Genomic DNA, 141,337 nt, shown 5'->3' on the forward strand with positions numbered 1-141,337 from the left:
TCTTTAATTACTCCATTAGCCTGTCCGTGTTGCATCAAGTTCAGGATATGTGCGCTTGCCTGTTGATTTTATTGCACTGCATATGAGTGTGCAAGTATAGCTCAGGCAACCCAAAATAATCAAAGAGATGGAACAATTCCCCTATGACGAACGTTTGCATCGTCTGGGGGCTTTTTAATTCAAAGCAGGGCAGTCCAACCCCTCAGACCAAGTGGGCCGCAAGAATACCTTGACACGGGGATGCTGGGAAGTTTTTGCTTCTGCACATGAGTCGTGATAATTTTCTGAACAGTTCCCATTGAGTTCATGAAACAGTGTACCTTGACCTGTTCATAATGCATTGCTGACCACATCTACGGACTGCGATTGTTGTATTCTTTCATGTTATGATCAATCATTATGAGGCAAGGAAGGAAGGGCTACCCCTACATTATTCATATAACCAGTTATCAATAATCAATATATTCAATATATGCTTACATGAATCAAGGATTACAGTATTTTATAAATCCACTTGAATCAAAAGGGAAGCTGTGCCTTAGCAAAAATGCAAACTGCTTGGAACAGCAAAGTTAGGAACCGACCTTTCCCCTAGAAACATCTGTGCACCCCGGACAAGACATGAGTCAGGGATGTTGGTACAAATTCCCCATCAGGAACAGGCTAAATTAATCCACAGAACAGGAAGAGCAAAACCGCAAAATGTCCAAGCTCCCTGTCCTGTCATAACTAGGGGAAAGGTTAGACTAAGCGTCACTGGAGCATTGGAAAGCGGAACTTGAACCCTGTGCAGGACCAGTGCTATACCAGTAGCTAGGAGCGTGACAACTGCTTGCTGATTGGCTGATATTTTGCTGACCAAGTTATGAATCCTTCATGATTGTCTTATGATCTATGATTTGCTGTGATTTGCTCAGGTATAAAGACCCCTGTATTTCTGTCAATCAGGGTCCCAGTTCTTTGGAAGAGATTCCAACTGGGTCCTTATTGCCTGGCAATAAACTTCACCTTCTTATTCTCCATTGCTGCGTCTGGCTGATCCTTATCCCTTGCAACATTTGGTGCCGTGATCGGATCACACAGGCCAGTGGGGTTTTTTTACCCAAAAAGAGCCGGCCTCTGGTTCTTGGGGGAGGACGTCCCGGAGATTATTGGCTTCGTTCCAGGCGCCGATCGGACATCATTTCCGAAGGAGGAGGGCAATCGCCTTCGGCGCGGACTCCCGACAAGACGGAGGCAAGGACCGAAAAAGGAGAATTTGAAGGGGAGCCAAAAGGAAAGGCGCGCCACGACAGGAACTCACGGTGAGTTGAGAAAAAAAATGAGTGCTGATCAACACTCGGGGTGACCCACCAGTAACCTCCCGTTAAAGGGAAAGGATCACCAAAAGGGTGAGGGAGGAGAAGCTGAGTCAACCAAGGATAGGAAGAGGTTCTGCAGGAAAATTGGGGAAAACAGCTGTGGGGGGGAGAGAGTGGAAAAAAAAGGGAAAAACGCTGTATGAAAGTGTGTGCTTTTCTGCCAAGTTGTTTGCCGCAGGCAAGGGGGGAGAAAGGGCTGTGTGTGTCTGTGTGAAAGTCCCGGGACGCCGGGTGGATGTGTAAGATCTGAGTTGAAAAAGGAAGTGTGCTGTGGTTTTTTCCTTGATCTATTTTTGAAACTGCCTAGCTGAAAGTGTTTCGTCTGGCGAAAGTTTTGCAGAACTATGGGGGGGAAATGCTCAAAACCAACTCAAGCCTGTACACCCCTAGACTGCATGTTAGAAAATTTTAAAATAGTTTTTCCAGAAGAACCAGGAGAGGTCAGACCAAGTAAAGAAGTTTTAAAGAAATATTGTCAACTGATGTGGCCCCAGCAGGTCAAATCCTGGCCACAAATTGGCTCTTTTAGAATTGAGAAATGTCAGGCGGTTATGGACTCAATAATGAAAAATCCGGATTTGTTTAAGGAGCAGTATTATTACATTTCGAAGTGGACTGCCAGTTGTTTAAAAAATCCAGATTGGATGAAAGGAGGAAGTGATAGCTGCGAGATTTTTGCTGTAAGGCAGGAAGCCAGAAAACCCTCAACAGTTTCTGCAGCTGACAGGAAAATTTATGTGGGTCCCTCAGAGGAGGATGGAATCCCTCCCCCGCCATACAATTATAGCAGCAGGAATCAAGCAATACAGCCGCCCTCAGGGCAAGTATTGCCAGACCAAAATGCAATGGCAGGACAAATACAACAGATTCCCATGCCTAGCCAACCTCAGCCAGCAATGAATAAATCCCCCCACACCACAACGGGTGCTTCGCAGGCAGCCCCACTTTCTCACGCATCGCTGGATGTGCCTAGCCTTCCAGAATTACCTTCACAGCCAAAACAAACAGCAGCTTTAGATCAAAGCACGTTACCCTCCCCTCCCGAGGAGAAATACAACCAGGACATGTCAGCCTTGCAAACACAGACTGAGGGAGCAGAAGGGGGAACCAGCGCATTTCAAATGTCTGAAGCATGGGGGGAACAAATTAATTCATTAAGAACCCCAGAAAGCCATGACAGTTCAAAATTATGGAAATTGATGGATGCAATTACAGATTCTGGACAAAAGTTGGTCCTGAAAATGAGAGAAAGTGATTTGCCCAGCACATCTCAAAGCCCAGCCTCGCCTAAACTTTCAAAAGGAGGCTATTATTTACGCAATAACAAAGGGGCACCAGCGCCAATGCTTCCCCTAAGGGCTGTTCTGGGGCCCCAAGAGCCACGGCCAGTGGATGCAAATGGGAGACCAACGGGTCCTTGGCCTTCCAGGGCAGTTACTCTTCAATATGTCCCTTTCACAACCACAGATTTATTGAATTGGAAAACGCATACGGTACCCTTTTCAGAAAAACCTCAGGCCATGCTGGATTTGGTTGCTTCCATTATGGTAACTCATCTGCCTACATGGCAAGATTGCAGGCATCTTTTGATGACTCTTTTCACCTCTGAGGAAAGGAGAAGGATAGATACAACTGCAGACAACAATCTTAAAGCTCAGGTGCCAAATTCAGAAAACAATCCAGATGTTTGGGTCCGTGCCAGATATCCACTCACAGATCCAGGGTGGGACCCAGAAAGGGATAAGGACGCCTTGGACAATTACCGGCAGGAAGTTATTAAGGCTATAAAGGGTGCTGCCAGAAAGCCTACGAATATTTCTAGGGTGGCAGAGGTTGTTCAACTCCCAGATGAATCTCCTTCTAATTATTTGGAACGCTTAATGGAGGCATATAGAATTTACACCCCCTTTGATCCAGAAGCCCCAGAAAGCAAGCAAATGGTAAATGCGGCATTTGTGGCTCAAAGTGCTACGGACATTAAGAGGAAATTGCAAAAGTTAGACGCCTTTGAAACATTGCAAATGGATCAGCTCCTAGCAATCGCTCAAAAGGTTTATTTGAACAGAGAGAATGAGGTTAAGAAGGACAGAGTTCGGGAAATGAAGCAAAAGGCAGTGTTTTTGGCTGCAGCCATCAGCCAAGGCTCAGCATTTGACACGGGTGCCCAAGGGAGAGGTTCCAGTGGGGCACGAGGACGAGGAAGAGGAAGAGGAAGGGGATTGCCATTGGGAAGGAATCAGTGTGCAATTTGCAGAAAGGAAGGTCATTGGAAACAGGAGTGCCCTGAAGCAAGGGAAACAGAGGGAGAAGGTGAATTCAGGGAACAGAGGGAGCGTGGACGTGGATGGGTATCGCAGAGAGGAAGGATGCAAGCTGGAAGATACATGAGGAACAGAGGAAGTAGCAGAGATTTTGTTGGACTAGCGCAACTGGAGGAATATGAGAATGAGAATGCATAGGACAGACCGGGCTCAACTCTTTCTTTAGGCTCCCAAGAGCCCATGGTCTCGGTTAAACTGGGGAGCCGCTTAGTAAATTTCATGATTGACACAGGAGCGCAATTTTCGGTGCTCACGAAGCCGTTAAAAGCAAAAAGCAACCAAACAGTGACAATTGTGGGGGCCACAGGCAATAGGGTCCTCACACCGTTTTTGCAACCTCAGGAATGTCAGATTGGGGGGAAAACCCTTACACATCAATTTCTGTATGTGCCTGAATGCCCAATCCCCTTGCTGGGACGTGACTTTCTGTCAAAGGTTCAAGCACAGATCACCTTCACACCAAGAGGGGCAGAAATGAAATTACCCCAGGCTGCATCAGGGATTGTCACAGTAGCGGTGCCCAGGGAACAGGCATGGAAAATGATGGGGGCTTTATCAAAAACAGACTCCCAAAAGGACATTTCACAGATTCCTAAAAATCTGAGAGCCCCACCTGGAGTATGGGCAGAGGACAACCCACCAGGCATGGCAAAGAATATAGCCCCATTCGTAATAAACCTAAAGCCAGGGGCAAACCGATAGCAACCAGACAATACCCTATTCCAAGACAAGCAGCAGAGGGAATGCAGATGCATATAGACAAGTTTTTGCAATATGGGCTTTTGGTAAAGTGCCAGTCCAGTTGGAATTCTCCACTTTTTCCTGTGCGCAAGCCAAATTCAGATCAATTTCGCCCAGTCCAGGATCTGAAAAGGATAAATAATTTAATTCAGACTGTGCATCCGTGTTTGCCCAATCCTTACAATCTCCTGGGATTAATTCCAGCAGAAGCAAGGGTGTTTACAGTATTGGACTTAAAAGATGCATTTTTCTGTTGCCGGATTGCCTCCCAGAGTCAGCCAATATTTGCATTTCAATGGGAGGATCCTTACAAGGGGACAAAAAACCCAATTAACGTGGACAAGATTGCCCCAGGGCTACAAGAATTCGCCAACACTTTTTGGAACAGCCCTTGCCCAGGATTTGTCTAAATTCCCTTCAGTACCTGGGAAAACAATTCTTCTTCAATTTTTGGATGACTTATTGATCAGTTGTGATACCTATGAGACTTGTAAAAAGGCCACAGAGGATTTGCTTCATCTCCTTTGGGAGGCAGGATACAAGGTGTCTCGGAAAAAGGCACAAATTTGCCAAGAGACAGTGAAATATTTGGGTTTTCACATTTCTCACCAGCAAAGGGCGTTGGGATCAGAAAGGAAGGAAGCCATTTGTGTCATTAAGGAACCCACAAGCCGCAGGCAATTGCGGGGGTTTTTGGGGGCTGCAAGTTTCTGCCGAATTTGGATCCCAGATTTTAGCACCCTAGCAAAGCCTCTATATGAAAGTACAAAGGGCAGAGAAAATGCTCATTTTGAATGGCATGCAGAGCAAAGGAAAGCTTTCAATACATTAAAATCTAAACTGATGCAGGCTCCAGCCTTGGCTTTGCCAAACCCAGAAAAAGCTTTTTTTCTTTTCGTTTATGAGAAATCTGGAATTGCAGCAGGGGTCTTGACTCAAGTGTTGGGAAGTTGGAAAAGACCGGTAGCTTATTTGTCAGAACAGCTGGATGCAGTGGCAAAAGGATGGCCACCTTGTATGCGATCGGTGGCTGCAACAGCCCTATTGGTCAAAAAGGCATTTAAATTCACCTTTGGACAGGAGATTTATGTGAATGTGCCTCATGCTGTGTTGACATTAATGGAATACAAAGGAAGTTATTGGCTTTCCAACGAGCGCATGGCAAATTACCAAGGGCTTTTGTGTGGTAACCCACAAGTACATTTGCAAATTGTAAACACCTTGAACCCCGCTTCCTTGTTACCCCTTCCTGAGTCAGTGGATCATGAACCTCATGATTGCATTCAAGTAATGGACTCAATTTACTCTAGCCGTCCAGATTTGCAGGATGAACCATTAAAAAACCCAGATGTAGAATATTTTACGGACGGGAGCAGCTTTGTAAAGGAGGGGCAAAGGAGGGCTGGATATGCTGTGGTTACACTAACTGATGTCATTGAAGCACAGCCTCTGCCTATTTCGTCCTCAGCGCAGAAAGCGGAACTTGTGGCTTTAACCAGAGCCCTTCAGCTAGCAGCTGGCTGCAGCGTAAATATCTACACAGACTCAAAGTTTGCTTTTTTAACTCTACATGCCCACGGAGCTTTGTGGAAAGAGAGGGGGCTCATAGGGGCAGAAGGGAAAGCACTGAAATATGGCCCAGAATTGGAAACGCTTTTGGAAGCTGTGTGGGCTCCAAGAAAGGTTGCAGTCATACATTGCCGAGGCCACAGCAAGGGAACCACAAAAGCAGCAAAGGGAAATCAATTGGCGGATCTGGCTGCAAAACGGGCAGCTTTATTGCCACCGCCACCTGCCTCTATAACAGCATCTCTTCTTCCTACAGCAGTTGATTTAGAGCAAATAAAGCCCATCTACACGGAGGCAGAACAGGAATGGGCACAGCAGGAAGGGGGATACAGAATGCCACCACAGGATGGATGGTTTATCCTCCCAGACCAACGAGTATTTATTCCAGAAGCCTTAGGCAGGAACATAGTGAAACAATATCATGAGTCCACTCACTATGGGGCCACAGCATTGCGGGAAAGCCTGAATAGGCAATTCTACATAACAAGGATTTCCCAGCTGGCAGAAGCAGTATCACGGGCATGCCTTCTGTGTGCAAAAAACAACCCCAAGCAAGGCCCAGTTCCTCCACCAGGAATACAGCAAACAGGCTTAATGCCAATGGAAAATTTAATAGTGGATTTTACAGAAATGCCAAAGGCGAAGGGGTATAAGGCTCTTTTGGTCTTCACATGTTCTCTTACAGGTTGGCCTGAGGTATATCCTACTAGAACAGAAAAAGCCCAGGAGGTTATAAAACGCCTCTTAACGGAAATCATTCCAAGGTTTGGTCTTCCAAGGTGTATAGGCAGTGACAATGGTCCAGCTTTCATCGCATCAATAGTGGATGGTGTATGCAAAGCCTTGCAAATACAATGGAAACTACATGCGGCCTATAGACCTCAAAGCTCAGGGAAAACAGAAAGGATGAATCGGACTCTTAAAGCGCAGTTAGCAAAATTGTGCCAGGAAACTCATTGTAAATGGGTAGACATGTTGCCTATTGCTTTGTTTAGGATCAGATGTTCACCAACAAAGAGACTGAAACTTTCTCCGTTTGAACTTTTGTATGGGAGACCACCTCCAATAGCAAGGGGGAAAACAGCAGACTTGACTCAAGTGGGGGGGCAAATAACTGCAGATCAAATCCAGGCTCTTTCTCGTATTTTTCTTGATTTAAACAGGTGGGTCTCCAACGCATTCCCATCTGCCTATCCGAACCAGTACATCCTTTTCGGCCAGGAGACCGAGTTTGGGTTCGGGATTGGAAAGACGAACCGCTGACGGCTCGGTGGAAAGGTCCCTACACGGTTCTGCTGGCCACACCAACTGCGGTGAAAGTTGCGGAAGTAACTCCATGGATTCATCATTCTCGTCTGAAGCGGTCTGAGGGTCATTGGAACTGTGAGCTGAACCCATCTAACCCTCTGAAGCTGAAGCTCACTAGGAACCCCTGCACCTAGCCCCACCGGAAGCGGGCAGGAGCACGGGCGACGGGACTACAGGTCTGCTCTCACTGCACCCCGGAAGCCAGTGAGTCTACGCACACCGGAAGATTGAGGAGCTGCACCAGCGTATGGGAGGACCCCTACCAGTTGAAATTACAGTCAATCCCAGATTCCAGCCAGACTTTGCTCATAAACCCTTAGTAAAAATAACAATAACAAGGGTGAACAAAAGGGGGGTCCTTATAGACAAGTGGGTGGATTGGGTAACTACATACGGTTGTTACATTCCTTTCTTTCATTGGGAATTCTACATACCAGATTGGGCACAAGCAGGTCCACAACAATAGTTCACATACAAGGGAAAGTACATGCCAGGGGAACCTAGGAGGGCCATACGTTGCTTTTCCTACCCACCTCCCCAAGGAGCATTTCCCGGTGCTATACTGGTCACTGTAGTTGTTTTTTCCTCCACCACCCACAGGTCCCTTCAAGGTAGCAGTTGCAGAGTGTATACGGTGTGAGTTGACCTCACCAGTTCGACCAGAACCTGGGGACCACCAATAAGTCCACTGGGTGCGGCCGAGCGGGAGGCTATATCTCACTGAAGGGTATGTTCTGGTACCTGCTACCTTATATAATTGTTGCAATTTCACTCCTTCTGGTCCTAATCATTGTATATTGTGTATATAAGAAGGATCACCGTATAAACATCAACCTAGAGCCAGAACTAATAAGATTCAACCTTGAAGGTATACGTGGGGGAGATGAAAATGAAAATGAAGCTCCTGTTGAGTTTGATGTGCTTGTGGCTCCAGAAAGGCCCAATGGTAGTAGGTAATGTTTTTATAAACCATGCTGAACACATGTTCCAGATATATGGGGAAAATGCTACCCTATATTATGAACATCCAAGGAAGGTAGCAGACATGTCCCTTATACCAGGATTAATCAAGGATCCTGATGTCGTGTTGGCAGGCCTACTTTACAATCAGAGTGGTCTCTTTGCAGCCCCACCTATTGAAATGAATGACATCCCCTACAGATATCTCAGATATACCAGAACCACAAAAGGTCTATGTTTTTGCTGTCATGCCACCGGAGTATGGAATTCTAAATGGAAGTATTGGCCCCAAGTTAAGTACCACATGGACAAAGGATGGCTGGGAAATTATACCCAATGCTCGGATAAATTTTGGCTTTGGGGATCCCACAATGCCTCCTACCAGGGCAATACTACCTCTTCGGATCTGTACCCATATTTTCCTCAATATTCGGTTAATTTCACCGGACAAGGGTCCATTTGTTCTGGTTGGATGATTAAAGATCCTAACCTCTGGTTTTTATATGATGGATTGGCAACAAATTTCCATCCAGGAAATTACCAGTGTGTTGGTGTGGGGGCATTTACCTTTCCGGTTGCAGTGCAGTTCAATCACAAGGTACCTCACCTTGCAAGCAGACGGAAAAGGATGGCCCTGGGCGACCACTGTGAAGATGAAATTTATCTGACAAATTCTGTAGGGAGCGTTGGGGGTGGATTTATAGGATTCCTCTCAATGGGTATTTACCCAGGAATAGTTTCTGAGCAAAATAGAAAGGCACTGTTTGCTCTTACATGCAGGCTGGAGAAAACTATCAATGCCACCACCCATGTCTTGCGCTCCTTGCAGTCAGAGGTTGAGGATTTGAACCAGCTGACATTGACCCATAGATTGGTTTTGGACTACCTCCTTGCACGAGCAGGCGGTTTTTGTAAAATTGTCCCAAAAGGTCGGTGCCAGGTTAAATTCCACGACCTTAACAAAACAATTGAGGACCAATTGCAAAAACTGCAGTCTCTGGTAGCTGACAACACACCCACCCAGAATCCCTGGGAAAAGGTATGGTCGTGGATACCAGGAGAGGGGTGGGTGCATGGCATTCTGACCGCCTTAGCCATAGGAGGAATTGGTTTTCTGTTGTTTCTTTCTGTAATCCCTTGTTGTTTGTCTTTGCTTAGGGGAATGATAGCCCGCAATGTTAAGCATCTCACTGACCCTCACATCATGGCAATATACAGAGCTTTGCCCCCAGTCCCAGATGAGCCAGAAGAAGACGATGGTTACGAGCGAATGCGTAGGGAACACGTCCCAATGCCTGGGGAACAGGTCCCAGTGCAGGAACAGGTCCCAGTGCAGGAACAAGCCCCATTGCAGGAAGCAACGGATTACACTGATGTCCTGAGTGGTGTTCAAGCTCAGGAGTCAGATGAATCTTCTCTCTGAGCTTGAAAAGGGGGGAATGAGGCAAGGAAGGAAGGGCTACCCCTACATTATTCATATAACCAGTTATCAATAATCAATATATTCAATATATGCTTACATGAATCAAGGATTACAGTATTTTATAAATCCACTTGAATCAAAAGGGAAGCTGTGCCTTAGCAAAAATGCAAACTGCTTGGAACAGCAAAGTTAGGAACCGACCTTTCCCCTAGAAACATCTGTGCACCCCGGACAAGACATGAGTCAGGGATGTTGGTACAAATTCCCCATCAGGAACAGGCTAAATTAATCCACAGAACAGGAAGAGCAAAACCGCAAAATGTCCAAGCTCCCTGTCCTGTCATAACTAGGGGAAAGGTTAGACTAAGCGTCACTGGAGCATTGGAAAGCGGAACTTGAACCCTGTGCAGGACCAGTGCTATACCAGTAGCTAGGAGCGTGACAACTGCTTGCTGATTGGCTGATATTTTGCTGACCAAGTTATGAATCCTTCATGATTGTCTTATGATCTATGATTTGCTGTGATTTGCTCAGGTATAAAGACCCCTGTATTTCTGTCAATCAGGGTCCCAGTTCTTTGGAAGAGATTCCAACTGGGTCCTTATTGCCTGGCAATAAACTTCACCTTCTTATTCTCCATTGCTGCGTCTGGCTGATCCTTATCCCTTGCAACAATTAGTAATTGTTTTAGTCTTGCTATATCAATCATTAGTTATAATTTAATTAGGAGGTTTCATGCCTGTCTAGTTCTGTGCTCCATTTCCCAGCCTTTAATCTATTGGTGATTAATGCCTATACGTAACCCTCACCTTGTACTTGTGTTAACCAATCAGCAACAAGTTGCTTTGTGTTTGTATCAACCAATCAGCAACGAGCGCACCTGTGGCAATGTTTGTAATATTCAATAAAAGAGAGTTCTCGGGGCTTGCTCCAGAGACGCCTCTCACATGACACCTACTACTCCTCTGTCGTGATTTCATTCCAACACGGGACCCAGGGGCCACTCACCGAATTAGATTTAGGGGGGGGGGTGTTTATACTGCCCCCTCCATATCAGCACAGAGAATATTTAGGGTTCAGGGAAGACTTGCAGTTTCGTCGTTTTATTTAGCATGTTTCTTTACTTAAGCAAGCGCAATTCAAGATTACAAAGGAGAAAAATGTAAGTTTATCAAACTAATACAGAAAATGCCACCTAGCAAATTAGGACAAAAGAAAACAAATAATTCCCTAGGCGTAGGCCTGATTCTATCAACAAGAGAAGACAGAGTTTGGTGCCCCAAAAGGTGGCAATATCTATACCCTGTCTCCCCTCTGAAGAGGAAATTTTTACAACACATTCAAAATGGTTGGTCATCTTCACAATTGCCAGAGGGAAATATCTCTTTTAGACCAAAGGAAAGCTATCCGGTTTGTAGATCTGTACACATGAAAAGAAAGCAATCGTTCTATTATGAAGTCTACACGTACAGCTGTTTTCATCGAAACGTCCTTTACTTTGATATTTGATGTGCTTAGAGTAAAAGTTGGCACTTGGTAGATCTGGATTTCTACCAGGTCACATAGTTCCTTTTCAGTCTAGACAGATATTAATTGGCACATCGGTCCTTTAATTTGCTGAGCAGTTTGTTATAAAGATTTTCTTGTTGACAACAGAGAGACGCTTTGAGGCTTGGCTTGTGTTAAGAAAGGCCAGGGGGTTGGAAGACACTGCTTCGCACTTCTGTCAAGGGAGCTCCTGGGTTCTTCACCACCTCTCTGAACGCTGAATTGAATTACGCTGGAGAAAATGGGGTATTCTGGCTCTGTGGTCTAGGCCTGCTCCTTTTTCTTCGTGGAAGTGGAAGAACACAGGACATCCACAACAGCACAACAAACCACTGCTGGGTATAGGTGTTTGTGGGCATTTAAATGGCCCTTTTGTGATTTGGAAAGTTATGAATGATTGACGCCATATCGGCAGATCAGGATAGCGATACGACTGCCCCATAAACAAACCAGAATCAATGCCTAATGACACCAGATTTAGTCTAACCACCATGCTTCAACTGCGGATGAATGTGGTATAATCTGAATAAGCAAGACATCTGGAAGAGACTATAGGCTTAATAAGGCCTGGACAGAAGCTTTAACCACAGAGTGATCAATTCTGCTGTCTCTCTCGTTATATGAGAGATAGTAAGGGCCTTACTGTGACAGAACCTCCGCAGACATGGAAGGCTCCATAACGGTCAAACCAATCATGGAAAAAACTGGGCTCCCCCACCCGTTTATTACAATTTTTCAATAATACATATAGCAAAAATGTTAGTATGCATTTCTTATTCTGTAACTTTCTGTAATAAAACAAAATGAGACAAAAACAAAGGTGGGGGAGAGGAAAGAGCAAGACATAAAAGAAGCTAAGAATCTGCAAGTGTATGGAGCTATATAACAGGTGATTGGATTGGATGACTTTTGGGGAGCCTTCCAACACTACAATTCTCTGATTCGAGGGAGAGAGGGACTTTCCATTCGTGGGTCAATACATTTCATTCTAATTCAAGTTGTTGCAAATTCCATGCTATTTCATATGGCTGATCCACTGTATGGGTTCTTTGATGTGAAGTAAGTTTGCAGCTTGTACTGAAGCTCTTTCCACACTCAGCGCATGCACAGGGTTTCTCTCCCATGTTGTTTTTCTGATGTAAAGTAAGACTCCTACGAGAATTAAAACTCTTTCCACACTCCAGACATTTGTATGGTTTCTCCCCTGTGTGGGTTTTTTCATGTGAACTGAAGTTTGCCTTTCGACTGAAGCTCTTTCCACACTCCAAACACGTGTGTGGTTTCTCTTCTGTGTGGATTCTCTGATGTTTAGTGAGTGCTCCATTGTCCACGAAACCCTTTCCACACTCCAGACATTTGTGCGGCTTCTCCCGTTTATGGATTCTCTGATGTGAAGTAAGGTGCCCAGTTTGACTGAAGCGCTTTCCACACTCCATGCACTGATATGGTTTTTCTCCTGTGTGAATTCTTTGATGTGAAGTTAAGCGTCCATTTTGACTGAAGCTCTTTCCACATTCGTGGCATTCATATGGTTTCTCCCCCGTGTGGGTTCTCTGATGTAAACGAAGGTGTCCACTCTGACTGAATCTCTTTCCACACTCTTTGCATTCATATGGTTTCTCCCCTGTGTGGGTTCTCTGATGTGAGGTTAGGAGGCCACTCTGACTGAACCTCTTTCCACATTCACGGCATTCATATGGTTTCTCCCCCGTGTGGGTTCTCTGATGTAAAGTAAGGTGTCCACTCTGACTGAACCTCTTTCCGCACACTGTGCATATGTAGGGTTTTTCTCCCGTGTGGGTTCTTTCATGTGAAATAAGGTTTCCAATGTAACTGAAGCTCTTTCCACACTGCATGCATTCATACGGCTTCTCCCCCGTGTGGGTTCTCTGATGTAAATTAAGGTGTCCACTCTGACTGAAGCTCTTTCCACACTCCGTGCATGTATACGGTTTGTCTCCCGTGTGGGTTCTTTCATGTGTACTAAGGTTTCCCATGAAACTGAAGCTCTTTCCACACTGCATGCATTCATGCGGCTTCTCTCCTGTGCGGGTTCTGCTATGAGCATAAGTCCACAAGCATCTATATGATTTCATCCCTGTGTGGGCTATTTGATGTTCAGTAAGTGCTGCCTTAGCAAGCTCTTGCTGCACTCCTTGCATCTCCCCTGATGTGGGCTCCGCAATATTTATTTAACTTTGGTTTATTTTAGAATATTCCCCCTCCCCACCCCAGGACACATTCCCTTGCTTATTGTCCCTTTGTCATATTCCACTGGGATCAAGATTTCATGGATATCAACAACATGGAAGGATTTCTCTGTCTCTGTCTCTCTCTCTCTGGTTTCCTTTGTGCCTCAAATGTATCCTTGGATTTCTAGATGTGCTTTTTCTTCTTTTTGCTGACACAACATATGATTTCCTACAATTTTATTTGTCCTGCTTTTGATCTGTTTGGGGAAATAAGAAATAAACATGAAAACCTGTTAGGTGTTCAAGCCTGCTACTCTTTATTCATCATCTCCAGAGTTCTCTCTCTTCCTCTTTCTATGCCCTACTGAATAAATTGATTATGCTACTGTCTGAAGACACAATAACATAAATTCCTTTCTGGTCCCTCTTGATAATAATAATAGTAATCATCATCATCATTTTTTATTTATATCCCGCCCTCCCCAGCCAAAGCCGGGCTCAGGGCGGCTAACAACAATAAAAATAATACAACATTCTAAAATCATTTCATTATAAAATTAATTCAAATCAAATTGATGGCAACCATTGGGCTAGAGTTCTGTGAAGATTGCCAAAGGAGGGAGTCAGGCTGTGCCCTGGCCAAAGGCTTGGCGGATACCTCTCTTCATCTCCCAAGCACAGCTCTCGCTTCCACATGTGTGGGTTTATGAGGAAATTTTTATCGGGAGGAAGGTAAGCGAGTAAAACTCTGAAAGGGTAGAACAGACTCACTTCTTAGGAGAAAAGAGAAGATTGTTATCTAAATTTCAATGTTTTTAGATGGGAATGTGTTTCATTCTGGGGGCATCGAATTTGACTTTCACAAGTGCCATCTGTGAACATCAGATTAGTGAGCCCCGAATTAAGCAAACACACAGCCTCTTGAGATCACGTGGCGTTTTTAGTTTAGGACTGCTCTTCTATGTTTTTAAGCTACTCCCTGCTTTTGTCTTAGAGCTGTCAACTTAGAAACTGTTTTATGTTCTAGGTTGCCTTGTGTTGCACACATCTGGCTGAGTTTCCCCAGCCACTCTTCCAATTGAGTGTTAAAAACAATACAGCATTAAATATTAAAAGCTTCCCTAAACAGGGCTGCCTTCAGATGTCTTTTAAAGATAAGATACCGTATTTTTCGCTCTATAACACGCACCTGACCATAACACGCACATCGTTTTTAGAGGAGGAAAACAAGGGAAAAAACATTCTGAATGAAACGGTGGGTGAATCATTTTTGTGCTTCATGCTGTGGCCACAGACATGTGATCTGATGGTGAATTTGGGGTGACCCAATGCAAAAATCCTGAGAATCCCTATGGATCCATGCTTTGTAACCACGTTTTTGCACCATTGCAGCCCCAGGCAACAGTGGGTGCGTGATTTTTTTGGTGCAGGCTGTAGCCGTGGACATGCTATGTGATCTGATGATGAATTTGGGGTGACCCAATGCAAAGATCCTGAGGATCCATGTAGATCCATGTTTTGTAACCACGTTTTTGCACCATTGCAGCCCCAGGCAACAGTGGGTGCGTGGTTTTTTTGGTGCAGGCTGTAGCCATGGACATGCTATGTGCTCTGATGGTGAATTTGGGGTGATCCAATCCAAAGATCCTGAGGATCCATGTGGATCCATTCTTTGTAACCACATTTTAAGTGGGGAGGGAAGGAAAAACACAGAAGGGACAAGGAGCACGAGAGAGGTGTGCAGAGAAGCAGCTGGCTAAGAATGCAGGAGAGGGGTATAATGGGAGGGAGGAAAGGAAGGCAAAAGTTTTCCCCCACCCACCCACCCAAGCCAGCCAGCTCTCTCTCTCTCTCTCTCTCTCTCCCACCTGCATGTTTTCCGGCTGCCTGATATATATATTTTTTAATTGCCTTGACAGAAGAAAGCATTTTAACTGCATTAAGAACTATTTAGCAGCGAAACCTAAGCTGTGCCATCCCTTAAGAGGTACAGACACTGTAATCTTCCAGATCGCATGAATTTACAGGCAAAACACTGTTTAAGGATGTCATCCTTTTAAACGGAAGAAAGCATATTTGAATGCTGTGTGTCCTCAAAAACAAAAGCAGGAAGTCAAATCAGAATTTTAAGATGAACCTGTAATCTCTCTTCCCTTCACAAACATTGTTCCCTCCGGAGCATGGAGAGGAATTAGAAGGAAGGACGCTCTGCTTTCCCCTCTGCTTGCCTGGAGGGGAGAGGCTTTCCCTGCTCTTTGTTCCGTTTGAGCAAACACAGCAAGGAAACAGAGGTGGGTGGGCAGTAAGACCCTGAGGCAGAATGCAGGAAAGCAGCCGCTTCCTCTTTTCAGGTTTCCCTTCTCCGAGACGCGATTAGATTTTTGCCTGATTTTTGCCTCCACTCGCGCCATTCGGCTCCAGGGACCACACATTCGCTCAGTAACACGCACAGACATTTCCCCTTCCTTTTTAGGAGAAAAAATTTGCGTGTTATAGAGAGAAAAATACGGTAGCTGCTTATTTCCTTCACATCTGAAGGGAGGGCGTTCCACAAGGCAGACGCCACTACTGAGAAGGCCTTCCGTCTGGTTCCCTGTAACCTCACTTCTCGCAATGAGGGAACCGCCAGTAGATAAACTGAAGTTAAAAATGCATACCTACAAATAGACACACTCGTAATATATCTTATGGCCTTGTGCGTCCTGCACAAACATCTCTCCCCCGCAAAAAGACCAGGAGATGAGTTCAGATTTCAGCAACAGGGGCCGTTCTTGAAAAAGCAAAACCATAACTGCTATTCATAACATTCACGAGACCACATAACATAAAAGACCTACATTGGCTCCCAGTACGTTTCCAAGCACAATTCAAAATGCTGGTGCTAACCTTAAAGCCCTAAGTGGCCTCGGCCCAGTATACCTGAAGGAGCGTCTCCACCCCCATTATTCAGCGCAGACACTCCTAGGGCCTTCTGGTAGTTCCCTCCCTGCGAGAAGTGAGGTTGTAGGGAACCAGGCAGAGGGCCTTCTCGGTGGTGGCTCCCGTCCCGTGGAACGTCCTCCCATCAGATGTCAAGGGAATAAGCAACTATCTGACTTTTAGAAGATATCTGAAGGCAGCCCTGTACAGGAAAGTTTTTAATGTTCGGTGTTTTATTATACTTTTATATTTGTCAGAAGCCGCCCAGAGTGGCTGGGGAAACCCAGTCAGATGGGCGAGGTATATATAATAAATTATTATTATTATTACGGCTGCAAGAGAAATCTCAACCACACTCACACCAAGGTTGCAGGTTCAATCCCCGTACGGGAGAGCTGCACGTTCTTGCATTGTAGGGGGTTAGACTGCATGATCCTCAGGGTCTCTTCCAACTGTACGTTTCTACGATTCTAATTCACTGGATAACAAGTGTTGGGTTACTGTATGTGGGGCTCTATGTGGGGCTGCCTTGGGAAAGTGCTCAGAAACGTCAACTGGCTCAAAAGAACTGCAGTCAGATTGTTAACCAGGGCTGGTTATGGGGAGCATAAGCCTCCCTTGTTACAACAACTCCAGCGGCTAGCAGTCTGCCTCCAGGCACAATAATAATAATAATAATAATAATAATTTATTATTTATACCCCGCCAATCTGGCTGGGCCTCCCCAGCCACTCTGGGCGGCTTCCATAAAAACCGAAAATACAGTAAAATATCACACGTTAAAAACTTCCCTGAACAGGGCTGCCTTAAGATGTCTTCTGAATGTCAGGTAGTTGTTTATCGCTTTGACATCTGCTGGAAGGGCGTCACTACCGAGAAGGCCCTCTGCCTGGTTCCCTGTAGCTTTGCTTCTCGCAATGAGGGAACCGCCAGAAGGCCCTCGGCGCTATCTTAAAGACTGTATTCCTTCCTAAGAACCTACCTGGGTTTTGAGATCTTCAGTGGAGGCCCTTTTTCTCTGTCCCGCTACCCTCCCAGGAACAGGGCCTTCTCAGTGGCTGCTCCCCCACTTCGGAAGAAGCCAAAGAAGCTCTCTCCTTGCTGTCTTTCCACGGGCAGGCGAAAACTTTCTTGTCCCAACGGGCTTTTGGAAACTGACTGCTTTTCGCTGTTCTTATTTTATCCGTAAGCCGCCTTGAGTCTCTGTCAGGAGGAAAGGTGGGGTTCAAATAAATATAACAACAACAGCAGCCGCCTGGTATGGTGGGCTGGTCTGAGAAAGGTTTAGCTGCCCCACCCACAACCTAGCTGTCATACTGGCCCACCTTACAAAACTCTTGTGAGACTGTACTTTGAACCCTCAGCCAATAGTTTCTACTTTCTACCTTCGCTGTATTCTTTTCCGGACCCGAAGTTTTGGGCATGCCTCCTGAGGCATGTAAAAGTCGGCATGTCTTTTTCATCTGCAATTCTGCTGACAATTTAACAGGATGCAAATTTCATTTAAGAAGTAAATTTCATTTAAGAAGCCTCACGCCTGCTCTGTGTGTGTATTTGTGTCAATGGTGTCTCCGAAACTTCTTGACACATTACTCGGGAAGACAGGCAAACTAATGCCAGTGTCCTAGAAGAAGCAAAGATCGCCAATGTCGAAGCAATGATTCTTCAACATCAACTTCATTGTACTGGTCATGTTGTGCAGATGCCTGATTATTGTCTTCCAAAGCAACTACAGTGGTACCTCGGGTTAAGAACTTAGTTTGTTCTGGAGGTTCGTTCTTAACCTGAAACTGTTCTTAACCTGAGGTACCACTTTACATAATGGGGCCTCCTGCTGCCGCTGTGCCGCCAGAGCACGATTTCTGTTCTCATCCTGAAGCAAAGTTCTTAACCCAAGGTACTATTTCTGGGTTAGCGGAGTCTGTAAGCTGAAGCGTATGTAACCTAAGGTACCACTGTACTCTATTCCAAACTTAAAAATGGAAAGTGTAATGCTGGTGGTCAACAAAAGAGGTTTAAAGACTGTCTCAAGGCAAAGAGAATGGTTTTTTTAAAAAAAAGTAGTATAAACACCAGCAATTGGGAAACACTTGCCTGCGAGCGCTCCAATTGGGGAACAGCCTTTACCAAAGGTGTCATGAGTTTTGAAGATGCTCGAACTCAGGACGCAAGGGAGAAATGAGCTAAGAGGAAGGCACGCTTGGCAAACCCTCACTGTGATCAACTCCCGCTTGGAAACCTACATCCCTACTATGGAAGGATGTGTGGATCCAGAATTGGCCTCCACGGTCACTTAGGGTAAAGGTAAAGGGTACCCCTGCCCGAGCAGGCCAGTCTTGACAGACTCTGGGGTTTGTGCGCCCATCTCACATCTATAGGCCGGGGGCCAGCGCTGTCCGGAGACACTTCCAGGTCACGTGGCCAGCGTGACAAAGCTGCATCTGGCGAGCCAGCGCAGCACACGGAACGCCGTTTACCTTCCCGCTGGTAAGCGGTACCTATTTATCTACTTGCACCCGGGGTGCTTTCGAACTGCTAGGTTGGCAGGCGCTGGGACCGAGCAGCGGGAGCGCACCCCGCCGCGGGGATTCGAACCGCCGACCTTTCGATCGGCAAGCCCTAGGCGCTGAGGCTTTTACCCACAGCGCCACCCGCGTCCCCACGGTCACTTACGGACTCACTATTAAGACCGTGTTTGTGGAAACAAATCTTTCTCGGCTATGAGTGATCGCCAAAGAAGAAGAATTTGTGTGTTACCGGAGAGGGTGGTAGTGGCAGCCCCAGAAGAGAAGGACCCTTCAACTCAGCACCATTCTGCCCGGAGCCAGTCCGGCAAGAGAAGCCCAGCAGTTCCCTCCATCAAACACCTGGAGAAGCTCCTTTGAAACTCCAGGTGAGAAGGGAAGCAAGTATTTTTTTTATTTCCTCCAGCCTTTTTAACAAGGCCACTGACAGCCTGGTTCTCAGGACGCTAGCCAGTTCCAAATGCCACCACCACCCTTTGCTTAGCACAAGGGTAGGCAAACTAAAGCCCAGGGGCCGGATGCGGCCGAATCGCCTTCTCAGTCCAGGAATCAGCGGGTCTTTACATGAGTAGAATGTGTGCTTTTATTTAAAATGCATCTCTGGGTTATTTGTGGGGTACAGGAATTCGTTCATCCCCCCAAAAAAATATAGTCCAGCCCCCCATAAGGTCTGAGGGACAGTGGACCGGCTCCCTGCTGAAAAAGTTTGCTGAACCTGGCTTAGCAGGAAGGAAGCCAAACAGGCTCCTTTGTTTTATTTTATTTTTTCAGGTCGAGGAAAGAAAGCAAGGAGCAGTTCACCTAATATGAAAACAACGCAGCTGAAAACAAAGCAACCCAATATCCAAAAGAAACTATACCACATGATTAGCTTTTAGCCTGGAGAAGAGGAGGTTAAGGGGTGATATGATAGCCATGTTCAAATATATAAAAGGATGTCACATAGAGGAGGGAGAAAGGTTGTTTTCTGCTGCTCCAGAGAAGCGGACACGGAGCAATGGATCCAAACTACAAGAAAGAAGATTCCACCTAAACATTAGGAAGAACTTCCTGACAGTAAGAGCTGTTCGACAGTGGAATCTGCTGCCAAGGAGTGTGGTGGAGTCTCCTACTTTGGAGGTCTTTAAGCAGAGGCTTGACAACCATATGTCAGGAGTGCTCTGATGGTGTTTCCTGCTTGGCAGGGGGTTGGACTCGATGGCCCTTGTGGTCTCTTCCAACTGCATGATTCTAATGCTTTCCTTAGCTTTTACTCTCCTTGCCCAGAGGTTTTTAAGCAGAGATTGGATGGCTGTATATCCTGGAGGCTTTAGATGAGTTTCCTGCACTGCAGGGGGTTGGACTAGATGACTCGTGGGGTCCCTTCCAGCTCTAAGATTCTGTGATTCCGTAACAGGAAAGCAGCAGAGTCTTTCCAACCTTCCCCCTTCCCAACCAGGCCATATTTCTGAATTTAGGGGGACCCCATAGGGCTGTTGGAAGGGAACCAGCGCTCGCTGCAGCTGGATAAGCCTGGATCCTTTGAGGTGGGGGGGTCCCTCCGTCCCTCTTTTTTTGTGGGGAAGGGGAGGCAGGAGGAGTCCTCCTCCTGCTCCATCCATCCCACTCGGGCAAGGCTCTTTCCTCTGCATCCAGGAGCTTGCTTCCCCCCCCACCCCGTACATCCCATGTCGTCTGAGATCTGGGATTTGGGGGCGGGGGGGGCGCTTCAAAGGATTTCGTGCAACGGAGAGCCATGCAGACGCCTGGCCTCCGCTTTGCAGCTCCTTTGCATGGATTAGCAACCCCCCACACACACACCCCCGATCCTTCCTTTCCCATTCCAAAAAATATAAATAGAATTATCCTCCCCTCTGCTCCTTTTACCTGTTTGACCTCTCCAGGCATCAGCCTCCTCCCCCGTCGCCGAGAAGACGAGTTCCTTCCTTGCAAAAAAAAGAAAAAGGGAGGGACTGTGACCCCCCCCCACACTCCTCCCCTTTGCAAAAAAAAAACAACCTCCTGCCCCTCTAGGAATCCCAGAAATTCCTGGCCTCTCGCCACTCAATCGCCTCTTTCCACGCATTTCAAGTGCGCAGCTCGCAACTTCGGGTTTGTTTTCGAACGCAGTGAGAGAGAGAGCTGTAGAGCTATTGCCTTGTAGAGCAAACCCGGTAAGGCTCCTGCCAGCGTTCGAGTGGGAACCGGAAGTGATGGGGCGCGCACGCACTTGCACGCGCACACAAACTTACACTGATACAGAGTGCTAGAGGAAGGGCTGAAAAGAGCTGAGATTTAAGGGGATTTTGGGGTCACGGTGTCGCCAGGAAGCCATGGATCCGTGATGTTTGTGGTGCATGCTGTGCCCATGGCTAATGATGTTTGATCTGATGGTGGCTTTGGGCTGATCTGGTGCAAAAATCATGAGGATCTGTGTTTTTTAAACATGTTTTTGCACCATTGCGGCCCCACAAAACAGTGGGTGCATGATTTTTTTTTTATGCTGCCTACAGACTAAGACATGGTCTACAAAGATGCAGGTGGTGCTGTGGGTTAAACCACAGAGCCTAGGACTTGCCGATCACAAGGTTGGCGGTTCGAATCCCCGCGACAGGGTGAGCTCCCGTTGCTCGGTCCCTGCTCCTGCCAACCTAGCAGTTCGAAAGCACGTCAAAGTGCAAGTAGATAAATAGGTACTGCTCCGGCGGGAAGGTAAACGGCGCTTCCGTGCGCTGCTCTGGTTCGCCAGAAGCGGCTTAGTCATGCTGGCCACATGACCTGGAAGCTGGACGCCGGCTCCCTCGGCCAATAAAGTGAGATGAGCGCTGCAACCCCAGAGTCGGCCACGACTGGACCTAATGGTCAGGGGTCCCTTTACCTTTTACCACTCTCTCTCTCCAGTCATCCTCATCCTGTTTGGGGCCTTTCGGAAACCAGATGGGTATATTGGTTCCAGTACCTCCTCTTATACCAAGCTCAGAGTGACCTTATCTCTGCAATTATTGCAGCTCCCAGACGAAATTCCCAGTTTCATGGCTGGTGATGTGTTGTCTGACCCGTTACAGCTTATGCAGTCAGCTGATATGGACATCTAGGTGTTGGCTGAGGGGGTAAACTGGTCGACCGGAGACTCAGATAGCCATCTGAAGCAGAAATCATGTTCGGGGAAATTATTTTTTAAAAATCACCAGCATAATAAAAGTGAATGCAATTCATTTTATTTAAGGTGCAATAATCTACCATTCTTTTAAAAATAACACTATACAACGCACTGATTAAATGGGAGAAAGAAGTTGTGAAACTAAATCTATGAAAGCATCTGGTAAAGTGGGCATTACCTGCAAGCAAAATGTAGCTCCGGGGATTAAAATTAACTATGAATTTTACCATAGCTAAGTACATGGATTCGCCCAGCTAAATTCCACCCCTCCTGTAATCTAATGCTTCTATATTCCCAGAGCGACATCTTAATTTAACAGAAGCTGCCAGCAGAGAGGTTAATCCCAGGGAACAAGCTCCTCTGGTCTTGGAGGAAGGTTAGACCCAAGGTCAAACTGGTGTCCAGGAAGAAGAGTAGAAGAAGAGTTTGGATTTGATATCCCGCTTTATCACTACCCGAAGGAGTCTCAAAGTGGCTAACACTCTCCTTTCCCTTCCTCCCCCACAACAAACACTCTGTGAGGTGAGTGGGGCTGAGAGACTTCACAGAAGTGTGACTGGCCCAAGGTCACCCAGCAGCTGCATGTGGAGGAGCGGAGACGCGAACCCGGCTCCCCAGATTACGTGACTACCGCTCTTAACCACTACACCACACTGGCTCTCATCAAGGATAAACATTAAGGAAAAGGCAAGATACAAAATTAATAAAATACTGAAGTCTGAACCACACTTCGGAATTAAGGGAAATGATTTATAATGAGCTGGAAAAACTGTCAAATATAACTTTTGTTTAATAATAATAATAATAATATTTATTTAAACCCCACCCTCCCCAGGCAATACCGGGCTCAGGGTGGCTAACGACCAATAATAAAAACAAGTTGATTAAAATACAATTTTTTTAAAAAATTAAAATACAATATTAAAGCATTAGGATGCAGCCTCTTCACAGGAGGAGAAAGGGAAAAGAAAGAGGGGGAGGGAATCAAACTGATTCTAAGCCAAAGGCCAGGTGGAACAACTCTGTCTTACAGGCCCTGCGGAAAGAAATCAGATCCCGCGGGGCCCTGGTCTCATGAGACAGAGCGTTCCACCAGGCCGGAGCCAGTGTTCAGAAGGCCCTGGCTCTGGTTGAGGCTGATCTAACTTCCTTAGGGCCCGGGACCTCTAGGGTATTGCTATTTATGGACCTTGAGGCTCTCCGTGGGGCATACCAGGAGAGGGAGTCCCGTAGGTACGAGGGTCCTAGGCTTTAAAGGTCAAAACCAGCACCTTAAATCTGACCCTGTACTCCACCGGAAGCCAGCGCAGCTGGAAAAGCACTGGGTGAATATGCTCCCATGGCAGAGACCCTGTGAGGAGCCTCGCTGCAGCATTCTGCACCCGTTTAAAAAAACCCCAGGAGCTTTTCTGTTAGGAATACAGTGGTGCCTCGCAAGACGAATTTAATTCGTTCCGCGAGTCTTTTCATCTTGCGAAGCACGGTCCGTCGCAACTGCGCCTCTTCAAGCGGCTTTAAGAAAAAAGCAAACAAACTCGCAAGACGTTTTCATCTTGCAAAGCAAGCCCATAGGGAAATTCGTCTTGCGAAGCGGCTCAAAAACCGCAAACCCTTTCGTCTAGCGAGTTTTTCATCTTGCGAGGCATTCGTCTTGTGGGGCACCACTGTAACTGGTTTAGTGGTACCCAAAGAACAGAAAAAATTGTTTATGTATGCTACTATGGCTGCTCAAGGGACGCGGGTGGCGCTGTGGGCTAAAGCCTCAGCGCCTAGGGCTTGCCGATCGAAAGGTCGGCGGTTCGAATCCCCGCGGCGGGGTGCGCTCCCGCTGCTCGGTCCCAGCGCCTGCCAACCTAGCAGTTCGAAAGCACCCCCGGGGGCAAGTAGATAAATAGGTACCGCTTACCAGCGGGAAGGTAAACGGCGTTCCGTGTGCTGCGCTGGCTCGCCAGAGCAGCGTTGTCACGCTGGCCACGTGACCCGGAAGTGTCTCCGGACAGCGCTGGCCCTCGGCCTCTTGAGTGAGATGGGCGCACAAACCCCAGAGTCTGTCAAGACTGGCCCGCTCGGGCAGGGGTACCTTTACCTTTACCTTTTATGGCTGCTCAAATGATATATGCCCAGAGATGGAAAGAAGCAGCAGTTCCGACCACAGAGGATTGGCAACAAAAAATGATGGAGTATGCAGGAACTTACTAGAAGAATAAGAAATCAAGAAAGAAGATGCTATAGTATAGAATTTATGGAATATCTGAAGGATCATTGTAAACAACTTAAAATCATTGCCAGGACTGATATAAAAATGTGCAGTGAGAGAAAGTTAAATAGAGTATAAAAGAAAAAGTTTGTAAAAAGGTTTGAATTGGATATGCAGTAGTAAAAGAGATAACATAAGTATCTGCAGAAAGGGAGGGGAGAGGGTCGATATTAAGATTTGGTGTTTTAAATTGATTATGTATTTTTTTTGTTAAAATATCTGTAAAATAATAGAATGAAAAATGAAATGAAAAAATAAAGGAGAAGAAAAAAAATTACTTATAACAACTAATTCGTTGCCCAAGAAAAACCTCATTTTTTCTTTGGGCAACTCATGATGATCTGAGAGCTTTTTCAGGGTAGCCTCTGGTGGGCCAGAGCCAATGGACACGTCCATTGTCAGCCTTCCATCCCACTATGGGCCATGGCGGCACGGCTGGGGCAAAGCATACTCTACACAGCATCTGATGAAGGAGACTCTAGGCAATACATGTCCTGCTGCCCCAAAGTTCTTGTTTCTACACTAGTTTCATGCCTCCCTTGGTTCTTCCATGTACAGTAAGGTTTCCTGCTCCCATTGCAGCTCTTTTCCTATTCCATTCACTTAGAGGGTTTCTCCATGGCGTGGGTTTTGTGGTGTGATTTGAGACTTCCCATATCATGGTTCCTTCCACACTCATGGATTTCTCCCCAGCATGGGTTTTGGATAGAAGTTAAGGCTTCCACTATGTCTGAAACTCTTTTGATGTGCCATACATTTAAAGAGTTTCTCCCCGGTTGGATTGGTCGATGGGATCTGAGGCTTAGAGAGGTTCTTTCCACATGCTATGCATTTAAATGGCTTCTATCCTGTGTGGGTTCTTTGATGCTTAGTAAGGTCACGTGTCCCAGCTGAAGTTCTTTCCACACTCCATGTGTAAATGTGGCTCCCCAGTGTGGATTATTTGATGTAAAATAAGAGGGTAAGAACAACTGAACCTCTTTCAATACTCCATACATTAATGCGAATTCTCCACTGTGTGGGTTCTTTGATGTAAAGTAAGATTACTCCTTTGACTGAAGCCCTTTCCACACTCCATACATTTAAATGGTTTTTCCCCACTGTGGGTTCTTTGATGTAAAGTAAGATTACTCTTCTGACTGAAGCATTTCCCACACTCCTTACATGAAAATGGTTTTTCTCCTGTGTGGATTTTCTGATGTAAAGTAAGTTTACTCCTCTGAGTGAAGCATTTTCCACACTCCATGCACTTAAATGGTTTGTCCCCTGTGTGGATTCTTTGATGTAAAGTGAGTTTACTTCTCTGACTGAAGTTCTTTCCACATTCCATGCATTTAAAGGGTTTTTCTCCCGTGTGGATTCTTTGATGTAAAGTAAGTCTATTTCCCTGACTGAAGCTCTTTCCACACTCCATGCATTTAAAGGGTTTCTCCCCTGTGTGCATTCTTCGATGCACAGTAAGGTCACAAGTCCTACGAAAGTTCTTCCCACACTCCATGCATTTAAACGGTTTCTCCCCTGTGTGGATTCTTTGATGTGATTTGAGGCTTCCCCTATCACAGAAGTTCTTTCCACACTCCATGCATTTGTAGGGTGTCTCCCCTGTATGGGTTCTTTGATGCACAGTAAGGTCACTAGTCCTACGGAAGCTCTTTCCACACTCTCTGCATCGAAATGGTTTCTCCCCTGTGTGGATTCTTTGATGCACAGTAAGGGCACTACTCCTAGGGAACTTCTTGCCACATGCCATGCATTTAAATGGCTTCTCCCCAGTGTGGATTCTTTGATGTGATTTCAGGCTCCCCCTATCACAGAAGCTCTTTCCACACTCCATGCATTTATATGGTGTCTCTCCTCTATGGGTTCTTTGATGCAAAGTAAGATAGTAATTGCGACTGAAGCTCTTTCCACACTCCATACATTTAAATGGTTTCTCCCCCGTGTGGGTTCTTTGATGTGCAATAAGGCTTCTGCTCTGGCTAAAGGTCATTCCACACTCCATACATTTCAGTAGTTTCTCACTGGTATGGATTCTGTCATGTACAGTAAGGTTATGCCTTGAACCAAAACTCTTTCCACACACCATACATCTGTGAGGTTTTGCTCCTGTATGGGTTATCTGATGTGAAGCAAGGTTTCCACTCTGACTAAAACTCTTTCCACACTCCATACATTTAAATGGTTTCTCCCCTGTGTGGGTTATTTGATGTACAGTAAGTCTTCCCTTCTGGCTAAATCCCTTTCCACACTCCATACATTTAAATGGCTTCTCCCCAGTATGGGTTCTTTGATGTGCGATAAGGCTTCCTTTCTGGCAAAAGCTCTTTCCACACTCCATACATTTAAATGGTTTCTCCGCTGTGTGGGTGATTTGATGTGCAATAAGTCTTCCGCTCTGACTGAAACCCTTTCCACACTGCATGCATTTAAATGGCTTCTCCCCTGTGTGGGTTTGTTGATGGAATCTAAGGTTTCCACTTGTGCTGAAACTCTTTCCACACTCTATGCACACATATGGTTTGTTCCCTGTGTGTGTACTTTGATGTACATTAAGATACCCACTGCTACTGAAACACTTTCCACACTCCATACATTTAAATGGTTTCTCCCCGGTGTGCGTTCTTTGATGCTGAGTAAGGTCACCTTTCCCACAAAAGCTCTTTCCACACTCCATACATTTAAATGGTTTCTCCCCTGTGTGGATTCTTTGATGTGCAGTAAGGTTTCCACTCTGGGTAAAGCTCTTTCCACACTCGATACATGTGTAAGGTTTCTCTCCTGTATGGGTTCTTCGATGTGAATAAAGGTAACCTCTCCAACTAAAGCACTTTCCACACTCCTTGCATTTAAATGGTTTCTCCACTGTGTGTGTTGTGTAATGTAACTTAAGGCTTCCACCATGTCTGAAACTCTTTCCGCACACCATACATTTAAACGGTTTCTCCCCCGTGTGGGTTCTTTGATGTAAAGTAAGGGTATTCTTATGAGTGAAGTTCTTTCCACACTCCATGCAGTTAAACGGTTTCTCCCCTGTGTGGGTTCTTTGATGTAAAGTAAGGGTGTTCCTATGAGTGAAGCTCTTCCCACACTCCTTGCATTTATATGGCTTCTTCCCTGTGTGGGTTTTTAGATGCTTAGTAAGGTTACTAATGCCACTGAAGTTCTTTCCACACTCTCTGCATTTAAATGGCTTCTCCCCTGTGTGCGTTGTTTGATGCTGAGTTAGAGTTCCACTGCGACTGAAGCTCTTTCCACACTCTAGGCATTTGAACGGTTTCTCCCCTGTGTGAGTTCTTTGATGTTGAGTAAGAGTTTTACTATGACTGAAGCTCTTTCCACACTTCAAACATTTCAGTGGTTTCTCTCCTGTGTGGATGTTGTAACGTACATTAAATTGAGTTGGGTGACTATATAGTTTGCTGCGTTCTGGACATGCTTTCCCAGTGTTTCCTGTGTGATCTTCCTGTGAACTCAGGGGTACATGGACATCGATGTCCTCAGTAGCCAAGGATTTAATTCCCCCACTCTTCAACATGTTTCCTACATGCTTTTGGGGTGCTCCTTGATCTACAAAAGTCTCTTTCCATGCTTCTTGCTCTACATTTTCTGATGACACCATGGATGGCTCCTTGTTATTCTCCCTGTTTTGCCCGTTACCTTTTCGGAGGGGAAGGAGAAAAAGAAAAGGTCATTCAAATTGCAAGGTAGAAGCAGACACTTTGAATCGGGCCCATTTCTCTGCTACTCTGATTTTACCATTTTCAAGCATCTCCCCCTTCTCCTTTCCATGCCCAGCTGAATCTGAGGTTATCAAGGGATATGTGTCATGTAGTGAGGGGGGCACAGTCCCAAGGACTAGCTGGAGAAGCTCTGGGGTCCACATTTGTCCTTGTGGGTTATTCCAAGAGCCCTACATGGGCCAAGTAGATGCGGACAGGAACCCAGAAGCAAGACATAAAGGCAACAAACCTCTCCTTCCTCTCTTTCCAGAAGAAAAAGAACCCCAGAACACAAACTAAGTACCAACCTGTTGAGGTCTCCCCTTCTTTGAGATCCTGGAGAAATGGATCGTGTCCTTCTTCCCAACAGGAACGGAGGTCTGATTCTTTCAAGGAAAGAGACAATGTTAGACACCTGTGGTCACAAAATATCCAGCCATTTCTAATCGATCCGTATCCACGAGTTCAAAGCCAAGGAAAGGGATTAGGCATTGAGATGCTATAAATACGCACCACATGACTAGGAGGGGCCTGTGTGGTCCCTGCTATTACAAAGTGTGGGTTTATAATGTATTATGTATTTACCCAGTAACATCATTATGCCCATAAGAAGTTCATACGCACAAGAAGAATAAAGGAAGACTGGTTAATTACTTGAAATGCAAGTATAAATGGTCGATACCAGGGAAATGCAACATGGTTTGATTTCAGAAGAGAAAACTTCCCCCAAATGAGGAGGTTGGTAAAAAGGAAGTTGGTAAATCATTCCACTTGATTTTATACTGTAGATCAGGAAAGGTACCAGGACAGCAAAGAGGACACTGGGACGGTTAATCAGCAGAGACAGAGAAGCAGCGAGAGACTAGAAGGTTTCCTTCGAAAAACTGAAATCTTGTCCAAATTAAGAGAACAAAAAGGAACACAAACTCTGGCAAGTAAAGGTGCTAACAGACAGAAAGGGACGCTAGAAAAGACACTGAGGAACGCATTGCTAGAAACATACCAAGGCCAATGACAAGAAGTGATTTAAATATGATTTAAGTTATTTAAATATCACTAGCAGGAAACTGTCTAGGGAGGCAGCTGGAAACTTGGGTAGCAAGAGAGTCAAAGGAGTTGTGAGGAAGGAAAAGGAGATTGCAGAGAAGCCAAACAAATTATATCACAACAGAGGAAATAGGGCAAATTCCAGGACCTGAATTAACCTTTGTAGGAGACAAAGTCTAGAGAAGTAAGGCGGATAGTGAGATATGAAGTTCTGGGCCTAATAAAATAAAACTCAAGGGGTGGTCAGCTGTCTTTGTCATGGCCATGTCTGTGGGCAGTGTTGCACTGCTGGAAGATAAAGGTACTGCCCATTTTAGCTGTCAGTCAACACCTCTGTTCTGGAGGCAGTTGAAACCAGCATGGGGCCATATTGTAATTCTTCGAGAGTGTTCTGAGCAGTTAATACCCTGCTCAGTGCTAGACAAGAAGCTTACGCACATGGCCAACATGCAACGGCTTGGAATTTCTGTGGCAGATTCATTTACCATGTATTATTCTCTCCTGGACCTTGCTATCCCATTTTTCATCAGAGCACCTGATCAGCTCAAAGATTAACGGGGCTCCTTATTTTTCTCTGAGCAACACTTCAAAATAGATGCCAGCATAGTCAAATGAATGTATCAATCATATTTTTTTTATAAAACAATAATAAATTTAATAATAATAAATTTTTATTTATACCCCACCCTCCCCGGCTGGGCTCAGGGCAACTAACACCAAAGATGAATTACAATAAAACATAATAGAAAAAAAAGCCAAGGCAAAATTTATATACCAAATCACATATAAGGGGTCAGAGTGAGTCTAAGCCGAAGGCCAGGCAGAACAGCTCCATCTTGCAGGCCCTGCAGAAAGATGTCAAATCCCACAGGGCCCTAGTCTCTTGTGACAGAGTGTTCCACCACATGGGGGCCAATGCTGAAAAGGCCCTGGCCCTAGTTGAGAGCAATCTACACTCAAATGTAATTTAAAATGATGTTTTAAAAAATAAAAACAAACAAATAAAATAGATCGCTAGATCCAGTGGGCATCCATTCCAAGAGTTGACGAAGAACTTAAATTGCTGATCTTATATCAAAAAACGTAACTTGTGCCTTCATCAGCTTCCGTACCCGACAACCAGGATAGCTCAGTTGGTTAGAGAATGGAGCTGATAACGGCAAGCTTGCAGGTTCGATCCCTGAACGGGACAGCTGCATTGAGGAGTTGGACCAGTCAAGAGGCAAGGGGAAAGTTGCTCTTGTGCTCATATCCTGCTTGCGAGTTTCCCACAGGCATCTGTTGGGTGCTATGAAAACAGGAAACAGGCCAAAAGGACCACTGCACTGGCCTATTCGTATGTTCTTCCTACACTGCATGATTAAATGGCACAAACAGCAAATTCACGCCTCCAACGTCTAACAGCCAAGAGGAATAAAAAATGCATCCTTACCTAGAGAGGCCACCATCTCATAATTCTCCTCCATGACTTCCTTGTGCAGAGCTCTTTGGCTTGGATCCAGCAGAGCCCACTCCTCCTCCGTGAAAAACACAGCCACCTCCTCAAAGGTCAAGAGGGCCTGGAAGAAGAAGAGGAAGAAGACAGAGCTGCTCTTAGATCCCCATCATCCCCACTCGACACAGAGGGAGGCTGGGTGGTCCCATCTGTGCCTCTTCCCTCCTCCCTGCTCCCGTTGCTCTTTCCCTACCTGAGGAAGCTGCCTGGCTCCTCTTTCCATTCCACCTTGAAGAACAGAAGGTCCAAACGCTGCCTCTGAGGCCATTGGTGAGGTGATTCAGAGGAGCTGTAAACTGGGCCACTTCTGGGACTCTCTCAGGTGTTGTCACGATGTACTTCAAAGCAGGGAGCCGCTCTTAAGTGGCGCCATTGCAGGGTCTGCAGGAGAGAGAAACAGGGAACATGTCATCCTGTGTACAGGAGGTTTATAGCATTATAAGCTGTCTCAGCCTTTAGGGGACATTCAGCATATGTTCATCCAGATACACAAGTTAGAAAAGTTTTAGGATCAAATTCAGAAACACATAAAGAAAGGTTATTCTTAATTAATAATAATAATAATAATAATAATAATAATAATAATACTCTGCCCATCTGGCTGGGTTTCCCCAGCCACTCTGGGCAGCTTACAACACATAAAAACGGTAAAACATTAGACATTAAAAATTTCCCTAATCAGGGCTGCGTTCAGATGTCTTCTAAAAGTCAGATACAGTCATATCTGTCAGAAATCTAGCCTTATCAGAGGAACTGGTCTCTCTCCAGGCACCCGGCTTGATCTCCTGGTTGACCTCCCTGTCTGCATTCCCGGCAGGATACAGGCTAGGTCACTATCGGCGATCCTCCTCAAGCGTGAGAAGAACACACCACTCTTCCCTGCTCCCTGCTCCCCCCAGGGAGGGGAAAGAGATAGACAGAAATGTATTTACATGCCTTTATTTCTGTCTTTGCAGCATTACAGAGAAACGCGTCTGCACTCTCCAAACTCCAACAGCAGAGAGACAAACCCCACCTCCTGTACTTCCTGTACAGGTCAAATGACACTCTGAGCTAACATCCGGTGCTCAGCACAGTGAATAGACTGCCCCTTTATTCCCACGGTACAGTCCCAAACATTCACATCCTGTTTTGCTTTCCAGCCAGCTGCAGCTCGCTGCTGCATTGCTCCTTTTCCGTAACATAATTTCATGTTACGTTTGCTTCATGTTATGTTCTTTCAGGTTACATCCCGTGGTGACCCGGAAGTACCAGAAAGGGATACTTCTGTGTTTCGCTGCTCGCGCATGTGCATAAGCGCTAAATCGCACTTAAGCGCCAAATCACAAGCCGCACATGCTGCAGGTTGCGCTCTTTTCATGTTGCGAACGGGCCTCCGGAACACATCCCGTTCGCAACCAGAGGCACCACTGTAGTTTTTAATTCCCTTGACATCTGATGGGAGGGCATTCCACAGGGCGGGTGCCACTACCAAGAAGGCCCTCTGCATGGTTCCGTGCAACCTCACTTCTCGCAGTTAAGGGAACCAGCAGAAGGCCCTTGGAGCTGGACCTCAGTGTCCGGGCTGAATGATGGGGGTGGAGATGCTCCTTCAGGCCTACAGGGCCGTTTAGGGCTTTAAAGGTCAGCACCAACACTTTGAATTGTGCTCGGAAACGTACTGGGAGCCAATGCAGGTCTTTCAAGACCGGTGTTATATGGTCCTGGCAACCACTCCCAGTCACCAGTCTAATTGCTACATTCTAGATTAGTTGTGGTTTCCAAGCCACCTTCAAAAGTAGCCCCACGTAGAGTGCATTTCAGTAGTCTAAGCAGAAGATAACCAGGGCATGCACCACTCTGTGGACACAGTCTGTGGGAAGGTAGGGTCTCAGCCTGCATACCAGATGGAGATGGTAGATAACTGCCCTGGACACAGATTTTGACCTGCACCTCCATGGACAGCTCTGAGCCAAAATTGCTCCCAGACTGCACGCCTGGTCCTTCAGAGGCACGGTTACCCCCCTCAAGACCAGGGATTCCCCCACAGCTGCCCACCCTGTCCACCCACAAACAGTACATCAGTCTTGTCAGGATTCAACCTCAATCTGTTAGCCGCCATCCATCCTCCAACCTCTTCCAGACACTCATAGAATCATAGAGTTGGAAGAGACCACAAGGGCCATCGAGTCCAACCCCCTGCCAAGCAGGAAACACCATCAGAGCACTCCTGACATATGGTTGTCAAGCCTCTGCTTAAAGACCTCCAAAGTAGGAGACTCCACCACACTCCTTGGCAGCAAATTCCACTGTCGAACAGCTCTTACTGTCAGGAAGTTCTTCCTAATGTTTAGGTGGAATCTTCTTTCTTGTAGTTTGGATCCATTGCTCCGTGTCTGCTTCTCTGGAGCAGCAGAAAACAACCTTTCTCCCTCCTCTGTGTGACATCCTTTTATATATTTGAACATGACTATCATATCACCCCTTAACCTCCTCTTCTCCAGGCTTAACATGCCCAGCTCCCTTAGCCGTTCCTCATAAGGCATCGTTTCCAGGCCTTTGACCATTTTGGTTGCCCTCCTCTGGACACGTTCCAGTTTGTCAGTGTCCTTTTTGAACTGTGGTGCCCAGAACTGGACACAGTACTCCAGGTGAGGTCTGACCAGAGCAGAATACAGTGGCACTATTACTTCCCTTGATCTAGATGCTATACTCCTATTGATGCAGCCCACTCATATATCTATAGACCTCGCTTTTCGTTTCCTTCAAACAGCTATCTGGCAAACCATTTTCTGACCTTTGCAAACATTTTTAATAAAGAAAAAAGCAACCTCGTAAATTATTGCCTATCTCTGGTTGGAAGAAAACTGGTCTTTGGAGAGAATCAGGTTGCAGAAGCTCCAAAGAAGCTGGTGTGTGAGGTGGGTGGCTTGAGAGCACTCCAACTAGGTCAAACTAGGACTGGGGGAAGGAGATACGAAGTTTGGTGATATTGGCACCCTAGGACAAAATCCAGCCTTCGAGTCCTCCCCATCCAGCACTCAGGAATCTCCCCAAGCCAAACACCCTCTCCATCACTGCCCTGAGTCCTTGCTGACAGAATTTACATGACCGAAAAGGATCCTTTGAATGGTACCTCGGGTTACATACGATTGTGTGAATACAGTGGTACCTCAGGTTACATACGATTCAGTTTACATACGCTTCAGGTTACAGACTCTGCTAACCCAGAAATAGTACCTCAGGTTAAGAACTTTGCCTCAGGATGAGAACAGAAATTGTGCTCCGGCGGCGCAACAGCAGCAGGAGGCCCCATTAGCTAAAGTGGTGCTTCAGGTTAAGAACATACCTCCAGAACGAATTAAGTACTTAACCCAAGGTACCACTGTACCTACTGGACAAAGCTCAGTCACATCCCTAACTCCACCCACTTTTGTCTCTGGCCCCGCCCACAAATGGAAGTGGCCCCTGGAAGGCTGCTAAGGGAGCGAATGTGGCCCTCTGGCTGAAGAACGCTCCCCTCTCCTGTTCCAACCACTACGTTTTGCTCTGCTTATCATCCTGGCCAACCTCACAGGGTTGTTGTGTGAGCACTGCCCAAGTGGTGGGCTTTGGAACCCCTTTAACGCTAAGAGGTTTCCCCCTGTCAATCTGGATGTTTTCAAGGCGGACGAGAATGAGGCTGGCAGCCCCAGCAGAGAAAGACCCTCAGCATCCCTGAGCTGAGCCAATCCTGCAAGAGAGTCCAGATCCCCCCCACACGAAGGCTTTGATCCCCCCTTCCAACAAACTCCCAAGAGGGTACCTGGAAAATATCCCCTTTTCAGAAAGAAAAAGCATCAAAACCTGGTGGTGGTGGGGGGGAATGCATGTTCTTCCCCTAGTGAGCTGGACAGGAGGCATTTATTTGATTCATCCAGCCTTGAGATTATTTTAGAAGGCTTTTAAGTCCCTAAACCATTTCATATCCCTGCACCAAATGCAAGGACATTTGGAAGTCTCAGAATCTATTCCTCTGTTCATACATGCATTGAGACAGACAGACAGATAGATGATAGAGCAGGCAAGCCCCACTTTGCACAATCAATCACATGACACGGCTCACCCCCCCCCATTGCCATTTGAATGGCAATGCCCATCCACTTGGGTTAGTGGTAGCGGTCCCCTCAAATATTTTATGGGGGGCATCGAAGGGACCCCCCAGGACCTGGCTCCTCTGGGTGGGGTGGAGAGACGACACTTTTCAGCTGGGTGGCCTGGATCCACGTCCCGGATCAACGCCTCCCATTCTCGCCCCCCCAAAAAAACCCCTCCCCCCCCAGCAATGCAAAATTACCCCCCAAATATGTTGCACCTCTTTCCCTTCTTCCTTCTCCACTTCCGGGGAAAGCGGGTTGAGATCCCTCCCCGCCTCTCGAGTAGCCGGAGGTCATTGAAGGGTGAAGATCTCCCTCTCCCTGCGAGCAGAAACCGGTGTCGCCACCACTGTCTGCTCCCACCCGCAGATCACAAGCTGGGAGGGGCGGCTCTGCATTCGTAGCTCTATGGGGCGCCGCGTTCGAAAGGGAACCCGAAGTGTCGCTGCCGTAGTTTCCAAAGCTGCAGGGAGCGCTGTTCGGAGGCTGTTTCCAAGGGGGGGGGGGAGAGTAGGGGATGGGTCCTCTGAGGCGGCAGATTTTAAGAGTGGGGAGGGGAGACTTCTGAAGATACCCCTCCACTCTTTTTCCTGGTAGGGGAAACCCGCGAGGTCAGGTCTCTTGGACTGAGGGGGAGGCCGGTTCCTGGAGAGGGCAAAGAGGTAAAGGCGCAGATTGGGGGGCGGCGGGGTGGTGATGATAATGGGGGGGGGGGAGGCGGGATGGGGGATCTGAGCCATGCAATGTGGATGCAACTAAAAAGTTGCATTTTTTTGCATTGCACAATTCTTATTTTTTTGCATTCCACATGTTACCGGGAAAATCCGAGGGCTCCCTTGGACAAAAACAAAGACACCAACCAGGATAACTTGGAGCAAAACAGCAGCCTGTAGGCTTGGCCTTTATTGAACTGTTGCAACAGGGTGTTCCCCTCACTTGCAGGAGAGAGGAAAGACCCAGAAAGATGGTGTGCAAGACCTTATAAAAACTTTTGAAATTCCCATCCTCTAGGTCAGTGTTTCCCAACCTTTTTTGGGCAAAGGCACACTTGTTTCATGAAAAAAATCTCGAGGCACACCACCATGCCAGATGGGGAAAGGTCACTTTTTACTTATGTAAAAAAAAATAAAAAAAATAGTAACAGCATAGAAGGTAATGGTTAGGCTAGCATCCCTCTTCCAAATATGCTAGGTTTTTATTTGCAGGGACTGTTCTACATGGGAAAGCATTCAGCACTGTCATTCTCCCATCTGCCATCTGAATTGGTACTATTCTGGGTCAACTTACTCTGCTGCATGTGTAGATGAAAATGGCACCAAGTGTGGGGGAGGGGGCAGAACAGGTTTCAGATACAGGATATTAAGCATACACGTACTTCAGATTGAACTGGTTGCTTGCTTTGCAAGTTTTCATTTCCCAAATGACTGCCTTGGCAAGCGCAATACCTACCAGGCTCAACGCCGGTCTCGCGCTGCCGCTTCCCGCGCTCTCAAGGACCCGGGAGGAGGAAGGCGTGAAGGGAATCCCGAAGGCGAGAAAACCTCGCGCATGCGCAGGCCTTCCGCCTGCGACAGCCCAGTAGGCCGGCCGAAGCGAGCGGCGATGGGATGTGGGAGCTCGCTCGCTCGCCGCCCCACGTGTGCCTATGTGGGGCACATTACAGCCCCGTGACATCAGCGCCACGCAGGCAGCCAGACAGGCAGACGGCGAGAGCCCCGCGCTGGGCGGCCTCTCCTTGCCGCCGCCGCCCCGCCTCTCGCCGCCCGACTCGCCCGCCTCCCTCCCACGGCACACCAGGCAACGTCTCGCGGCACACTAGTGTGCCGCGGAACACCGGTTGGGAAACACTGCTCTAGGTCAAGCCCACCCCCAGAAACATCATGCATACATTACAGAAAGGAGGGGTTGACATCATGCATACATTACAGAAAGGAGGGGTTGAGGGAGGAGTTGTGGTGGTAACCTGAGTGTCCTGTCACCTGGCTGGTTCCTCCTTTCCCCCTGCCCATAAGTCACTTCCAGGAGACAAAGGGGAGTTTGCAGTTTCCTGCCCCCAGAGGGAAGATCTGATCATTGTCCTTTGTTTCAGTCCATGCTGAATCCACTCCCATATGCAAGTTCTTTGTGATCCTGATTGTCTTCCGTCTGGGATCATCCGGGTTGGCATAGCAACTGGGCAGGGCTCCTGTGGATGTGCTGGGATGGTGAAGGGATTATGGCTGACCAGAACCAAGCCACCCCCCTTTGATAGTCCTTGTCATATGGAGTAAAATAAAATGGAACAGTGCAAATCCGATGTATGGTTGATTTTTCTATGAATTTATAACAGAAATGTGGCGTATGTAGTGTGTGAGTGTGTGTGTGTGTGTGAAGTTTGTACAAACAGAATGATTGGGGTGGGGGGGTTCCTGCTACACACAAAATTGTTTGACGCCCGCCCCCTCTCCAGTTTCCTGCACGGGATGAGCGGGAGCACGAGCCTTGTTACGGAGGGAAATGGCCGTAGTTGAACTGGGTGACAGAAGGACAACAAGCTCTTTCTCACCCATGACCAAAAGGACGGCGAAGAGACCCCCTCCCTAGGTATCCACGCTTCAAAGCGGTATTTTGATGGTGGGCTCTTCTTGACACCCCCACCCCTGTGGGTTCAGCCTCTGCAATACAGGAATGTGCAGCTGTCCCTTAGGGGGATCGAACCTGCAACCTTGGCATTATCGGGCTACCTAGGTGCTTCGGAGAATGGGGCAGTTTTCATCTGTTTTAGCATTTTAACTATTGTATATTGTAAAGTACTGTACAGTTGTACACACCCCCATTCCACTTTAGGTGTCCTGGCATCTGCCAAAGAACCTTGGGAACTGTAGTTTAAAAATAAAAATATATTATTTATACCCCGCTCATCTGGCTGGGTTTCCCCAGCCACTCTGGGCGGCTTCCAACAAAGACCAAAAATACACTAAGATGTCACACATTAAAAACTTCCCTGAACAGGGCTGCCTTCAGATGTCTTCTGAATGTCAGGTAGTTGTTTAACTCTGTGACATCTGGTGGGAGGGCGTTCCACAGGGCGGGCGCCACTACCGAGAAGGCCCCCTGCCTGGTTCCCTGTAGCTTTGCTTCTAGCAATGAGGGAACCGCCAGAAGGCCCTCGGCGCTGGACCTCAGCGTCCAGGCAGAATGATGGTTGAGATGCTCCTTCAGGTATACTGGGCTGAGGCTGTTGTGGGATTTTAAAGGTCAACACCAACACTTTGAATTCTGCTCAGAAACATACTGGGAGCCAATGTAGGTCTTTCAAGACCGGTGTTATGTGGTCTCGGTGGCCAACCCTAGCTGCCGCATTCTGGATTAGCTGTAGTTTCCGGGTCATCTTCAAAGATAGCCCCATGTAGAGCGCATTGCAGTAGTCCAGGCGGAAGATAACTAGAGCATGCACCACTCTGGCGAGACAGTCTGCGGGCAGGGAGGGTCTCATCCTGCGTACCAGATGGAGCTGGTAGAGAGCTGCCCTGGATACAGAATTGACCTGTGCCTCCATGGACAGCTGTGAGTCCAAAATGACTCCCAGGCTGCGCACCTGGTCCTTCAGGGGCAGTTACCCCATTCAGGATCAGGGAGTCCTTCACACCAGCCCACCCCGTCCCCCAAGAATCCTGTCAGGATTTAACCTCAATCCATTAGCCGCCATCCATCCTCCAACCTCCTCCAAGCACTCACACAGGACCTTCACCGCCTTCACTGGTTCTGATTTAAAAGAGGTAAGAGTTGGGTATCATCTGCATATTGATGGACACCCAGCCCAAATCCCCTGATGATCTCTCCCAGCGGCTTCATGTAGATGTTAAAAAGCATGGGGGAGAGGACGGAACCCTGAGGCACCCCAGAAGTGAGGGCCCAAGGGTCTGAACACTCATCCCCCACCACCACTTTCTGAACACGGCCCAGGAGGAAGGAGCAGAACCACTGTATAAGAGTACCCCCAGCTCCCAGCCCCTCTAGACAGTCCAGAAGGAGCTTAGGCTATGGTAAAAAGGTAAAGGTACCCCTGACCGTTAGGTCCAATCGCGGACGACTCTGGGGTTGCGCGCTCATCTCGCTCTATAGGCCGAGAGAGCCGGCATTTGTCCGCAGACAGCTTCCAGGTCATGTGGCCAGCATGACTAAGCTGCTTCTCGCAAATCAGAGCAGCACATGGAAATGCCGTTTACCTTCCCACCAGAGCAGTACCTATTTATCTACTTGCACTTTGATGTGCTTTTGAACTGCTAGGTGGGCAGGAGCTGGGACTGAACAATGGGAGCTCACCCCGTCGCGGGGATTCGAACCGTGACCTTCCAATCAGCAAGCCCTAGGCTCAGTGGTTTAGACTCGCGTCCCAAGGCTGGGCTTTTCTCTCTGGCCAGCTACTAGGGGGCGGAGAACATTTCCTCAGGATTAGCCTCATCGAAGCAGGGGCACGCACCTGTCAAAATCTCCACTTTGCCGTAGTCTCGTTGCTGAGCCGCAATGTTCAGAGCTCAGTGGAGTGAGACCAGCCAACTCGACGAGTCTCTGAGGTGCTAGCATCCAAAGTCAAGTCCAGACCTAGGGCCGGACAAACAGCAATCCACATGGTCAGATGGTCCAGGGGTCAGGGAATCCAATGGTCATAGTGATAAGGGTCAAAGCGAGCAGGAAGCAGAAATGTGGGGCCAGGAACTATAAGCGTTGTTTCCAGCATCTGACTGCTGCTTGATGTTCTGTGGCAAGGCCATCTGGAAGAGCTTTACCTTTATGCCTTATGTATAACCATGTACCCTAACAATGCATAATTGTTAATGCTAGAAGTGCCTAAAATCTTCAGAATCAAAGTCTCTCTCTGCCCTGTTGCTGTGCTTGCAGAAAGCAAATAAATATTTAGCTACGTCTTCATTCTGTAGGGAACATTCCTCAGACTGTTTCTTCAGCTCATGAAAATAGCACGAGACGGTCAATCCGACCTGAGAAACAGGAAATTGGATGTTTGCCACATAACGTAATGCATCTGCCTGATAACAGAAGGGGGGATTTTGGCTTCAACTGCCAAAGGGTTTTTTCCCTCTTTTTGCTAGTTTGCTGAAAATAGGGTAAAGGCCATTGATGATTTCTTATGCACATATATGGAAAAGCAGAAGTAATCTTTACATAGACATAGGAAGGGCTGCACCCATGTTCATTGGTTTGATTTTGCTGCAATATATGAATATGTAATGTTTAATTGCTGTTTGGAATAAGGTATATAAACCTAAAGCCCCTAGGGCTCTGGGCCCAGGCTCTGGAAATCATTCCCCTGGGTCTTTATTGCTCAGCAATAAATGTTTACTTTCTTTTTCTCCACTGCTGTGTCTGTCGATTCTTGAGCATATCTTGAATGGGTAACAGGTATTCCTTATCTCCTTGCAACAGTTCTGCAGTTCTCATCAGTGTCTTCTCCTCTGAGTCCTTGAAGGCTGGTCAGCTGAAGGTGGAGTCTCTCTGCCTTCTCCTCGTTCAGGCTGCTGTTCAGCAGGCAAAGTGGACTTCTGGCCCATGGCACTCTGCAGATTTGCAAACTGCCATTTGAACCAGTTTCCTGCCTCCTGGGAAACTGTATTTTTGTCTTCAGAGGTTTCCATAGAGCGTGGAAATAGGAAAGAGAAGAACTCCAGAGGTGATGAATGAAGAAAAGCAGGTCGTTGGTTTTGACTGCTGATCAGATCATTGGTCCCTGCCTTGAACTCCTAACACATTTCCCTTCTTCCTTCTTTCCCCAAAACAGGCAAAGGACAGGAGAAAAAGTTGTCATCAGAAACAGGCAAGCAGAAACCAGGAAAAGAGGCGTCCGAGAATAGAAAGGGACTGATAAAGACAGAGAGAAACAAGTCAGAGAAGAAACTGTGTACTCTTCAGGGTCCCGATACTTATGAACGCTCAATCCCACAGAAAAACAACAAAGGGAAAGAAAAGGTGAAGTATCCAGTGGGGAGGGAAATACTGAAAAAGTAGTCGGTTGACTTCCCTATAAAATTCCATCAATGCCCCTATAGTTTTCAGTGCTTTAGATTTTACTGTTTCATATGTCATTTCCATGAAAGGGTTTCCACTAATAAGAACATCCAGATATCTAAAAATGCGGGTTTGGTTTGTTCTATGGCTTGCTGGTCTAAGAACCATGTATGCCTACCAAAAACCACAATATTGGTCTTAGAGTAGTTTATGGATAAACATCCCTGCTTGCAATACACACTAAGCACGTTCAATAGATTTTTGAAGACCCAGCCGCGGGAGGGAGAGAAACACCAGATCATGAATTTCAGTAGGGACAAATATAAGGTGCTACACTTAGGCAGGAAGAACCAGATGCAAAAATCTAGGATCGTGGCTACTTGGCTTACTAGCAGTACATGTGAAAAGGATCTAGGGCAGGCATGTCCAAAGTCCGTTTCAGGGGCCTAATCTGGCCCACTGGTCAGTTTAATCCAGCCCCTGTGGAAGTTTATTTTCTGGGGTAAAATCCTAAAAAAAGCTCTCTCTGGCCGTCTTTGAAAAAAGTTAGGACACCCCTGAGGTCTTGGTGGACCACAAACTTAACACACTATTCTAGGCTGCATCAACAGAAGCCTAGTGTCCAGATTAAAGGAAGTAATAGTACTACTCTATTCTGCCTTTGTCAGACCACACCTAGAATACTTTGTCCAATTCTGGGCACCACAATTTAAGGAGGATGTTGACAAGCTGGAACATTTGCACAGGAGGGCAACCAAGATGATCAAAGGTCTGGAAACAATGCCTTATGAGGAACAGTTGAAGGAGCTGAGTATATTTAGCCTGGAAAAGAGGAGACTGAGAAATAATAGCCATTTTCAAATATCTTAAGTGCTGTCACATGGAAGAGGGAATGTGCTTGTTTTCTCCTGCTCTAGAGGGTAGGACTTTCTGACATTAAGAGCTGTTCAGCAGCGGAATGGACTTCCACAAGGGCAGGTGGACTCTCCTTCCTTGGAGTTTTTTAAGCAAAGGTTGGGTGGCCATCTGTCATGGATGCTTTAGCTGAAATTCTTGCATTGCAGAGGGTTGGAAAAGGTGACCGCTGGGTCCCTTCCAGTTCTAAGATTCTATGATCTGCATACATCAGAATACTGATATTTGGGGTATGCTGAAAAAGGGGTGTATGGGGTGGTATCTCTGGTGGGGGACACATCATGCTCCTTCTCAGGTAGTTGGTCCAATTTTGGTCCACAACCTGCACTCAGCTCTCACCTGTGGCTCCTAGAAGCTGCCAGGAGGCGACAGCAGTCACACTCTGGGAAATGGCTTCGACTGGCTGGCTAAACCAGGTGAGAGGAGCCGATGGGTCTCAAACCCTTGGCAAGTTGGCGACTTCCCCTGCATGTGAAGACGGGCTCTGGTAGATTGAGCAGACAGGATCATGTGTGGGTCCAACAGTTGAAAAGGTGCTTTCTGTTGCAGAGGGAAGTGAGGGGCAGGTGGGGCTCACCCACCTGGAAAAGGGAGCCCATCTAGGAGAAGGAAAAGTCTGATCCTTAACCTCCATTGCCTTGCAGGGTATCTTCAGGAGAGGAAAAGGCTACACAAATCCAGAGTGGAGTTCGTAAGATGGCGCCTCGTATGCTTTCTTCCAGAAACTCCTGCAGCCAAGTTGGTGCCAAACATCTTCTCTGACTGTCTTGCCAGAGTGGTGCATGCTCTGGTTATCTCCCGCTTGGACTACTGCAAAGCGCTCTCCGTGGGGCTACCTTTGAAGGCGACCTGGAAACTACGACTGATCCAGAATGCGACAACTAGACTGGGGAATGGGAGTGGCTGCCGAGACCATATAACACTGGTGCTAAAGGATCTTTACTGGCTCCCAGTACGTTTCCGAGCACAATTCAAAGTGTTGGTGCTGACCTTGAAAGCCCCAAACGGCCTTGGCCCAGTATACCTGAAGGAGCATTTACTCCCCCATCGTTCAGCCCGGACACTCAGGTCCAGCTCTGAGGGCCTTCTGGCGGTTCCCTCCCTGCGATAAGCGAAGCTACAGGGAACTAGACAGAGAGCCTTCTCGGTAGTGGTGCCCACCCTGTGAAACGTCCTCCCATCAGATGTCAAGGAAATAAACAACTATCTGACTTTTAGAAGACATCTGAAGGCAGCCCTGTTTAGGGAAGTTTTTTATGTTTGATGTTTTAGCGTATTTTTAATATTCTGATGGGAACCTCCCAGAGTGGCTGGGGACACCCAGCCGGAAGGGCGGGGTATAAAAAGTAGAGCTGTTCTGAACAGAGCACTTTCCTACTATAAAGGTAAAGGGACCCTTGACAGTTAAGTCCAGTCGCAAACGACTCTGGGGTTGCGGCACTCATCTCACTTTACAGGCCAAGGGGGCCGGCGTTTGTTCTCAGACAGTTTTTCTGGGTCATGTGGCCAGCATGACTGAGCCGCTTCTGGCACTTTGATGTGCTTTTGAACTGCTAACGTGGTCAGGAGCTGGAACCGAACAACGGGAGCTCACCCCATCACGGCACAGTGGTTTAAACCACAGCGCCACCCATCTCCCTTCCTACTATATGCATTGGAATTTTAAACAGGGACATTTGAGAGGGATCACTGGAGGAGACTGAAGATAGAGAGCTGGTATCTTTGGCGGGAATGCCCCGAATCCAACTATTCTAGACAACGATCATATAAGAAATATGCAAAATAACTAAGCAAGTATTAGAAGTCACCCTACTGAACATCTTCCAAGACAATAATGCCCACTCACATCATAAAGAGCTCATAACCCACTGTCACGGGACTGCCAAGGAACGCCTTTGAGTCGGGGTGAGTGGGTGGGAGAAGAGTCAGAGTGGGAACAGTCAGAAGGAGACAGAAAGGAAGTGACAGAAGGGGAAGAGGGAGAGAGCCAGGAGGTGGGAAGGCTATCTGATGCTGAAGCAGAGCCCCAGCACCGCACAGGGAGCTCAGGAACAGACGGAGAGCCTATGCAAAGGAGAGGGTTAAAGCGCAGGGATCAGAGACGTCCCATGAAGTTCCCCCGCCTTTTCTATTGGAGGAGAAGCAGGAGAAGACCACTCCCCAAATCTGAACCGGACGATTCAGATGCATGATTGTACTGTGCTGCTTGTACATATGTAAAATAAAGAACTGTAAATATCTCTCTGAGTGAGCAGAGGGTGCTTATTGCGAAGAGCGTACACAAACCATCACACCCACCTACTCTCAGCAGTCAGAAACATCATAGCCAGACAATGGAGAGACCTGTCAGGAATAAGCATGGACCAATGGTACTATATAGTATGGGAAACAGCCTTATTAGAAAAACTAACCAATAAACTGAAACTGACACAGGGACAAATGGAAGAAGACGCCGTCACCCCGGTATGGCTCCCCTTTATCGCATACAGAGCCCAACAAGACAATGACAAGAATCCGCCAACAGCATACGAATCAATATGGCTAACTTGATTCAAAAACACCCGCCCACCCCACTCACACATGAAAACAAAGTTCACCACAGCCAATCACACACAACCATACGCTAAGCCAACTCCAACCTCTCACCACCAAAGGCACACAAGCGAATGGTAAAGAGATCTTGCACAAGTGACACCGACACAAAACCCCACATATACATTAAGTAGAAGTATTGCCACCCGACCCCCCCACTCACCATGCCCCCTCCCTTTCCCCCCTTTCTTCCCAATGCATCACTAATGTCTCCACAAATGAAACTGATCTGTAGAAAATGGATCTTGAAAAAAGAAACATTGCACATACTTTTGTAAACCAATAAATCTTTAATAAAATAGGTTAATGAAACAAAACAAAACAGATGGTTGTTTGAGCTGTTTGGAGGCTTGATGGTGAGCCGGTTTGTGGCTGTGCGCTCCGCTGGAGCCCACAGTCTGAGGGGTAGAAGCTACTGCTGAGAGGAAGTTGGAAGGAGTTGGAAACCATCAGCAGATATACTTAGCTGATTGCAGCTTCCAGGACCTTGTGAATGGGGGAATTTGTGAGGGTGTTTGGTGGCGAGGCTTGCAGTGCTGCCTCAGGGGCATAGGAACGCGAGGGAGCTGCTGCAAGGACTTGCCAGACCTGTGCCACGTTTATCTTCCTGCCGGAGGATGTGCAAAAGCACATCTATGGCACCTTGCTGGAAGAGAAGGTATAGCGACGAGGTCCACCTAGTTGCCAGACTTCGAGCTTTGGGGCAAGATGTGGAGTCCCTTGACAGAGCTGAGTAGACTGAGCTGGAACACCAACTTGGATAGGTGCCCCTACAGAGGTGGAAGATCACCCATAGCAGGAGACAAGATGCCTGGAGGTACGTGGCACAGAAGGAGGACTGTCAGGAGCCAGGCTGAGTCATTGGAGCTGCAAAATCAATTCCACGCCCTCACCTCGGACACAGTTTCTGGGCCGGAGGAGCTAGGACAGCAGTTGCTGACCTCAGAATGCACCAAGGTGGCTTCAAAAGGTACAGTGCCCAGAATGATTTCTGCCACACACACACCAGAGGAGGAGATTGACTTAGAGGAGTCATTTTTCATTCTGGATCTAAGCCCTTCAGATAGAAGGCCGCTGACTGTGGATGCTCTGACAACTCATATATTCTAAAACTTTAAACAACAGATCCCAGGAAACCTTATCAAATACTTTCTCAACATCAAACATTAAAGCCGCTTGTTTTTGTTGATGTGCGAGCAGCCACAGTGAATACAAAAATTCGGCCACTCCGCAGAGGTGAAAGAGACACTGCTGGTGTCTCCCTACTGAGGTGGACAGAGGCAGCAGGGTGCGGAGGAAACAGAATGTCCCGGGAGGTGTGTTCGTCTTCCAGGTGCATAAATTCAAGATTTGGCAGAGAAGTTGCCAAGTCTTATAAAGCCCACTGGTCAACTAACCGTTCCTTCTTATCCGCAGCACACAGCCTTCAACATTTAACAAGGGACTCTGGGCAGGAAGCTGAAAGGCTTTTGGGCACAGGTGGTGCGTTCATCATTTCTTCCTATTGAGGGCTGTAGCCCAGGGAGAGAGAGGAAAATACTGGAAATAAACCACTGGCTGTGCAAGCAGTGCCGTCAGGAAGGGTTTGGCTTAAGCAAAATCCCACCAAGACTTTGGTTGCAGAAGTCCTGGAAGGTGGCCATCAGAGTCACCTTACTTGAACTCCATAGAAAACCTCTGGTGGGATCTGAAAAGGGCGGTTGAGGCATGCAAACCCAAGAATATTACTGAACTGGAGGCCATTGCTCATGAGATTCTTCAGCTGCCAGAAGCTGCTGTCTGGCTACGCATCTCATTTGCAGCAGGTCATGGGAGCCAAAAGCTGCTCTACTAAGTGCTAAAGATCCTTGACATTAAGTGTTTGAGCAATAGTGAGACTGGATAAGCCAGTATAAGTTGCACTGTCAGCGGAATTTGGGGAAACCATTGGAAACATCCGTTGTGTTGAGTTTTTTCAATTGCCTTTCTTTGATTTGCTCATGGCAAACAGCTTAAAGTCTGTAAATTTTGATAATGAACCCGTTTTGCAATGGAGGTTGAATAATTTCAATTGCAACTGTATTTAGAGAGAAACAACCGCGTAGAAGAAACTGAAAAATTGGATGATGCCTTCCGAGAACAGATGACCAAACATTTAAAAAGGAGATATCGTAGTCATCGGAGACTTGAGCTACCCCAAACTCTGTTGGAACTCAAATTCTTCCAAGAATTCACCCATTGCCTTGCTATTTCATTTCCCAGAAGATGGAAGGAACAACAAAGAGATCGTTTATCTTGGACCTGATGCTCACCAACAGAGAGGAACTGGTCGAAGTACTGGGAGAAAGTGATCATGTCCTCCTGGGTTTTATGATACACAAGCAAGGAAAAGCTGAGTGTAGTCAGACATGCACTCTGGGCTTTAAGGCCAATTTCAAAAAGCTTAAGGAGCGCCAAGAGGAAGGGAGTCTAAAGTGGATGGGAGTTTCTTAAAGGTGAAATACTGAATGCCCAAATGCAGACAATCCAAACGAGACAGGAACATGGTATGGCTTAGAGATCAGCTGAGAATTAACAAGGGCATGTATAAGAAATGGAAGTTGAAGGGTGAATGTCAGGCGGGCTAAAGCTCAGGCTTGCAAAAGAGCTAAACATAATAATAAGGGTTTCTTCAGCTATGTTCAAAGTGAGAGGAAGAACAAGCAAGTGGTAGGTCCTCTCTGTGAAGAAGACTGAGAAATACTATTGACTTAAGGAAGGCAGAACTGCTCAACGCCAACTTTGCCTCTGTCTTCACAGTGCCAAACCTGGCGACAACAAAATAAATAATGTAAGGAAGGAGCTGCAGCCCAAGATAGAAAAAGAGGTGGTTCTATGTTTTTTATGATTTCTTCTTTGTGTGGACTCTTTGATGCTTAGTAAGGTCACCATTCCCACTGAAGCACTTTCCGCACTCTGTACATTTAAACGGTTTCTCCCCTGTATGTGTTCTTTGATGTAAATTAAGGTGAGCACTTTGACTAAAGCTCTTTCCACACTCCTTGCATAGGAACGGTTTTTCCCTTGTGTGGATTCTTTTATGCTTAGTGAGGTCACCAGACCCACAGAAGCTTTTTCCACACTCCGTACATTTAAATGGTTTCTCCCCTGTGTGTGTTCTTTGATGTAAAATAAGGTGAGCATTCTGACTAAAGCGTTTTCCACACTCCTTGCATAGGAACGGTTTTTCCTTTGTGTGGATTTTTTGATGCTTGATAAGGGCATCACCCCCACTGAAACTCTTTCCGCACTCTGGACACTTAAACTGTTTCTCCCCTGTGTGTGTTGTTTGATGCTGAGCAAGGTCACCACTCCCACTGGAGCTCTTTCCACACTCCAAAGATTTGAATTGTTTCTCCCCTGTGTATGTTCTTTGATGAAAAGTAAGGTGAGCTCTTTGACTAAAGCCCTTTCCACACTCCATGCATTTGAAGGGTTTCTCCCTTGTGTGGATTCTGAGATGCTTAGAAAGGTCACCGCTTCCAGTGAAACCTTTTCCACACTCCATACACTGAAACGGTTTCTCCCCTGTATGTGTTCTTTCATGTAAAGTAAGGTGAGCGCTCTGACTAAAGCATTTTCCACACTCCATGCACCTGAACGGTTTCTCCCTTGTGTGGATTCTCTGATGCTTAGAAAGGTCACCACGTCCGGTGAAACTTTTTCCACACTCGGTACATTCAAATGGTTTCTCCCCTGTGTGGATTCTCTGATGCATGCTAAGGCTTCCACTATGGCTGAAGCTCTTTCCACACACCGTACATTTAAATGGTTTCACCTCTGTATGAATCCCATGAGTTCGGTAATGCATTTTTAATTGTGATCTATATCTAAATATTTCACCACACTCTGTACATTTGTTTTCTGTGTGATCTTTCTTTGAGACGAGGGGTTCAGGGACATCAGTGTCCTGAGAAGCTGTGGATTTCTTTTTTGCTTTCTTTGACTTGTTTCTTTCATGATCTGGGGTTTCTATTTGATTTACAGACATTTCTTTTGATGCTTCGTGTTCTGAGTTTTCTGACGACACCACGGCGGATGTCTCCCCGCAATTCTCATTGTTCTGCCCACTGCCTGTTTCAGGGGAGGGAGAAAAAGGAAATGTCACTCAAACGGCAAGCAGAGATCTCGTTACGGATTGAGCCCAGTTCTCTGCTTCTCTGATTTTGACATTTTCAGAGTGTCTGGGGCAACGGAGCCAGATGGGTGGGGTAAAAATAAAATCCTCATCATCATTATTATGATTAAGCATCTTCCATTTCTTCTCTTCATGCCCAGCTCAATCTGAGGTTAGCTTCTGAATATCCTACAGTCTCATGACGACAACAACACAAGCCCCTTCCTGCTCTATCTCCCACCTGGTTTCACTAAGTACAGGTGTGTCTCCTTTGATGCAATTGGGGTTGGGGTTGGGGTTGGAGGAGATAAGACATGAACAAGGCTGGGAAAGAGCGCTCCTCTTTGGTTATGGTTTTGGCTGCGGTCAAAAGACACTTGTAAATTATAGGAGCACAGAAATCTGCCAGTACGTCTTGTTTTTCTTTGATAATGGATAAAGCTTACAAAAAAAGCACCCTTCATTCAAAGGGAAATCTGGGCATCTCTCGCTCTTTCATTTGGGAGGAACATATCACCTGTTGCTTGCTGCCCAATTTGATTCAGGTAATTGGGATTTAATCAGGGTTTACTCAGCTCTGCACCAATGATCATTATTTTTAGAATGGTAATGCTGATATTTTATCAGGTTTTTATGTCATTAACCTCATTGGTCTTCTTTTCTGATTAAGTCTGATTAAGTTCTATGGAAGAAAGTCTTTTCCATGTGCTGGAATGCTCACCCTTGTACACTAGACTGATACGACTAACTTCCTTAATGGGGCAGAAGTTAAAGAAGGAATCCAGCTGCAAAAGTTAACCGTCAGCTCGGTTTCTGCTGCGCAGAAATCAGGTGTAGATCTGTCCTCCAAACAGAGCGAAATTGTCACACCTTCAAATCCCTGAGCGAAAACACAACCTACCTGCTGACGTCTCCCCTTCTTTGTCATCCTGGAGAAGCTGCTCTTGCCTTTCTTCCCAGTACGAACTGAGGTCTGATTCTTTCAAGGAAAGAGAGAGCAGTTACTTTGGACCACAAAACATCCAGCCATTCCCAGTCAAGCCAAGTCTACGACCTCAAACCCAAGAGGGCCAATTCCGATCCCTTATGGACTGGCAAAAGGGCTCAGCATGAAACCTCTGTTGCAGGGATGACACTGCAGAACTTAGCAAAGCTAGCTGTCTTGATTTGGACTACCGCGGCTCAAAACACAGAAAGCAAAAACCAGCTCCCGGAAGCCAACCCTTCTTCCTCATCCACAGCAAGCCAAGGCTGTGGGGTACTTCAAATTTACAATTTGAGATGAGGTATTTCCCCATGGAGATTCAAGCCACTGCAACATTTCTGTGTTCACAGAATCGTAGAGTTGGAAGGGACCCCGAGGGTCATCTAGTCCAACCCCCTGCAATGCAGGAATCTTTTGCCTGACGTGGGGCTCAAACCCTTGAACCCTGAGATTTAAGAGCCCCATGTTCTACCGACTGAGCTAATGGAGGAGAGGGCTAATGCTTTTGGAAGCTGACGGGGCTTCTGAACGTTTTGGAAGTCGAACGGACTTCCGCAACGTATTCCATTCCACTTCCGAGGTACCACTGTAATAGTATTAATAATAAATCTTGAGGTTAGATGCGAAAGCGGAAGTTTTGCAACCGTTTGCTCTTAAGACTCCACCAAATGTACTGGTTTTCTCTGGGAACGCCAGGAACCACAGGTGGGCAAGATGTTCTTAACCATGGGTAGGAAAACTAAGGCCCGGGGGCCGGATCCAGCCCAATCGCCTTCTAAATCTGGCCTGCAGACAGTCTGGGAATCAGCATGTTTTTACATGAGTAGAATGTGCCCTTTTATTTAAAATGCTTCTCTGGGTTATTTGTGGGGCCTGCCTGGTATTTTTACATGAGTAGAATGTGTGCTTTTATTCAAAATGCATCTCTGGGTTATTGGTGGGGCATAGGAATTCATTTTTATTTTCAAAATATAGTCCGCCCCCCCACAAGGTCTGAGGGACAGTAGACCGGCCCCTTGCTGAAAAAGTTTGCTGACCCCTGTTCTTAACGCTAAGCTCCTGCTTGCGGGCTTCCCCACAGACATTTTCTTGGGATGAACAGGATACTACCGTGAACAGGACACTGGGCTGGGGGGTCACTGGATTGGACCAGTTATTCCTCCACTGCATGCAGAAATATGTTTCCTTACCCAGAGAGGTCACTGTCTCGTAATTCTCCTCCATAACTTCCCTGTTCAGAGCTCTTTGGCTTGGATCCAGCAGAGCACACTCCTCCTCTGTGAAACGCACGGCCACCTCCTCAAAGGTGACCAGACCCTGGAAGAAGAAGGAAATATCGCTTCTCTTAGATCCCTTCCCCACTCAACATAAAGGGAGGCAGAGTTGCCTCTTCCCTCGTCCCCATTGCTCTTTCCCTACCTGTGGGCGCTGCTTGGCCCCTCTTTCCACTCCATCCCTAAGAAGAGAGGGTCCAGGTTGTGCCTCTGACGCCATTGCGCTGCCTTTGGAAGGAGATGGAGGATAAGGAGGCAGAAACTGGGCTGCACTTCAACGAAGGGAGTAGCTCTCAAGTGGTCCCTGCAGGGGAGAGACAAGGGAGGGGAAGAATTTCATCCTTTTTATGGGAGCAGGGTGGATTTGATTTAAATCAAATCGATTTAAATTACGATTTAAATCACTAGTCAGTAAGACTTGATTTAAAACTTTCTTTTTTTTGCAGGAAGACTCATTCCTGATGGTATAATCTTAATATTTACAACCAGATAAAGGTTTCATTTTCGGAATAATAATTCTCAGAGTAGTTTATACAGTTATATCAAAAATTACTAATTTGGTTATACTGTTAGAAATACATAGACTGATAATTTCCATAGTAACAATTTAAACAATTATGTAACAACAACAACAACAACAACAACAACAATAATAATAATAATAATAATAATTTATTATTTATACCCTGCTCATCTGGCTGGGCTTCCCCAGCCACTCTCGGCGGTTTCCAACCAAATATTAAAATACAGTAATACATCAAACATTAAAATCTTCCCTAAGCAGGGCTGCCTTCAGATTATAGCATATGTATCCACGTTTGTTAACTGCTGTGGTTAAACACTTTTAAAAAACACACCTTAGACTGAGTTATAGCACACATGAAAAACTTAAAACAAATCCTTATTTCCTGATGAATAGCCTTTGGACTATAATGGAACCTGAAAAGAAAACGATCTTTAGAAAAAGATTTTCCCTCCAAAACATTTTATTTAAAAAATCCAAATAAAATTAAAAAACCCCCAAACTACGACCCTGAGAGTAAGAGGCCTCATGCTCTACCAACTGAGCTATCCCTGTACACCCCCCAAAAAAAGATGCTCTGCATCCCTGTTCTAACCATTTTACAGTGTTGTTGAGAGAGCAATGTGGAGGTGTTGCATCTTATCCTCAAACTACCGTATTTTTCACCCTATAGGACGCACTTTTCCCCCTCCAAAAATGAAGGGGAAATGTGTGTGCATCCTATGGGGCAAATGCAAGCTTTCGCTGAAGCCTGGAGAGCGAGAAGGGTCGTTGCGCACCGACCCCTCTCGCTCTCCAGGCTTCAGGAGAGCCCCACCGCCAGCCCCACAAGCTCGGGGGACAGCGGGGAGGCGCAGCGCGCCTTTCCCGCTGTCCCCCGACTTGGTTAGAGGGCTGGCGGAGGGCTTCCCCCTCCTCCAGCCCCGCAAGCTCCCAGAGCCATGCCAAAGCTGCACGCAGCTTCAGCATCGCTCTGGGTCCTGTTCTGGGGGCTGGCGTCGGGAGAAGCTCGGGCTTCCCCCGCCCCGCCCCTGGGGGGGTATTATTTTTTTCCCTTTATTCCCCCCCCCAAAAAAAAAATCTAGGTGCGTCCTATGGGCCGGTGCGTCCTATAGGGTGAAAAATACAGTAAATCTCAGGAGGAGCTCTGGACCAGTCTCTTCAATGCAAGAAACAGCAGCAAAACTCCCTGGGGCAGGGTGGTATTTATTCCCCCCCCCAAGTCCAGCTGGGGCAGGGGCATTTTACTTATCTCCCCGATTAAGAACTCAATACAGTGGAACCTCGGGTTACATACACTTAAGGTTACAGCCTCCGCTAACCCAGAAATAGTACCTGGGTTTAAGAACTTTGCTTCAGGATGAGAACAGAAATCACGAGGCAGCAGCGTGAGGCCCCGTTAGCTAAAGTGGTGCTTCAGGTTAAGAACAGTTTCAGGTTAAGAACGGACCTCCGGAACGAATTAAGTACTTAACCCGAGGTCCCACTGTAGTTTAGTTTAGAATGGCAGCACAAACAATTACCGTATTTTTCGCTCTATAACACGCACCCGACCATAACACGCACGTAGTTTTTAGGGGAGGAAAATCCGTAGGCATGCCACCCGTAGGCATTTCCTCCATAGCACGCACAGACATTTCCCCTTACTTTCTAGGAGGAAAAAAGTGAGTGTTATGGTGCAAAAAATACGGTAATTATTGAAGCCGGAGGAATATCGCCCGGCTGTGAGTGTGAAGGCCACTCCCTGCAAAGCCCTTTCCATCAGGCATAGGGGGCGAGGCCCAAACTCACCAGCCCCACTGAAGACGCTCCTCATGAGCCTAGAGGAACATCGCCTGGGTATTGTTTTATTGATTTCATAGAATCATAGAATAGAATCATAGAGTTGGAAGAGACCACAAGGGCCATCGAGTCCAACCCCCTGCTAAGCAGGAAACACCATCAGAGCACTCCTGACATATGGTTGTCAAGCCTCTGCTTAAAGACCTCCAAAGGAGGAGACTCCACCACACTCCTTGGCAGCAAATTCCACTGTCAAACAGCTCTTACTCTGAGATTTTCATTAAAAAATATTAAGCGGTATATAAATATTTACTTATTCTTATTTATTGAATTTGCATACTGCCCTAAATCCGCAGGTCTCGGGGCAGTTACAGCATAAAGTCACAAAAATACATAACGAAAACAAGAAAAGAATCCAATAAACGCCCCCTTCCCCAACATAATTTAACAGGAACTTTGGAAACTCCCTGCCCGTGGATATCAGAGGCGCCTTCCCTGCATTTCTTGCTAAAGATATTCTTATTCAGTCAAGCCTACCAGATGTTCAGAAAGTCTGTATGAGTTTTAATTTGCCTTGGTCTGTTCTCCTGTGGTTTTAACTGTTTGCATGTTTGAAATGATTGTTGTGATTTTTTCTTAAGTGATCATTTTACGGTGTTTTCTTTTTTTTGTAAACTGCCTTGGGGTTTCCCCCCCCTAAAACCAAGAGGTTTATAAATTATGTTAAACGAAGAAATCTCCTCCAGCCTTGACTCTTTGTCAAGACATAGCAAAGGAATCTCACTTGGCCAGTTTGCCATTGTCTTATATCTCACAGGCTATTGTCTCCTCCAAAGGTTGTTTCCATTCTTTTGAGTTGGGGGCTACAAAAGCAGAGCAGGAAACCCTCTGCTTCCTTCCTCTGTAACAAAGATTTACCTCCCCCACCCCCACCAACAAGACCTGGGTTGATCTCTACAGAGAGGTGAAGGCAGCTCCAGAGAGGACCTGCTCTAGAGTTGGAAAAGGGCACCTCCGAGGGTCATCTAGTCCAACCCCTGCGATGCAGGAATCTCAGCTAAAGTATGAATGGCAGAGGGCAGAATCTATGGATTCCCAGAGGGAAACGGGGGACGAGGTTCCCTGCTTTCCACTCGTCATAACAACATCTCAACTAGGGCCAGGGCCTTTTCAGTACTGGCCCCAACTTGGTGGAACGCTCTGTCACAAGCGACTAGGGCCCGGCGGGACTTGACATCTTTCCGCAGGGCCTGCAAGACAGAGCTGTTCCACCTGGCCTTTGGTTTGGACTCAGTCTGACCCTTATGTTTCCCTCCCCTTATGGTTTTGATCTATGGGCTACTTTTAAAATGAGGCTGTATTTTAAATTGCATTTTAACCTGTATTTTAAATCGGTTTTATGTTTATGTTATTTATTTATTTTAAAGTAATATTTATTGAAATTTTAAAAACAATAAAAAGTTTCAAAGTTTAAACATAATAGAAGAAAAAATGAACTACAAAAGTACAAAAACAAAGCACATGAAAAGTGCAGAATAGAAAGCAGTTAACAAAAAGAAAAAAGGGGAAAAAACCCAATATTTCATATCTTATACTTCATTTACTAGTTTCCTGACCTCCTCACACCTCCCTTTTTGTATTCCAGTTCAAATATTTAATTCAGCAAGTCCTTACCCTCTATCATTTATCCTTGCTCAACATCTTAACCTATTTTAAATATATATTTTCCACCATTATCAATCCATATTTACATATTCTTGTTAATCTTTTTACCAATACCGCTTATTTTCAATCCAACATCCCTTTAACATTCATTAATTTTACAGTATTTCTGCAAGTAGTCTTTAAATTTCTTCCAATCTTCTTCCACCACCTCTTCTCCCTGATCTCGAATTCTGCCAGTCATTTCTGCCAGTTCCACGTAGTCCATTTATGTTTATGTTAAATTATGTTTTTACTGTAATCCGCCCTGAGACCGGCTCTGGCCAGGTAGGGTGGGGTATAAATAAAAATTTATTATTATTATTATTATTATTATTATTATGAGAGCCAATGGCCTATCCAGCCCAGCACCCAATTCTCACAGAAGCCAACAAGATGCCCGTGGGAGACAAGAAACCCAGGATTCGAACACAAGGCCACTCTCCCTTCCTGCTGTTTCCAACAACTGGCATTCAACGTGAGACACCAGAGCACAACCTCCCAGGTTGGCAGCCTTATTTATAGCCCATGAGTGTCTCATTTCTCTTTCAAAGCCACCCAAGGGTGGCCCATCGCTGCCCCCCTCCCTGGAAGCGGGGAGCGAGTTCCACAGTTTGATTTTGCACTGCATGTAGCTGATCAAAGAACCACAGAGTTGGGAGGGATCGCCACCCCCCAGGGTCATCTAGTCCAACCCCCTGCAATGCAAGAAAAGGCAGCCTATCCCACAGGGGGGTGGGGATCGAACCTGCAACCTTGCCCTTATCAGCACCCACCCCCTCTAACCAACTGGGATGCTTTAGCTGAGATTCGTGCATCCCAGCGGGTCAGACTAGATGGCCCTTGGGGGTCCCCTCCCGTTTCTACGATTCCTGAAACTTCAAATTTGCAGCTTTTTTGCGGCGGCGGCGGGAATCCACCAGTTCTAGCACTGAGGGAGAGGGAGAAAAAACTTTCCCCCCTCCCTGCCATGCTCGGTTCTACAAACTTCTCTAAACTGCAAAGTCCCAACACGTGTCGACCTTTTTTCACTCCCCCACCTCCCAAATTCCCCCCCCTCCCTCCTCCTCTCCCAGCTGCCCGGTTTCGGCATGGGGAGGGATGCAAATATCCCCCAACCCTCCTGGGGCATGGGGAGGGATGCAAATATCCCCCAACCCTCCTGGGGCATGGGGAGGGATGCAAATATCCCCCAACCCTCCTGGGGCATGGGGAGGGATGCAAATATCCCCCAACTTTCCTGGGGCATGGGGAGGGATGCAAATATCCCCCAAACCTCCTGGGGCATGGGGAGGGATGCAAATATCCCCCAACCCTCCTGGGGCATGGGGAGGGATGCAAATATCCCCCAACCCTCCTGGGGCATGGGGAGGGATGCAAATATCCCCCAACCCTCCTGGGGCATGGGGAGGGATGCAAATATCCCCCCTCCCTCCTCCTCTCCCGGCTGCCCGGTTTCGGCATGGGGAGGGATGCAAATATCCCCCAACTCTCCTGGGGCATGGGGAGGGGTGCAAATATCCCCCAACCCTCCTGGGGCATGGGGAGGGATGCAAATATCCCCCAACCCTCCTGGGGCATGGGGAGGGGTGCAAATATCCCCCAACCCTCCTGGGGCATGGGGAGGGATGCAAATATCCCCCAACCCTCCTGGGGCATGGGGAGGGGTGCAAATATCCCCCAACCCTCCTGGGGCATGGGGAGGGATGCAAATATCCCCCAACCCTCCTGGGGCATGGGGAGGGATGCAAATATCCCCCAACCCTCCTGGGGCATGGGGAGGGATGCAAATATCCCCCAACCCTCCTCCTCTCCCGGCTGCCCAGTTTGCAGATTCGGCATGGGGAGGGATGCAAATATCCCCCAACCCTCCTGGGGCATGGGGAGGGATGCAAATATCCCCCAACCCTCCTGGGGCATGGGGAGGGATGCAAATATCCCCCAACCCTCCTCCTCTCCCGGCTGCCCAGTTTGCAGATTCGGCATGGGGAGGGATGCAAATATCCCCCAACCCTCCTGGGGCATGGGGAGGGATGCAAATATCCCCCAACCCTCCTGGGGCATGGGGAGGGATGCAAATATCCCCCCTCCCTCCTCCTCTCCCGGCTGCCCGGTTTCGGCATGGGGAGGGATGCAAATATCCCCCAACTCTCCTGGGGCATGGGGAGGGGTGCAAATATCCCCCAACCCTCCTGGGGCATGGGGAGGGATGCAAATATCCCCCAACCCTCCTGGGGCATGGGGAGGGATGCAAATATCCCCCAACCCTCCTGGGGCATGGGGAGGGGTGCAAATATCCCCCAACCCTCCTGGGGCATGGGGAGGGATGCAAATATCCCCCAACCCTCCTGGGGCATGGGGAGGGATGCAAATATCCCCCAACCCTCCTGGGGCATGGGGAGGGATGCAAATATCCCCCAACCCTCCTCCTCTCCCGGCTGCCCAGTTTGCAGATTCGGCATGGGGAGGGATGCAAATATCCCCCCCACCACCCATGATATATCCCCCCCAAATATGATGCACCTTTCTGAACTCTTCCCTCTGCAGCCACCTCGCCTCCTTACCAAAGTCTCTCCTCCGCGTGTGGCTGCAGAGACCAACGCGCGCCCGCCCCCCTGCCCCGTTCCCAGATAATAGCCGCTCCCGCCTCCTCTGAAACTTCCTGTCTCTCTAGGAAGCGGAGATCCTCGTCCCACGTTGGGGAAGGAGTGGCCATGGGTCCCCATACCTGTGCAGGCAACCTGAACGGGATCCTGAAGTGTTTCATAGAATCCAAGAATTGGAAGGGACCCCCAAAGTCATCTAGTCCAACCCCCACCTGCAGTGCAGGACTTTCCCACCCAGCACTGGACTTGAAACTACAACCCTGACCATGAAGAGTCTCTTTTAGGTCAAAATAAAAAAATTCCTTCCAGTAGCACCTTAAAGACCAACTAAGTTAGTTCTTGGTATGAGCTTTCGTGTGCATGCACACTTCTTCAGCACACTTCTTCTTCTTTAGGTATAATTGATCAGGTTGCCGTATTTCAAAAAGTGGAAATCTGGATAATAATAATAATAATTTTATTTGTACCCCGCCCTCCCCGGCTGGAGCCGAGCTCAGGGCAGCTAACATCATAAAACTAACACAGTATAGGTAAAGGGACCCCTGACCATTAGGTCCAGTCATGGCCGACTCTGGGGTTGCGGCGCTCATCTCGCTTTATTGGCCGAGGGATCCGGTGTACAGCTTCCGGGTCATGTGGACGCATGACTAAGCCGCTTTTGGCGAACCAGAGCAGCGCAGAGAAACGCCGTTTACCTTCCCGCTGGAGCGGTACCTACTTATCTACTTGCACTTTGACGTGCTTTTGAACTGCTAGGTTGGCAGGAGCAGGGACTGAGCAATGGGAGCTCCCCCCCCCCTCCGTCACGGGGATTCGAACCACCGACCTTCTGATCAGCAAGTCCTAGGCTCTGTGGTTTAACCCACCGCGCCACCCGCGTCCCTTAACACAGTATACAAAGCACATAAAAAACAGGCAATCAATTAATTAAAATACATCTCAAAATTAATTCAGAACAAATTAAAATCTGGGCAGATGGCAGTCCACAAGTAAAATTGAGAGTGGGATACATGGGTGTAGCCAGGATTTTTGTTGGGGGGGGGCAAAGAACCTCAGTTTGCTAATTTTTTTATATATATTCTTAATGATTTATAGGAGGGGTTTGGCTATTCCCATATCCGGACAAAAAAAATTGTTAAGCTTTTCTTAAGCAAAATCATGCACAAACAAAAACAACCCTTCACTTCCAACATGGTTACCATATGCCTGGGTTTTCCCTGACATTTAAAATGGAAATTCTGCCCAGACACCATTTTTGGTGGACGGACCCTGGCTACGTCCGGGAAATTCCAGAAGTATGGCAGCCCTACTAGTGAACAGAAAAAATTGTTTATGTAAGCTACCCCAGTTGCAATTAAAATTAATGGAATACTGTATGCAGAAATGGCAAAACTCACTGGAAGGATAAGAAATCACAGAGAGAGACTTTAAAAAAATATAATGGGGGGAAATTATCGACTGTTTGGCGGCACATTGTAAACAAATTAAAACATCGGCAGGACTGATATAAACCCGTGCAGTAAGAGACAAGGGAAAGGAAATAAGGGGAAATTTGCAAATGTATTTGAATTGGATATGCATTGATAAAAAGATATGAAATAAATATCCTCCGCAGAAAGGCGGGGAGGGAAATCGAGGGGAAGTTAAATTAGATTTGTAAAGATTCAGTTTTTCATGTTTTGTAAAAGCTGTAAATAGGGGAAAAAAACAGAATGAAATGAAGAGTCTCATGCTCTACCAACTGAATTAAATAAAAATAAAAATAATAAAAACAAATTATTTGTACCCCGGAAATCTGGTTGGGTTTCCCCAGCCACTCTGGGTGGCTTCCAACAAAATATTAAAAATACGGTAAAACATCGAACATTAAAAATCTTCCCTAAATCTCTTGAAGTATCAAAGTAACTGGCAAGATCTGTTACTGCAGTCTGTAGCATTTGTCTTCTAACAGTTTGAAATAGCCCACCTACCTTAATATACAATTTCAGTAAAATAATAATAATTCCAATACAACAACAACAACAATTTTTACATCCCTCCCATCTGGCTGGGTTGTCCCAGCCCCTCTGGGCGGCTTCCAACACATGGTTGAAGTTACCAGAGCTGATGGCACTCGTCTGTTCTTTGTATTAGTTGGAAGGGCAGAGGAAGGAGTCATAATTCCTGAACTGGCAAGAGAGGTTATGGAGAGATCCTGAGGTCCGTTACTTGGAAAGAATATCCCACCTCTTTTGAGTTTTACCTAGGCTGAAAGGTGCCTGAGCTCCGATAGAATGCCTTTCGCTGGCCTGGATGGAGGCTGAAGAGCGTTAGGCAATTGTGCGCAGAAACCCAGTACAAAAGGGGAAATTTACATTTGTTGCATCATGTTGCCTGGAATCAAGCTCTTTGTGAAATCCATACAGCAACCTTGAGAGGAGAATCGCTTTCTGATAACAAAGAGAAAAGGAAAGGAGCTGAGCAGGCAAAACATAAGTTTGAACTGGGAGTTGGTGCCTGCCAATAATAATAATAATAATAATAATAATAATAATAATACCACCAATTACCATATTTTTTGCTCTATAAGACTCACTTTTTCCCTCCTAAAAAGGGGAAATGTGTGTGCGTCTTATGGAGCGAATGCAGGCTTCGCAGCTATCCCAGAAGCCAGAACAGCAAGAGGGATTGCTGCTTTCACTGCGCAGCAATCCCTCTTGCTGTTCTGGCTTCTGAGATTCAGAATTTTTTTTTCTTGTTTTCCTCCTCCAAAAACTAGGTGTGTCTTGTGGTCCGGTGCGTCTTATAGAGCGAAAAATACGGTACGTGCCCTCTTAAACAATCCAGTAGTAAAATCAGCAGCAACTAGACCCCTCACAACCTTCGAAAACCTCCTCCTAACAACAAAGAGATGGTATCCACAATATACAATATACAAAATACTACTCCAAAACTCCACGAACCCATAATCAGCAGCCCCACTGAAGAGGCTCCTCATGAGACCGGAGGAACATCACCTGGCTAATGTGTTATTGATTTAATATGCTGTAAACCGCTGTGGTCTAAACCACCGAGCCTAGGGCTTGCCGATCAGAAGGTCGGTGGTTCGAATCCCTGTGACGGAGTGAGCTCCTGTTGCTCAGCCCCAGCTCCTGTCAACCTAGCAGTTCGAAAGCATGCAAGTAGATAAATAGGTACCGCTCTGGTGGGAAGATAAACGGCATTTCCGTGCACTGCTCTGGTTTCGCCAGAAGTGGCTTAGTCATGCATTATTTTACTGTTGTTAGCTGCTCTGAGCCCGGCTTCGACTGGGGAGGGTGGGATGTAAATAAAATGTTATTATTTTATTATTATTATTATGCTATATGCGGACAAACCCCGGCTCTCTCGGCCAGTAAAGCGAGATGAGCGCCACAACCCCAGAGTCATCCGCAACTGGACTTAACTGTCAGGGGTACCGTTACCTTTACCTTAAACTGCTTTGAGATTTTGATTAAGAATATAAAGCAGAGACATCACCTTGCCAACAAAGGTCCGTATAGTAAAAGCCATGGTTTTCCCAGTAGTGATGTATGGAAGTGAGAGCTGGACCATAAAGAAGGCTGATCGCCGAAGAATTGATGCTTTTGAATTATGGTGCTGGAGGAGACTCTTGAGAGTCCCATGGACTGCAAGAAGATCAAACCTCTCCATTCTGAAGGAAATCAGCCCTGAGCGCTCACTGGAAGGACAGATCGTGAAGCTGAGGCTCCAATACTTTGGCCACCTCATGAGAAGAGAAGACTCCCTGGAAAAGACCCTGATGTTGGGAAAGATGGAGGGCACAAGAAGAAGGGGACGAAAGAGGACGAGATGGTTGGATGGTGTTCTTGAAGCTACCAGCATGAGTTTGATCAAACTGCGGGAGGCAGTGGAGGACAGAAGTGCCTGGCGTGCTCTGGTCCATGGGGTCACGAAGAGGAGGACACGACTAAACGACTAAACAACAACAACAAATAAAGCGGTGTATAAATTAATAAATAAAATAATTTTAAAAACATGTCATGTGACAAAGACACATGAGAGCAGAAGCAGCAAAGCAGGCTGCGAAGTGCTGGGACTGCACAGTCATTTGAGCCTACTAAAGTTATTCAGTCCTAACTGCTAACTGTTGAGTCACTCCGACATGTGGCTCATTCTCCTTATAAGCTATTTATAAGCCATTTTATACTTCTAAGCCATTTTCTCTCTGTGTTCCTAGTAAGATTTCAGTCAGTCAGTCTGCCTCAGTTGTGAGCAGAGTCAGTATGTAATCTCAGTCAAACTGTTTGGAACCATGTTGTTCATGTTATGTACTGAGTTGAATAGGATCCAAACTGCAGCAGTCTGATTGGCCCTAGAACAATAGGATTCAGAATGCAGCATTCTGATTGGTCCTAGAACAATGCAGCAGTATGATTGGTTGGCAGGAACCACCCAATCCTGCTCCAGATAGAAGTGAATCCACAACCTGATTGGCTTACAGTAGAATTCCGGAATTAGCCAATCATGTGCAGCCCATTGTGTAAATAATGTATATAAAGCAGATACTGTGAGGGGACTTCCATTCATTCCTCCTCACCACTATGAGCTGAATAAAGAGCATGAAATCACTTTGCGACTCTGAGTATATTTCAGTTTATGAAGAAGTTTATTTTAACTCAGTAAAGCTCTTACTCTTTCACTTAAAAACTCCGCATTATTAATTTATGCTCATAGGTTATGAGATTAACCCTCCTCAGTGGACCAGAATGTGGTCCAATCCCCCCTTTAAATCCATATAAACGAAAGGAAAGAACTCACTCTAAAACTAACTCTAAGATCCACCAACAGCTTTTTAATCAATACGGTTAACCTGATTCAAAAACACCTGCCCACCCCACTCACACATGAAAACAAAGTTCACCACAGCCAATCGCAAACAAGCAACCACACCCCAGGCCAACCCCCTCTCTCAACAAAACGAACCTGCAGGAGGGACACTGACACAAAACCCCACACATAAAGTAAAATTGAAACATCACCACCCAACCCCAACCCCACTCTCCATTTCCCCCTCCACCTCTTCCCCCCTTTTCTTCCTAATGTAACACTAATGTCTCAACAAATGAAACTGATCTGAAAAAAGAGACATTGCACATACAGTCATACCTCGGGTTACAGATGCTTCAAGTTGCATTTTTTTTGGGTTAAAGGTAAAGGGACCCCTGACCATTAGGTCCAGTCATGACCGACTCTGGCGTTGTGGCGCTCATCTCGCTTTACTGGCCGAGGGAGCCGGCGTACAGCTTCTGGGTCATGTGGCCAGCATGACTAAGCCACTTCTGGCGAACCAGAGCAGCGCACGGAAACGCCGTTTACCTTCCCGCCAGAGCGGTACCTATTTATCTACTTGCACTTGGATGTGCTTTCGAACTGCTAGGTTGGCAGGAGCAGGGACCGAGCAATGGGAGCTTAGCCCGTCGAGGGGATTCGAACCGCCGACCTTCTGATCAGCAAGTCCTAGGCTCTGTGATTTAACCCACAGCGCCACTCGAGTCCCTTCTTCTTCTTCTTCTTTTTGGAGGGGGGGGGTTATGGACCGCCAAAACCCGGAAGTACCAGAATGGGTTACTTCCAGGTTTCGGCGGCCGTGCATGCGCAGAAGCACTAAATCACGCTTTGCGCATGCACAGAAGCACCGAATTGCAATCCGCGTGTGTGCCGATGCGGGGTGCAAATGCTGTGGATCCCACATGGATCACATTCGCAACCCGAGCGTCCACTGTACTTTTGTAAACCAAGAAAAACTTTTAAAAAATACTACAACAACAGTACCCCGCCCATCTGACTGGTTTGCCCCAGCCACTCTGTATGGCTTTCAAGATATATCAACATAATAAAACATCTAGCCATCTAGCCCACCCGCTTCAATGCAGGAATACACATTATACATTAAAACGCTTCCCTATACAGGGCTAACTTCAGGTATCTTCTGGAGGTTATATAGTTACTCATCTCCTTGACATCTGATGGAAGGGTGCCACTACCGAGAAGGCCCTCTGCCTAGTTCCCTGTAACTCCACTTCTTTCAGTGAGGGAACTGCCAGAAGGCCCTTGTTGTTAAGATCTTAGGTTTCTGCCTAATCCAAATTTTCCCTCTTTCCGCTTCCTCAATTTTCAGGCAATGAGCAAGGCAATGAGAATTGCAAGGAGTACCCTGTGGTGCCATTGGAACCAACTGAGCAGGAGTCTGCAAAAGAGCCATTTGGTTTCCTGTGTGCTGCCTTTGTCAAATCGAAGAACAGGATGAAGAAATCTGCTCCTTCTCCGGATCCCAACCCAAAGGCACCCCTGATCCTACAAGATCATCCTAAGTGGAAGGAAAAAGGCAAATGTGTGATGTCCAAGAAAACATTCAGGGACGATTTGAATGGGCATCATCAAACCCACCAAGAGGAGAAACCACATAACGGCACAGAATGCAGAAAAAGTTTCAGTGACAATGGCGATCTTGGCCCACATCAGAGAACCCACACCGGTGAAAGATCCTAGAAGTGCCTGCTGTGTGGGAAAAGCTTCAGTCGTAGCACGACCCTCATTTCGCACCAAATAACCCATACAGGAGAGAAGCCGTATAAGTGTATGGAGTGCAGGAAGAGTTTCAGCAGTAGCGAAAGGCTCAGTAGACACCAGAAGACTCACACGTTAAAGAAACATGATCTGTGGAGGGTGGAAAGAGCTTCAGTTGGAGAGTGCATCATATTGGACATCAGAGAATCCTTGCAGCAGAGGAAGCATTTAAATGCTTGGATATCTTACTAAGCAGGGAAGAAGACAGATTCAGCAAATGCTCAACTCTATGGCTAAAACAATAATAAAAAAACAACAACCAGGATGGATATTCTCCACCCCAAAGTCAGAATAAGGATTCTCCACCCATAGAATCATAAAATTGTTGAGTTGGAAGGGACTCCGAGGGTCATCTGGTCTAACTTTTCCAGCTGCACTGGCTCCTGGTGGAGTACAGGGTCAGATTTAAGGTGCTGGTTTTGACCTTTAAAGCCCTTCATGGCCTAGGACCCCTGTACCTACGGGACCGCCTCTCCCGGTATGCCCCATGGAGAGCCTCAAGGTCCATAAATAGCAACACCCTATAAGTCCTTAGAAGGTCAAAAGCAGCACCTTAAATCTGACCCTGTACTCCACCGGGAGCCAGTGCAGCTTGAAAAGCACTGTGTGAATATGCTCCCATGGCAGAGACCCCGTGAGGAGCCTCGCTGCAGCATTCTGCACCCGCTGGAGTTTCTGGGACAGCTTCAAGGGCAGCCCCGCGTAGAGCGAATTACAGTAGTCAAGCCTGGAGGTGACCGTCGCATGGATCACTTAATCTTATTATTAAGTTGTATTTTAATTAATTGCTTTTATACCTGGTGTTAGCCGCCTTGAGCCCGGTCTTGACTGGGGAGGGCAGGGTATAAATAATAATAATTATTATTATTAGCTTTTTGTGTTGCATCGTTGCATACACCACCCTGGCATTTTGTGATATTGCGGTAAAAGCATGGGTCGAATAAAACAGAACATTGACATGTGTAATTAAATATTTCCCTTTCTGATGTCAAACTCTTTTTTGCCTCCCCCTCCCCAAAAACAAAAACAAAGTGAGCTTGCTGCCATCCCATTTCTCAGATTATTGAAAAGAAAGAACAGTTTAGACCAAACTTTTTTGGCCACCGACTTCTTGGTTCCATACAGTCATCCCCAGTACCACTGTGCCCTATGAAAAAAGCGTTATTTGGAATAGATAGATAAACTTTATTTGCATTAGCCAACGGCCATAGCAAGTTATTCGGAATAGATAACACAATAAAATTCAGAACAGTAAGAATTAATTGCACATTTATTCAAAATCCAATAATTAATTAATTCAACAAAACTGATGAATTTGATCTGGTGATGCTAGCTTTTCAAAGTCTATGATAGTTATTTACATCTCCAGTAGGTAAAGGTAAAGGACCCCTGGATGGTTAAGTCCAGTCAAAGGCGGCTATGGGGTCGCGGCGCTCATCTCGCGTTCAGGCCGAGGGAGTCGGCATTTGTCCGCAGACAGTTTTCCAGGTGATGTGGCCAGCATGACTAAACCGCTTCTGGCGCAACAGGACGCCGTGACAGAAACCAGAGTGCACAGAAATGGCATTTACCTTCCTGCTGCAGCAGTACCTATTTATCTACTTGCACTGGCGTGCTTTCAAACTGCTAGGTTGACACGGGCTGGGACAGAGCAACGGGAGCTCACCCCGTCGCGGGGATTCGAACCACCAACCTTCTGATCAACAAGCCCAAGAGGTTCAGTGGTTTAGACCTCAGCACCACCCGCTGCCTCGTCTCTAGTGTGCCCCCCTAGGTAATCCCATTGCCCGCCCCAGGGGGGCACTACCACCCCATTTAGGAACCACTGATTTGGATGGAGCATTTTTTGATTGGGAGTGAGGAAGCATCTTGAGGCATTTGGGCAAGGGGGCAAGTAGAGGAGTTAAAAATTCTAAAAAGCTTCATTTGCTGGAAATGTTTTGGTTGGCCCAACCCATTAAGAAAAACACAAATCCCAGACTACGGCACATTACGGTGCTGGGTGACCAGCCCCTTTGTTCTGGTTTAATGGTATAGAAATGGATGGTTGACGTGTCTTCAGTAGGATCTTCTGGTTAGGAGACAGAAGGAATCAGAGATGCTCACCAGAGCTTGTGTCTTTCCGCAGGAGCTTTAAAAGACGATTTAAGACAAATTCATGGGGAGAGAGGCAGGGAGACTCCAAGGTCAGCTGGGTGGGTGACATCAGCCTCAGCCCAGTATACCTGAAGGAGTGCCTCCCATCCCCATCGTTCAGTGAGGTCCAGCTCCGAGGGCCTTCTGGCAGCTCCCTCACTGTGAGATGTGAGGCCACAGGCAACCAGGCAGAGGGCCTTTTTGGTGGTGGTGCCTGCCCGGTGGAATGCACTCCCATCAGATGTCAAGGAAATAACTATCTGACTTTCAGAAGACATCTGAAGGCAGCCCTGTTTAGGGAAGTTTTTAATGTTTGATGTTTTATTGTGTTTTTAATATTCTGTTGGGAGCTGCCCAGAGTGGCTGGGGAAACCCGGCCAGAAGGGCAGGGTATGAATAATTGACGATGATGATGGTTCTACATAGGCTGCTCACAGAACCAAAGCAACCAGAGTTCACCCCCACCTATCAGCTGATCGAGGGGGCTTTAAATCCTGATCAGTTTGGCTGTGCATGTCTGATCCCCTCCAGAGTTGGGAAAGGCTTAGAAAAAGGCTGCCTGGTGTTTTTACATGAGTAGAATATGTGCTTTTATTTAAAATGCATCTCTGGGTGACTTGTAGGGCATAGGAACTCATTCATCTCCCCCCCCAAATATACTCCAGCCCACCACATGGTCTGAGGGACGGTGGACCGGCCCACAGCTGAAAAAGGTTGCTGACCCCTGACCTAATCTGGACGGTTTGCCATTGTCCATGGGATGAATGCCTGTTTGGCACCCATTTGCCAGGATGCCAGTGCAAGAAGCTGCTGTGTACGTGATCCCAGGTTTCAGGGATTATGGCTGCCCACACCCCAGACTCCCCCCTTTATAAGCCATTAATTTCCTGAACAGATCAAAGTTGGAATGGTACAATTACACACTGGAGCGATTTTATATGACTTTCTAAAGTTTTCCCAGTGAGCTGTTCCACCAGGCCTTTTGTCAGGGCGCAGCCTGACCCCCTCCTCTGGCAATCTGCACAAAATTTTGCTTGATGGTTGCCATTAATTTGATTTTAATTTGATTTAATTAATTTTATAATGAATGTTTTAGAATGTTGAACTATTTTGATTGTTGTTAGCCGCCCTGAGCCCAGCTTCGGCTGGGGAGGGCGGGATATAAATAAAATTTATTATTATTATTATTATTATTATTATTATTATTATTAGCGAATTGTTATATTTGATAATGTGCAGCAGAGGCCCTTTGAATAGAGATAGGAAAAACTGTGATGAAACCTTTTGTGGGGACATTTGCCGAAGTGATTGCGCTGATTTTGGTAGCCAGTGTGTGTGTGTGTATGATATGTTTAGGAAAGCTTTTAATGTTTAATAAACTAATGTATTTTAAAATTCTGTTGGAAGCTGCCCAGAGTGGCTGGGGAAACCCAGCCAGACGGGCGGGGCATAAATATTATTATTATTATTATTATTATTATTATTATTATTATTATTATTATTATCTGCTGGAGGGGTAACCCCTCCCCCCTCAATCTTTACATAAATTCCTGCAACAGGTGGAAATGCAAACTGGGAACCTTCTGCTTTAGCACAGGCGGAAGGAAAGGGGCTGCACGGTGTAGGTTTGAAGCCAAAAAGGCCACCCTCAATTTGGGGGAAAGTGGAGGGGGGGTGCAAACGAGACCCGAACCCCCCTTTCCCTCCCAGCATGCGCCTCTCCTCTTCCTTTCAGCGTCTGGTCTTTTCTCCTTGCATACTGGACCCAAAATGCACCCACCAGCTCCCTTGCATATATATATATATATATATATATATATATATTTGGTTGTGGTGGGGGAGATAGAAGAAGGGAGGCTCTAGATGGGGGGGGGGAGAGGGCAGGAAGTGGATGCTTCATGGCCTCTCTAGGCATCCGGCTCTCTCTTTCCCCTTAACCCTGTGTTGGGTTACTCTCCACAAGAAACAAAAAGGGGGGAGGAAGGAAAAGTGGTGTAAGCTTTGCACGCTCCCCTTGGGAAAACATAAACAAATACAGCAACAAAAAAGCAAAGGGGTTTTTATCTTATTTTTATTTTTTGCAGGCAGCGGGCTTGCTTTTCCCTCACGCCTCCGCTGGGCTTCTCTGCATCTAGCAGAAAGTGGGATTTTCTCAATAAAAAAAATCCTTCCAGTAGCACCTTAAAGACCAACTAAGTTAGTTCTTGGTATGAGCTTTTGTGTGCATGCACACTTCTGAAGTGTGCATCTGAAGAAGTGTGCATGCACACAAAAGCTCATACCAAGAACTAACTTAGTTGGTCTTTAAGGTGCTACTGGAAGGAATTTTTTTATTTTGACTATGGCAGACCAACACGGCTACCTATCTACTACTGGGATTTTTCTCAGTTAGGATTGCAAACGGAATTGCAATGATTGCAGAGAGATTAGCAATGATTTTTTTTTTTTTGCAATCATTGCAATTCTGTTTGCAATGCTGAACTGCGAGGTTTGCAAAAAACCTCTTTGTTTGCTTCCTTCGGGCGAGAGAGCGAAGAAAATGGGTTAATAATGGGGGGGGGGAAAGTCGCCTGCACTTTCCTAGACAGGCACCGAGGAGGAAGAAGAGGAGGAGGAGGAAGCGGAGACGGGAAGGTCACTTCCTCCCCCTTTTTGGGAAAGTTGGGAGGGGTCTGGTGAGTGAAATGGGAGAACTGGGGGGGAACTGGGGGGACGTGCGGGTGGGGGAGGGGGTGGGCCGGAGGAGGAACGGTGGTGCTTTAGGGGTCGGGGAAGGTCCTGGGGAGGAAAGTGGGGCGAGGGCAGCAAAGTGGGGGGGGGGAGGGGAGGTTGTCGCTGGACCTTTCGTGGCGCAATCGCGCAACACGGTTGCAATTGCGGCGCAGGGGAATCCCTTTGATCTCCCCCCTCCCCCCTCTCCTGTAATAACCATGATCATAACAATCCAGGCAGGCAAAGAAAAGGTCCAACCCCCCCCCTTCATTGGATCCCGCTCTTCCCTCTTGTCTGATGCAATCTCTTGACTCCGCGGGGCGGGGGGGGGAGTGTCACAATTTTTGTGGGTTTGGGGAGACCACCCCGCATTCCCGGGTTTCAAACCAGAAACCGTCGGTGCATCTTCGGGGGCGGGGAGCTTCAGCTGCTGCGAACAGACGGGGACGGGCCACGTCTTGCCCCCCCCCCCCATGGGATCTGGGGAACGCAAAGGAGGCGGTGTGGGGCAGGAAAGAGGTGGAAAGGGGCGCGGGGTGTCACTGCCAAAGCTGCTGCGTTGCATTATTATTATTATTATTATTATTATTATTATTATTATTATTATTATTTACTACTACTACAGCAGTCTGCATTATATAAGCCTCTGCTTCGTTCAGTTACGCTCTGCATTGTTAATAGTATTGCTGCAACGTGCATTATTGTTAATAGTATTGTTGCAACGTGCATTATTGGAGTTGGAAAGGGACGCCAGCGGTCATCAAGTCCAGCCCCCTTGTATTGCAACCGTGCTCTGTGTCACGATGCAATGTTATTATTTATCATTCATAATAATAATTAGACCAATGAATAACATCCCTTTGCAGGGGTGGGGGGAATTGGGATGCTTTAATTGCCAGCGTCAGACCTACTGGACCATCTATCTCAGGGGTCAGCAAACTTTTCCAGCAGGGGGCCAGTCCACTGTCCCTCAGACCTTGTGGGGGACCGTACTATATGGGGGGGGGGAATGAACGAATTCCTATGCCCCACAAATACCGTATTTTTCGCCCCATAGGACGCACCGGCCCATAGGACGCATCAAGTTTTTTGGGGGGGAAATAAAGAAAAAAAAAATATTTTCCCCCCAGGCGCTTGTGGGGCAGGCAGTGGGGAGAAGCACTCTTCTCCCCGTCGCCCGCCTTCAGATCAGGTCCGGGGACAGCAGGAAGACGCGCTGCGTCTCCCAGCTGTCCCTGGAGCTTGTGGGGCAGGCAGTAGGGAGAAGCGCTCTTCTCCCCGCCGCCCGCCTTGAGATCATGTCCGGGGACAGCGGGGAGACGCGTTCCGCCTCCCTCTGTCCCCCGACCTTGTGGGGCTGGCGCTGGGGCTCTCCTGAAGTCTGGAGAGAGAGAGGGGTCGGTGCGCACCGACCCCTCTCACTCTCCAGGCTTCAGTGAAAGCCTGCATTCGCCCCATAGGACGCACACACATTTCCCCTTCATTTTTGGAGGGGAAAAAGTGCGTCCTATAGGGCGAAAAATACGGTAACCCAGAGATTCATTTTAAATAAAAGCACACATTCTACTCATGTAAAAACACGCTGATTCCTGGACCGTCTGTGGGCCAGATTTAGAAAGCAATTGGGCTGGATCCGGCCCCCGGGCCTTAGTTTGCTTACCCATGATCTAGCTCAATAGTGCCTGCACGGACTGGTAGCAGCAGCTTTCCAGAGTTTCAAGTAAAGGTTCCCCTCCACCCCGCCCCAACTGGAGATGCTGCCCAGGGCTTGAGCCCCGGGACCTAATGCATGCAAAGCCCATGCTTTGTCGCCAACCTGTGGCCTTTCAAAGTTCTATGAGATACGCCTCCCATTTTTCATGGCCATTGGCTGCTGGATCTGGCCAAAGGTGGGGTGATCCTAGTCCAAAATCCTCTTCTCACAGTGAGTCCCAGGAATGTAAACCACATTTATTTATTTTTAAATTTATAGGGGTTGGCGTTTAAAAAGAATTAAATAAAAATAAACTGGTGCTATTCAGAGACATGTTAGCTCTGACAGTGGAGCAGCCAGTAACACACCGGTTGCAAAGTACAGTGGTGCCTCGCAAGATGAAAAGAATCCATTCTGTGATTCTCTTCCTCTAGCGGTTTTTCGTCTTGCGAAGCAAGCCCATTGACGGATTAGCGCTATTAGCGGCTTTTAGCGGCTTATCTGCTGATCGGATCAGCTGATAAGCGGCTTAGCGGCTTAGAAAAAGGGGGGGAAGGGGAAAAAACCAGCAGGAACTCGCAAGACATTGTCGTCTTGCGAAGCAAGCCCATAGGAGATTCGTTTTGCGAAGCACCTCCAAAACGGAAAACTCTTTCGTCTAGTGAGTTTTCCGTTTTGCGAGGCATTCGTCTTGCGGGGCACCACTGTACTGGCTCCCCGTCTGCTTCTTCTGGCCTGAATTCATAGAGTTTTTTTGTGGCAACTCAGAAAGCCCTGAATGGTTTGTTCTCCCTCTTCTATAACGGGCAGGATGCCTCCGGAAAAACCCAGTTCCTGGGACTCTGAATAGGGGAGAGTGCAGATGGTTTGTGGGGCATCCCATAATGGTTACACAGCCTTTGCCACTGTGAGAAGAGGGTGCTTGGGCTGGGTGAGCCTCTGTTTGGGCAGAGCCAGCTGCCTCAGGATTCTTCTGGTATATTATAAAAACCCTAGAACCGTAGAGGTGGAAGGGACCCTCAGGGGTCATCTAGTCCAACCCCCTGCGATGCAGGAATCTCATCTAAAGCACCCATGACAGGTGGCCGTTCAACCTCTGCTTAAAAACTGCCAGTGTTCTTCACGTACATCGTTGGTACTTCAGGATGAAATATGCATCATGTGTTTTGTTGCGCCTAGGAAACGTCAACCCAGTTTAGTCAGTCATGGGTCTGGCTTAGTTCAGGCAGAACCAGATGCCGCTTCCTGATTGGCTCGCTCTCCTCTCAGTCCTTCATCCCATTGGCTGTCTCTTGTGCCTGTCTCATTAGACCAGCTTTTTCTGCAATTTCATCTCCCAATACAGAACCAGGGCGGCCCCAAATGCTATTCCCTCAATAAAATAAAACCGACATTTTCACCAACCGTACACCCAAAACAGCTCCAGAGCACCCATTTTTCTTTTACTGCTTAATAATAATAATAATAATAATAATAATAATAATAACAACAATATCTCGCTCGGTTTCCCCAGCCACTCTGAGCAACTTCCGACAAATATAAAAGCATAACAAAACACCAAACATTAAAAACCTCTCTGTACAGGGCTGCTTTCAGATGTCTTCTAAAAATTCTGTCATTCTTTATCTCCTTGTCATCTGGTGAGAGGGCTTTCCACAGGGAGGGCACCACCTCCAAGAAGGCCCTGTCCCTGGTTCCCTGTAGCTTCGCTTCTTGCAGTGAGAGAACCAGCAAAAAACCTCAGTGTCTGGGGTTGAGCGATGGGGGTGGAGACGCTCCTTCAGGTATACTGGGCTGAGGCAGTTTAGGGCTTTCAAGGTCAGCACCAACACTTTGATTTGTGCTCGGAAACGTACTGGGAGCCAATGTAGGCCTTTCAGGACTGGTGTTATATGGTCTCAGCGGCCAGCCTAGTTGCCACATTCTGGATTAATTGTAGTTTCCGAAATAAAAAAATTCCTTCCAGTAGCACCTTAAAGACCAACTAAGTTAGTTCTTGGTATGAGCTTTCGTGTGCATGCACACTTCTTCAGATACACTGAAACAGAAGTTGCCAGATCCTTCTATATAGTGAGAAGGTGGGGAGGGGTATTACTCTGAAGGGTGGTGGGAATAGGAGATTGGCAGATAGCTGAGATGAGCCTGTTGACGACTCTTAACGACTGTAATAGGTCTTACAGGAAAAGGCAAGGGGTGAAAAGGTGAGAAATGGCTTTTCACCCCTTGCCTTTTCACCCCTTGCCTTTTCCTGTAAGACCTATTGCAGTCCTTAAGAGTCGTCAACAGGCTCATCTCAGCTATCTGCCAATCTCCTATTCCCACCACCCTTCAGAGTAATACCCCTCCCCACCTTCTCACTATATAGAAGGATCTGGCAACTTCTGTTTCAGTGTATCTGAAGAAGTGTGCATGCACACGAAAGCTCATACCAAGAACTAACTTAGTTGGTCTTTAAGGTGCTGCTGGAAGGAATTTTTTTATTTTGACTATGGCAGACCAACACGGCTACCTATCTGTAGTTTCCGAGTCACCTTCAAAGGTAGCCCCACATAGAGCGCATTGCAGTAGTCCAAGAGTGGGATAACAAGAGCATGCACCACTCTGGCGAGACAGTCCGCGGGCAGATACGGTCTCAGTTGGCATACCAGGTGGAGCCAGAAGACCCTTGAAGCTGGACTGCTTGCTCTGGTTGCTTCTGGTTGTAGGATACAGGCTTAGATGGATATCAGGTGTGATCCAGCAGCTATGCTCTTCTTAAGTTCTTCCTGGGGCAGCTGCTCTCATAAACAACGTCCTCCTTGTTTTCACAGGCTCACGAGGGAAGCCTCTGCTGCAGAGGGTGCCAGTTGCTGTGACGGAAGCAGAAGCCTTTTGTGGTCGAGATCTCTGAGTGCGGAGCAATCTGGCAGTCTCTCATCTGTGAGACCAGAGCAACAGTTGAGTGGGGAGGCTGAAGGATCTTTCCCTGCCCCGCTGCCTTCCTCTGTCACAGGGGCAGGAGATGGAGGGAGGTTGATGGTGGGTGGGATGAAAGAGGACCAGGAGATATCTGGAGGTCAATGTCTGGTAGTGGGGTTCTGCTTAGAGATTCCAGCTTTGCATAAGTGAGCCGGTCGGTCTTCAGTTCTCTGTGCCGGGAGTGAAGATGGCATCCATAGCTCAGTTGGCAGAACACGTGGTTTGTATGCAGAAAAGGCCCTCCTTAGGATCACTCGCTAAAGCGTCCCATTAAATGGGTGCCATTTAGCAGAGCTGGAAGAAGCCAGTTGGAGGAAAGGTTTTTCCTGGGCTTTTGTGGGTTAAACCACAGAGCCTAGGACTTGCCGATCAGAAGGCCGGTGGTTCAAATCCCTGAGACGGGATGAGCTCCAGCTCCCGTTGCTCGGTCCCTGCTCCTGCCAACCTAGCAGTTCGAAAGCACGTCAAAGTACAAGTAGATAAATAGGTACCACTCCGGTGGGAAGGTAAACGGCGTTTCCGTGCGCTGCTCTGGTTCGCCAGCAGCAGCTTAGTCATGTTGACCACGTGACCCGGAAGCTGTACGCCAGCTCCCTCGGCCAATAAAGCAACATGAATGCAGCAACCCCAGAGTCATCCACGACTGGACCTAATGGCCAAGTCAATTTGGAAGCGGGTGTAGGATCTAAAGACTCCTGCTTGCAGAGCCTTGCCAGAGAGAACGGCGAGCAGAAAACTTTATTTGCGCCCACCGGTCCCACAGAGTTGTTATTGTTATTAATATTGATTAAATTTGTATACTGCCCTCCATCTGTAAATCTCAGGGCGATTCACAACATAAAAATACAATATAAAAACCAGCGGAAGCAACATTTATATATTTATTTCATAATATTTACACATTGCTTGATTGAAAGGAAACAAAGTTTTAAGGAGCTAACCAGGTTGGGATAGCTGGGATAGCAGGCTTGTTGGGTTTTGAATGTCTTGTGTAGATTTTTCAATTTCGTTCTGTATGGGACAATGACAATAAAGATTATCGTATCGTAAAAAAAAAAAAAAGCCTTGAAGCAGTTTACAAAAAGAACAAACCAGTAAAATTATCAATAAAGAACAATAAATACCAATAACAATAAAACTAAAATCAGTTAAAAACAAACCTTTGTAAAGCTTTCAAAAAGAATTAAACGAGAAACTAAAAACAGATTAAAATACATGTCCGCGTCCTGTGGCTCTTGGGTTTCTCTTTTCTTTTTCCTTTCCTTCAGAGAGAGGGAGGCATCAATTGAATTGCCAGGAAACTCGTTGTGAGACAGAAAAGGAGCCAGAATGAAAGTGAAGCTGGAGCACGGAAGTCCTTTGGAGTCGTACGGGGCTCCGCTTGAGCCCGAAGAGAAGTTTAGCGTGCAAAGCCAAGCAGGCGGCGAATCTGGGAAAGGGGCAGGAAGAGACCCCCACGCCTTGGAGGCCAGGGGCAGCGGGGAATTCTGGGTAGGAAGCGTGCAGGAGATCCTGGCCGGGGACACAATCCGCTCAAAGGGACCATACCAGCGCTTCAAGCATTTCTGCTACCAGGAGGCCGAGGGGCCCCGCGAAGTCTGCAGCCAACTTCATGACCTTTGCCGCCAGTGGCTGAAGCCGGAAAGGCTCACCAAGGCCCAGATGCTGGACCTGGTGATCTTGGAGCAGTTCCTGGCTGTCCTCCCCCCGGAGATGGAGAACTGGGTCAGGGAGTGCGGAGCGGAGACCAGTTCCCAGGCGGTGGCCCTGGCCGAAGGCTTCCTCCTGAGCCAGGCGGAGGGGAAGAAGCAGGAGGAGGAACAGGTGAGTATTTCATCTAGATCGCGGAGTTGAAAGTGCTTGCTTCGCTCGCCAGCCCTCCTGATTCCCCCTTTCCAAACCTTTAAATCATTTAACCTTTAAAGCCCTATACGGCCTAGGACCCTCGTACCTACGGGACCCTCTCTCCTGGTATGTCCCATGGAGGACCTTATGGTCTTCAAATAAAAACATCTTGGAGATCCCGGGCCACAGGGAGGTTAGGCTGGCCTCAACCAGAGCCAGGGCTTTTTCGGCTGTGGCCCCGATCTGGTGGAACGCTCTGTCCCAAGAGACTAGAGCCCTGCGGGACTTGATATCTTTCCGCCGGGCCTGCAAGATACAGCTGTTCCACCAGGCCTTTGGCCAGGGCACAGCCTGACCCCCTCCTTTTGTAACCCTCATAGCACTCTAGCCCAATGGTTGCCATTAATTTGATTCTGAATTGATTTTAGAATGAACTGACTTTAGAATGTATTTCAATTAATTGATTGTGATTTTATGTAAACTGTGTTATTTTTACTGTTGTTAGCCGCTCTGAGCCCGGCTTCGGCTGCGGAGGGCGCAATATAAATAAATTATTATTATTATTATTATTATTATTATTATTATTATTATTATGCACAAACCTCACTAACGCCCAGGGCCGGATTACCAAATAGGCAGAGTTGGCACCGGCCTATGGGTCCCACGACTCCCTTGACTCAGAAACCAACATCATTTTTTTGGGGGGGAAGCAAGATTTTTACTGCCTAGGGGCCTTCAAAGGGTTTAATCCAGCATTGCCAGACATCATCGTCATCACCATCATAATTTATTATTTATACCCCGCCCATCTGGCTGGGTTTCCCCAGCCACTCTGGGCGGCTCCCAACGGAACATCAAACATTAAAAACTAAACATTCCCACTCCCACTAACCTCTTCACTCACCAACACCTCCCTCTCCCTCCCTTCCCTCCCTATAAAATTGTTTTATTTTCATTTCAACAATTTTTATTGGTGGTTCCCAAACTTGTCGCCCCCGCCACCATACACATTTTTTCCCTATAATCGCACGCCCAGTGCGCCCCCGCCCTATAAAAAGCATTATTTAGTGTAGTGGTTTGCACAGCCCGCCAGGGAAGATAGTAACACGATAAAATAAATGGGCAATAAAATTCAAAGCAATTCAAACCCTCTGCAATGGCAGAGCTACCATATTTTTCCGTGTATTACACACACCTGTATATAAGACGCCCCCTATTTTGGGGGACTCCAAATTCAGAGCTGTCGAGCTTTTTTGGGGAGAAGGTTGCCCAGAGTTGTTGAGCTTTTTAATATGGGAAAAACCCTCAACGCTGCATCGATAAATACACCTATCGCCACTCCGGCAGAAGCAGCCAGTCGCCAGCACTACAGCAAATCAACACAAGCCCTTACCGCAGCCAACAATAACACACACTATAGCCGCTGACAATCTCTGGCTCACAGCAGCAGTCAGTCTCACGTCCCCACTTTGCACTATCTGTGTATAAGATGCCCCCCAATTTTTCAGATGCTTTTTTTTTTTTAAAGACCTAGTCTTATACAGTCATACCCTGGGTTACAGATGCATCAGGTCGCGTGTTTTCAGGTTACGGATGTGCCGAAACCCAAAAGTACTGGAACGGGTTACTTCCGGGTCTCGGCGCATGTGCAGAAGCACTAAACCGCGCATGCGCAGAAGCACCGAATTGCGTGTCGCGCGTGCTCAGATGTGGCGCTGCAGGTTGCAAATGCTGTGGGTTGTGAATGTGCCTCCCACACTGATCACATTCGCAACTCGAGCATCCACTGTATATGGAAGAGTATGGTATAGTGGACCCTTGGTTACGTACTGCTATGGATACGTAATCTTCGAGTTTCAAAAGCGGCAAACCTGGAAGTGTATTCTTTCGGGTTTTGCCGCATGTGCAGAAGCTATCGGTTGCTCCGTGCGTGCACTCAGAAGCGGCGCCTCTGGTTATGGATTTTTCAGGATGCGCACGGACCCACGAAACGAATTAAATTTGTAACAAGTGGGCCCACTGTGTTTCCAATCACTGTGGGCAATGCACTGGAGGAGTAGAGGAGTAACAATTTTCACGCTCTTCTTGGGCTCTCATGTTAATAGGGAATTTTTCTTCCTCTGCAAGGTTCCTGTGTCCTTTGAAGAGGTTCCTGTGCCTTTCACCAAGGAAGAGGAGGAGGAATGGGCACTGCTGGACCCAGGCCAAAACGCCCTGCCCAGGGAAGTCTTGGTGGAGGACTTTGGGAATCTAGCCTCGCTAGGTAAGTTTTTGCTCTGAGTTGTTAATATGAGTTTCTTCTCTTATATATTTGTTGTTCAGTTGTTTGGTTGTGTCCTTCTCATGAGGTGACCCCATGGCCCAGAGCACGCCAGGCACTCCTGTCTTCCACTGCCTCCCGCAGTTTGGTCAAACTCATGCTGGTAGCTTTGAGAACACTGTCCCACCATCTCGTCCTCTGTTGTCCCCTTCTCCTTGTGCCCTCCATCTTTCCCAACATCAGGGTCTTTTCCAGGGAGTCTTCTCTTCTCATGAGGTGGCCAAAGTATTGGAGCCTCAGCTTCACGATCTGTCCTTCCAGTGAGCCCTCAAGGCTGATTTCCTTAAGAATGGAGAGGTTTGATCTTCTTGCAGTCCATGGGACTCTCAAGAGTCTCCTCCAGCACCATAATTCAAAAGCATCAATTCTTTGGCGATCAGCCTTCTTTATGGTTTTTCTATTTTACATTTTAGAATATTCATTTAAACAACCTCAAATTAATGACTTCCTTTCTCTTTCTGTGGTTCAATTTACATACCATAAATCCTTGCATATTTTACATTAGCGAAACCATTCAGTATTCCATTATTGCTTCCATCAAAGTTGTCTACACTGTTGTATTTATCTAAACGCTGCCAGCATTTTGAAGTGTACACAATTCCCCCCATATATCCAATAAACATTTTCCAATCTTCTTTAAACCTATGTTCTTCTTGTTCTCTTATTCTATATGTTAAATCTGCAAGCTGCGCATATTCCATCAATTTGCCATTCTTCTTTAGTTAGGACTTCGCTCATTTTCCATTTTTGGGGCCAACTAAACATGGGCCACGGTAGTGGCATACATAAATAGTCTGTTTTGACAACTGGGGATTTCTGTCTGAGTTATCCCCAACAGAAATGACTCTTGCTCTCTATTGCAAGTGAAGATTTCACCGGGGAGCTCTGTGGCCTTGCCGGAGAGTGGCGAGGGGCTGCTCCATTATCTGCTGGCGTTCTTCAAGCCTACCCAGATAATTCAATAGCTTCTCAAACCAACCCTCCTCCTTCTCACTGACCTTAAACCCTTTCATTTTATGTATCTTCACAGTTAGATATTCTAAGATTATAATATTTTTCAATTTTTCTCTCCATCGGTTCACCCCTAGCTCTTCTGCATTTTCCCAGTTACTCACTATAACCTGTCTGGCTGCAATTACCATCAATTTTACCCATTTGCATTCCTCTTTTGTTTCTACCTAGTGCTACTCAGGATAATATTATTTATTATTATTATTATTATTATTATTATTATTATTATTATTATTATTGCCACAAATTATTAAATTACATGCAGTCCTTCATCAAGAGACCAATTTGGAGATGGTATTTAACACCAGTTAGATCAAATCAAATAAACAAGGAATATTCGGAGTTATGTTGGAGGGGATGCCAGGAAACAGCGAATTATGTTCACATGTGGTGGGGTGTAAATATGAACAATTCTTTTAGGCAAAGCTGACCGAAAGACCAGAGGTAGCATTATTATCAATTTACAATGGGATGGCAGTTACACAGGCTATCAAGGCCTTGCTCACAAGTTTATTGACAGCTGCACGAATTATGATAGCTAGGAAGTGGAAGGGGCAAGCGGAATATAAAATGGAAGAATGGTATAAAGAGGTGAATAAGACGGGGAATATGCAGGAGAAATAATTTTGAGGCGATATGGAGGGTGTGTGTTGAATTTGTACTGTTAAAATGGAAAGGGGTCAAACCATTGCAAGAGGTGTTGAAATTTTGGGAGGTTGGATGGAATGGTCTCAGTGGTGGGGTGCACATTTTTATTCTTATTTATTTAGGATTATTACTTTGTCCAAAAAAAGAGAGAGACCACAGGAAGGTTTACAACATAGCCCTTGAGGCTAGTAGTCGTCAGTAGCCCTACTCTCAATAAATTTGTCTAATTCTCCTTTCAAGCCAACCAAGTTAGTGGCCATCACTGTAACAGTTGCATTCCAAAGGATTCCAGCAGGAAAACACTTGTAAGATTTTGATTGCCATTTCCCTTATGGAAGCAGAAACCAGTTTGAATGGGGATTTTGTCCACATTGCTGTCCAGTCTTCCTCATCTTTATTCCAACCTAGCAGTTCTTCCGAAGTCTTTGGCAGGGCCAAGGAAGTAGAACCACACCACACCACTGGGTTGGACTCAAACGTTCCTTCTCGCCTCTTTTCTTGACTCTCTTTCTGTTCCAACAGGTGGCGGATGGCCCAGTAAGAACAACAACAACAACAACAGACCCTGTGAGAGAAGCAAGCTGCAAGAAATGGAAGAGAACTTCAGAAATCCCGAGGGACCGACAGAACAGGAGGAAAACCAGATGGAGAAGTGGCTGGATGAACCAGCCGCCTCCCAGGGCGAAAACGTTCGTGAAATCGTGGTTCAGCCAGAAAAGTCAAGAGGAACAAGAAGGAATGCCTGCCCGCCGCTTGTGAAGAACGCCGGTCACAAATCAGACGTCAACGGCCACTGGAAGGTTCACGCGGAAGAGAAGCCGTACAAATGCATGGAGTGTGGAAAGAACTTCAGCCAGAGCACTCTCCTTAGGTTGCATCAGAGAATCCACACAGGAGACAAGCCCTACAGCTGCTCCGAGTGCGGCAAGAGATTTTACGACAGGTCTCACCTCAACAGCCACAAAAGAACCCACACCGGGGAGAAGCCGTATAAATGCTTGGAGTGCGGGAAGAACTTCAGCCACAAGGTGAACCTTACCTCCCACCAGAGGATCCACACGGGAGAGAAACCTTACAACTGCTCGGACTGCGGGAAGAGCTTTTGCGACAAGCAGAACCTTATCAGACACCAAAGAATCCACACGGGAGAGAAGCCGTACAAATGTATGGAGTGTGGGCAGAACTTCAGGCAGAGGGCGACCCTCACCTCTCACCAGAGAGTTCACACCGGGGAGAGACCCTACCAGTGCTTAGATTGCGGAAAGTGCTTTTTCAGAAAAGCGGAACTGAACCGACACCAGAGGATTCACAGGGGAGAAGAAAGGCCCGTCATCTCTTGGAGCGTCGAAATGGCATCAGACGGGGTGTCGATTTTATGTCCCATCAGAGAACTGGCACAGGAAAACCAGCCGATAACTCCCGTGATTAAACAAGAACAGTATTGCTAAAATAAGAGTCAGAATAATTTGCATGAGAGACACACACACACAAACACACTTTCCCCCCTGCCCCAATAAATGTTTGGGAGTGTAGAAAGAGCTTCAGCTAGAGCAGAACGTATAATGTACAGTATGCATACTCTGTGAGGAAACAAACTTTTAACGCAGATCATACCTGAGGCTGATGGACGAGGCTCCCTTCACGAGCAAAGAGTTGGCGCCCTGTTCTTCGGCTTCCGATGTGTAAATCTCTCATGTGCCTTACTGAGTCCTGTCATCACTTGCGAAAGTTGACTAGTCAGCTGCTTCCTTTGTGCCTATTTTTCCTATTAAAATATACACATTTGACGCAAAAACAACTCCTGTCCATTGAACTGTAGTTCCTTCTTGGAGCGATGCATATTAAGACACATTTCACTACCTGAGAGTTGGCGTGCTTTTTGAAACTGGAATGGTGGACTTAAATGATTCTAGAATTATCCCAGTGTAGATACAGTGGTACCTCAGGTTACAGATGCTTCAGGTTGTTGTTGTTTAGTTGTGTCCTTCTCATGAGGTGACCCCATGGACCAGAGCACGCCAGGCACTCCTGTCTTCCACTGCCTCCCACAGTTTGGTCAAACTCCTGCTGGTAGCTTTGAGAACACTGTCCAACCATCTCATCCTCTGTCGTCTCCTTCTCCTTGTGCCCTCCATCTTTCCCAACATCAGGGTATTTCCAGGGAGTCTTGTCTTCTCATGAGGTGGCCAAAGTATTGGAGCCTCTGCTTCAGGAGGCTTCCAGTGAGCGCTCAGGGCTGATTTCCTTCAGAATGGATAGGTTTGATCTTGCAGTCCATGGGACTCTCAAGAGTCTCCTCCAGCACCATTATTCAAAAGCATCAATTCTTCGGCAATCAGCCTTCTTTATGGTCCAGCTCTCACTTCCATACATCACTTCAGGTTACAGACTCTGCTAACCCAGAAATAGTACCTCGGGTTAAGAACTTTGCTTCAGGGTGAGAACAGAAATCACAAGGCAGCAGTGTGGCAGCAGCGGGAGGCCCCATTAGCTAAAGTGGTGCTTCAGGTTAAGAACAGTTTGAGGTTGAGAATGGACCTCCAGAACGAATTAAGTTCTTAACACAAGGTACCACTGTACGTTGAGGTTTCAGTTCCCAGATCCTGGTGTTGCTGGCTAAGGGTGAATAGAGACGAAGAAGGGGCTCACGGGAGTGTGAATGCTGTCCTGGAAGCCCCCAATTTAACGCCTGCTTCCTGCTGCATAGCAGCAAAGCCAATACTGGAATACGCTACAGACATCAACTAGCAAAGGGATGGACTTTCTGCCTGCAAACTACAACAGAGTGAGGCTCACTAAGTACGTCTGTCAGGGGTGGGCAATCACAAGCCTGGGGGCCGAATGCGATCCACTGGGTCAGTGGTTCTCAACCTGTGGGTCCCCAGATGTTGCTGGACTACAACTCCCATCATCCCTGAGCTCTGACCTTGCTAGCTAGGGATGATGGGAGTTGTAGTCCAACAACATCTGGGGACCCACAGGTTGAGAACCGCTGCACTGGGTGTCTCTATCCGGCCCCTAGGGCTAACACCCCTTGCCGGCTCTGCTTTGCACCCCCAAGTCAGTGGAGCCCTAATTATGTGTTGGATTTGGGCCAGAAAAAAAGGAGTGGTAATAATAATAATAATAATAATAATAATAATAATAATAATAATATATTATTTCTACCCTGACCACTTGACTGGGTTTCCCCAGCCACTCTGGGCGGCTTCCAGCAAAAGATAAAATACATTAAAACAACAGTCAATTAAAACTTCCCTAAACAGGGCTGCCTTCTAAATGTCATATAGTTGTTTATTTCTTTGACATCTGATGAGAAGGTGTTCCACAGGGTGGGTGCCACTACCGAGAAGGCCCTCTGCCTGGTTCCCTGTAACTTTGCTTCTTGCAGTGAGGGAACCACCAGAAGGCCCTCAGCGCTGGACCGCAGTGTCCAGGTTGGACGATGGAGGTGGAGACGCTCCTTCAGGTATTTATTATTGTTTTATTAAAACTATGTTTATATACCACTTAATCACCAGAGACTGCTAAGCCATTTACATAAATCAATATAAAATATTAGTTTAAAAAATGTTGGTTTGTCATCCATCTGTTTTGGGAGACAATGGAGGAGTGCGCCGTTGGGGTTGAGGTCAAACTGTTGGAAGGTTGCAGCAGCTGCAGTGGCTATGGAGACCAACATGGAAGAGACATGTTTTGTTGCAGTCGGGGCAGAGGAAGGCGTCCGGTTGTGCTGCTGCAGATGCGCCATGGCATTTCTTCTTTCTATGCTGCTCCCAGCCATTGTTCCTCTTCTGGTAACTGCTACGGATGCACAACTTGACTGCCTGTCTCCAGGCACTGTGGTCGTCTGCAAGGGATTCCAACATGGCGGGGCTGGTTTTGCCTGCCTTCGTGTCACAATTTGCAGACATTTTGGTTAATGCAGAGTTGGTCTGCCAAGGGGCCTGGTGCCTGAAGCCAGCTCCCCCGTAGAGCACGATCTTGGGGGTCCTGCCATCTTCCATTCTGTGGACATGGCCAAGCCAGTGTTAATCAATTTAAAATATTGGTAATTTGAGAATACCATTAAAATCAAATGTTAATTACCGTACAAGTTGGTCTACAAATAAAATTGGGAGGTTTTTTATTAAAATAATTGAAATCATTTTTATTTAATTTTGCAATACAAAATTATTTAAAAATTCAAATACATACCTATATGCAGAGGTTCCTCTGACTCTCAGGACTCCCCCACCCCCTCCATGGAGTCCCATTTTAAGCATTTAAAACTGCATCGTCTTCCAAAACTATTATATCAATCCATATTTTCCATGGTGATTTTTATAGTGCTAGTGAAAATCCTGCCAATACAGTGGTACCCGGGTTACATACGCTTCAGGTTACAGACTCCGCTAACCCAGAAATAGTGTCTCGGGTTAAGAACTTTGCTTCAGGATGAGAACAGAAATCGTGCTCCGGTGGCGCAGCAACAGGAGGAGGCCCCATTAGCTAAAGTAGTGCTTCAGGTTAAGAACAGTTTCAGGTTAAGAATGGACCTCCGGCACAATTAAGTACTTAACCCGAGGTACTACTGTATTTCCATCTGCTTAACAGTGGTCTCTTAAATAACTTATATTTTTTTCCCATTATTTTGTAAAGTTTCTGTCTTCTTGGTTCCTGAGTTTTCCAGTCAGCTTTGCCATTTTTGCACAGCTTGGTTTGCCATTCTTCTTTAGTAAGAACTTTGTTGTCTTTTCATCTCTGGGCTAGTAGCATCTGGGCAGTTGTAGTCACATACATAAAAAGTCTTTTCTGGTCCTTTGGGATGTTGGTACCTGTAATTCCTAATAAAACGCTTCTGGTTTTTTAACGAAAGTTATTTTAAACATTTTTTTCCATTTCATTGTATATCATCTCCCAGAAAGCTTTTACCACCTTGCAGGTCCACCACATATGACAAAAGGTACCTTTTTTTCTTTACATTTCCAGCAGGTATTTGTACTTGTCTTGTACATTTTTGCCAGCTTAAAGGTAAAGGGAACCCTGACTCTGGGGTTGCGGCGCTCATCTTGCTTTACTGGTCGAGGGAGCCAGTGTACAGCTTCCGGGTCATGTGGCCAGCATGACTAAGCCGCTTCTGGCGAACCAGAGCAGGGCACGGAAACACCGTTTACCTTCCCGCTGGATCTACAACACTTTGATGTGCTTTCGAACTGCTAGGTTGGCAGGAGCAGGGACTGAGCAATGGGAACTTACCACGTCACGGGGATTCGAACCGCTGACCTTCTGATTGGCAAGCCCTATGCTCTGTGGTTTAACCCACAGCGCCACCCACCAGCTTAGTAGGAGTCAAATACCACTGGTACATCATTTTCATATAATTCTCTTTCAAATTACAACAGGACGTGAATTTCAGGTCTGTTTTCCATAACCTTTCCCAATCTGCCGCCTGGATGTTATGTCCCAAATCTGTTGCCCAGTGTTCCATTACCAATTTGACCTGTTCACCTTTAAAAATTGGGAGTTTTGATCGCAAGTGCTCTACAAAAATATAAAAGGAAGCATTAGAATTATGGATAAAAAAATAGTTACAACCAGACATTCAAAATATTCAAGAGGTAGCTAAAAAATGAAACACGCTTGTATAAACTTGCAAACACCTTTTTAGGAGGTGCCAAAAAGAGCGCAGCAAAGATGTTTTTACTCTTTTACTCTCTTTCAAGCTAAGCAAATTGTTGCTGGCTCTGTTGCAGACCCACACTATGCATCAAAGTGCATCTGGCGCACATTTAAAGCACATAACTGTCACCCCACCTAAAAGCTTTCTTCACCCCCTCAGCCCTGCTATGTAAAGCTGACCAAAGGCATTCCCAGCCACTGAGGCCACTTGGCCCTCTGGTGGCAAACCCTGAAACTCATAGGCTTCATCCTCCTCCAGAAAAGGTGTGTGTGTTTGTGGGGTGGGTGGGTGGGTGTTAGTGCTGAACTCGAACATGCACTTTTGGGAAGAGGGTGTTGTGTGTCTCTCTCTCTCATACCACCTGGAATCTATTGTTTTAACCCTGAGATGACCTCTTCCCCGGAAGGTTTCCAAATTCCTTGATTTGGAAATGCAAGAATGGGATGATATTATTTTCTTCATCATCATCAATTTTATTTATACTTTTCAGATATATACATTTCACTGATTTTACATTCATTTTGACGTTTTAAAACTTGACTTCCTTCCCCCTCTTTCTGCAGTCCCTTAAATTCATTTTTTATACCTTCTGCCTATCCAAATTCATTTAATTTGCTCATTTAATTGTCTGCTTTAAATATATACTCTTATGAAACTGCAGGTTATTACAACAGTCCTGCTAATGTTTTTATCTGTTTACAATTTATCTGTAAATATTCAATAAACCATTTCCATTCTTTTATAAAAAGGTTGTTATCTTGATTTCTTATTCTTCTGGTAAGTTTCGTCATTTCTGCATATTCCATAGGTTTTTGTATCCATGCTTCCTTTGCTGGGACTTCTTTTTCTTTCCATTTTTGGGCTAGTAACATTCTCGCCACTGTAGTCACATACGTTAATAAATTACACTTTAGGTAGTTCTATTCTTATAATTTCCAGAAGAAAGGTTTCTGGGTTTGGGGGGGGGGGTTGTGGGGTTTTTTTACCGTTATTTTAAACATCCTTTTCATTTCATTATACAGTCATACCTCGGGTTGAATATGCTTCAAGTTGAGCGTGTTTCAGTTGCGCTCCATGGCAACTCGGAAGTAATGGAGTGCGTTACTTCTGGGTTTTTCCACTTGCGCATGTGCAGATGCTCAAAATGACGTCATGCGCAGAAGCGGCGAAAAACAATGTGTGTGTGCACAAACCTGCTGTCGCTAGTTATGTTTGCTTCTGGATGTGAATGGGGCTCCGGAACACATCCTGTTCGCATCCCAAGGTACCACTGTATATCATTTCCTTTTCTTTCTTTTTTTGCCAACATCACTGCCATTTTTATTGCAAATGTTTTGGATTTAAAGTTTTCTTTAAGAAGACATGAGACAACATATTCCTCTGGCCATCCGTATGTTGCCCAGTCCTCAGCTCTATCTATGGTTCTGAAGCTCTCATTTTTCGTCTTATCTGTTCTGCGTGTGCTTGGTTCCTGGCTCTGTTTTCTTGATACTCTTTCTTTAAGCATCGCCAGCGCCTCATTTCTCTGTCAAAACCATTGCAGCGACCAAAATATCTCATGATGGAGTGCTCTTTGTGGCAATAAATGTCAAGGCAATAAACAACTATTTTACTTTTAAAAATCAACTGAAGGCTTTTAGGGAAGTTTTAAATGTCTGACGCTGTGGTGTTTTTAATATTCGGTTGGAAGCCACCCAGAGTGGCTGGGGAAACTCAGCCAGCTGCGCGGGGTATAAATTATTATTATTATTATTATTATTATTATTATTATTATTATTATTATTCCTTGAGCAGACGGATAATAAGGTTGCATTCTTCGCTGTGCAGATGAGGAGACAGATCTGGGTGCATCGCAAATTAAGGAGAGCTCATGAGCAAAATCTCAAGTCTTCCACCTGGGAAATCAGACTTGTGCGCCTGCTTTTCCCAGTCAATTCACAACTAAGTTCAGCAAAACTCCCAGCACGCCTGGAACAGGCGGGAATTCAAAGAAAGGGCAAAACCAGGATGTAAGCTTCGTTCAGACCCGGAAGTTGTTCTTCTTTGACCGCTTCCGTCACACGGAAACCCCGCCTCTTCCGCTGCAGCTGATAGCGCACAACTTAACGCAGGCGCGATCGGAACAGGAGACGAGGAGTGCCAGGGGGCTTCTGTTGACTAACGCTGTTCGCGCTCTGCGCAGCCGCCAACGCGGCGCGCGGCACCGCTAGGGCGGTGATTGGCTTTGGCGCACGAGAAGGCGGCAGCTGATTGGCTGGTTCAAAGCTGAGGGGACCGTTTGGCGGGCGGCGGTAGTCGTGAGGGGTTCGTTAAACCGAAGAAGCAGAGGGGAAAGAGGCGGCGGCTAAACGCCGGAGCTGGGAAGGACGGAGCCGAGTAAGTTCGTCTTGAGGGTGGGGGAGCGACGCTGAGGTAACGGGGCTGCCCCTTTCCTTCAGAAGAAAGCGGGCCGGGGAAACAGTACGTTGTAAATCAGTTTATTTTCACCCGGCTCTTCCTCCGAGGAGCTCAGAACGGCCCATAACATAGTGGGATCCCCATCTCGTCCTGGCGACAACCCTGTGAGGTGCGTTAGGGCCGGGAGAGCTTCGTGGCCGAGAGCGTTTGACCCCGAGTAATGGCCTGGGGTGCCGGATGACGTCATTATATATCATTTCCCAGTAAACCTTAAGCTTACTACAAGACCACCGCATATGATAAAAAAAAATATTTCTCTTTACATTTCGAGATTTTCCGGCTGATAACGATAATCTTTATTTATCATTGTCCCATACAGAACAACGAAATTGAAAAAAACCCCAAACATCAGACATTCAGAAAACAACAAGGCTGCTATCCCTGCCTGGTTAGCCCCCTAAAAATTCTGATACCCCATAATTAAATACAATATACTCCCATAGAGACTACAGTGGTACCTCAGGTTACATACGCTTCAGGTTACAGACTCCATTAGCCCAGAAATATTGCTTCAGGTTAAGAGCTTTTCTTCAGGATGAGAACAGAAATTGTGCTCCGGCGGCACAGCAGCAGCAGGAGGCCCCATTAGCTAAAATGGTTCTTCAGGTTAAGAACAGTTTCAGGTTAAGAACAGACCTCCAGAACGAATTAAGTACTTAACCCGAGGTACCGCTGTACCTTCTAGAATCATAGAATCATAGAGTTGGAAGAGACCACAAGGGCCATCGAGTCCAACCCCCTGCCAAGCAGGAAACACCACCAGAGCACTCCTGACATATGGTTGTCAAGCCTCTGCTTAAAGACCTCCAAAGTAGGAGACTCCACCACACTCCTTGGCAGCAAATTCCACTGTCGAACAGCTCTTACTGTCAGGAAGTTCTTCCGAATGTTTAGGTGGAATCTTCTTTCTTGTAGTTTGGATCCATTGCTCCGTGTCCGCTTCTCTGGAGCAGCAGAAAACAACCTTTCTCCCTCCTCTATGTGACATCCTTTTATATATTTGAACATGGCTATCATATCACCCCTTAACCTCCTCTTCTCCAGGCTAAACATGCCCAGCTCCCTTAGCCGTTCCTCATAAGGCATCGTTTCCAGGCCTTTGACCATTTTGGTTGCCCTCCTCTGGACACGTTCCAGTTTGTCAGTGTCCTTCTTGAATTGTGGTGCCCAGAACTGGACACAGTACTCCAGGTGTGGTCTGACCAGAGCAGAATACAGTGGCACTATTACTTCCCTTGATCTAGATGCTATACTCCTATTGATGCAGCCCAGGGGTTTCTAAAGGTATAGAAACCCCTGACCATTAGGTCCAGTCGTGGCCGACTCTGGGGTTGTGGTGCTCATCTTGCTTTATTGGCCAAGGGAGCTGGCATACAGCTTCTGGGTCATGTGGCCAGCATGACTAAGCCGCTTCTGGCGAACCAGAGCAGCGCACGGAAACGCCATTTACCTTCCCGCCGGAACAGTACCTATTTATCTACTTGCACTTTGATGTGCTTTCGAACTTCTAGGTTGGCAGGAGCAGGGACCAAGCAACAGGAGTTCACCCCGTTGCGGTGATTCGAACTGCCAACCTTCTGATCGGCAAGTCCTAGGCTCTGTGGTTTAACCCACAGCACCGCCCATGCCCCTTAAACTGCATTTAAAACCAAAATCTAATTTGAATAGAAACTCTTTCTCAGGCGGCTAGTCCTAGTCTTTATAAACCTGTACCTTCTTCCAGAAGGCAGACACTGAAAGAGATCATTTCCGGGTTGCGCACTATCCTGCACTATCTCTGCAGCTTTCTTATGGCACCTGGAAGCATAGTTTTGATCCAAGGTGGGAAGAGTGCACCCAGTTATTCTCTCCGCAGTCTTTACAACCCTGGATAGCATTGTTTTTCCCCTGACCGTGCAACTCCCAAACCACACATACAGACCATAAGTTAATAACACTCTCAATAGTACAATGGTAAAATACCATCAACAGGTCCTTTGAGATATATTTTTCCGGAGGATTCTCAGAAAATATAACCTCTGCTGTGCTCTCTTCATCAGGTGTTTGCTGTTTTCTCCCCAGGTTAGGTCATGATATGACTGGTACCAACTCTATGCTGTTTTCAGCCTGTTGTAATCATATTTCTTTAGTCTCTTGATCTTTCGTTGTAACTTAGTTTATTAATAATTTTCTTCAGATGAAAAATTTGAAGGAAAGGAAGAAAAACACAGCACAGAAAACGGAATAAACGCAATTAACACCAGCACACCCGTCTTTTCCCTCTCTGCACATAGAATCGGGACAGACCCCTGAGGGTCATCCAGTCCAGCCCCTCCCCCCGCAATGCAGGAATCTTAGCTAAAGCATCCCTGACAGATGGCTATCCAACCTCTGCTTAAAATACTCCAAGGAAGGAGAGTCTGCCACCTCTGGAGGGAGACTGTTTTGGGGCATTGGTTTTGGGCATAAGTCCCTCTCAAGGGTTAAAGAAAGGGAGGCCAGATGCCTAGAGAAGCCTGGAAAGAGACACTTCTCTCCCCCTTTCTGCTCCCCCGCCCCGCCACACACACAGTCTTTCTCAAAAAATTCATATTGCAGTGTGTGCATTGATGCAAAGGAGCGGGGGTGTCTCCCTTCACGATCAGGTGGGTGCAATGGGAGGAGGGTCTGGGTAGGGGAAAAAAATGAGAGGTGGATTTTTTATTTATAGGGGTGGTTTGCATCACTTCTTGCAGACCTGCCTGTGCACCATGGCTCGGTGCTAAAGCGATGGTCATGGGGTTCACGCAAAGCATAGAATCCTAGAATCGTAAGAGTTGGAAGGGATCCCCACGGGTCCAACTCCTTCAACTCAAACATTCAGGACAGATAGCAAAAAGTAAAAGCGGGGAGGGAGGTGCAGAGAGAGGGGAAAGCAGCGGGGGCTGGGGGCACACCAGCCCTGACACGCATAACAGACCACATTTATGCACACCATTTGAATGGCAATGCCCAGCAACTTGGGGGTGGTGGTTACACACACCCTCCATATCTTCTCAAAATTATTCCTCCTGCGTATTCCCAGTCTTATCTTAATGGCACATGTTAATATATCATTAATTGCTATATCCCACACCTTTATACTATTCTTCCATTTTATATCCTGCTTGCCCCTTCCACTTCCTAGCTATCATAATTTGTGCAGCTGTCAATAAATTTGTGAGCAAGTCCTTCCTAGCCTGAGAACCTTCCACCCCATCGTAAATTGATAATAATGCTACCTCCAGACTGGGCCAAGCCTAGAGGAGAGTGACCCTAAGAAGGGTCAGGACTTCCTGTGGAAAGGAGGGAGGGTACTGGTCAATTTTTTGTTTGTGATGTATGGTGTATACTCTACTTTTCTACTGACAAAGGCTTTGTGGAATAATGGAAACCGTTTTTGGATTATTTAAGGAAATGTTATATGGTGAATACGTGAGCAGGATTTGAACCACAAGCAACAGAAGGATTTGAAGATTATAGTAGTTTTGTTAAGGTTTAAGAGATAGAAGAGAGGATACAGCACAGGGAGAGAAACAAGCACTATGGAAAAGGGGGTGGGAAGTCGGGGGGAATATTTTATTATGTGTTGAAATGTGTGTGTGAACTTTTGGAAAACATAATTTTAAAAAAATCACAAAAGTATACTTTATTTTCTCACCAGCTGAAACTGTTTAAATCATTTTGGAACAAATATTATATGATTTTGGATTTGATATCCCGCTTTATCACTACCCAAAGGAGTCTGAAAGCGGCTAACATTCTCCTTTCCCTTCCTACCCCACAACAAACACTCTGTGATGTGAGTGGGGTTGAGAGATTTCAGAGAAATGTGACTGGCCCAAGGTCACCCAGCAGCTGCATGTGGAGGAGCGGAGACTCGAACCCCGTTCACCAGATTATGAGTCCACCGCTCTTAACCACTACACCACACTGGCTCTCCGAGGTAGCCATGACCACAGTGTCATAATGCCTGGAAGTTGGGCCTGTAGGAGGAGCTGGGACAGACATTTAAAACCAGAATGAAAATATTGCTTGTGTAAAAATATATTTAAGGCTTCGGGCGGGGGTGCGGGTTCAGAAAGGGGATTGATAAGTGTCCATTAAAGAAAGGGGAGCAAGATCTGGGGATGGAATCACAACGGTTGATGCTGAAAACAGAGAAAATTGTTCATCCAAGGAGAAGCTGAAAAGCTGCATGAAAATGTTACAAGGCTGGAGCCCAGGTGCTAAGTTGGTGTTAAGAAAAGCAAAGAGTTAACAGCACTTCTGAAAGCAGATGAAAAGGTGTATGTCGTAATAGACCCTTCAGAGGGTGAATCTCAGATGCTCAAACAACATCATGCTCAATCAGGGCACCAGGGAATGGACAAGACAGGCTCTCCGTACCCCTGGGGATATTTTATGCACAAATCCTTTCAGATAACAGTGCAAGAAATTAGCTCAGCTTGCCATTATGCCTAATGATTAGTTGATTGCTTTCACAGGCAATCACTGGCTGAATCCCTGGAGCTTTGGTAAGAATTAAGAATAATTATAAGGGAAAGAAGCATCACCTTGGCAACATTCCAGTGGCGCTCGTGGCGCAGGTGCAGAGCAGAAGAAAAACATGTTTATGGGATTTCACAGAAGTAGCTCCCTGGTGTCGACGTGGCCATTAACGGACAAAGCATTTTCATAAAATTGGGGACCAGTATATTATTTTATGATATATGTGAATGTGTTTGTGTTTGAACAAACACCATGGAATCATCTCAGAACAATTGTGAGTTCATTAAACTACTTCTAGGGGGTGCCATACACCCATGATTTCCCGTTCATGGCAACCCATGTCGGAAGTGCTGATTCTTTTGGTGAATTTCCTTAAAAAGCTCAAAAACGTCAACCCCACCCCTGCAAAAATAGCTCAACAACTTTGCCAGCCCCCCAGCAACTGTTGTGTCCGGGTGTTCATTTTGAAGAACGGCAACCCTAGTTTTGGCAAAGCATGAGGCTCTTAATTTCAGGGTTGTGGGTTTGGCCCCCTGCAAGATTCCTCATGGCCCCTTCCAACTCTGGATTTCAATAAGTTTAGGGTTGGCAAGTGTTTTGAGACCAGGGGGCCACCTTCTCTTCTGCATAACCTTCAGGGGGCCACATGTCAGTGTCAGATGCAAAAGTGGGCGGAACAATAATTGCACATCTTACCTATGCAAAGTAGCCTAGCTCTTCCTTAAGTGTTATCCTCTATCCAGCAAGGCAAGCAGGGAGCATTATCAGAGCATCAGGACACATTTCAGCGAGGGGAAGCATTCAGGAAGGGTTCAAAACAGGGCCGGTGGCAGGATTGGCTAAGGAGGGGTGTGTGACCTACAGACAGCTCTGAGGGCCAGATGGTGAGGCTTGGAGGCCCTTTGGCCTGAGGCTCCACATCCGTGCTTTACTGAATCAGAACATGGAATAATCAAGATCAATATGGTCAGTGCTTTTTTTTCTTAAAAAATGTTTAGGAGTACTCTCAATTTTCCTATTCATATTGAAATACTGTCCCTCAATGAGGCCAAACTTTGAATTCACAAAATGTTTCTGTGTCCCCCCAGAAAAACACTGGATGTCGTATTGTCTGCTTTGACTCACAGGCCTGAAAAGAATTGAGTGTTCGTTCTGTAGATTTTATTTTCAGTTTTATTTTCAGATAGGTAGCCGTGTTGATCTGACGCAGTCAAAATAAATAAAAAACTTTAAAAAAATTGTCCAGTAGCACTTTATTGACCAACTAAGTTTGTTCTGGGCTTTTGTGCGCATCCACACTTCTTCAGATACCAACAATTTTATTATTTATATAATTTGTTACATATCTAAATAATAAACAATATATATAATAGCACACACACACATATATATAATTTAATAATTCCAACTCTAGAAATCTATGATTCTATGATGGTTCTTAATTTTCTTTAGTGATAATTTTTTTTTTTTTAAATCAACCGCTTTGAGATTGTTGTCACAATCTGGCGGCTATACATATCATGAAATAATACCATAGTAATAAAAATGAATGAAAGGAAATCAGGAACAACCAGGGGGAAGAGAACATAAATAAATGCGTGCATGGGGGGAGGGAGGCTTCAACCCTCCAAATCAAAGTTCCCAGCCTCCATTCCCAATAGCGCAATGAACACCTGGGCGCCCGCCTTACCACTCCCACTTTGGCTTCTTTCCCTGTCTCCTGGGCGCTTTGTTGAAAAGCTCCTGGACAATAAGGGTTAAAGAAAGAATCTGATGTCTAGAGAGGACTGGGAAGAGATATTTCATGCCCCCAACCCACCCTTACCCCCCCACCTCCACCCATTCCCCGTATTTTTCTCCAACGGATTAGATTTGGGGGGTGCAGCAGGCTGCAAACGGCACAGTGTAGGAGGCGAGGTGTGTATTAACACAAAGGGGAGGCTTCCCTCCCTTGCACAGCCGGGTGGGTGCCAAGTGGGGGAGGGTCCGGGTATAGGATTTGGAGGACCAGACCGTGTCATTACCGAGGAGGCATGTTTAGTCATTGAGGACTATCCCTGCCTCCAGGTCTGGTCCTGACCGGAAGGATACAGGAATCAGCAAGGGAAACCCACATGACCTGAAAGTTGCTGTGCAATGCCAGGTCAATGATGAATCAAACCACTGCCATCCACAACCTGATTGTGGATGGAGGATTTGACCTGGCATGTGTGACAGAGACCTGGTTGGATGAAGCAGATCCAACTGTCCTGTCCTTTGCTTGCACACCAGGTTTCTCTTACGCACAGCAACCCAGGTCATGTGGGCGGGGAGGGATGGTTGCAGGAAGTCATTAGTCTGCACCAGGCGTCCTATTGGGAAGACCCAGTTTTCTGAGTGCATGTTCTGGATGTTGGGCAATACAGGCAGTACAGGATTCCTTTTGGTGTACCAACCTCCCCGCTGCACCAGGGATTCCCTGCCCGAGCTGCTTCAGGTCGTGGTGGATATGCTCCTGGAGACACCTAGCTTGGTTGTCTGGGGCAGCATTTCCCAACCTTGGGCCTCCAGCTGTTTTTGGACTACAACTCCCATAATCCTCAGCTAGCAAGACCAGTGGTCAGGGATGATGGGAATTGTAGTTTGAAAAACAGCTGGAGGCCCAAGGTTGGGAAACACTGGTCTGGGGGATTTTAACATCCATGCTGACACGACCTTACAAGGGGCCGCTCCACTGTGGGAGCAGGGCCAGGGCGGGAGAGTACTAGAGTTCTGTCTAGTCCTGTTACATGGGATCAGTTCCAATCTGTTACCTCCGAGGATGTGGACAGGCTGCTTGGACAAGTGAAACCGACCACCTGTCTCCTTGATCCTTGCCCATCCTGGCTGATAAAAGTGAGCCGGGGAAGGCTGGGCGATGGTCTCTGCGGGGTGGTGAATGCTTCCCTCTGTGAGGGAGCCTTCCCAGACCTGATGAAAGAGGCAGTCATTAAACCGCTTCTTAAAAAAAAAACACCCGAACAATTTAGCCAACTATCACCCAGTCTCAAATCTACCATTCTTGGGCAAGGTGATTGAGTGGGTGGTTGCCGAACAACTCCAAGCACGCCTGGAGGATGTGGACCATTTGGATCCCTTCCAATCGGGATTCAGGCCTCACCATGGGACTGAAACTGCCTTGGTTGCGCTGGTTGATGATCTCTGGCGGGCTAGGGACAAAGCTGAGAGCTATTTCCTAGTTCTGCTGGATCTCTCAGCGGCCTTTGACACCAGCAACCATAACATCCTTCTGGACCATCAAGAGGAGCTGGGGGTACTGTTATACGGTGGTTCCGCTCCTTTCTCCTGGGCCGTGTCCAGAAAGTGGGGGGGGGGTAAGTGTTCAGACCCCTGGGCTCTCACTTGTGCGGTGCCTCAGGGTTCCGTCCTCTCCCCCATGCTTTTTAATATCCATATGAAGCTGCTGGGAGAGATCATCAGGGTATTTGGACTGGGTGTTCATTAGTATGCAGATGACACCCAGCTCTACCTCTCCTTTAAATCAGAACCAGTGAAGGCGGTGAAGGTCTTGTATGAGTGCCTGGAGGCGGTTGGAGGATGGATGGCGGCTAACAGAGGTTGAATCCTGACAAAACAGAAGTACTGTTTTGGGGGGACGGGGTGCAGGCGGGTGTGGGGGATTCCCTGGTCTTGAATGGGGTAACTGTGCCTGGGAGTCATTTTGGACTCACAGCTGTCCATGGAGGCGCAGGTTTACTCTGTGTCCAGGGCAGCTGTCTACCAGCTCCACCTAGTACACAGGCTAAAACCCTACCTGCCCGTGGACTGGCTCGCCAGAGTGGTGCACTCTCCCGCTTCGACTACTGCAACACATTCTATGTGGGGCTACCTTTGAAGGTGACCTGGAAACTGCAATTAATCCAGAATGCGGCAGCTAGACTGGTGACTGGGAGTGGCTGCTGGGACCACATAACACCGGTTCTGAGAGATCTGCATTGGCTCCCAGTACGTTTCCGAGCATGATTCAAAGTGTTGGTGCTGACCTTTAAAGCCCTAAACGGCCTCGGTCCTGTATACCTGAAGGAGCGTCTCCACCCCCATGAGATCCAGTGCAGAGGGCCTTCTGGCGGTTCCCTCATTGTGAGAAGTGAGGCTACAGGGAACCAGACAGAGGGCCTTCTCGGTAGTAGCACCCACCCTATGGAATGCCCTCCCATCAGATGTCAAAGAGATAAACAACTACCTGACATTCAGAAGACATCTTAAGGCAGCCCTGTTCAGGGAAGTTTTTAATATGTAACGGTATACTGTTTTTAACACTTGATTAGGAGCCGTCCAGAGTGGTTGGGGAAACTCAGCCAGATGGGCAGGGTATAAATAAATTATTATTATTATTATTATTATTATTATTATTATTATTATTATTACTTGCAAAGTTCCGTACCGCCCCCCTCCCCGCACAATTTGCTCTCTCTCTTGCGCAGCTCCAAGCACAATGGAGGGGAGGTGTCAGTGCCAACAAAGAGACCCAAGGAAGGACTGGAAGGAAAGGAAGAGGCATCCACGGGAGGAGGGAATTCCGGCTGAGAAAGTGGGGGTAATGGGGTCACTTTGGGGCATTGCTTTGATCTGAGGCATCGGGCCCCCTGAAATGGGCTTTTGCGCGACTGCTGCTGTGCGATGACCCAGATGGCAACCCCCGTGCAAACGGCGAGTTGCCTGTGTTTAAGTTGCCTGTGTGTTTAAGTTGCCTGTGTATTGCAGAAATAAAGTTCTGTTTGGTGGGGATGACTGCAAATGCTTGGAGTTCTTTGTAAATCTCAGAGAATATGCAAGGAGGCAAAGCTTCTGTGATAATTCAGATGGTCCAGAAGGTTCAGTTAGTGGAGAATGTGTCTGGTAAGGGGGTGAACAGCTGGCTTCGCAAATGGTGTAAACAGGAACGGTTTGGATTCTTAGATCATGGACTGCAGTTTCTTGAAGATGGACTTCTGGCAAGTGATGGGCTGCACCTCACAACGGTTGGGAGAAATGTTTTTGCCAAAAATCTCAGAAACCTCATCTGGAGGGCTTTAAACTGACTAATGTGGGGGAGGGAGACAGTGCTCCTGAAGGTAGGAGTCTATCAATTAATGAAGATGATCATCCAAATGTCATAGACCAAATGGAGCAAACAGCACGCGGACCTAGTGGTGGGAGGAAAAAATCCTTAAATTAGAGACACGGGGGAATGATTAATGGACTTCAATGTCTGTACACTAATGCGCAAAGCATGGGAAATAAACAAGATGAGCTTGAGCTCTTGGTACAGCAAACTAAATATGACATAATAGGCATCACTGAAACCTGGTGGGATAAGTCCCACAATTGGAATGTAATAATGGGGGGATACAATCTATTTCAGAGAAACAGACCAGACAAGAAAGGAGGAGGAGTGGCGTTATATGTCAGGGATGTGTATACCTGTGAAGAGATCCAGGATTTAGAACCTCAAAGCCAAAGTGAGAGCATTTGGGTCAAAATTAAGGGAGAGAAGAATAACAGAGACCTCATTGTGGGAGGTTACTATAGATCCCCAAGCCAAACGGAGGACATAGATGATGCCTTCCTGGAACAGATGGCCAAGCATGCAAAAGGAAGGGAGATAGTAGTAATGGGGGACTTCAATTACCCGGATATTTGTTGGACGTCAAACTCAGCCAAGAGCATAAGGTCAAACAGATTCCTCACTGGCCTTGCAGACAACTTCATTGTCCAGAAAGTGGGAGAAGCAACAAGAGGAACAGCCATTTTAGATCTGGTCCTAACCAATGTTGATGACCTGGTTAGTGGGGTAGATGTGGATGGATCATTAGGCGCGAGTGATCATGCTCTTCTGAAGTTTACTATACAGCGGAAAGGAGCAGCCAAGCATACGAGGACTCAATTTCTTGACTTTAAGAAAGCCGACTTCATAAAACTTAGGGAAGTGCTGGGTGAGATCCCATGGACAGCAATACTAAAAGGAAAGGGAGTTCATGATGGCTGGGAGTTTGTTAAGAGGGAGATAGTAAAAGCACAACTTCAGGCAATACCAATGAGACGGAAACATGGAAGGTGCCTAAAGAAGCCAGGGTGGCTATCTAAAGAACTTTTAACTGAATTAAGATTAAAAAAGGATGTGTACAAAAAATGGAAAAGGGGGGAAACCACCAAAGAGGAATTCAAGCAAATAGCCAGCACGTGTAGACACAAAGTCAGAAAAGCTAAAGCACAGAATGAACTCAGGCTTGCTAGGGAGGTTAAAAGCAACAAAAAAGGCTTTTATGGGTATGTTCGTAGCAAAAGGAAGAACAAAGAAACAGTGGGGTCACTCAGAGGAGAAGATGGTGAAATGCAAACAGGGGACACAGAAAGGGCTGAACTCCTCAATGCCTTCTTTGCCTCAGTCTTCTCCGATAAAGAAAACAGTGCCCGACCTGAAGAATTTGGAGCAAATGATTCAGCAAAGGAAACACAGCCCAGAATAACTAAGGAGATAGTACAAGAATATTTGGCTAGTTTAGATGTATTCAAGTCTCCAGGGCCAGATGAACTGCATCCAAGAGTATTAAAAGAACTGGCAGATGTGATCTCAGAACCACTGGCAGTCATCTTTGAGAATTCCTGGAGAACAGGCGAAGTCCCGGCAGACTGGAGGAGGGCAAATGTTGTCCCTATTTTCAAAAAGGGGAAAAGAGAGGACCCAAATAATTACCGCCTAGTCAGTCTGACATCAATAGCAGGGAAGATTCTGGAGCAGATCATTAAGCAAACAGTCTGTGAGCACCTAGAAAGGAATGCTGTGATCACCAATAGTCAGCATGGATTTCTGAAAAATAAGTCATGTCAGACTAACCTGATCTCGTTTTTTGACAGAATTACAAGCCTGGTAGATGAAGGGAACACAGTGGATGTAGCCTACCTTGATTTCAGCAAGGCATTTGACAAGGTGCCCCATGACATTCTTGTAAAGAAGCTGGTAAAATGCGGTCTTGACTATGCTACCACTCAGTGGATTTGTAACTGGCTGACTGACCGAACCCAAAGGGTGCTCATCAATGGTCCCTCTTTATCCTGGAGAAGAGTGGCTAGTGGGGTGCCATAGGGTTCTGTCTTGGGCCCGGTCTTATTCAACATCTTTATCAACGACTTGGATGATGGACTCAAGGGCATCCTGATCAAATTTGCAGATGACACCGAACTGGGAGGGGTGGCTAACACCCCAGAGGACAGGATCACACTTCAAAACGACCTTGACAGATTAGAGAACTGGGCAAAAACAAACAAAATGAATTTTAACAGGGAGAAATGTAAAGTATTGCACTTGGGCAAAAAAAAAATGAGAGGCACAAATACAAGATGGGTGACACCTGGCTTGAGAGCAGTACATGTGAAAAGGATCTAGGAGTCTTGGTTGACCACAAACTTGACATGAGCCAACAGTGTGACACGGCAGCTAAAAAAGCCAATGCAATTCTGGGCTGCATCAATAGGAGTATAGCATCTAGATCAAGGGAAGTAATAGTGCCACTGTATTCTGCTCTGGTCAGACCACACCTGGAGTACTGTGTCCAGTTCTGGGCACCACAATTCAAGAAGGACACTGACAAACTGGAACGTGTCCAGAGGAGGGCAACCAAAATGGTCAAAGGCCTGGAAACGATGCCTTATGAGGAACGGCTAAGGGAGCTGGGCATGTTTAGCCTGGAGAAGAGGAGGTTAAGGGGTGATATGATAGCCATGTTCAAATATATAAAAGGATGTCACATAGAGGAGGGAGAAAGGTTTTCTGCTGCTCCAGAGAAGCGGACACGGAGCAATGGATCCAAACTACAAGAAAGAAGATTCCACCTAAACATTAGGAAGAACTTCCTGACAGTAAGAGCTGTTTGACAGTGGAATTTGCTGCCAAGGAGTGTGGTGGAGTCTCCTACTTTGGAGGTCTTTAAGCAGAGGCTTGACAACCATATGTCAGGAGTGCTCTGATGGTGTTTCCTGCTTGGCAGGGGGTTGGACTCAATGGCCCTTGTGGTCTCTTCCCACTCTATGATTCTATGATTCTATGATTCTAAGATGGTCTTGGGGATGTGGAGATCCAAGCATGTCAGCATGATCTCAGGACTGCAATACCTCAAGGACCGCCTCTTCCCATATAAACCTACCCGGACCATGAGATCATCTTCTGAGGCCCTCCTCCTCCTTGAGAGGTCCGTAGGGCGGCAACACAAGAACAGGGCCTTCTCTGCAGTGGCTCCATGTCTGTGGAATGCTCTTGCCAGTGATGTTTCCCTGGCGCCTTCATTATACCCCTTTAGGCACCGGGCAAAAAACCTTCCTCTTTAACCAGGCCTTTGGTTGACCTGATTGACATCCTATATCCTTTTAAAATGTGGCTCCTTTTGGAGGGTGGGTGTTATTCGGTTGCTGTTTTTATTCTGGTTATATATGTTGTGATCTTTTCTGTGAACTGAAACCTCTATGTATACAACAGTATATAAACTCAATAAATAAAAAATAATAAGAATAAGAATCTTCTTGTAAAGGGAGTGGGTTTCATGAGTTCACAGTGTTCAGATGTAGGTACTCTATGTAGAGCGTGTATATATTTGCATACATTCTAAAAGAATATATTGGTCCTGAGCCCAACAAAGGTGCATTGCTATCTAAAGTCCAAGCTGATCTTTCCACCCTTTGCTGGCCCATGTCAAAACAGGGCAGCTGCTTCTCTCTGTTCTTGCAAACATGTTTTCTCCAGCTTTGCATCTGCTCCTCAAGCCACAGAGAGACTCTAGAAGGTTGCCAGGGTGATGCTTCCCCGCCTCATAAATATTCTTATTTTTCCCGGGGATTTCTCCAGGGATTTCTCCAGAGATTCATAATTTCTCGCACTGAGTCTGAAAAGTCTGGTGCATAAAATATCCCCTGTCTTGTCAATTCCCTAAACAGCTGCAGACATTGAGAGGGATAGAGCAAAAAGCCTACATCACAAATGAAAAGTGGCTGTGCTCTTCCTTCTTTCCCTCGTGCTTTTAGGACACCCCAAACGGGCTAGTTTTAAATGTCACCACAAACATATTTTTGAGGGTGGCAGGTTGTGCACAACCATCTCATCCCCCTGCAATCCCAAGGGATGTGTTAGGGCGCCCCAACCTTCCAGGTGGCCCCTGAAAGCCTGTTTTGGTTTAAGAGAGGGATGAAGCTAAATATTGTTTTCAGGGTGGGTTGCTTGGACCCCCTATGTGAATTTCCTGTTGTTCTTGGTCACAGGGAATGGGTTTCAAGTCCCCCTGCCCTATGTGGCCTCTTCAGCCCCCATTTTGGTTTAAGGGCCCCATGAACCTGAATATTTTGCTTGGGTTTCATGCTCTCTATAAGTGTGGTCTGTTGCATGTCCCCACAGCCATCTATGGGTCCCAGAAACACAAGGGTCCTGAACACAAGGACCATAAAGTTCCCGTATCACTTTGATTGTGCGACGCACCCTGATGGCTTCTTGGTGTCTGGAGTACAGATGACTCCCGCCTCCCGTGATTCTCCAATACAGTTTTGGAAGTTCCAGGCAGCTGTAAAACTTCTAAACAGTTCCATAAAGTTTTTAAAAGTGCTAATACTTATGAGTAGTAATGTTACAGATACAATGATTCCAACTTTACATTTCGGAGTGACCTTTTTTCACAACTGAGAAGAATTAGTCCCCTTTTCAGTTTGTTTGTTTGTTTGTTTGTTTGTTTGCTTGTTTGCTTGTTTGTTTGTTTTTGAAGTAAAATTATAAGTCTAGTGCATACTCTATTTTTTTTGGTTATATGCAGCAAAAAAGTCAGCTCCCACTCTATTTCTGGGCTAGCCCTCCCTTCCCTATTTCGCTCTCCTTTGGCCTAACTGCAGCAAAGGCCATTTTCTTTGCTTTCCGGTCCACCTAAGCAACAGTTGCCCAGGCTGCCCAGAACTGCCTTGTCCTTCACTGTTTTATCTACCCCGCCTCCCCAACCAACAAGCCTTCACCCTCTCCTTTCCTCCTCCTCCTCTGTTTCATTGTCACTCACTTTCCCACAACATTCCTACCGCTGGAGAGACCTGTCAGGAATAAGCATGGGCGAATGGTACCAAATAGTATGGGAAACAGCCCTACTGGAAAAATTAACCAATAAACTGAAACTGACATGGGGACAAATAGAAGAAGACACCTTCACCCCTGTATGGCTCCCCTTTATCACACACACAGCCCAACAAGACAATGACAAAAACCCACCAACAGCATACAAATCAATATGGCTAACCTGATCCAAAACACCCACCCACCCCACTCACACACAAAAACAAAGACCACCACAGCCAACCACAAATGAACAACGACACCCTAGGCCAACCCCAACCTCTCTCACCACCAAAGGAACACAAGTGAACAGCAAAGAACCTGCACAAGCAACGCTGACACCAAACCCTACCTATGGTAAGTAAAATAGAAACATCGCCACCCAACCCCAACCATCTTCCCCCCCTCCACCCCTCTCCCCCTTTTCTTCATAATGTCTCAACAAATGAAACTGAACTGTAAAAATGTTACATAGAAAAAAAATACTAGAGACATTGCACACTTTTGTAAATCATCAAATTTTTAATAAAAAACCCGCCAAAACATTACCACCACTGTGGAAATGTCCGCCTGGAGCTCCCGCCTCCATAATACGCTCCCTTCTTACTACATTCAGTGGAAACTTTCGAGGATTTTTCTCAGGAAGTGAAATGAAACAGGGGCGGGGGGCAGGAATTGAATTATTTGGGGGGGGGGGCGGTTAGAGATGACAGTTGAGCGGGTAGGATTCTGGCCAAATGTGGACCTAGGTCCCTGTGTATGTGGTCTGAAGGCACAAAATGTTAACAACACATTTGCTGAGGCTGAAGAGAATAAGCAGAGGCCTAAATAAAGGACAACTGGCTTATTACACCAGAAGCTTAACATGAGTCAACAGTGGGATGCAGCAACTTTTTTATATATTAAATAATAATATTGATTACCCTCCCTCACTGTAAGGTCCCTGCATGGCTCACAACATTTTAAAATACAGCATTGAAATTAGGGGGAAAAGATAACAAATTTTAACTCTAATAAAAATAATGTTGAAATCTTAGTCTGCTTCAACAGAAGTATAGTGTCCAGATCAAGGGAAGTAATAGTCCCACTCTATTCCGCCTTGGTCAGGCCACACCTGGAATACTGTGTCCAGTTCTGGGCACCATAAATTAAGGAAGATATTGATGAGTTGGCAGGTATAGGATGGAGAGTGACCAAGATGAACAAGGGCCAGGGAGGAATGGGGGAGACCACCTCTCCATCCTGACCCTCCCAGGGAGGAGGAAGAGGAAGAAGACAGTATAGATTTACAACAGGGGTTTGAGGGAAGTCACAGCTCAGAGGCAGATGAGGGGGAAAGTTGGGAAATCATGGGAGAGCCAGAGCAACACCTGGCTGACACATCATAAGAAACCATTCTAGACCCACCATCTCCCAGAACCCAGCAAGCCTTAAAAGTAGGAGAGCAAAGAGCTCAAAGACAGAGGGTACTTAGCAGCACCTGCAGAGGAGGTGATGATGATGACGAGTGAGGAAGTGGGAGAGACTGGGGGTGGAGATTCACTCAGGACAACACCATTATCCAAGAGGCTGGGTTCTATGGCCTCTCTCTGTAAGCTTGGGGAGGGGATGGGAAAGGACTGTAAGAAACTTTTCCTTGTCTTTATAATTTCCTGGGCAATCAGCCAGGAACCGGGCAATCAGCCAGGGTATGTTTAGTCTGCATAGAGGCCTACATTTGTTATTTTCATTTATACTCACTCCTATGCCAGAAAGGGCATTGTATAATTGGATGGATATTTCTCTAAAATTAAGAAAAAAACCAGGAGTGACAGTAGACATCCTTGTTCCGTTCCACAACTAATTACAAAATGTTGGTAATGTGAAATCCCCATGATCTATGTGATCTATATCTTCCAAATTTATATATTCCAAATTTTCAACCAAATCCAAATTTCATAACTACTTCCATTAAGTTGGTTGGTTCTACATGATCAAATGAGGGTAACAATTTTTTAAACTGAAACATCATTTTTCAAGAATCTCACTTCCCCACCTTCTTGAAAAATAATATTTTAAGAATCAGATGCTATCTTTAGTTTTTGCTGTCAGGTGCTCCTTTGTGTTCAGATCAGGTCTCAGCACAATAATGTAGCATTTGGGAATGAAGATGCAGCCCAGGAGCCCAGCACTGGAGGCCAAGATGGAGAAGACCTGAACGGCTACCATGTATTTCCCTTTGGTGCTCAGGTAGGTGGGCACAAAGGACACCCAAACACTGCAGAAGACCAGCATGCTGAAGGTGATCAGCTTGGCTTCATTGAAGGCCCCAGGCAGCTTCCTGGCTAGGAAAGCCACCGTGAAGCAGATGGCAGCCAGGAAGCCCATGTAGCCAAGGGCACCATAGAACATGGCCACAGACCCTTCGTTGCATTGCAGGATGATCTCCCCAGGCTGGGAGTGCATGTCAGAGTCTGGGAATGGTGGCGAGATCCCCAGCCAGATCATGCAGATGACAACTTGGACACAGGAACAGGAAATGACAATGGAGTTGGCCAGACTCTTCCCCAGCCATCTCCTCACTGAGTTCCCTGGCTTGGTGGCCAAGAAAGCCAGAACCACAGTGATGGTTTTTGCCAAGACAGAAGAAACAGCAACAGAGAAGATGATGCTGAAGGCTGTTTGTTGGAGAAGGCATGTCCCTTTCCTTGGCCTCCCAATGAACAGGAAGGAGGACAAAAAGGAAAGCAGGAGGGAGACGAGGAGGATGTAGGAGAGGTCCCGGTTGTTGGCTTTGACTATGGGAGTTTCATTGTATTTAATAAAGATTCCTAAGTCAAAGCTTGTGGCTAAGGACCCCAATAGGGCAAGGGAAAGTAGGACAACCCCCAGAGATTCTTCATAGGCTAGGAAAGTGATATGCTTGAACACACATTGATCTCGGTTCATGTTTGGATGCTGATTTTCTGGGCATTTTTTGCAATGGTCTGCATCTGCAAAAGAGAGAGAGAGAGAGAGAGAGAGAGAGAGAGAGAGAGAGAGAGAGTAATGTCTACTACTCTGGATTCAGCCAAGCCCTGAGCAGTATCTAGCCTCTGGGGAGGGATTCAGTTGTAGACCAAGTCAGTCTGGGACAGCCACAGATCACAACAGGTATTTAATTAGGTTTTTCTAAACATTAGCTCTACCCCGAAGAAATTCCAGGGCTGGAGATCTCCTGCTTGGCCTTTGGCAGGTTGGGCTGCTTGGAGCCCCCTATACCAGGGACAAAAGGAGGATCAGGGGTCTGTGCAGAAGTCTAATATCTATCCTAGGTCCACAACAATGTCCCTCCTTAAGGACCCCGGGACAGTTAAGTCTAGTCAAAGACAACTATGGGGTGCAGCATTCATCTTGCTTCAGGCCAAGGGACCTGGTGTTTGTCCACAGACAGCTTTCTGGATCATGTGGCCAGCCTGACTAAACCGCTTCTGGTGCAAAGCTTCACTATGACGAATGCCAGAGCGCACGGAAACACCGTTTACCTTCCCACTGCAGTGACACCTATCCATCTACTTGCACTGGTGTGCTATTAAACTGCTAGGATGGAAGAAGCTCAGAGAGAAATGGGACCTCAGCCCATCGCGTAGTGGTTTAGACCTCCCTCCTTCACATTTGATCATATTTTTATATATATGGTGTTGTTGATGATGATGATACATTTTAGAACAATATCGTAAACTATAATCATAAAAAGAGATTGATGATGATGAGAATTTGAATCACCCAGTTCACTCCCACACATGAAGCATACAAGCCTTGTCCTGCCCAAAAATGGTTTTGAGAGATTCCTGACTGAACGCTTCTCTCTTCCCCAAGGCCAGCCTTTCCTTTGGAGTGACCCACCTTCCTGAGTGGAGATGGTCCCTTCTGCACAGGGAAGACATTCATAACAGCAAAGAGGCTTCCCTTCCTGAATCACCTTGACGGATCCAGGGAGACAACTTTCCACACACCTGGAAGTAGGAAGGGTCTAGGCACAAAGACGAAGAGCGTCAATGAGAATTGTTCTTTGAGGGATAGTATCTGCTGTAGCATCTAGCCTATAGCTTGAAACTAAGCATGTCCCATCACTGTCCATTACATGAATTATTCATGATTAAATTCAGGAAAAAACAAAGGACCTCCATTAAATAAAGTTCTGTATATGGGCCATGAGCTATTCACTACCGATAAAATTCATATAACAACCGAAAAGCAAGGAACCCCCCTTTCCCCATACACACAGTTTAGCAGGAAGCCTCCTTTGGCACCCAGCTGAGCAGAGGAGCTGTAGGAACTATCTGGAACAACAGCCCAGTGCTGGAGTTGACAGGCAACTGAGGGCAGCAGCCCACAGAACAGGGAGCACTTATTAGAGCTCATAGAAAAGAAAGCAAAATGACAGGCATCATTCCCACTCCCGGTCACCTGATTGAGCCACTTGGGCCACACAATGGCCTCCTGGTCGATGGAGCACTTCAGGTCTGGGGATCCCTGTCTGTCGATACTCCCAAACCTCACTCTGAGGACGGATTTATTGGGGAACACCACCCAGTTCACAATGTCCAAGTCGGCTGCCAGCTCCCCGTTCTCATCCAAATACACTCTGTCCATGGAAGAATTGTAGAACTGGGTGTTTCCTAGGAAAGGGTGGAGCTGGAACAGAAGCAAAGATGAGAGCATTTAGAATAAAGGGAAGCATAGGCCCCTGTTTTGCTGGCCCAGAAATGGAAAGTCAGCGAGGTCCCAGCTAAAGAGGATTGGCAACTTAAGTGGACAGAATATGCAGAACTTCCAGGTTTAACATACAGAATAAGGGAGCAAGAAGAAGATACACTGAAAGAAGCGTGGAAAGCATTTATTGAGTATAGGGAAAATAACTGTATACAGCTGAAAACGGTGGCAGCATTAAGATAAATTCAACCACGTAAATAATGTTTGATGGATGTAAAAGTAGAAAACTGATTTGAATGGTTATAGCAAAATATACAGGGGTGTATAAGATGTAAAATGAACCATGGAAAGAGAAGAAGGGAAGTTATCGGATATTTTAGAGTTTGTAAAATGTTTATTTGGAATTGTTCAATTGAAAATTTAATAAAAATTATATAATAATAATAATGGAAGCATACTGTCAGGGAACTGACATCGGAGCAGAGTGGAGAGGCGAGGCTCCCAGATTCTGCCGGAGAGGGGACTAGTAAGGGAAGAGAGAGAACGTCCTCTGGGGAAAGAAGTCCAGGTGACACCAGGAAGAAGGGAGAGGCAGAGAGCACTTCGGAGGGGAAGCTCCGAGACTCTTCCAGTGAGGCGAGGAGGAGGTTGTCCGTTAAGGAATTCTTATGCTGGAGGAAATTTAGGAAACACCCACTGACAGATTCTACCAGCGACTGAGGCAGCCGCGCAAAAGGGCTGCTCAGCCAGGGAAAGACGCAACCACCCCCAAGCAGTTGCAACAGCTGGAGGTTTACACACAAGCAACCCCAATTCCCTTGATACATACTGACAATCCACTTCCCCTTTGCTTAGGGCTGGTTGCAGACTCAAATAGTCATGGAGGGATCTTGTCACTTTTGCTTCATACTGTTTTCTCTCTCACACAAACCCCAATCTTAAATTCAGTTCTCCACATTTCTGAAGGATTTTTTAAATAATAAAAAAACCTCATCATAATTCTTTAGCATTTCTGTGTGATTTCCTCCTAGTAGGCATGTTTTTGAAGGATGCTGCCCCCTTGGATTCTTTCAGAAAGAGTGAATTAGGTTCGTTTTTCCTTTCAAGGCAACCTGAATGAAATCTCTAATATGGGCTTCAGCAGGGAAAGGCAGGAGCTTGGTGGAGGGAGCAGAGAGCCAGAACAGAGTCAAGCGGGTGTGAAAGGAATAGAGATTAGAGACAGCCTGATCAATATCATCTCCCCTGCCAAAAATAATTCCAACTTGCGGGGAAAGGAGAATTGGGCACATGATGAGAGCAATTGCGTGGGGAGCTGTGCAATGAGACAAGAATAAGAATAGTAAACAGAATTGAAAAAAGTACATGTATCAAGGAAAGTTTAAAATGGAAAATGGGTAATGTGTTTTGCAAACTTTGGTTTTTTTCCATAGTGTTTTTTTTCCTAAAGGGCTCTGGGCTCTTGCTGAGATTAAGATTAACTAACTGGTTGCTGTTCTTTGCTAGCTAACATGTGACTGTTGTAACCATAGATCATGTGATGAAGGTATTGGATTGCAATATCTCCTTTTTGAAGGGAGTTGCCTTTTTGTCTTTGGCTCCAAAACTCAATAGAGGCAATATGTAAAGGAAGCTCTCCTGAAGGTAAAAGAGATAGAGAGAGAGATCCCGAGCCTGTGTTGGAGAGAATGATGTTCTCATTCTGTTAGAATGAGTTCTGTGAGTAAAGAGTGAATAATATTTCTATGCGCCTGGAAATGAATGCTTCCAGTTCTTATGCTTCCAATCATTTCAAACTGCACAATATTCAATATCTGGAACACTACAGTCGATTGTCATGCTCAGATGTGATGTCTATGAAGGGAAAGAAAATACCTGCCATGGCTGTAGCCTTTGAAGTCCCATTCTCTCAGTTCCCCTCTGCTTAGATCTAGATGAATATGCAGCATTTAAGGCACGAGCCACGGCTTGCAGAGTGTTGTAGATCCTGTAGCTGTCTAGAGAGAGGATTCTTTCCAGATCATCTTGGGGAAGCCTCTCCAGTTTCCCTCTCTCTCTGCATCTTGTCCGGCCATTCACTGAGAATGCATGCTTTAAATAAAAACAATTAAAAGCATCCTCCCAAAACTTCTTAATACCAGAGAAAAAGGGTGGAAAATCACCGTATTTTGCCCCTTTACTTGTCTCAGTGAAGAAGGAAAATATACCATGGATGTGTTGGAAAGATATGTAATTATACATCAGCTCCAGGGCGACATCCCACAAAACTGTTGTGATGAAAATTTTCCCAACAATGGATTTCATCACTTTGTCAAAAATATATTGTACAATGAGTAGTCCATCTAAGAAAAAAGTCATTTCACCGTAGTAAACAAATACATGCACTTGCCTCCACTTGAGGAATGGAAGATGAGGAATGTATACTGCATTTGTATTCAGTCCTTGGATGCTTAGTGAGATGACAACACAGACACCGCTCTTGATGAGCACGGGTGTCAAGCTCTTCAGGAACCTCTCTCCATTGTCGGTGTCTGGTGCAAGGAGGCCAATCAACGTCCATCGGAAGTGCTGGAGCAGCTTGACAATCCCTGGGTACAGGGCTTCTTCTTTGGGGACCATCCGGTAGAAAAAAGGGAAATGCCTCTTATCATTCAGAACATGAGAGACAAAAGCATAAGTGACCTGGGAAGAGAAGGAAGATTTGGATCTGGTTTGATTTCAGATCAAAGCCTAAATATTTCTAAGCCCAACATGAGATTGGGAAGGTCTTAGGAAGGAGGAAGGTCTATTGCAAGGACCCTTTGGTGGGAACAGTGATTTCCTTGAAGTTTGTGGCAGCCATAAAGAAGGCAAATTTGATGCTAGGGATCAACAGGAGGGTAGTTGAAAATAAGACTGCCGGTATCATAATGCTATTATACCTCTCTCCATTCCTACCTGTGGGATTTTATAGATGCCCAACATGTTTGAAATCTGGATGGAGTTTTGAGAGTCGGACCCTTCGAGAACAGCCAGTAAGTTAGTCTGTTTACCACAGCTGTAGTTTGGAAAGTTCAGCTGCCCAATGGACAGCGTGTCTAGCAAAGCATCATAGGTCACCCTTCCATCAAAAAAGTTCTCATGGATGCTGTAGCCCAGGGTGATGTTGGGTAACAGCTTTTGATTCTGGTTGATCACTTGAATGGCATACAAGAAGGAGAGGAGCTGCCAGTACTTTGTGGGTCCTTTCCTGGGGGGAGAAATTATATACATGCCAGCACTGTCCAAGTAATATTTCTGTTCTACCGCTAATATTCAGCTCTACCTCTCTTTCAAATCAGAACCAGTGAAGGTCCTGTGTGAGTGTCTGGAGGCGGATGGAGGATGGATGGTGGCTAACAGATTGAGGCTGAATCCTGACAAGACAGAAGTACTGTTTTGCGGGGACATGAGGCAGGCAGGTGTGGAGGACTCCCTGGTCCTGAATGGGGCAACTGTGTCCCTGAAGGACCAGGTGCGCAGCCTGGGAGTCATTTTGGACTCACAGCTGTCCATGGAGGCGCAGGTCAATTCTGTGTCCAGGGCACCTGTTTACCAGCTCCCTCTGGTACGGAGGCTGAGACCCTACCTGCCAGCAGACTGTCTTGCCAGAGTGGTGCATGCTCTAGTTATCTCTCATTTGCAATGTGCTCTATGTGGGGCTACCTTTGAAGGTGACCCGGAAACTACAACTAATCCAGAATGCGGCAGCTAGACTGGTGACTGGGAGCGGCCGCCGAGACCACATAACACCAGTCTTGAAAGACCTACATTGGCTCCCAGTACGTTTCCAAGCTCAATTCAAAGTGTTGGTGCTGACGTTTAAAGCCCTAAACGGCCTTGGTCCAGTATACCTGAAAGAGCGTCTCCACCCCCATCGTTCTGCCCAGACACTGAGATCCAGCACTGTGGGCCTTCTGGCTGTTCCCTCGCTGCGAAAAGTGAAGTTACAGGGAACCAGGCAGAGGGCCTTCTTGGTAGTGGCACCTGCCCTGTGGAACACCCTCCCACCAGATGTCAAAGAGAAGAACAACTACCAGTTTTTTAGAATACATGTGAAGGCAGCCCTGTTTAGGGAAGCTTTTAATGATTAACAGACCACTGTATTTTAATATTTTGTTGGAAGCTGCCCAGAGTGGCTGGGAAAAGCCAGCCAGATGGGTGGGGTATAAAAATATTATTATTATTATTATTATTATTATTATTATTATTATTATTATTATTCTAAGACAGTGATTAAAAGATCCAGAAAGCACTATCATAATTCCGCTTTGAGAAAGTAGATATTTCCCCCTTGTATATTAAACCTAAGGCAAAAAGACACCCTTCTCCTACCATCATTTTCCAGGAAAATTCCTGCAGAATCAGCCCCGAGGCTCATCTGTTGTTCCAGCATCCTCAAGGCGGCCAACCAGATGCACATGCAAAACTGAGAAGCACAAGAACTCTTCCCCTACTTGAGATTCTCAGTTACTGGTACCCAGAGGCATAGTGCCTGTGACAGTGAATGGAGAACATAGCCATTGTGACTGGTTGCCACTGAGAGCCTCATCACCCCCCAATTTATCTGCCATTGGGATCTCCTTATGTTCTTAAAGGCAGGTACCAGATCATGAGAAAGGCCCCAGAAAGTAACTGGAGATGAGTTGGATCTCATGGAAATGGTAGCAAGTAGAACACCAGGAACTCCATCCCCACAAAAGGTCTTACCAAGAAAAGCTGGTGGAAGGACATTGGCTAAAGATATGAGGATGAAACACAGTGTTTGTGGCAGAGATGACCCCACTGATGAGGTGGTCTCCTGGCCTGAAATAATTAGGTGAATCTATCTCATCCCTTTCCAAAGACAAGAGGCATTTTGTCTTCAGTTTCCCACTGTCCCCATAAGGCAGTAGAAGCAGTAGAATGAGGACCATCTTCTTCCTCCCAGGAACAACCACCTCCCTTACAAAGAATTAGAAGTCTTTTGTTGTGGTCCTTGCAAGATGCAGTAACTTTCTTCTTACTAACGGAGCCCTGCAGAGGGATCACATCTGAAGCGGAGAGAAGTCAAGCCAACCTCATTCTGGTGCACTTATCATCTGTCCTAAATCTCAGCCCACCCAAGTTTTGGGTGGCTCAGGAGGCATATATCTGCCAGACCTTTCTGCCTCAGATCCATAACTTCACGCTTAGTGGACTCAAATGTGATCTTTGGAAGCAAAAAAACAACACACACTATCATTTTGATAATTATACAGAGAAGTAGTACCACCTCTGCAAGTTCCTAGACACTTTATGCAGCTCCACCTGCAACTGCAGGGCTGAAGAAAAACATGTTTGCAAAAACTCCAAGATCTGCCTGCAAACTGTGAGATGCAAATGCCAAAGACTGGTGGAAAATATCAAGATTAAGAGTTAGAAGTTACCTGAACTATTCTACATGAGCCCTGGCAGAATCCCCCCCCCCATTCTGATGAATTTGAAGGTGAACAAGGGAACTCAAATTTCACGTAAAGACAGAGGCGATTTAGCAGATTTTTTGGTAGGTTTTTTGTTTTGTTTTGTTCTTGTTTTTATTCTATACTTTTTGGTCTTATCCTGTATTTTTATGCTGTGAGCCACCCTGAAATCATCGGGTGAAGGGCGGTGTAGAAATTTAATAAAGAAACAGACAAACAACACTTCGACTTCCAAAAAAGCTTCCAACAATGTGCCTTCTGGGTAAGCTTAGTAGTCATGGAATAAGAGAAGAGGTCCTCTTTCGGATCAGGAATGGAAGTTGTAGGAAGCAGAAAATAGGTTTAAGTGGATAGTTCCTCCAAATGGGGGTGTGTGGTGTCAGATGTTCTTGACCAAAATCTCGCAAGGACAATCTGGCCACATCATGTTGCACCAACTACAGATTCTGCACCAGACCCAAGGGCAGCCCCAGAAAGAGTGCATTGCAGTAGTCCAGCTCCAAGTTTTCCATTACTCCAGTGGTCAGGCTATTCCTGTTCACAAACATTCATAGAGGACACGTGGGTCTCTAGTGACAAAGGCGTATCCAAGAGTACCCCCAAACTATGCACTTGTTCCTTTATAAGTGGGAATCATCGAAAGAGCCTACAAATTGTGTGTCAAGCTCCTGTGTTCCTGTCACTCCCTAAGTGATGAAAAACCAGACAAGACAACAGCATAACATTGGGTCCAAATGAGCCACAACTCTATTGATTACAGATGTGAATGGTTTGGCATCGGCATTGCGTATAGCCATTTATTCCACCCCAGTCCATCTGCTGGGGGTGCATCTAAGGGTAATCCACACCTGCCCCCCATGACCTACATCAAGTAGGGGTAACCACCGGGGGGTCCCTGTTGGAGGAGTGCTATGGCCCTAGTCCCTGCCTGGGCATCCGGACAGAAGCAACTCCTCACAGATCCCTTTAACAGGATACCCTTAACCAAGGAGGGGTGGACAGAGGAGATGACGGAGAATGTCCGAGGAGGAGTAGCTCGGTCGTGCGGAGTTCTGACACCAGGCCCCAAATATGGCTGCTGACAGTGTTCATAGGAAGGTCTTAGTATGAAAATAAGACATATGAAAAAGGGGGTGGAGGGTGGGAGATCCAACGACAAAGTGGGAAGGAGGCCTGGGCAGGCCCCAAGTTATCCCCCCAGGGAGCGGGGCCAAGCAATGCCTATCGGCTGGTAGGGCCCACCCCCTTCGGAATGCCTGCACCTAAGCCTGGCACAATTGGTCAGTCCGCAAGCAGGCTGTGACCCTCCCCAGCAGGGCACCAAATTGCGGGCGTGGACTTGGTTGGCCGCAACACCACCTGACCATTAAAGGTAAGTGGACTTTCCAGGATTTGAACACAGTTTATTGGACCTTACTGAGTCCACTGCTGCATCCAGACACTGGTCACAAGCCTTCAGAGACTCTCCTGTTATGGAGAAATAGAGCTGTGTGTTAATGTAAAGACCCCTGGATGGTTCAGTCTCGTCAAATGCGACTATGGGGAGTGGCGCTCATCTCGCTATCAGGCTGAGGGATCGGGTGTTTATGCACAGGCAACTTTCCGGGTCATGTGGCCAACATGACTAAACCGCTTCTGGCACAATGGGACACCGTGATGGAAGCCAGAGCTTGGGACTTGGGACACAATATACAAATAGCAGATTGGGAGAGGTTATGGAAAACAGATTTGAAATTTATGGCACCTTGCTCACTGACATAAAATTATATGAATATGATGTACTGGTGGTATTTGACCCCAGTTAAATTAGCAATAATGTATAGAATGAGTTCAAATACCTGCTGGAAGTGTAAAGAAAAAGAAGGTACCTTTTATCATATATGGTGGATGTGTAAAGTAACTTAAAATTTTCTGGGAGATGATATATAATGAATTAGAAAAAATGTTTAAACTTTTCTTTAAAAAACCAGAAGCCTTCTTATTAGGAATAACAGGTACCAAGATACCAAAGGACCAGAAAAGATCGTTTATGTATGCAACGACAGCTGCACGGATGCTACGAGCCCAGAGATGGAAGGAGGAAACAACCCTGACCAGAGAAGAATGGCAAACCAAGTTGATGGACTATGCTGAAATGGCAAAATTAACTGGGAAGCTCAGAAAGCAAGACCATTGTAAGCAGGTTAAAACATTAACAGGATTTGAACCACACTTGTAAATTAATGGAAAGTATGGACAATTTGGAAAGACAGAATTTGGACAGTTTTGATTTGCAGGTGTAAATATTACCACTAGTACCCATAGAAGGGATGGGGGGAAGTCAGGAGATTCAGCCTAATTTCGGCATTTGAATCTTATATTGCTTTTTGTTGTATGTTTCTTTATTCATTTTAATCAAATAATTTTTTTTCAACAACAACAACAAACTGCTAGGTTGGCAGGAGCTGGGACAGAGCAATGGGAGCTGGCTACTGTCACATGGATTCAAACTGCGAACCTTCCAACCAGCAAGCTCAAGAAGCTCAGTAGATCACACTGCCACCCATGTCCCTAGAGCTGTGTGTTATCGGCATACTGGTGGCCCCTTCCTCCAAAACTCCTCTGGACCGCACCCTATGACTTCATATAGATTTTATATAGCGTATAGATCTTAAATAGCGCTGGGGAGAGAATAGTACCTTGCAGAACTCCATAGCACAAATACCGGGGTGGGGGTGAGGAGCAGTCATTGAGTGCTACTTTCTGGACACGATACTGAAGATATGAACAGAAGCACTGTAATATGGTGCCTCTGACACCCATCTCACTAAGTCAGTTCAGGAGGATACCGTGATTGACGGCGTCAAAATTAAAAAAGGGCGACCCAAATGATCACAACATGTCAGGGAATAGTCTAAAGATGAGGACTAGGGAATGCATTCTTTGGCAGACCAGTTTCATCTCTGATGGAGAGATGGAGGGGAAAAGTCACCCCCACACACACCTTGTCCATGTTAGTTTCTGTTTGTTGCCACTGTGCAGTGCTTGGAGTAACAAGACTCTGTTTTGCATCCCAGAGATTTCATACTGTTGGAAGTCTCACAGAAGATGGGAGACGGATGTGATGTTTACTGGTTTCCTGTTCCTTTGCTGTTCAGTTGCTCTCTGCTTTCACAGAGAGATCATGTATATTTCTTTTCTGTCTGCGTAGTTAGAAATAAAACGCTCTTAGCAATGTAGCTCATACAATCTCGGCTCCTTCCCTGTGTGCTGGATATTCTGCGTAATGGGGGAACGTGCTTGGAGCCTCATCAAAGGCTCAGGTCGTTAATCACAGACTCGACCGGAAGAGTCGCTCGGTCGAATGCAAGTCCGACAGTCATTGAGTGCTATTTTCTGGACGTGACATTGACAGCCATCTCACTAAATCAGTTCAGGAGGATACCATCATTGACGGCATCAAAATTTAAAAAAGGGCAACCCAAATGATCACAACATGTCAGGGAATAGTCTAAAGACGAGGACAGGGGAATGCATTCTATGGCAGACCAGTTTCCTCTCCGATGGAGAGATGGAGGGGAAAAGTCACACACACACCCTTGTTCAGCATGTTCAGAAGCAGAGAGAGAGACAGAAGCTGAACAGCCGAGGGAGGAGTTGCCCAGGTACGAGACAATGACACGGGAACCCGAAAGGAGGGGGCAGCTAGTTGAGATGTCACTTGAGAGTGTGGGGAACCCCCCTCACCACAGACTCGGAGGTCTGAACATATCAGAGAGCAAAGAAGTCAGAGGGAGGGAGGAACTTCCCATTGGCACCTAAAATGCTACGGAAGGAGGATTTAGAGCAGCCAACTGCCCCCCTTGCGGAGAGCTGTGTATTTATGCTTGCAACATGATGCTGTAATAAAAGGAATATAAATATATCAATTGCTTGTTAATTCTTATCTGTGATGTTACCAAAGGGAGAGGAGAATCTCCACGTCCGACACAACATCACTCTTCCCACTTCCCTTTACTTCTCATGAAAACTCAAAGGATTTGTCCAAAGTTCTCCTTTGAGTCCACTAGAATGGACCCCATTTTTGAGAGAAACGTGAGGTGACATTCTGCTTCTGATTCAGTCAATGAATCAGTCAATAAAAAAAAATGCTCTCCACCTGATTCAAGGCTTCTCCAGAGAACCTGCTGATTCAACATTCATCCTGATTTACTTGATTATGTGGTGCTCTTTAACAACAACAACAACAACAACAACAATAAATGCCCTGCTAGACCTGCTCTCTACTGGGCACGCAGACATTCCAAACTATGACTGTGGGAAGAGGGATAACCTGTTGGCTGTTCTTGAAGATGCTGAAGCTAATATTTCTAGATATGTGTCAACTGTGTTAAGCATCTACAAAATCCCACAGGTATGGCTGGTTTGGTGTTAAGACGGACTTGTGCCTCTGCCATGGGCTTTTCATTCTTTCCCTTTTGGACTCTCCCAAAGGTGGGGGTGGGATGGAACCTGGAAGCAGGAGCACTCAACACTGGTGTCACATGCCCTATGCCACCCCACCACTGCTTTAAAAAACCATGTTGCTTGTTTACAATGCATTCAAAACACAGTTTTTTGAGTAATGTAGCTGAGTCCCTAGTCTAATATTCTGGGATGTGATTCAGTCCCACAAAATATTGAGAGTCTGGAGGCATTCTGGAAGACCTCCTCCCGTTCTTCACGGCTAGCATTTTGTCTTGTTCTTTGTGTGCATGTGTTGGGGGCTGTAGTTGGTCAACTGTCTGAGATTTGTCCTGGAACCACAGCAAAGCACTCACCTCTCCCTTTGTGTCCTGGGCAAGTTATGGATACACTGTTCCTACTATTCATGATAAAACCCAGTTCCCCATTTTCTACAAGATGGCCCCAAAAGTAGATCCCCAGAATCTGGGGATTGTCCAACTGCTCCTGAATTTCAGATGGATGTGGATTCCCATATTGCATGGGAAAGTGCTTAAAACAATAACAATAGCAATAGTTTATTTATACCCCATCCATCTGGCTGGGTTTCTCCAACCACTCTGGGTGGCTTCCAGCAAAATATTAAAATTCAATAATTCATCACATATTAAAAGCTTCCCGAAACAGGGCTCCCTTGAGATGTCTTCTCAAAGTCAGATAGTTGTTTATTTCTTTGACATCTGGTAGGAGGGCATTCCACAGGGCGGGTGCCACTACTGAGAAGGCCCTGTAACTTCACTTCCCGCAGTGAGGGAGCCAGCAGAAGACCCTGGGAGTTGGACCTCAGTGTGCAGACAGAAGGATGGGGGTGGAGACATAGCTTCAGGTATAATGGGCCGAGGGTGTTAAGGGCTTTAAAGGTGAGCACCAATACTTTGAATTCTCTCCAGAAACGTACTCGGAGCCAATGTAGGTCTTTCAGAACTGGTGTTATGTGGTCCCAGTCACCAATCTAGCTGCCGCTTTCTGGATTAGTTGTAGTTTCCAGGTCACCTTCAAAGGGAGCCCCACATAGAATGTGTTGCAGTAGCCCAAGCGAGTTCTCAACACCAGCCCCTTTAGCTAAAGTGGTGCTTCAGGTTAAGAACAGTTTCAGGTTAAGAATGGACCTCCAGAACAAATTAAGTTATTAACCTTAGGTACCACTGTATGAGTTCTTTGATGGTGGTTGAGACCTGCCCTCTTTCTGAAGCTCTTCCCACATTCCAAGCACTGATATGGTTTCTCCCCTGTATGAATTCTTTCATGGGAATTGAGACTGCTGCTCTTAGTGAAGCTCTTTCCACATTCCAAGCACTGATACGGTTTCTCCCCTGTATGAATTCTGTGATGGGAAGTGAGACTGCTGCTGTGACTGAAGCGCTTTCCACATTCCAAGCACTGATACGGTTTCTCCGCTGTATGAATTCTTTGATGGGAAGTGAGATCCCCACTCAGACGAAAATTCTTTCCACATTCCAAGCACTGATACGGTTTCTCCCCTGTATGGATTCTTTGATGGGAAGCGAGACTGTGGCTGCGACTGAAGTTCTTTCCACATTCCAAGCACTGATAGGGTTTCTCCCCTGTATGAATTCTTTGATGGGAAGTGAGACTCTTCCTGTGACTGAAGTTCTTTCCACATTCCAAGCACTGATAGGATTTCACCCCTGTATGAATTCTTTGATGGGAAGCGAGACTGTGGCTATGACTGAAGCTATTTCCACAATCCAAGCACTGATAGGGTTTCTCTCCTGTATGAATTCTTTGATGAGAAGTGAGATTGTGGCTGTGACTGAAGCTCTTTCCACATTCCAAGCACTGATAGGGTTTCTCCCCTGTATGAATTCTTTGGTGGGAAGTGAGACTGTGGCTGTGACTGAAGCTCTTTCCACATTCCAAGCACTGATAGGGTTTCTCTCCTGTATGAATTCTTTGGTGGGACGTGAGATGGGTGCTCTGACTGAAGCTCTTTCCACATTCCAAGCACTGATAGGGTTTCTCTCCAGTATGAATTCTTTTGTGGGAAGTGAGATCCCCACTCTGACGAAACCTCTTTCCACATTCTAAGCACTGGTAGGGTTTCTCTCCTGTATGAATTCTGTGATGAGAAGTGAGATTGCCCTTCTGACTGAAGCTCTTTCCACATTCTGAGCACTGATAGCCTTTCTTCCCACTGTGAATTCTTTGGTGGGAACGGGAACTCTGACTGGAGCTCTCTCCATACTCCCAATTTTGATATGGCTTCTCCACTGTGTGGATTTTGTCATGGTCTCCCCCATTCTTCATTTCCAATTCATCACCACCTACAACAAAGACAGAAACTTATTAAATCCTCAGGAAGAAATGGAGCCCCCAATTATGGAACAATGCTAATGAACATTTGTGAAAGAGGAAGAACAGAAAGTCTGTGAGGTCTTTCTACAGAGGTCATGGCCTTTGTCGACCAGCATTCACAGACGTATTTTTGAGAACCAGAGGTTCAGAAAGTCTGGCTCTTTTCTAAGATGGATTTTTGTTGCCGCAATCATGAAATCAACTTCAACTCTAACATTGGTCTTCTCTTTAAAAAACGGGCAGAGGCTAAAACAGAAACCCAAACCTGACAGAAATTACCTCAGCTTCCCTAACAACTCTGTGTGTGAATGTTGCCCCCAGGTTGCTATGGAAAGGGTGACTGTCACTCCAGAAGGCCGTTTTTTCAGTTAGGTCTGTTCTCAACTGTCAAGTGAGAAAGAGGTTTTCTGTGAGAGCACCTGCTGCCTGTTTTATGCTGCTATGGGCCTCAGAAAAAGTCTGTAAAGTCACATATATATAGAAGCACTTTTAATTCACTCTTCATACCTCATGTAGCAGTATTATTTGATATTGAATTATTTTGGTTTTTTGAGTGTAGCTTATTGTCTTGAATAATGAATGGGATAAATGTAGAAATAATCTAAATCAATAAAGAATATATATAGATATAGATATACTAGATATAAGCAAATGTAAACGTCTTTTAGTATATCAAGTAATGTAATGTGTTCTGTTTAAACTCTAACCAGAGAGTCTTGTGGAGTCTTTTCTAGGAGAAAAAAGCTATGTTTCTCAAGGGTCAAACAACCCAGGGCAACCTCCACACATATAAATACTACAGAAAATGGGTTTGGGTCCCACAAAATCCGGAAAACCACGAATAATCCAGAAAGACAGGTGCAGAGTTGTAAAATGACACGTTTTACCTCAGAAACTAACATTAATAGCAGCTGCATGTGGAGGAGCGGACATGCGAACCCGGTTCACCAGATTACGAGTCCACCGCACTTAACTACTGCGCCACACTGGCTCTCCTTAATCTTAATCTAAGTACAACAACCACGAAGAGCTCCTGAATAGACAACCAGCTATGTGGTGCTGAATGCTCTCTGTTCTCTCCTGCTTCCCGTTTTTGTTTTCCAGTTTAAACCAATTCATGAACCCAGAACTCATACACTGACCGTTAATGATGAACCATATGTTATAGCCATTCCTGCAAAGTTATTCTGCTGGTTTTGAGATATACAAATGACATGAGAAGACCTGGTCTACACGTTTGTATCATTTATTATTCATATGTTTCTTGTTTTTAAAAGGAAATAAAAAATTTTTCCAAAAAGAAAAGGGCGACACACAGCATAGGCCCCATCTGCATTCAAACTGCAAAGCAGCATCACATTACTTTAAAGAGTCGTGGCTTCTACTGCTGTGTGATGGAGCAGTAAGTTTTTTGACATTGGTAGGGCATTCAGGTCACGGCACCGGTATTAGACATTTTGAGCTGCCAATACATCGTGGTGGCCGGGGAGCTGTGATGTATTCCTAGCTCAAATTCCCTGCAGATGACAAAGGCGCAGGCAGGCAGGTGGTGGAGCCCAGAAAGGTGCTCACCTTCTCAATCTCCGCCTGCCTGTCTGCCTCCCCCCACCCCCAGGCTGAGCAAGCCCCAATACCTCTCTGGCTCCATCCCTCCATGTCCCCATCTCCCCTCCCCTGGAACTCACCAGATCTCTCTGAGAGCCCTAGAGAGGAACGCTCAGAGGTTGTGAGGAGGGATGCAGGAGACAACCTGACCAGGTCAACTGTCCATCTTCCCCCTTCCATCCTCGCTAGCTTTGCAGGATCCATCTCTTTCATCCTTCCTGAAGAGTCAAGGAGCCAAAACAAGCTGCAGGGTCCTGGGAGAGAGGAAGAAGCAAAGGGAGCCTCAAAGGCCCTGCAGGGAAGAAGAAGAGAAGAAGAGTTTGGATTTGATATCCCGCTTTATCACTACCTTAAGGAGTCTCAAAGCAGCTAACTTTTTCCTTGCCTTCCTCCCCCACAACAAACACTCTGTGAGGTGAGTGGGGCTGAGAGACTTCAGAGAAGTGTAACTAGCCCAAGGTCACCTAGCAGCTGCATGTGGAGGAGCGAAGATGAGAACCCGGTTCACCAGATTACGAGTCTACCGCTTTTAACCACTACTCCACACTGGCTCTCACTGGATTCTCCTGCCCCTGGAAAAGCACAAATTGGGCAGCCCCTTCCCAACAGAAACCCCATTTATAAACCTTTCCAGTGGTTCCAATTTCCTCTGTTTACTCCTCTCCCCACTTCGTAAGGCCGGCATGGTCTGCTCACTAGTGACCTGAGAATAGATCCCATTGAACTCAGTGGGGCTTATGGAAAGAACTTGGGGCAAAAACCAGGCACCATCTTGTCCCCAAACCTGAAGACTGCAACCCCAGGCATGCTTATCTATGGTATCATAAGGCAAAAGTTCATAAAAGTTTTCATAGTCATAATAAGAAACTCAATTCTCAAAGTTTGGGGGGAAATATAAAGATTTATTTGAAAAGAAAGCAGCATGTTGACTTTCTCCATTAGAAGCAATATTTTTGAAAAAAGTACATATGAGGATAAATTGGCCAACATATAAAGCGCTGTGAACAGAAACTGACAACCAATTAAAATTAAAGGACTTTGAAGAAGTAAGAGAAAATGTAATAGACTGGTTACAATATTTACAACTAAAGGAAATTTTTAAAAATCATAAAAAGAAAGGATTTAGTTACCAAGTGTCAAGATTTCAGAGAGGAATAGTAGAAGGTAGTACAAAACTGCTGTCAAAAATGAACGATCTGCTTTTGGAATGGGACACTAAAGAGGACCAGGTTAAATGCGTTATGATAAAATGGACGAAGGATGTGGGAAATAATAAATTTATGACGGACTGGGAAAGGCTTTGGAAGTTAGGCCGCCGAGACCACATAAAACTGGTCTTGAAACCCAGATAGATGGGTAAGGTAGAAATAATAAATTATTATTATTATCATAGAGTTGAAATTTTCTGCATGTACTTTACTGAAGGAGAACTACATGAAAACAATGTATAGGTGGTATTTAACCCCAGTTAAATTAGCAAAAATGTACTTCTCACTCGCTGGATCAACACCTTGTTGTGGTGAGTGGTCTTGCACGTTCCTATGACCCTTGTGAGCGAAGCCATCGGGAATCTTGTACTCCCAGAACCCTGTGGCACCCCACTAGAGGGCTTGAAATGGCACGTTGGGTAGTGGAGACTAAGACCCCCAGGCCCCCTTTCGCTCTTCAACGCTTTACCCCTAGATCCTCCCCAGTTGAGAGAACAGGATGAGAACAGAAATTGTGCTCTGGCGGCACGGCACCAGAGGGAGGCCACATTATTATTATTAGCTAATGTGGTACCTCAGTTTCAGGTTAAGAATGGACCTCCGGAACGAATTAAGTACTTAACCCGAGGTACCACTGTATTCTACTCACGGAAAAACCACGCTGATTCCTGGACCGTCCGCGGGCCGGATTTAGAAGGCGATTGGGCCGCATCCGGCCCCCGGGCCTCAGTTTGCCTAGCCCTGCTCCTGACAATGTACTCCAAACCTGCCTGGTGTTTTTACATGAGCAGAATGTGTGCTTTTATTGAAAATGCATCTCTGGGTTATTTGTGGGGCACAGTTCCCTAGACCAGATATAGTTTGCTATATAGTTTGGTATACAAAGTACGTCCTGGAGGCTGACATCCGTATAAATGACCAAACTGATTAAAGAACGAAAACAGCTGAGCTACGTTAGAAAAGCGATCCAGTCATAAGAGATCTCGCTCCCATCGCCCTGCTACAAATGTAGCGGTTTCTGCTGTCTCCTGGTCTCCTTGATCTGCCAGGAGAAAAGACACAGTAGCGAAGCTGGCCAAGAGGAAGAAGACCCTTCCTCCTCCTCCTCCTCCTCCTCCTCCTCCTCCTCCTCCTCCTCCCCTCTTGATCGAGACTCCAGGGCTCTCTCTGCAGGCTCCCCCCTCCAAGACCCCCTCCCCCCTCCGGGGCCAAGCAAGAAGAGCGGGGCAGAGCCCTGGCCCCCTCGCCCCCCCGACTTGGCGCCCCCCAGACACGATCTGGCCAGCCCCCCCCCCCAGGCATCCTCCCCCGCAGCCCCTTCTCCCCATTGCACCAGAAGAGCGGGGCAGAGCCCTGGCCCCCTCGCCCCCCCCACTTGGCGCCCCCCAGACACGATCTGGCCAGCCCCCCCCCCAGGCATCCTCCCCCGCAGCCCCTTCTCCCCATTGCACCAGAAGAGCGGGGCAGAGCCCTGGCCCCCTCGCCCCCCCCCACTTGGCGCCCCCCAGGCACGATCTGGCCAGCCCCCCCCCGGCATCCTCCCCCGCAGCCCCTTCTCCCCATTGCACCAGAAGAGCGGGGCAGAGCCCTGGCCCCCTCGCCCCCCCCACTTGGCGCCCCCCAGGCACGATCTGGCCAGCCCCCCCCCGGCATCCTCCCCCGCAGCCCCTTCTCCCCATTGCACCAGACTCACCCCCAGGCAGCTCTTGCCAGAGAGAGAGGGAGACGGAAGCAGCCCCCCCTCCGCTTGCAGGCAGGCGGGAAGGGCGAGGGAGGGGCTTTGGCTCGGGAGGACCTTGCCCCCCCACGCCCCCACTTCCTGTCCTCTCTAGAAACCCAGCTCTGTGCCTTTTAACCCTTGGCAAGCCGAGCACAAGCGGAGCCCCGCTCTCTCCTCCCCCAAGGCAGGAGCCCAGGAGGAGCCGCTAACCCAGAAATATTACCTCGTGTTAAGAACTTTGCTTCAGGATGAGAACAGAAGTCGCGTGGCGGCAGCAGCGGGAGGCCCCATTAGTGGTGTCTCAGGTTAAGAACAGTTTCAGGTGAAGAACGGACCTCCGGAACGAATTAAGCTCTTAACCCGAGGTCCCAGTGTACATGCAACCTGAGCATAGATAGCAGGGCTTCACCGCGTTAATACTCCACGGAGCATCAGCACTGCATTAGTCACTGCTTTGAATCCAGCACAGAGCATGTATGTCTTTGTGCGTCCAACTTCCATCCTGCTTCCAGCTCCACTCACTCAGACAACTCTGGCTTTTCTTCTCCTACCTGGCGACTAGGTGGAGGCAGGGAGGCCCACTCATATGTTCTACGGCACAGGGCAACTTCTTTGGTTGTGCCAGCCATGGCACCGCTCAAAATCGGTCTCATTCACACATTAGCATGACTTAAAAGGTAAAATAAAATACTCAGGATTCCGACTGGTACAGAAAAAGGGTTCTTTACTTACAATTAATTCATTTTCACAATAATGGCCTTGGATCCTAAGCCTGTGTAGCAAATGCATAGTTTGGGGGTACTCTTGGATACGCCTTTGTCACTAGAGACCCACGTGTCCTCTAGGGCTGTTTGTGAACAGGAATAGCCTGACCACTGGAGCATTGGAAAACTTGGAGCTGGACTACTGCAATGCACTCTTTCTGGGGCTGCCCTTGGGTCTGGTCCAGAATCTTGTTGGTGCCAAATGATGTGGCCAGATTGTTCTTGTGAGCTTTTGGCCAAGAACATCATTTTGGCACCACATTTGGAGGAACTATCCACTTAATACTATTTTCTGCTTCCTGAAACTTCCATTCCTGATCCACAAGAGGACCTCTTCTCTTATTCCATGGCTACTAAGCTTACCCAGGTGGCACCTTGATGAAAGTGTCAGGATGCGGTGTCTCTCCCCCACACAACATGACTCCAGCAGTTAATTGTGGTGGTCAGGTGGGATTGCTATGAGGAATTATGGGAAATGTAGCAAGCCATTGTGTCAGCAATGAACACATTGTTTTGACTGGGCTTGATCCATTTGACATGATTTCTGATCGAATCCCACAAGCCTCTGCACCTCTGCCATTTTCTCACTGCCTGACAGTCATGTATAGCATTCTAAAACACAGACCAGTTGCTTCACCGGGCGTCCTCAGTACATAAAGACAGAAAGTAGCTTTGATGTAGATTTTGTTAATCTTTAGGTTGATCTTAAAGGCCAGGAAGAGAGTTCACAAGGAGATGGTAAATACTATCTTTCTTTCCTATGACCTCTGGGTTTCCTAAATGCATTCCTCCTTGGTTCCTGTTTATTTAGCTTAACCACGTATGCATGCTCAAGTAGAAAATAGTTTCTTTGTAGTTAAAAGGATTACTCTGATCTGACTTTGTCCCACGTGGTAGATTTTTTGAAATGCTCGGAGGAAATCTGATTGGTTCTTACAATAGCTGTGTTAAGAGTTCTTTTGTTAATAAAAGGGACCTGGGCCGGGGTGTGGCAGATTATTATTGGCACTTCCTCCCAGAGTCTTGCTGGCCAAGCCTCGTGTGTATTTTATTAATCAGGGCCCAATCCTTTCCTTCACCTTATTAGGTTAATGTTCTAAAAAAGGCCACAACTTTATTGATTACAGCATGTGAGAGGAATTGGCTTAGGCATTGGATAAAACAACAGGAAGGGGTGAGTCTAACAAGGGTTAACCACCAGTAGGAGGAGCCTGTTGATGCAAATACAACTGTAAGCTCCCCCTGATGTCACCGGGGATCATTCCATGGCCCCAGCCACCACAAGGGCGTCGGACAGGATCCACGACCGCCAGATTCCTTTACCGGAATACCCATAAAGTGGAGGGATAGGCGATGGCCCTCCAATACACAAACATATTCCAATGCCTAACCGTCAATACCCAAAAGGTTGTGACAATTTGCTGCGAGGTAGGCGAAAAACCAAGTGGCTGGTGCCAATTTGCCAGTTGGATGAAAATTCCTACCAGGCCCCTTGGACAACCAAGGCGACCAACCACAGGTCCATAGCAAGGTCAAGAACCAAGCAGTGAACTAAAGGGAGGGTGGGTGGGTGATCTGATGAAAACCAGCAGCGCAATGAAAGGGAAGTGCTGCTGCTCCCGCTCACAACTCCTCCCCTCTGTAAGGAGGAGAGGCTTTCTTAAATTGTGGTGCCCAGAACTGGACACAGTATTCTAGGTGTGGTCTGACCAAGGCTGAATAGTACCGCTCTATTTAGCCTCAGTCAGCAGACACATGGAATACTGTGTCCAGTTCTGGGCACCACAATTGAAGAAGATTGCATGTGCAGAGAAGGGTGACCAAGATGATGAAGGGTCTGGAAACAAGTCTCAGGAACGGTTGAAGGAGTTGGGTATGTGTAGCCTGGAAAAGAGGAAACTGAGAGGAGATGTGATAGAGCACCTTAAATATCTAAAAGTCTGTCCCATGGAAGATGGAGCAAGCTTGTTTTCTCCTGCTCTGGAAGGTAGGATCAGATTCAATGGATTTGGACTAGATTACCATCCAGGCCCTTCCAACTCTACGATTCCCCGATTGCCTGAATGAACAAAGTCCACAAACCATGGAAAAAAACTTCAGTGATAAACAGAAATCCTACTAGAGAATTCATCATGCGAAAGGCTGGGCTGGATGAATCCCAAACCGGAATTAAGATTGCCGGAAGAAATATCAACAACCTCAGATATGCAGATGTCACAACCTTGATGGCAGAAAGTGAAGAGGAATTAAAGAACCTTTTAATGAGGGTGAAAGAGGAGAGCGCAAAATATGGTCTGAAGCTCAACATCAAAAAAACGAAGATCATGGCCACTGGGCCCATCACCTCCTGGCAAATAGAAGGGGAAGAAATGGAGGCAGTGAGAGATTTTACCTTCTTGGGCTCCATGATCAGTGCAGATGGTGACAGCAGTCACAAAATCAAAAGACGCCTGCTCCTTGGGAGAAAGGCGATGGCAAACCTAGACAACATCTTAAAAAGCAGAGACATCACCTTGCCAACAAAGGTCCGTATAGTAAAAGCCATGGTTTTCCCAGTAGTGATGTATGGAAGTGAGAGCTGGACCATAAAGAAGGCTGATCGCCGAAGAATTGATGCTTTTGAATTATGGTGCTGGAGGAGACTCTTGAGAGTCCCATGGACTGCAAGAAGACCAAACCTCTCCATTCTGAAGGAAATCAGCCCTGAGCGCTCACTGGAAGGACAGATCCTGAAGTTGAGGCTCCAATACTTTGGCCACCTGATGAGAAGAGAAGACTCCCTGGAAAAGACCCTGATGTTGGGAAAGATGGAGGGCACAAGGAGAAGGGGACGACAGAGAATGAGATGGTTGGATGGTGTTCTTGAAGCTACCAGCATGAGTTTGATCAAACTGCGGGAGGCAGTGGAGGACAGAAGTGCCTGGCGTGCTCTGGTCCATGGGGTCACGAAGAGTCGGATACGACTAAACGACTAAACAACAACTAGAGAAGAAGAAATATTGAGAAGGATGTTAGCATAGAAAATGTGGAAGATTGTTCAGGTAGAAAGCTCATCATAGGGACATCATTGTAGATAGAAATGATGCCTTACTTATACATAATTTTGAATAATAATAATAACAACAACAACAACAACAACAACAACAACAACAACAACTCTGGGCAGCTTCCAATCGAGTGTTAAAAACAATATTTTTAAATATTAAAAGCTTCCCTAAACAGGGCTGCCTTCAGATGTCTTTTAAAGATAAGATAGCTACTTATTTCCTTCACGTCTGAAGGGAGTGCATTCCACAAGGCAGGCACCACTACCGAGAAGGCCCTCTGTCTGGTTCTCTGTAACCTCACTTCTCACAATGAGGGAATATTTCAAGATGTAATTCAAATACTTCATCATTGGTTCCCCCCTCCTTTTCCTTCCAAGCTGTTGCTGTTAGAGATGAATTATATGTTACGGCTGTATGGGAGGTAAGCAGGTCATAACTTACGTTATGAAATTCAGTATTTTAGCAAGGATTTTTTCTTATGGAGGTGGAAACCATCGTGCGAGCGATAGATTGACGTGCGTGTGCAACCCACACGTCATTTTCAGACCCAGAAGACAAGGGGGGGGGGGCAAAATGGGCTTTTACATGACTTCTGCTGTGCGATGACCCAAACGGCGAGTTGCCTGTACTTAAGTTGTGTTGTATTGGAGAAATAAAGTTCTGTTTGGTGGGGATGACTGCAAATGGTTGGAGTTCTTTGTAAACCTCAGAGAATGCACAAGGAGACAAAGCTTTTGTGATAATTCAGATGGTGCGGAAGGTTCAGTTAGTGGAGAATGTGTCTGCTAAGGGGGAAGATGGCCTTGGGGATGTGGAGATCCAAGCATGTCAGCGTGATCTCAGGACTGCAATACCTCAAGGACCGCCTCTTCCCATATAAACCTACCGGGACCCTGAGATCATCTTCTGAGGCCCTCCTTCGTGTGCCTCCTCCTCAAGAGGTCCGTAGGGCAGCAACACGAGAACGGGGCCTTCTCTGCAGTGGCTCCCTGTCTGTGGAATACTTTTGCCAGGGAAGTTTGCCTGGCGCCTTCATTATACACCTTTAGGCACCGGGCAAAAACCTTCCTCTTTAACCAGGCCTTTGGCTGACCTGACTGACATCCTTTACCCTTTTAAAATGTGGCTCCTTTCGGGGGGTGGGTGTTATTGGGTTGTTGTTTTTATTCTGGTTATATGTGATCTTTTCTGTGAACTCCCCTGAAACCTCTATGTATACAACAGTATATAAACTCAATAGATAAAAAAATAATAAGAATAAGAATCTCCTTGTAAAGGGAATGAGTTTCATGAGTTCACAGGGCTCAGATGTAGGTACTCTATGTAGAGCATGTATATATTTGCTTTCGTAGATTTTCACGGGTATAGGAATGCAGGTTTTGGTGTCTTCGGGTGTCTTCCCGTGTAAGAGTCGGGGTGTCTGGGCGACGTTTCGACGAGGTCTCACTCGTCATCTTCAGGCTGGTGCTTTCGGCTTCTTGTTACTGGAACAGAACAGGATTTGGTGTTTGAGTTCCTATAAATACTGTAGAGGGGGTGTGGTGTATAGCCTCCAACGTTCTGGTCAGAGAGGAAGTTCCTAGATTAGTATGCCTTTTCTTCTTTTGTTCCTTAATGCTTGAGGGATATCTTGAGTGATTTCATGAGTGATATTCTGAATACCACTTAGGTGGGTCATTAAGTGTGGATTAGTTGCTAAAGCTTTCGTGTCTTGACCTCTTGAGCTTGTGAAGAGTTTTTCTGAGAAGATGGCTGTGCTGCATGTATATATTTGCATACATTCTAAAAGATTATATTGGTCCTGACCCCAACGAAGGTGCATTGCTATTTAAAGTCCAAGCTGACCTTTCCACCCTTTGCTGGCCCATGTCAAAACAGGGCAGCTGCTTCTTTGTGTTCTTGCAAACATGTTTTCTCCAGCTCTGCATCTGCTCCTCAAGTCACAGAGAGACTCTAGAAGGTTGCCAGGGCGATGCTTCCCCGCCTCATAAATATTCTTATTTTTCCCGGGGATTTCTCCAGGGATTTCTCCAGAGATTCATAATTTCTCGCACTGAGTCTGAAAAGTCTGGTGCATAAAATATCCCCTGTCTTGTCAATTCCCTAAACAGCTGCAGACGGTGAGAGGGATAGAGCAAAAAGCCTACATCACAAATGAAAAGTGGCTGTGCTCTTCCTTCTTTCCCTCGTGCTTTTAGGACACCCCAAACGGGCTAGTTTTAAATGTCACCACACACATATTTTTGAGGGTGGCAGGTTGTGCACAACCATCTCATCCCCCTGCAATCCCAAGGGATGTGTTAGAGTGCCCCAACCTTCCAGGTGGCCCCTGAAAGCCTACAGTATTTTGGTTTAAGACAGGGATGAACCTAAATATTGTTTTCAGGGTGGGTTGCTTGAACCCCCTATGTGAATTTCCTGTTCTTCTTGATGACAAGGAATGGGTTTCAAGTCCCCCTGCCCTATGTGGCCCCTTCAGCCCCCATTTTGGTTTAAGGGCCCAATGAACCTGAACGTTTTGCTTGGGATGGGCTGTGAGGACTCAACACAACCAACTCATCAATTCTTTTCTTTTAATCATTTTTAATTGATTTTACAAGTATAAGATTATAACAATACAACCATACATATCTATATATAAAGATCTCTCCAAATCTTTGGACTTCTCACCTTCCCCTCCATGGGTTTTCAACTGCATACTGTTCAATAGTCCATATTTTACATCACTCCATAGCAATTGCAATCCTGCTAATGTTTTCATCTGCTTACAGTGGTCATCAACTCATCAATTCTGATCAGGAGAAATGGGTTTTGATTTTCCCCGATCTTCCACAGGCTCCATGAAACTCCCCCCTTTTCTAAACTTAAGGGCCCAATGGAGGTAACCATTTTTGTGGGTTTCATGCTCTCTATAAGCGTGGTCTGTTGCATGTCCCCACAGCCATCTATGGGTCCCAGAAACACAAGGGTCCTGAACACAAGGACTATAAAGTTCCCGCACCACTTTGATTGCGCAACGCACCCTGATTGCTTCCTGGTGTCTGGAGTACGGATGGCTCTGCTTCCCGTGATTCTCCAATACAGTTTTGGAAGTTCCAGGCAGCTGTAAAAGTTCCAAACAGTTCCATAAAGTTTATAAAAGTGCTAATACTTATGAGTAGCAATGTTACAGATACAGTGATTCCAACTTTACATTTCGGGGTGACCTTTTTTCACAACTGAGAAGAATTAGTCCCCTTTTCAGTTTGTTTGTTTGTTTGTTTGTTTGTTTGTTTTTGAAGTAAAAAAGTTATAACCCTAGTGCATGCTCTATTTTTTTTGGTTATATGCAGCAACAAGGGCAGCTCCCACTCTTCTTCCTGGCTAGCCCTCCCTTCCCTATTTTGCTCTCCTGTGGCCTAACTGCAGCAAAGGCCATTTTCTTTGCTTTCCGGTCCACCTAAGTAACAGTTGCCCAGGCAGCCCAGAACTGCCTTGTCCTTCACTCTTTTATCTACCCCGCCTCCCCAACCAACAAGCCTTCACCCTCTTCTTTCCTCCTCCTCCTCTGTTTCATTGTCATTCGCTTTCCCACAACATTCCCACCGCTGGAGAATCCTGTCAGGAGTAAGCATGGACCAATGGTACAAAATAGTATGGGAAACAGCCTACTAGAAAAATTAACTAATAAACTGAAATTGATATGGGGACAAATAGAAGAAGACACCTTCACCCCTGTATGGCTCCCCTTTATCACACACACAGCCCAACAAGACAATGACAGAAATCCACCAACAGCATACAAATCAATATGGCTAACCTGATCCAAAACACCCACCCACCCCACTCACACACGAAAACAAAGACCACCACAGCCAGCCACAAATGAACAACCACACCTTAGGCCAACCCCAACCTCTCTCACCACCAAAGGAACACAAGTGAACAGCAAAGAACCTGCAGAAGCAATGCTGACACCAAACCCTACATATAGTAAGTAAAATAGAAACATCGCCGCCCAACCCCCCCATCTCCCCCTCACCTCTTTCCCCCTTTTCTTCCTAATGCCTCAAAAAATGAAAATGAATTGTAAAAATGTTACATGGGGGGGGGGGAATACGAGAGAGAAACATTGCACACTTCTGTAAATCATCAATTTTTTAATAAAAAAACCCCCCAAAACATTCCCACCACTGTGGGAATGTCCGCCAGGAGCTCCCCCCTCCATAATATGCTCCCTTCTTTCTACATTCAGTGGAAACATTTGAGGATTTTTCTCAGGAAGTGAAATGAAACGGGGGCATGGGGGAAATTGAAATATTTTTTGGGGGTTGGGGTTAGAGATGACAGTTGAGCGGGTAGGATTCTGGCCAAATGTGGACCTAGGTCCCTGTGTATATGGTCTGAAGGCGCAAAATGTTAACAACACCTTTGCTGAGGCTGAAGAGAATAAGCAGAGGCCTAAATATAGGACAACTGGCTTATTACACCAGAAGCTTAACATGAGTCAACAGTGGGATGCAGCAACTTTTTAATATATTAAATAATAATATTGATGACCCTCCCTCACTGTAAGGTCCCTGAATGGCTCACAACATTTTAAAATACAGCATTGAATGGTGTGCTTTCTTAATTATACAATTAGGGGGAAAAGATAACAAATTTTAATTCTAATAAAAATAATGTTGAAATCTTAGTCTGCTTCAACAGAAGTATAGTGTCCAGATCAAGGGAAGTAATAGTCCCACTCTATTCTGCCTTTGTCATGCCACACCTGGAATACTGTGTCCAGTTCTGGGCACCATAAATTAAGGAAGATATTGATGAGTTGATAGGTATGGGGTGGAGGGTGACCAAGATGACCAAGGGCCAGGGAGGAATGGGGGAGACCACCTCTCCATCCTGACCCTCCCAGGGAGGAGGAAGAGGAAGAAAGTATAAAGGGAAGTCACAGTTCAGAGGCAGATGAGGGGGGAAGTTGGGAAATCATGGGAGAGCCAGAGCAACATCTGGCTGACACGTCATTAGAAACCATTCTATACCCACCATGTCCCAGAACCCAGCGAGCCTTAAAAGTAGGAGAGCAAAGAGCTCAAAGACAGAGGGTACTTAGCAGCACCTGCAGAGGAGGTGATGATGAATGAGGAAGTGAGAGAGCCGGGGGCTGGAGATTCACTTGGAAAAATAACAGGAGTGACAGTGGACATCCTTGTTCCATTCCAAGAATAATTACAAAATCTTGGTAATGTGAATTCCCTGTGATTTATGTGATCTATATCTTCCAAAGTATTAACAAATTTTCAGCCAAATCCAAATTTCATAACTACTTCCATTAAGTTGGTTGGTTCTACATGATCAAATGAGGGTAACGATTTTTTAAATTGAAACATTATTTTTCAAGAACATCACTTCTCTACCTTCTTGAAAAATAGTATTTTAAGAATCAGATGCTATCTTTAGCTTTTGCTGTCAGGTGCTCCTTTGTGTTCAGATCAGGTCTCAGCAAAATAATGTAGCATTTGGGGATGAAGATGCAGCCCAGGAGCCCAGCACTGGAGGCCAAGATGGAGAAAACCTGAACGGCTACCATGAATTTCCCTTTGGTGCTCAGGTAGGTGGGCACAAAGGACACCCAAACACTGCAGAAGACCAGCATGCTGAAGGTGATCAGCTTGGCTTCATTGAAGGCCCCAGGCAGCTTCCTGGCCAGGAAAGCCACCGTGAAGCAGATGGCAGCCAGGAAGCCCATGTAGCCAAGGGCACCATAGAACATGGCCACAGACCCTTCGTTGCATTGCAGGATGATCTCCCCAGGCTGGGAGTGCATGTCAGAGTCTGGGAATGGTGGCAAGATCCCCAGCCAGATCATGCAGATGACAACTTGGACACAGGAACAGGAAATGACAATGGAGTTGGCCAGACTCTTCCCCAGCCATCTCCTCACCTTGTTCCCTGGCTTGGTGGCCAGGAAGGCCAGAACCAAAGTGATGGTTTTTGCCAACACAGAAGAAACAGCAACAGAGAAGATGATGCTGAAGGCTGTTTGTTGGAGAAGGCAAGTCCCTTTCCTTGGCCTCCCAATGAACAGGAAGGAGGACAAAAAGGAAAGCAGGAGGGAGACAAGGAGGATGTAGGAGAGGTCCCGGTTGTTGGCTTTGACTATGGGCGTTTCGTTGTATTTAATAAAGATTCCTAAAACAAAGCTTGTGGCTAAGGACCACAGTAGGGCAAGGGAAAGTAGGACAACCCCCAGAGATTCTTCATAGGCTAGGAAGGTGATATGCTTGAACACACATTGATCTCGGTTCATGTTTGGATGCTGATTTTCTGGGCATTTTTTGCAATGGTCTGCATCTACAAAAGAAAGAGAGAAAGAGTAATGTCTACTACTCTGGATTCAGCCAAGCCCTGAGCAATATCCAGCCTCTTGGGAGAGATTCAGTTGTAGACCAAGTCAGTCTGGGGCAGCCACAGATCACTACAGGTATTTAATTAGGTTTTTCTAAACATTAGCTCTACCCCGAAGAAATTTGGAACAGATTCCAGGGCTGGAGATCCCCAGCTTGGCCTCTGGCAGGTTGGGCTGCTTGTAGGCCCCTATACCAGGGCCAAAAGGAGGATCAGGGGTCTGTGCAGAAGTCTAATATCTACCCTAGGTCCATAACAATCTCCCTCCTTAAGGACCCCGGGACAGTTAAGTCTAGTCAAAGACAACTATGGGGTGCAGCATTCATCTTGCTTCAGGCCAAGGGAGCTGGTGTTTGTCCACAGCTTTCTAGGTCATGTGCCCAGCATGACTAAACCGCTTCTGGTGCAAAAGGACACCATGACGGATGCCAGAGCTCAGAGAGAAACGGGACCTCAGCCCGTCGCGTAGTGGTTTAGACCTCCCTCCTTCACATTTGATCATATTTTTATATATATGATGTTGTTGTTGATGATGATGATACATTTTAGAACAATATCGTAAACTATAATCATAAAAAGAGATTGATGATGATGATGATGAGAATTTGAATCACCCAGTTCACCCCCCCACATGAACCATACCAGCCTTGTCCTGCCCAGAAATGGTTTTGAGAGATTCCTGACTGAACCCTTCTCTCTTCCCCAAGGCCAGCCTTTCCCTTGGAGTCACCCACCTTCCTGAGTGGAGATGGTCCCTTCTGCACAGGGAAGACATTCATAACAGCAAAGAGGCTTCCCTTCCTGAATCACCTTGACGGATCCAGGGCGACAGCTCTCCACACACCTGGAAGTAGGAATGGTCTAGGCACAAAAACGAAGAGCGTCAATGAGAATTGTTCTTTGAGGGATAGTATCTGCTGTAGCATCTAGACTATAGCTTGAAACTAAGCATTTCCCATCACTGTCCATTACATGAATTATTCATGATTAAATTCAGGAAAAAACAAAGGACCTCCATTAAATAAAGTTCTGTATATGGGCCATGAGCTATTCACTACTAATAAAATTCATGTAGCAACCGAAAAGCAAGGAACCCCCCTTTCCCCAGACATACAGTTTAGCAAGAAGCCTCCTTTGGCACCCAGCTGAGCAGAGGAGCTGTAGGAACTATCTGGAACAACAGTCCAGTGCTGGAGTTGACAGGCAAGTGAGGGCAGCAGCCCACAGAACAGGGAGCACTTATTAGAGCTCATAGAAAAGAAAGCAAAATGACAGGCATGATTCCCACTCCCCGTCACCTGATTGAGCCACTTGGGCCACACAATGGCCTCCTGGTCGATGGAGCACTTCAGGTCTGGGGATCCCTGTCTGTCGATACTCCCAAACTTCACTCTGAGGACGGATTTATTGGGGAACCCCACCCAGTTCACAATGTCCAAGTCGGCTGCCAGCTCCCCGTTCTCATCCAAATACACTCTGTCCATGGAAGAATTGTAGAACTGGGTGTTTCCTAGGAAAGGGTGGAGCTGGAACAGAAGCAAAGATGAGAGCATTTAGAATAAAGGGAAGCATAGGCCCCTGTTTTGCTGGCCCAGAAATGGAAAGTCAGCGAGGTCCCAGCTAAGAGAGCAAGAAGAAGATACATTGAAAGAAGTTTGGAAAGCATTTATTGAATATATGGAAAATAACAGTATACAGCTGAAAACGGTGGCAGCATTAAGATAAATTCAACCACGTAAATAATGTTTGATGGATGTAAATAATGTTTGAATGGTTATAGCAAAATATACAGGGGTGTATAAGATGTAAAATGAACCATGGAAAGAGAAGAAGGGAAGTCATCAGATATTTTAGAGTTTCTAAAATGTTTATTTGGAATTGTTCGATTGAAAATTTAATAAAAATTATATAATAATAATAATATGGAAGCATACTGACAACCCACTTCCCCTTTGCTTAGAGCTGGTTGCAAACTCAAATAGTAATGGAGGGATCTTGTCACTTTTGGTTCATACTGTTTTCTCTCTCACACACACCCCAATCTTAAATTCAGTTCTTCACATTTCTGAAGCATTTTTTAAATAATACTAATAGAAACTCATCAGAATTCTTCAGCATTTCTGTGTGATTTTCTCCTAGTAAGCATGTTTTTGAAGGATCCTGCCCCCTTGGATTGTTTCAGAAAGAGTGAGTTAGGTTCGTTTTTCCTTTCAAGGCAACCTGAATGAAATATCCAGTATGGGCTTCAGCAGGGAAAGGCAGGAGCTTGGTGGAGGGAGCAGAGAGCCAGAGCAGAGTCAAGCGGGTGTGAAAGGAATAGAGACTAGAGACAGCCTGATCAATGTCATCTCCCCTGTCAAAAACAATTCCAACTTGCGGGATAAGGAGAATTGGGCACATGATGGGAGCAGTTGCTCGGGGGGCTGTGCAATGAGGCAAGAATAAGAATAGCAAACAGAAATGAAAAATGTATATGTATTAAGGAAAGTTAATTTTTTATATATAAATATTTTTATTGATTTTTAGCATACAAAATTATAAAACCTACCACACAGTTTATCACAAATACATTCTTCTTGGACTTCCATCAGCACCTCTGATAATCCTCCATCTGAATCACTTCTTATGCCTTTCTTAACTTAATATTGCCTTTACATCTCTTAAGTATAGAGATGTATTAAGGAAGGTTTAAAATGGAAAATGGGTAGTGTGTTTTGCAAACTTTGGGTTTTTTCCATTGTAGTTTTTTTCTAAAGGGCTCTGGGCTCTTGCTGAGATTAAGATTAACTAACTGGTTGCTGGTTGTCATGCTCAGTTGAGATGTCTGTGAAGGGAAAGAAAATACCTGCCATGGCTGTAGCCTTTGAAGTCCCATTCTCTCAGTTCCCCTCTGCTTAGATCTAGATGAATATGCAGCATTTAAGGCACGAGCCACGGCTTGCAGAGTGTTGTAGATCCTGTAGCTGTCTAGAGAGAGGATTCTTTCCAGATCATCTTGGGGAAGCCTCTCCAGTTTCCCTCTCTCTCTGCATCTTGTCCAGCCTTTCACTGAGAATGCATGCTTTGAATAGGAACAATTAAAAGCATCCTCCCAAAACTTCTTAATACCAAAGAAAAAGGGTAGAAAATCACCGTATTTTGCCCCTTTACTTGTCTCAGTGAAGAAGGAAAATATACCATGGATGTGTTGGAAAGATATGTCATTATACATCAGCTCCAGGGCGACATCCCACAAAACTGTTGTGATGAAGATTTTCCCAACAATGGATTTCATCCCTATGTCAAAAAACTGTTGTATAATGAGTAGCCCATCTAAGAAATGAGCCATTTCCCCATAGTAAACAAATACATGCACTTGCCTCCACTTGAGGAATGGAAGTAGAGGCATGTCTATTCCATTTGTATTCAGTCCTTGGATGCTTTGTGAGATGACAACACAGACACCACTCTTGATGAGCACGGGTGTCAAGCTCTTCAGGAACCTCTCTCCATTGTCGGTGTCTGGTGCAAGGAGGCCAATCAACGTCCATCGGAAGTGCTGGAGCAGCTTGACAATCCCTGGGTACAGGGCTTCTTCTTTGGGGACCATCCGGTAGAAAAAAGGGAAGTGCCTCTTATCATTCAGAACATGAGAGACAAAAGCATAAGTGACCTGGGAAGAGAACGGAAGATTTGGATCTTGTTTGATTTCAGTTCAAAGCCTAAATATTTCTAAGCCCAACATGAGATTGGGAAGATCTTAGGAAGGAGGAAGGTCTATTGCAAGGACCCTTTGGTGGGAACAGTGATTTCCTTGAAGGTTGTGGCAGCCATAAAGAAGGCAAATTTGATGCTAGGGATCAACCGGAGGGTAGTTGAAAATAAAACAGCCGATATCATAATGCTATTATACCTCTCTCCATTCCTACCTGTGGGATTTTATAGATGCCCAACACGTTTGAAATCTGGATGGAGTTTTGAGAGTCGGACCCTTCGAGAACAGCCAGTAAGTTAGTCTGTTTACCACAGCTGTAGTTTGGAAAGCTCAGCTGCCCAATTGACAGCATGTCTAACAAAGCATCATAGGTCACCCTTCCATCAAAAAAGTTCTCATGGATGCTGTAGCCCAGGGTGATGTTGGGTAACAGCTTTTGATTCTGGTTGATCGCTTGAATGGCATACAAGAAGGAAAGGAGCTGCCAGTACTTTGTGGGTCCTTTCCTGGGGGGAGAAATTATATACATGCCAGCACTGTCCAAGTAATATTTCTGTTCTACTGCTAATATTCAACTCTACCTCTCTTTCAAATCAGAACCAGTGAAGGCAGTGAAGGTCCTGTGTGAGTGTCTGGAGGCGGATGGAGGTTGGATGGCGGCTAACAGACTGAGGTTGAATCCTGACAAGACAGAAGTACTGTTTTGGGGGGACAGGAGGCAGGCAGGTGTGGAGGACTCCCTGGTCCTGAATGGGGTAACTGTGTCCCAGGACCAGGTGTGTAGCCTGGGTGTCATTTTGGACTCACAGATGTCCATGGAGGCGCAGGTCAATTCTGTGTCCAGGGCAGCTGCTTACCAGCTCCATCTGGTACGCAGGCGGAGACCCTACCTGCCCGCAGACTGTCTCGCCAGTGGTGCATGCTCTAGTTATATCTCGCTTGGATTACTGCAATGCGCTCTATGTGGGGCTACCTTTGAAGGTCACCCGGAATCTACAACTAATCCAGAATGCGGCAGCTAGACTGGTGACTGGGAGCGGCCGCCAAGACCACATAACACCATGCTTGAAAGATCTACATTGGCTCTCAGTACGTTTCCAAGATTTTGGAATGGGACACTAAAGAGGACCAGGTAAATTGTGTTATGATAAAATGGGTGAAGGATGTGGGACATAATGTATTCAAAGTGTTGGTGCTGACGTTTAAGTCCGAAATGGACTCGGTCCAGTATACCTGTAGTAGTGTCTCCACCCCCATCGTTCTGCCCGGACACTGAGGTCCAGCGCCATGGGCCTTCTGGTGGTTCCCTCACGCCAAGAAGCCAAGTTACAGGGAACCAGGCAGAGGGCCTTCTCGGTAGTGGCACCTGCCCTGTGGAACACCCTCCCACCAGATGCCAAAGAGAAGAACAACCACCAGACTTTTAGAAGACATCTGAAGGCAGCACAGTTTAGGGAAGCTTTTAATGTTTAACAGACCACTGTATTTTAATATTTTGTTGGAAGCTGCCCAGAGTGGCTGGGGCCAGCCAGATGGGTGGGGTATAAAATTATTATTATTATTATTATTATTATTATTATTATTATTATGGATCTTCAACAGTGATTAAAAGATCCAGAAAGCACTATCATAATTCCATTTTCAGAAAGTAGATATTTCCCCCTTGTATATTAAACGTAAGGCAGAAAGACACCCTTCTCCTACCACCATTTTCCAGAAGAATCCTGCAGAATCAGCCCAGAGGCTCATCTGTTCCAGCATCCTCAAGGCAGCCAACCAGATGCACATGCAAAACTGAGAAGCACAAGAACTCTTCCCCTACTTGAGATTCTCAGTTACTGGTACCCAGAGGCATAGTGCCTGTGACAGTGAATGGAGAACATAGCCATTGTGACTAGTTGCTGCTAAGAGCCTAATCACCCCCAAATTTATCTGCCATTGGGATCTCCTTATGTTCTTAAAGGCAGGTACCAGACAATGAGAAAGGCCCCAGAAAGTAACTGGAGATGAGTTGGATCTCATGGAAATGGTAGCAAGTGGAGCACCAGGAACTCCATCCCCACAAAAGGTCTTACCAATAAAAGCTGGTGGAAGGACATTGGCTAAAGATATGAGGATGAAACATAGTGTTTGTGGCAGAGATGACCCCACTGATGAGGTGGTCTCCTGGCCTGAAATAATTAGGTGAATCTATCTCATCCCTTTCCAAAGACAAGAGGCATTTTGTCTTCAGTTTCCCACTGTCCCCATAAGGCAGTAGAAGCAATAGAATGAGGACCATCTTTTTCCTCCCAGGAACAACCACCTCCCTTACAAAGAATTAGAAGTCTTTTGTTGTGGTGCTTGCAAGATGCAGTAACTTTCTTCTTACTAACAGAGCCCTGCAGACGGGTCACATCTGAAGTGGAGAGAAGTCAAGCCAACCTCATTCTGGTGCAGTTATCATCTGTCCTAAATCTCAGCCCACCCAAGTTTTGGGTGGCTCAGGAGGCATATATCTGCCAGACCTTTCTGCCCCAGATCCATAACATCACGTTTAGTGGACTCAAATGTGATCTTTGGAAGCAAAAAAACCATGCACACTATCATTTTGATAATTATATGTAGAAGACGTACCACCTCTGCAAGTTCCTAGACACTTTATGCAGCTCCACCTGCAACTGCAGGGCTGAAGAAAAACATGTTTGCGAAAACTCCAAGATCTGCCTCCAAACTGTGAGATGCAAATGCCAAAGATTGGTGGAAAATACCAAGATTAAGAGTTAGAAGTTACCTGAACTATTCTACATGAGCCCTGGCAGAATCCCCCGCTCGCCCGCCCCACCTCCCATGATGCTAAGACAGGATAGGGCTATTCTGATGAATTTGAGAGGTGAACAAGGGAACTGAAATTTCACATAAAGACAGAGGCGATTCAGCAGATTTTTTTTGTAGGCTTTTTGTTTTTATTATATACTTTTTGGTCTTATGCTGTATTTTTATGCTGTGAACCACCCTGAGATCATCGGGTGAAGGGCAGTGTACAAATTTAATAAAGAAACAAACAAACCAACACTTGGACTTCCAAAAAAGCATTCAACAAGGTCCTCCTGGGTATGCTTAGTAGTCGTGGAATAAGAGAAGAGGTCCTCTGGTGGATCAGGAATGGAAATTGCAGGAAGTAGAAAATAGGTTAAAGTGGATAGTCCTTCAAATGGGGGGGGGGTGCCAGATGTTCTTGACCAAAATCTCGCAAGGACAATCTGGCCACATCATGTTGCACCAACTAGAGATTCTGCACCAGAGCCAAGGGCAGCCCCAGAAAGAGTGCATTGCAGTAGTCCAGCTCCATGTTTTCCATTTCTCCAGTGGTCAGGCTATTCCTGTTCACAAATATCCATAGAGGACACGTGGGTCTCTAGTGACAAAGGTGTATCCGAGAGTACCCCCAAATTATGCACTTGCTCCTTTAGAAGGGGGAATCATCCAAAGAGCCTACAAATTGTGTGTCAAGCTCCTGTGTTCCTGTCACTCCCTAAGTGATGAAAAACCAGACAAGACAACAGCATAACATTGGGTCCAAATGAGCCACAACTCTATTGATTACAGATGTGAATGGTTTGGCATCAGCATTGCGTATAGCCATTTATTCCACCCCAGTCCATCTGCTGGGGGTGCATCTAAGGGTAATCCACACCTGCCCCCCATGACCTACATCAAGTAGAGTTAACCACCGAGAGGTCCCTGTTGGAGGAGTGCTATGGCCTTAGCCCCCGCCTAGGCATCCAGACAGAAGCAACTCCTCACAGATCCCTTTAACAGGATACCCTTAACCAAGGAGGGGTGGGCAGAGGCTGTAACCTCCCCTCCAGCCAGAACTAAGGCTTACACAATGCCTAACCTCACAAAGATGTGAGTATTGCTATGAGGAAGGTGAAAATCAAATGGCCAGGGCCAAGTTGCCAAATGGAAAAATTTCTGCCAGGTGTTAGATTTCTGTTTATGCCACTGTGCAGTTTTTGGAGTCACAAGACTCTGTTTACATTCTAGACTGTTGGAAGTCTCATGGGAGACGGATGTTGTTATTACTCATTTCCTGTTTCTTTGTTCCAGTTGGTTCTCTGCCTTCACAGAGAGCAGATGTGTATTCTTTTCTGTCCTGTGTAGTTAGAAATAAAACATAGCAATGTAGCTCATATATTTCACATCCTTCTG

The 141,337-nt window shown here is 46.3% G+C and overlaps 7 protein-coding genes and 1 long non-coding RNA gene across 13 annotated transcripts; 2 read left to right on the plus strand and 6 right to left on the minus strand.

The window, feature by feature from the left end:
- Nucleotides 1-10,770: 10,770 nt before the first annotated feature.
- Nucleotides 10,771-20,863, minus strand: LOC309527410 (uncharacterized protein). 2 transcript variants are annotated; one of them, XM_082214260.1, is made up of 3 exons: nt 20,734-20,863; nt 17,325-17,545; nt 10,771-13,680 (listed from the first exon to the last, which is right to left on the minus strand). In XM_082214260.1, exon 3 carries the CDS (start codon nt 13,391-13,393, stop codon nt 12,215-12,217), a length of 1,179 nt encoding a protein of 392 aa, XP_082070386.1. In that variant the 5' UTR covers nt 13,394-13,680; nt 17,325-17,545; nt 20,734-20,863; the 3' UTR covers nt 10,771-12,214. The 2 variants fall into 2 exon arrangements, with proteins under 2 accessions (XP_082070386.1, XP_082070387.1); XM_082214261.1 differs by lacking the exon at nt 20,734-20,863 and adding an exon at nt 19,100-19,326.
- Nucleotides 20,864-23,673: 2,810 nt separating this feature from the next.
- LOC309527263 (uncharacterized protein) lies at nt 23,674-44,295 on the minus strand. Of its 2 annotated transcripts, none has more exons than XM_082213923.1 (6): nt 43,404-44,295; nt 30,718-30,905; nt 30,462-30,588; nt 28,291-28,368; nt 24,099-27,920; nt 23,674-23,721 (listed from the first exon to the last, which is right to left on the minus strand). In XM_082213923.1, the coding sequence occupies exons 2-5, from the start codon at nt 30,790-30,792 to the stop codon at nt 25,261-25,263; spliced, it is 2,940 nt and encodes a 979-aa protein (XP_082070049.1). In that variant the 5' UTR covers nt 30,793-30,905; nt 43,404-44,295; the 3' UTR covers nt 23,674-23,721; nt 24,099-25,260. The 2 variants fall into 2 exon arrangements, with proteins under 2 accessions (XP_082070049.1, XP_082070048.1); XM_082213922.1 differs by lacking the exon at nt 43,404-44,295 and adding an exon at nt 34,858-35,090.
- LOC309527456 lies at nt 35,190-43,797 on the plus strand. Its single transcript, XR_014217237.1, has 3 exons — nt 35,190-35,301; nt 40,416-40,603; nt 42,202-43,797. It is a non-coding gene; the product is annotated as an uncharacterized lncRNA (long non-coding RNA).
- Nucleotides 44,296-44,419: 124 nt separating the features above from the next.
- LOC309527379 (uncharacterized protein) lies at nt 44,420-59,597 on the minus strand. Of its 4 annotated transcripts, XM_082214191.1 has the most exons (6): nt 57,073-57,165; nt 51,401-51,482; nt 50,689-50,847; nt 50,460-50,586; nt 49,186-49,263; nt 44,420-48,241 (listed from the first exon to the last, which is right to left on the minus strand). In XM_082214191.1, the coding sequence occupies exons 3-6, from the start codon at nt 50,761-50,763 to the stop codon at nt 47,010-47,012; spliced, it is 1,512 nt and encodes a 503-aa protein (XP_082070317.1). In that variant the 5' UTR covers nt 50,764-50,847; nt 51,401-51,482; nt 57,073-57,165; the 3' UTR covers nt 44,420-47,009. The 4 variants fall into 4 exon arrangements, with proteins under 4 accessions (XP_082070317.1, XP_082070319.1, XP_082070316.1 ...); XM_082214193.1 differs by lacking the exons at nt 51,401-51,482; nt 57,073-57,165 and adding an exon at nt 59,398-59,597; XM_082214190.1 differs by lacking the exon at nt 51,401-51,482.
- Nucleotides 59,598-68,477: 8,880 nt separating this feature from the next.
- LOC309527371 (uncharacterized protein) lies at nt 68,478-80,885 on the plus strand. The gene is made up of 5 exons (XM_082214167.1): nt 68,478-68,575; nt 73,116-73,241; nt 74,534-75,087; nt 77,236-77,371; nt 79,610-80,885. Exons 3-5 carry the CDS (start codon nt 74,593-74,595, stop codon nt 80,533-80,535), a joined length of 1,557 nt encoding a protein of 518 aa, XP_082070293.1. The 5' UTR covers nt 68,478-68,575; nt 73,116-73,241; nt 74,534-74,592; the 3' UTR covers nt 80,536-80,885.
- Nucleotides 80,886-103,715: 22,830 nt separating this feature from the next.
- Nucleotides 103,716-109,377, minus strand: LOC309527314 (vomeronasal type-2 receptor 26-like). Its single transcript, XM_082214054.1, has 4 exons — nt 108,337-109,377; nt 106,216-106,443; nt 105,652-105,778; nt 103,716-104,759 (listed from the first exon to the last, which is right to left on the minus strand). The coding sequence occupies exons 1-4, from the start codon at nt 109,078-109,080 to the stop codon at nt 103,849-103,851; spliced, it is 2,010 nt and encodes a 669-aa protein (XP_082070180.1). The 5' UTR covers nt 109,081-109,377; the 3' UTR covers nt 103,716-103,848.
- Nucleotides 109,378-116,904: 7,527 nt separating this feature from the next.
- Nucleotides 116,905-123,276, minus strand: LOC309527398 (uncharacterized protein). Its single transcript, XM_082214238.1, has 3 exons — nt 123,225-123,276; nt 120,404-120,615; nt 116,905-118,687 (listed from the first exon to the last, which is right to left on the minus strand). The coding sequence occupies exons 2-3, from the start codon at nt 120,534-120,536 to the stop codon at nt 117,495-117,497; spliced, it is 1,326 nt and encodes a 441-aa protein (XP_082070364.1). The 5' UTR covers nt 120,537-120,615; nt 123,225-123,276; the 3' UTR covers nt 116,905-117,494.
- An 8,644-nt stretch (nt 123,277-131,920) lies between these two features.
- Nucleotides 131,921-136,779, minus strand: LOC309527351 (vomeronasal type-2 receptor 26-like). Its single transcript, XM_082214133.1, has 4 exons — nt 136,295-136,779; nt 134,748-134,975; nt 134,184-134,310; nt 131,921-133,395 (listed from the first exon to the last, which is right to left on the minus strand). The coding sequence occupies exons 1-4, from the start codon at nt 136,775-136,777 to the stop codon at nt 132,485-132,487; spliced, it is 1,749 nt and encodes a 582-aa protein (XP_082070259.1). The 5' UTR covers nt 136,778-136,779; the 3' UTR covers nt 131,921-132,484.
- Nucleotides 136,780-141,337: the final 4,558 nt, after the last annotated feature.

The sequence above is a fragment of the Podarcis vaucheri genome, assembly GCF_965113315.1.
Source record: "Podarcis vaucheri genome assembly, chromosome: 2".
Taxonomy (NCBI): Eukaryota; Metazoa; Chordata; class Lepidosauria; order Squamata; family Lacertidae; genus Podarcis; species Podarcis vaucheri.

Coding starts and splice junctions, on each gene's coding strand:
- LOC309527351 (XM_082214133.1), bottom strand. CDS start 136,777: ATGGCTCATTTCTTAGATGGGCTACTCATTATACAACAGTTTTTTGAC. Junction 134,311..134,747: donor GGCCCAAGTGGCTCAATCAG/GTGACGGGGAGT, acceptor TTTTGTGCCTAG/ACCATTCCTACTTCCAGGTG. Junction 133,396..134,183: donor GACCATCTCCACTCAGGAAG/GTGGGTGACTCC, acceptor TTTCTTTTGTAG/ATGCAGACCATTGCAAAAAA.
- LOC309527398 (XM_082214238.1), bottom strand. CDS start 120,536: ATGAAAGAGATGGATCCTGCAAAGCTAGCGAGGATGGAAGGGGGAAGA. Junction 118,688..120,403: donor AGGGCTCTCAGAGAGATCTG/GTGAGTTCCAGG, acceptor TCTTTGTTGTAG/GTGGTGATGAATTGGAAATG.
- LOC309527314 (XM_082214054.1), bottom strand. CDS start 109,080: ATGGTCCCCAAAGAAGAAGCCCTGTACCCAGGGATTGTCAAGCTGCTC. Junction 106,444..108,336: donor AAAGGCTACAGCCATGGCAG/GTATTTTCTTTC, acceptor CTTCTGTTCCAG/CTCCACCCTTTCCTAGGAAA. Junction 104,760..105,651: donor GACCATCTCCACTCAGGAAG/GTGGGTCACTCC, acceptor TCTCTTTTGCAG/ATGCAGACCATTGCAAAAAA.
- LOC309527410 (XM_082214260.1), bottom strand. CDS start 13,393: ATGCAAGGAGTGCAGCAAGAGCTTGCTAAGGCAGCACTTACTGAACAT.
- LOC309527379 (XM_082214193.1), bottom strand. CDS start 50,763: ATGGCGTCAGAGGCACAACCTGGACCCTCTCTTCTTAGGGATGGAGTG. Junction 49,264..50,459: donor CGAGACAGTGACCTCTCTGG/GTAAGGAAACAT, acceptor TTTCCTTGAAAG/AATCAGACCTCAGTTCGTAC. Junction 48,242..49,185: donor AGAAGGGGAGACGTCAGCAG/GTAGGTTGTGTT, acceptor CCCCTGAAACAG/GCAGTGGGCAGAACAATGAG.
- LOC309527371 (XM_082214167.1), top strand. CDS start 74,593: ATGAAAGTGAAGCTGGAGCACGGAAGTCCTTTGGAGTCGTACGGGGCT. Junction 75,088..77,235: donor AGAAGCAGGAGGAGGAACAG/GTGAGTATTTCA, acceptor TTCCTCTGCAAG/GTTCCTGTGTCCTTTGAAGA. Junction 77,372..79,609: donor TGGGAATCTAGCCTCGCTAG/GTAAGTTTTTGC, acceptor CTGTTCCAACAG/GTGGCGGATGGCCCAGTAAG.
- LOC309527263 (XM_082213923.1), bottom strand. CDS start 30,792: ATGGCCTCAGAGGCAGCGTTTGGACCTTCTGTTCTTCAAGGTGGAATG. Junction 30,589..30,717: donor GAGCCAGGCAGCTTCCTCAG/GTAGGGAAAGAG, acceptor TTCTTCTTCCAG/GCCCTCTTGACCTTTGAGGA. Junction 27,921..28,290: donor AGAAGGGGAGACCTCAACAG/GTTGGTACTTAG, acceptor CCCTCCGAAAAG/GTAACGGGCAAAACAGGGAG.